General features: G+C 42.1%; 1 protein-coding gene and 1 pseudogene across 3 annotated transcripts; both read right to left on the bottom strand.

The window, feature by feature from the left end:
- Positions 1 to 37,599: 37,599 nt before the first annotated feature.
- MALT1 (MALT1 paracaspase) lies at positions 37,600 to 111,259 on the bottom strand. Of its 3 annotated transcripts, none has more exons than XM_032152169.2 (17): positions 111,040 to 111,259; positions 101,718 to 101,884; positions 86,295 to 86,416; positions 84,512 to 84,662; positions 76,420 to 76,598; positions 75,905 to 76,001; positions 75,032 to 75,064; positions 71,893 to 71,919; positions 70,045 to 70,077; positions 62,777 to 62,980; positions 52,524 to 52,701; positions 51,702 to 51,776; positions 50,761 to 50,888; positions 45,437 to 45,586; positions 42,939 to 43,096; positions 41,669 to 41,794; positions 37,600 to 40,027 (listed from the first exon to the last, which is right to left on the bottom strand). In XM_032152169.2, the coding sequence occupies exons 1-17, from the start codon at positions 111,246 to 111,248 to the stop codon at positions 39,590 to 39,592; spliced, it is 2,475 nt and encodes an 824-aa protein (XP_032008060.1). In that variant the 5' UTR covers positions 111,249 to 111,259; the 3' UTR covers positions 37,600 to 39,589. The 3 variants fall into 3 exon arrangements, with proteins under 3 accessions (XP_032008060.1, XP_058294275.1, XP_032008063.1); XM_058438292.1 differs by lacking the exon at positions 111,040 to 111,259 and adding an exon at positions 110,344 to 110,882; XM_032152172.2 differs by lacking the exon at positions 75,032 to 75,064.
- Positions 88,721 to 93,591, bottom strand: LOC116468514 (large ribosomal subunit protein mL37-like; annotated as a pseudogene).
- Positions 111,260 to 144,179: the final 32,920 nt, after the last annotated feature.

Genomic DNA, 144,179 nt, shown 5'->3' on the forward strand with positions numbered 1-144,179 from the left:
GTCAACATCCCAGAGCCCTTGGTTCCGGAGTGGGAGGGGATGCCGTCGAGAACTCAGTCGTTTCCCAGGGGGAGAAGGCCAGAGAGGGGCCCCATGGGCATCACTGAGGTCATTGTTTACATGCAGAAAATTAGGCTGCAGCCACTCTTGGCTGCATCCCGGGTGGGAGGTGTTAGAAACAGGACCAGACCAGTCTTGCCCTTTGACGCTGCCCAGCGGAGGCGACCAGTCCCCAACAGCCCTGCTTGGCGGCTGACCTTCCATCCTCTGTGCACACGCGTGGCATTTTCTGATCTGCCCTTGTCAAAATGACTGCATATTCTTCTTAGCATTTGGATTTGCAGAGCTTCTGAAGGGCTTCTGCCTCTGAAGTCCCCTGCCCTGCCTCGGTTCTCACACCTTCACGCTGTCCCTGCTCTTCCATCCTGTGTGGCTGTGGTCCCCTCTCCCTGGTCCCATCTCTCCTGCTTAGCGTTCATCTCTCTCCACCTTCCTTCTTCCCATTTATTCCTCCCCCACCGCTATTCCAAAAGCAAACAAATTTCCCATCCTCTTTCCAGTCTGTTTTCCCTCAGGATAATAAAAGTTCTCTCAGGGATCAATAAAACCATCCAGGCTACAAGACATTAGCAAACTGTGACCTAGATAGGCAATGCATGTTAGAAAGTTTTTGCCAATAGTGATATTTATTTTTATTTATTTTATTTATTTATTTATTTATTCATTTATTTTGAGATGGAGTTTTGCTCTGTTGCCCAGGCTGGAGTGTAGTGGCGCGATCTTTGCTCACTGCAACCTCCGCCTCCCGGGTTCAAGCAATTCTCCTGCCTCAGCCTCCTGAGTAGCTGGGATTACAGGCATGCGCCACCATGCCCGGCTAATTTTGTATTTTTAGTAGAGACCGGGTTTCTCCATGTTGGTCAGGCTGGTCTCGAACTCCCGACCTCAGGCGATCCATCTGTCTCAGCCTCCCAAAGTGCTCGGATTACAGGCATGAGCCACCGCACCTGGCCTATTTTTATTTATTTATTTATTTATTTATTTATTTATTTATTTATTTAGAGATGGAGTTTCTCTCTGTTGCCCAGGCTGGAGTGCAGTGGCGTGACCTCAGCTCACTGCAACCTCTGCCTCCCGGGTTGAAGCAATTCTCAGCGATTCATTCCTTAGCCTCCTGAGCAGCTGGGACTACAGGTGTGTGCCACCACACCTGGCTAATTTTTGTATATTTTTTTTTAATAGTAGAGATAGGGTTTCACCATGTTGGCTAGGCTGGTCTTGAATGTCTGACCTCAAGTGATCATCCTGCCTCAGCCTCCCAAAGTGCTGGGATTACAGGTGTGAGCCACTGCATCTGGCCCCAGTGGTGATATTTAAATGCCTTGATATGTAAAGGTTTGAGCTTCCAAATGGAGAACACAATTATTGTAAAAGTGACCACTTTTCTGACCATGCCCGATGAAAAAGATGTTAGCATATTTTCTAAATATCATTAAGTGCCTTAAAAAGAACATAAATGTCTTCTGGAGGGATATATTGATGTTTTTAGTAATTCTCATATTGCCACTTTCTTAGAGATCATTGTTTCGACCTGGAAAATATCTTTTTTTTTTTTTTTTTTTGAGACAGGGTCTGGCTCTGTTGTCTAGGCTGGAGTGCAGTGGCACAATCTCAGCTCACTGCAGCCTCCACCTCCTGGGATCAGTTGATCCGCCTGCCTTAGCCTCCTGAGTAGCTAGGACTACAGGTATGCACCACGGTGCCTGGCTAATTTTTGCATTTTTTGTAGAGACAGGATTTTGCCATGTTGCCCAGGCTGGTCTGGAACTCCTGGGCTCAAGCCATCCACCCAGCCTCGGCCTCTGTTGGGAGCTGCGTGCCCGGCCTGTCATGCTCTTAAATACACACTGGGGAGACTCAGTCACCCATTTCATGACGGCCCTTTTCATTATTGAATGCATCACCCACATAGAGGAACAATACCCAGGACCCAGCGGAACAAAGCTTGCAAACCTAAACCCAAATCTAACCTCTCCCAAAGCCTCTTCTCCTCACCACACACCCTGGCCGAAACATAAAAATATCTCAGTTTATTTTTCATAGGAAGGAGTCGGACCTCTGGCCAGCACAGATTTCCTCTGACAATTACAGCTCATGGAAGCACTTACCTTCCTTAGGCTTCACTTTCTTGCTTCTGCAAAGTAGGGTCTGCTGGGAGGATGAAGATAATTTATGTATGTCGAGCACTCAGCACAATTAGCAATATTAAGATTGTAGCCGGGCTCGGTGGCTCACGCCTGTAATCCCAGCACTTTGGGAGGCCGAGGCGGGCGGATCACGAGGTCAAGAGATCATATCCATCTTGGCTAACACGGTGAAACCCCGTCTCTATTAAAAATACAAAAAAATTAGCCGGGTGTGGTGGTGAGCGCCTGTAATCCCAGCTACTCTACTCAGGAGGCTGAGGCAAGAGAATGGCGTGAACCTGGGAGGTGGAGCTTGCAGTGAGCCGAGATTGCGCCACTGCACTCCAGCCTGGGCGACAGAGCGAGACTCCATCTCAAAAAAAAAAAAAAGATTGTCTTTGACCTTTTTGCCTTGTAAATCTACCTCTATTACCTCATATTACCAAGACTCACAATAAGATATTATATAATCAAGACTCACAGGATTATCAACCTCAATTTGCAGACAGAGAGATGGGAATTTAGGCAGATTGATAACTTGCCTGGTGTCATGCAGCCAGTTAGACCGTGGAGTCTGAATTTGAACTCAAAGCACTCATCAAAATAAACTACAAGCTCTTTCCAGAGCATCAACTGCCTTTCCTGCATCGGGACAGTGTTATAAATGGCTGGCCTCACCTGAGTCTCTGGAGGTTTGTTCTGTGGAGACAAGTCCATTATGTCAATGCCTTTGCAAATGGCTGGAGACAGTCCTTCCGGATGGCTTTTAATGCCTCTGAAGCAGGTGGGGAGAGAGCAAGATCAATGCAGGGGGATGGGCTTGCAGCTCCTGCACATGGGAGTGCTCCTGTGTGTGCTGCCCAGGTCCTCCGCTTGGCTGGAGTCTTTTTTTTTTTTTTTTTTTTTTTTTTTGAGAAGGAGTCTCGCTCTGTCGCCAGGCTGGAGTGCAGTGGCACAATCTCGGCTCGCTACAACCTCCGCCTCCTGGGTTCAAGCGATTCTCCCGCCTCAGCCTCCTAACTGGGACTACAGGTGTGCACCACCACGCCCAGCTGATTTTTGTGTTTTTAGTATCGACGGGGTTTCACCATGTTGGCCAGGATGGTCTTGATCTCTTGACCTCGTGATCCGCCCGCCTCAGCCTCCCAAAGTGCTGGGATTACACGCATGAGCCACCACACCCGGCTAGCTGGAGTCTTAAGGCCTTTGATGAGAACTGCTTTCCACAAACACAGAGGAGGTGGGCTTTCCTGCACTGCTGTGAGCTCAGGGCAATGGGAAGCTTCCCCATGAAGTATCCTCTAGATCCAGGTAGTCTAACATGAACAGGGCCTGAAGTGCCAGTGTCCAAGGATGCTTCTGAGGTCTTTGCTCTGTCTAGGGTCCTCTTTCCAAACGCACATGCCAACAAGAAGGAAATCACGAGAGTGATGGGGACCTCTTTCTGGAAAGCAGAAAGCCCTAGCTGGGCTTGGGAAGCCAGAGGGAGTGGGCTCCTAGGAAAAGCAACTCGGGTGTGGGGGCGAGAACAAGTGGGAGAGAGAATGGGGCAACAAGAAGAGGATCACTGAGGACCCATTGTCCTTCCCAAGGTGTGTTTCTGGTTTTTTTTTTTAAAGACAGGGTCTCACTCAGTTGCCCAGGCTGGAGTGCAGTGGTATGATCTTGGCTCACTGCAGCCTTGACCTCCTGGGCTCAAGTGATTCTCCCACCTCAGCCTCCCAGGTAGCTGGGACCACAGCTGCATGCCACCATACCCAGCTAATTTTTAAATTTATTTTTTGTAGAGATGAGGTTTTGCCATGTTCCCCAGGCTGGTCTCAAACTCCTGGACTCAAGTGATCCACCCACCTTGGCCTCCCAAAGTGCTGGGATTACAGGAGGGAGCCACTGTGCCCAGCCAGGAAAATGCTTTTAATTTGATATTTGTTTCGTGGTCTCTGTTGGGCTTTCTGGCTCCTCCCTGCTAATTTTTGGCTAGAAATGGAGAAGAGGGGTTGAAGCAAGAGGAGGGTATGTGCGTGAGTGGCAGGCGGTGAAGGAGAGTGAGAGCTGGTTGTTGGGCTGAGTGGTGGTGGGTGGATGAGAAGGAAGCTGTCTCCCAGCTTCGACACAGGATTGTGCACACAACAGGCCACATGCCACACCATATACCACGCACACCACCTCACACACGCACACTGAATCACACACACCATATACACACCCCTTACCTCATGCCACACACAAACATCACACGCACACACCATGCACGTAATCACACACACCATATACACACCCCTTACCTCATGCCACACACAAACATTACACGCACACACCATGCACGTAATCACACACCACGCACATACACATCACACACACTACACTGCACATTATACACACACCACCAGCACGCATACACACACACAGGCACATGCCACACACAGCCTTTAAGCCTTTCGAGAGAATAACACTGCCACCTGGTGGCTATTCACATGCAAAGGCCCCGCTGAGTCTCGAGCATCAGTAACACAAGTTGCGTTACTCTGTACTTAGTGACTCTGGTTCCCACAGTCAGAAGTCCCTCTGCTTCCTCATGTCCTTTTCTCTGAAAATGAGCCAAACCATAAATGTACTTCTGAGGAGTGTTTGACAGTGTTCCCGGGAAAGTCTGGGTGAGACAGACAGCACTCTGAAAACATCTCCCAAACGCACTCCCGGTGCTCCGGGCCTTCAAATCCAGACAACTGAGCTTCTTTAGGAAAGAAGCTGTGGACTTGAGGAGGCAGAGAATAGCCAAGAAAGGGCTTGATTTCAGGAGCTGATTCCAGCCTCTGTCAATACTGTGGGTGTTTTAGCGACAATGACGGAAGAGCAGAGAACGCTGCATTATCAATATCAATTTCTGCTTCCCTGACCCATGCTTGATATCTCCAGTAACGGCTCATTTCACTTTGTGATAATTAAAAGAAATGCCATCCATTTGCATTTTGAGTTCCTGCCCTGGGCCAGGCACAGTGCCTGGGAGTTCTGTCTGCTCCATCCACTGCTGGTGGCCTCAGTCCTCCCAGAAGATGCAAAAACAAGTGTACTGCTTGCTTTTTGTTTTTTTGAGACAGTGTTTCTCTCTGTCACCTAGGCTGGAGTGCAGTGGCACAATCAAGGCTCACTGCAGCCTCGATCTTCTGGGTCCAAGTGATCCTGGGCCTCAGCAGCTAGGACTGCAGGCGTGAGCCACCACATCTGGCTAATTTTTAAATGTTTTGTAGAGGCTGGGCTCGGTGGCTCACACCTGTAATCCCAACACTTTGGGAGGCTGAGGCAGTTGGATCACCTGAGGTCAGGAGTTCGAGACTAGGCTGGGCAACATGGTGAAACCCCTTCTCTACTAAAAATACAAAAAATTAGCCGGGTGTGGTGGCACATGTCTGTAATCCCAGCTACTTGGGAGGCTGAGGGAGGAGAATTGCTTAAACCTGGGAGGCGGAGGTTGCAGTGAGCCAAGATCGTGCCTTTGCACCCCAGCCTGGGCAACAGAGCGAGACTCTGTTTCAAAAAAAAAAAAAAAAAGTTTTGTAGAGACTGGGGTTGGAGGGAGGTCTCCTTTTACCACCCAGGCTGGTCGCGAACTCCTGGGTTCAAGCAATCCTCCTGCCTTGGCCTCTCAAAGTGCTGGGATTATGGGTGTAGGCCACTGTGCCAGGCCTGCTTTCTTTTTCAACCAGTGACTCAGGAAATCCAGGGCACAGGTGATCTTTATCTCCCTACATCTACGCAGCAACAGGGTTCAGCTGAATGAGATCCTATGCATACAGATATGGTTTAGATTTGTGTCTCCACCCAAATCTTATATTGAGTTGGAGGAGGGGCCTGGTGGGAGGCGATTGGATCATGAGAACGGATTTCCCCCTTGGTGTTCTCGTGATAGTGAGTGAGTTCTCACGAGATCTGACGGTTTAAAAGTGTGTGGCCCCTCTCCCTTTCCTCTGTTTGCTGCTCCGCCATTGTAAAGGTATGCTTGCGTCTCCTTCTCTTTCTGCCATAATTGTAAGTTTCCTGAGGCCTCTCAGCCATGCTTCCTGTACAGCCTGTGGAACTGTAAGTCTATTAAACCTCTTTTGTTCATAAATTACCCAGCGTCAGGTAGTTCTTCATAGCAGTGTGAGAACGGACTAAAGCACATACTGAGCATAACTCACTGCCTGTCATGTCGTATATGTGCCTAATGGTAGCTGCTTATGCATGTAAATAATAATGATGCCTGGGAGCAATGCACATTTTCAAGTGCCTTGGAATTTTATAAGGACTCATTATAAGGCCTCAGAATTTCCAGCTATAAGAATTTTTATTTATGAGGAAGTTTAAGTTCTTTCCAAATACCCATGAGTCTTTGCAAAATCCCCTGGAAGTGACTGACCAGAAAGGGAACGCTGGCAGACCATTAATCTGAATAATAGAGTTAGGACAAGGTACAGGCAGTTCTTCAAAGCGTCCCTGAAAGTCTGGAGCAATAAAACTGTGTTGTAAACAATCTGGTATTGAACTGTATGTTCTAGGTAATGGCAGACTTATTTGCCCCAACACCAGGAAGGAATACAGTTGTGAAAAATGGTTCAGGATTAGTCCATGAGCAGGGTGACAGGGAGGACTGGAGGGCTCACATCGTCCCCTCTCTTCCTCCCCAGTATTTGAATATAGGTGAAATCAAGTCAGTGTGAGGATTAGAGGAGGATGTAGGATAGGAGTGTGGAAAGCGACATCGGATGGGCTTTCAGGGCCTTGGAGAGGCAGGTGGGCTCTTGTGCCTGTGTCAGTCTTGGTGGTTAAGAGTTAAGTGTAGCTCTTTGAAGCTGAGTTGCTTCCCCCTAAGCTGCCTGTGAAGCTGGAAACAAGGCTGTTTACCTCTTATTTCTCCTGGGTCAAAACTCTAAGCACTTTTTGCTGGAGACATTTCTTTTTTTTTTTTTTTTGAGGTGGAGTCTGGCTCTGTCGCCCAGGCTAGAGTGCAGTGGCGCGATCTCAGCTTACTGCAAGCTCAGCCTCCCGGGTTCACACCATTCTCCTGCCTCAGCCTCCTGAGTAGCTGGGACTACAGGCACCCGCTACCACACCCAGCTAATTTTTTGTATTTTTAGTAGAGACGGGGTTTCACCTTGTTGGCCAGGATGGTCTCGATCTCTTGACCTCGTGATTCATCCGCCTCGGCCTCCCAAAGTGCTGGGATTACAGGCGTGAGCCACCGCGCCTGGCCTGTTAGAGACATTTCTAAGTGTCCAGAAGAAAGGCAAAAAAAGAATAGTGAAAAAATTTAGAGTAAGACTATCATCTATGCATGTGACTGTTAGGAGCAGAGCTTAAGGCCACATTCCTTGCCACAGAGTCTAATTCCAGCTTGTTCTTTGTCTCCTTTTACTTGTCTTTTTTTTTTTTTTTTTCAGATGGAGTCTCGCTCTGTCACCCAGGCTGGAGTGCAGTGGCTCCATCTCGGCTCACTGCAAGCTCCGCCTCCCGGGTTCACGCCATTCTCCTGCCTCAGCCTCTCCGAGTAGCTGGGACTACAGGCACCCAACACCACGCCCGGCTAATTTTTTTTTTGTATTTTTAGTAGAGACGGGGTTTCACCGTGGTCTCGATCTCCTGACCTCGTGATCCGTCCGCCTTGGCCTCCCAAAGTTACCTGTCTTTAAGCTTTCTTTTTTTTTCTTTTGGAGGCAGGGTCTCCCTCAGTTGCCCCAGCTGGAGTGTAGTGGTGTGATCATGGCTTACTGCAGCCTTGAACTCATGGGCTCAAGCAATCTTCCTGCCTTAGCCTCTGGAGTAGCTGGGAACAGAGGTGCGTGTCACCACGTCCAGCTAATTAATTATTATTTTTTTAAATTTAGAAACAGGGTCTCACTATGTTGCCCAGGATGGTCTCGAACTCCTGGGCGCAAGTGATCCTCCCACCTCAGCCTCCCAGAGTGTTGGGATTACAGGCATGAGCCACTGTGCCCAGCTGAAGCTTTTTTTTTTTTTTTTTTGAGATAGAGTTTTGCTCTTGTTGCCCACGCTGGAGTGTGATGGCTTGATCTCTGCTCACTGCAAACTCCACCTCCTGAGTTCAAGCGATTCTCCTGCCTCAGCCTGCTGAGTAGCTGGGATTACGGGCATGTGCCACCATGCCTGGCTAATTTTGTACTTTTAGTAGAGATGGGGTTTCACTAAGTTGGTTAGGCTGGTCTCGAACTCCTGACCTCAGGTGATCCATCTGTCTCAGCTTCCCAAAGTGCTGGGATTACAGGCATGAGCCACCATGCCTGGACCCCAGCTGAAGCTTTTTTTAAAAAGCCTTTTTATCTTAAGATGATTTAAGGCTTACAAAAGAATTCCCATCTACCTTCCACCTAAATTCCCCTAAAGTTAGCATCTTAACATTAGTACAATCCTCTTTACTAAACTGCAGACTTTATTTGGGTTTTACCAGTCTTTCCATGAATGTCCCTTTTGTGTTCCCAGATCTCAACTACACATGACACGTGTAGTTGCTCATCTTGTCTCCTTAGCCTCCTCCTACCTGTGACAGTTCCTCTGTCTTTCCTGACCTTGACACTTGACAGTTATTCTGCAGACCGTCTTTCAGTTTGAGTTTGATGTTTTCACATAAGGCAGTTATGCATTTTTGCAAGAATATCTCAGAAGTGAGGTTGTGCTCTGTTTAGCAGGCCAAATCAGGGGCACGTGACGTTGACATGTCTCATTACTGGTGATGTTACTTTAGCCATATGACTAAGGTGATGTCTGCTGGTCTCTCCTCCAGCCTGTCTTTGAAGACAGCATGGCCCCTCACAGCTCCAGGACAGCCCCAACCCCAGCCAGAAGGACGCTCCTGGGAAGTTCATCTTCACCTGCAGATCTCAGAGTCGAAAATAGGCTGCTCAGAGCTGAGGTAGGGCCCAAGTGGGTGCTCTGTAAACTTACACGTTTCTAATTTAATAGAATTGATTATTTCAATTAAGGTTCAAGCTGATGATTACATGAAAATAAGCCAGGTGAGGTGGTTCACACTTGTAATCCCAGCACTTTAGAAGGCCGAGGTGAGAGGATCACCTGAGGCCAGGAATTTGAGACCACCTGGGCAACATAGTGAGCTCCGTCTCTACAAAAAATTAAAAATTAGCCAGGTGAGGTGGCACACCTGTAGTTCCAGCTACTCAGGAGGCTGAGGCAAGAATATTGCTTGAGCACAGGAGGTTGAGGCTGCAGTGAACCGCGATTGCACCACTATGCTGTGGACCGGGGGGCAGAGGGAGACCCTGTATCAAAAACAGTGATCCCACCTAAGAGATGAAGGAGCTGATGGATTTATGCTCTAACTCCCATCAGTCACTGGTTGAGGAGGTGGGAGTTGGTGTGAATCCCTGGGTACCTCCAGGCTGCTGGGTACATAGGCAGAACCACCTCCGGAGAAAACCCTTAGGAAACAGATGCAGATATTGGCATTTGGAAGAGCACATTGAAGTGGTGAGCCCTTCAGGATATGGGCAGGGTACCAACATCTGCTATAGGAAAGAAAGACAAATTATATAAGGTTTTTTGTTTTGTTTTGTTTTGAGACAGTCTTGCTCTGTTGCCCAGGCTGGAGTGCAGTGGTGTGATCTTGGCTCACTGCACCCTCTGCCTCCTGGGTTGAAGCAATTCTCCTGCCTCAGCTTCCCAAGTAGCTGGGATTACATGCCTGGCTAATTTTTTTGTATTTTTAGTAAAGACAGGGTTTTACGATGTTGGCCAGACTAGTTTTGAACTCCTGACCTAAAGTGATCTGACTGCCTCAGCCTCCCAAAGTGCTAGGATTACAGGTGTGAGCCACCATACCTGGCCAAAAATTACATAAGTTATATCTTTGTGTTAGTCTTTTTGTGTTGCTATAAAGAAATACCTGAGGCTAGATTGTTTAAAGAAAAGAGGTTTATTTGGCTCACAGTTCTGCAGGCTGTACAGGAAGTATAGTGCTGACATTTGCTTCTGGGGAGGCCTCAGGAAGCTTATCATGGTGGAAGGCAAAAGGAAGCCAGTCTGTCACATGGGGAGAGGAGGAGGAGGTGCCAGGCTCTTTCAAACAATCAGATCTCATGTGAACTCATAGAGTGAGAACTTGCTCATTTCTGTGAGGACAGCACCAAGCCATTCATAAGGGACCCACCCCCATCACCCAAATACCTCCCACTAGGCACCACCTCCCACATTGGGGATCACATTTCAACATGAGATTTTAAGCGGACACATCCAAACCATATAAACATTTAAACCCCAAAAGGGGTATGTGTCCTGTTCAGCTTTCTGAAGTTATTCATCTTAGTCCCCTACCAGCTAGCACAGTGCCTGGCATGGAGTAGGTATTCAGTACACGTTTCATTGTTGAGGGGAAAAGGTTTCTCAGAAAAGGGCAGAAAGTGCTGAGAAGGTCTCACGTCAGGAAGCAGCAAAAGCTGTGCATAGAAAAGACTGCAGCCGCCAGGCACGGTGGCTCAGGCCTGTAATCCCAGCACTTTGGGAGGCCGAGGTGGGTGGATCACCTGAGGTCAGGAGTTTGAGACTAGCCTGGCTAACCTGGTGAAACCTCGTCTCTACTAAAAAATACAAAAATTAGCTGGGCATGGTGGTATGCACCTGTAATCCCAGCTACTTGGGAGGCTGAGGCAGGAGAATCACTTGAACTCCGGAGGCAGAGGTTGCAGTGAGCCGAGATCACACCATTGCATTCCAGCCTGGGCGACAGAGCGAGACTCTCTCAAAAAAAAAAAAAAAAAATTCTCATATAGTTCTGGAGAACAGAAATCTGAAGTCAGTTTCACTGGGCTAAAGTCAAGTTATTGGCAGGGCTGGTTTTTTCTTCAGGCTCTGAGGGGAGAATCTGCTTGGCAGCTTCCAGCTTTCATTACCTGCCTGGGTTCCTCAGCCCATGGTCTCTTCCTCCATCTTCAAAGAGCATCACTCCAGTCTCTCCTCTGCCATCACATTGCCTTCTTTCTTTCTTTTTTTTTTTTTTTTGAGATGGAGTCTCACTCTGTCACCCAGGCTGGAGTGCAATGGTGCGATCTTGGCTCACTGCACCCTCTGCCTCCTGGGTTCAAGTGATTGTTCTGCCTCAGCCTCCCAAGTAGCTGGGATTACAGGTGCGTGCCACCATGCCCAGCTAATTTTTTGTATTTTTAGTAGAGATGGTGTTTCACTATGTTAGCCAGGATGGTCTCGATCTCCTGACCTCATGATCTGCTTGTCTCAGCCTCCCAAAGTGCTGGGATTACAGGTGTGAGCCACCGCACCTGGCTTGCTGTCTTTCTTTTTTTTTTTTTTTTGAGACAGAGTCTCACTCTGTTGCCAGGCTGGAGTGCAGTGGCACGATCTTTGCTCACTGCAACCTCCACCTCCCGGCTTCAAGTGATTCTCCTGCCTCAGCCTCCCGAGTAGCTGGGCCTATAGCCCCCCACCCCCACGCCCAGTTAATTTTTGTATTTTTAGTAGAGATGGGGTTTCACCATTTTGGCCAGGCTGGTTTCGAACTTCTGGCCTCAAGTGATCTGCTCGGCTTGGCCTCCCAAAGTGCTGGGATTACAGGCATGAGTCACCATGCCCGGCTGCCTTCTTTGTGTCTGGTTCTTCCCACATTCTTGTTATAAGGATGCTTGTGATGCCATTGGCCTATGCAGATGATCCAAGACAATCTCCCCATCTCAAGATTAATCACCTGCACAAATCCCTTTTGCCATATAAGGTAACATTCACAGGTTCTGAGGATCAGAATGTGGACATATTTGGGAGCTGTTTTCAACCTCTCACTGGGAAATTGAAGCAAGGAGACTGAACGACATCAAGCAGAGGAAATTCTCTGTAATATGGAATCCTTCCATAGCATCAGTCCCTATAAGGCCAAGGACTAAGGACTTTTTCAGCCATGGGAGTTTGCATGTGTGAATGGGAGCTGTGTATCTTGATGTGTTCCCCACCTTGGGGGCGAGGAGGGCATTCCCAGGACCTTCCTGAGCTAGGGACAGTTTGAGGCCTGGGAGCCGCACAGGTTTCTTTCTCTAGAAAGCAGCGGAAGCCTTTCAAAGTCCATTCAGCTACCAACTGGGTGGGCCATGCAGGGCCACTGGGAGCTACCCTTGGCCATGGCAATCACTGAGAATGGAAAATGGATTTCAAAACAAACAAAATGCATCGAATTAGTTCTTTTTGGCTACCTCTGGTAAAACTCTTTCTCGTGTTGGTTTAGTAAGAGCAATCCTGCTGGGAGCTGCATACACCAGGTGGAAGCCTCTCCTTCTTCTCAAGTAAATCAGATTTTTTTTTTTTTTTTTTTTTTTTGAGATGGAGTCTTGCTCTTTACCCAGGCTGGAGTGTAATGGTGGGATCTTGGCTCACTGCAACCTCTGCCTCCCAGGTTCAAGCAATTCTCCTGCCTCAGCCTCCTGAGTAGCTGGGATTACAGTACCCGCCACCGTGCCTGGCTAATTTTTGTATTCTTTTTAGTGGAGATGGGGTTTCGCCATGTTAGCCAGGCTGGTCTCGAACTCCTGACCTCAGGTGATCAGCCCACCTTGGCCTCCCAAAGTGCTGGGATTACAGGCATGAGCCACTGCACCCAGCCTTTTTATTTTTAATGTAACAGAATTTAATTGAGCAAAGAACAATTCACAAATCGGGCAGCCTCTTGAGCTAGAGTAGGTTCAGGGAGACTTCAGTGCAGCTGTGTGGTAGAAGATTTATAGATAGAAAATGGAAATGGACTTACAGGAAATGGAAGTGAGATGGAAGTGAGGTAAGAAACATCCGGATTGGTTACAGCTTGTGTTTACCTTATCTGAGTAGTTTGAACAGTTAGCCCCCTTTGATTGACCAAAACTAGGTGTTTGGCACAAGAGTAGGCTATAGTCTGTTGACACCTCCATTTAGGTTATAGTTCATTATGTACAGAGAAACATGTAGGCTGAACTTAAATATGTAAGGAGGCAGATTTAGGCTAAACTTGATTTAACAATTCCCCACTTTTGATCATCCCCACTTTTGATCATCCTCTTGATTTTTTTTTTTTTTTTTTTTTTTTGAGACAGAGTCTTGCTCTGTCGCCCAGGCTGGAGTGCAGTGGCACGATCTCGGCTCACTGCAGGCTCCGCCCCCCGGGGGTTCACGCTATTCTCCTGCCTCAGCCTCCCGAGTAGCTGGGACTACAGGCGCCCGCCACCTCGCCTGGCTAAGTTTTTGTATTTTTAGTAGAGACGGGGTTTCACCATGTTAGCCAGGATGGCCTCGATCTCCTGACCTCATGATCTGCCCGCCTCGGCCCCCCAAAGTGCTGGGATTACAGGCCTGAGCCACCGCACCCAGCCAGATCATCCTCTTGATTTTGAGAGACTGACCAAAACCTCCAGCATTGGTATCACTGTCACCATCTTAAATGTTCTTATTTTGTCTTGTAACCCACTGGGAAATAGAATAGTGGGTTTTGTAAGGTGAGAATAAGGACAAGATAAGTGTTCTTGGGCCGGACGCGGTGGCTCACGCCTCTAATCCCAGCACTGTGGGAGGCTGAGGTGGGTGGATCACAAGGTCGGGAGATTGAGACGGTCCTGGCCAATGTGGTGAAACCTTGTCTGTACTAAAAATACAAAAATCAGCTGGGGGTGGTGGCACATGCCTGTAATCCCAGCTACTCGGGAGGCTGAGGCAGGAGAATCGCTTGAACCAGGGAGTCGGAGGTTGCAGTGAGCCAAGATGGTGCCACTGTACTCCAGCCTGGTGACAGAGTGTGACTCCATCTCAAAAAAAGAAAAAAGAGTTCTCAGTAGAGGCAGCTGCTTCAGAATGCCTCTGAGTTTCTGACATCCCAGAGTCGGCACCATTCGAAAGGAGTGGAGTCTCTCCCTTCTGAGAGAGGAGGTGGCATCCACGTGTCCCAGAACCTCTGAGATGGTCCTGATTGCAAATCTTCTGTCCTGTTGTTAGCTCTTGTGGTAGATTCTAGAACCAGATCTGACCCAAGGACACTGAGCAGCTGGACTCTTCCTCCTCACAGCATGAATTGTTGGATTTATTGCTGCCCCCTTTCCTAATATAGTGGCTGTGAAGTCCCCAGTGGGAGACTCTTCACAGAAACCGTGGAAGGGGAAAGGTGGCCTCTTGGGTCACCACTGAGATTGTCACATCGCCTATCACAACCTCAGCATCCCACTGGTCAGTTCCCCTTTCCCTTTGAAGGGGTTTGCTACATCTCTACAAAGTGTCAGATAGCCCCAGGTTTAGGATAAGCACATGTTCCCTCTTCAAAGTGTTTACCTTTAGGCCGGGAGCGGTGGCTCACGCTTGTAATCCCAGCACTTTGGGAGGCCAAGGCGGGTGGATCACGAGGTCAGGAGATCGAGACCATCCTGGCTAACATGGTGAAACCCCGTCTCCACTAAAAATACAAAAAATTAGCCGGGCGTGGTGGCAGGCGCCTGTAGTCCCAGCTACTCGGAGAGGCTGAGGCAGGAGAATGGCGTGAACCCGAGAGGCGGAGCTTGCAGTGAGCCGAGATCGCGCCGCTGCACTCCAGCCTGGGTGACAGAGCAAGACTCCGTCTCCAAAAAAAAAACACAAAGTGTTTACCTTTAATAGAATTCTTTCAATCTCCTTGATTGTATCAGGGCAAAAAAATCTTATTGAGGGACGTATTAGGAATCCGTTAGGTTGCAAAATCTAAAAAACTCTACTTCTGCCAAGTTAAACAGGGCAAGGTTTCTCAGCCTCAGAGCTATTGTTTTGGGTTGATGCTCTGTGTTATGCGGGGGGACTGTCCTGTGTATTGGAGGATGCTTTGCAGAATCCCTGGCTTCTACCCATTACCTTAGTGATTCTCAAACAGGGGCAATTTTGTTCCCCCAGGGAGCATTTGGCAATGTCTGGAGATATTTTTGGTTGTCACAACTGGAGGTGAGGGGTGGAAGTTGGTGTTACTGGTAGCTAGTGAGCAGAGGCTAGGGATGCTGCTAAAATATCCTGCAATTCCCAAGAGAGCTCCCAGCAACAAAAAATTATCGGGCCTCCAAATGCCAGTCATGCCAACATAGAAAAATCCGGGTCCGAGGGCATGGAAATGGACATTGATGTTGATCCAATAGGATGCGAGGAGAAAACCCCCAGAAGAGTGACACCCCCACAAACACAATTCATATCCTATTCCCTCTGCAAAATCTGACCCCATGCTGAGAAAGCTAAAAATAGTTGGTTTTAACTGATGAGTGCTGGGATAAGATTCCTCAGTGGCCTACTCCCTGAAAAACGGGATTGCAATTTTTTTTTTTTTGAGATGAAGTCTCACTCTGTCACCCAGGTTGGAATGCAGTGATGCAATCTCGGCTCACTGCAACCTCCGCTTCCTGGGTTCAAGTGATTCTTTGTGCCTCAGCCTACCGAGTAGCTAGGATTACAGGTGCACACCACCATGCCCAGCTAATTTTTTGTATTTTTGGTAGAGACGGGGTTTCACCATGTCAGTCAGAACGCCTGACCTCCAGTGACCTGCCCACCTCAGCCTTCCAAAGTGCTGGGATTACAGGTGTGAGCCACCACACCCGGCTGGGACTGCGAACTTCTAAAAGCCACCAAATGCAGCTGCACTGGGCAACGTAAGCCCTGACAATATTCTGAAAAATGAAACAAATCCTGAAAGAACCAGATGCAAACACAGCCCACCTGAGCAGCAGGCAGGGCGGCCTCTGCGTTCTTTCTTCCTCATTATCCGACATCTGTTGAAATGCTTTGGCCTCAAAGTGCAATCAAATATCACCCACTTGTACATACAAATGAAAATAATGAACGGATAACAAAGGGAAAAAGGAAAGTGTATAAGCATAAATGCCTCAGCTGCAAATCGATCCAGTGCTGGGCATGAAAGACTATATTTTTTGTTCTCTGATAAGTATAGCTAAGTGATGATAAATAAATAGATGTGGGTTGTCACCAATTAGCATAGCTACTGGTTTCCTTCTCATCGCTTCCCCAGTGACAATGCAGTGGGTATAGGTTGAGGGAGAAGGTCAGCTATGGAGTGAAAGAAAGGAGAGGTTAAGGTCCATGGTGTGCACAGCTGCTGGGTGCACCTGAAATAACATTGTTTTCAAACCTTCTTCTTTTCTACCTGCCACTAGCTTGAAATAGAAGAGCTCATATGCTTCTTTAAAATCCAAGTACAGCAAAATGGAAAACCAGACCACACTTCTGGTTCTACTTTTGCTCTCTGCTCTTCTGGTGTTATCAAGAGATAACACCACCTCCCTGGGCTGTCCTCTTTCTGGCCATGTGCTCTCAGGCTCAAGTCCCTTAAAGAGCTGGACAGCAAAGTCAAGGATGAAGGAGAAGGGACAGGCAGAGGAAGGTCTTCCATAGGCAGCACATCCCAATACACGTTGTGTGTATGAAAACATTCTGGATTGTCTCAAGTCCTTTGGCAACATTAAATCTTGTGTGTGTGTGTACTAAGGCTGAAACAGAAGGACTGGTGGAAAGAAGATTGTTGGTGAGTGCACGTAGACAGCCTGTGGTTGCATTGATAAGCCTTGTTAAAGTATTCATGTGAAATTTTACCAGTCAAAATGGAGAGATTTAGGGCAATTCTAGGTCCCCAAGACCAGTGACTCTGACATTATTCAAAGTTGATGGACTGGGCTAGGTGCAGTGACTCACACCTGTAATCCTAGCACTTTGGGAGGTCAAGGCAGGAGGATTGCTTGAAGCCAGGATTTTGAGACCAGCCTGGGCAACATGGCAAAACCTGTCTCTACAAGAAATGTTAAAATTAGCTAGAGCATGGTGGCATTCACCTGTAGTCCCAGCTACTCCGGAGGCTGAGGTGGGAGGATGGCTTAAGCCTGGGAGTTTGAGGCCACAATGAGCCATGATTGCACCACTGCACTCCAGCCTGGGTGACAGTGCGAGACCCCGTCTCAAACCAAAACCAAGAAAAAAGTTAGCAGACTCACCCTTTCACAAGCTTCTGAGCCTCCCAGAGTGGGAACTGGCTCAGTCTATACAGCTTTCAGCACAGCATCAGGCAAGGGTGCCATCATGAGCCGTGTTATTGGAGCCGGTCTGCCTGGGTCCAAATCCAGGCCCCACCATTTACTTCCCCTGTGACCTTGAGCAAGCCAGCTAGCCCTCCGGGCTTTGATTTTCTCCGAAAATGAGGATAATAGCAGCATTTCCACTGCAAAGACCTGAATGAGTAAAGTGGTTAGCACCGTGCCAGGCTCATAGCGCTCTGTAAGTATTAGCTGTTACAATTATTAGGGGTTCAAGTTCTGTCTTGCTCAGCTTTCCTGCTCATTGAAGGCTAAAGACCCAATGCATTGATTGCTCAAAAATTTGTCGTAATTGCTTGGAACTTTTCATTTACATACTGCAAAGATTATTTCTGCCATAACATTGCAAAGGTTTTCGAATAGCCTTGTTCCCATTTCTGAATATGGGCAGGGATCCCTTTGGGGTGCTCACTGACCACTCCCAGGTGAGCCATGGGTTCTGTCTGGGCTGTGTATGGGGAAGGCGTGGAGGGTGGCATGACAGATGTACAGGGTGGAAACCCTTGGGACAGAGGTGCACAGGAAAGTTCGTAAGGCACAGTGGCTGCAAAACCTCTCACGCCCACCTTAGAATTCCCAGTGTACTTTCCTCGGTAAAGTCATTCTCCAGGTCTGTGTTTTCCTTATAGCGTTTCTCAGTGCCTCATTCTGTACGTGAGAAATCCCAGTAAAAATCGAGAATGAGAACAATGCAAAATAGAACTGTATACTTAAAAAATGGTTAATGTGGCAAATGTTATGTTTTACAAGAATTAAAAATAATAGGCCGGGCACGGTGGCTCACGCCTGTAATCCCAGCACTTTGGGAGGCCGAGGCGGGCGGATAACGAGGTCAGGAGATCGAGACCATCTGGGCTAACATGGTGAAACCCCGTTTCTACTGAAAATACAAAAAATTAGCCGGGCGCGGAGGCGGGCGCCTGTAGTCCCAGCTACTCGGGAGGCTGAGGCAGGAGAATGGCATGAACCCGGGAGGCGGAGGTTGCGGTGAGCCGGGATTGCGCCACTGCACTCCAGCCTGGGCAACAGGGCGAGACTCCGTCTCAAAAAAAAAAAAAAAAAAAAAAAAAAAAAAAAATTTAAAAATAATAGTAAAACCGCAATTATAAAAACAAAAAACTAGAGTAGGAGGGACCTAGGGACCTCTATTCATGATTTGACATCCAATTTGGAGAGGCCAGAGTCAGGGAAGCTCCCTGCCAGGATTCCAGTCCTTTTTCTTTTTCCCTGCTGGGTGGGTAGTTTTCAAAACTCCGCTAGAATCTAAACTCTTTTGCTTCTGTGCCCTGCCCCTGCCCCAGGGGCCCCAGTTGGGTATCTGGTTGACTGTTCTCAAGGCAGGGACTTCCCTCCCAGGAGATTCGGCGGAGCTTTTTGATATTTCTCTGCCCTTTGGCAGCATCACAGGTGTGGGCGTGGGAGAGGAGGGAGCCCGCCACTTGTCCTGGCCTGTTGATGCATGCCCGAGTCTGGCTGTCATCCCAGCCGCCCTGGCTGCTGTCCCTCGGTCTTCCTGAGGGCCCCAGGCCTTCTAGGTATTGTATTGAGCCACGAGCTGGACGGGGAGGACCTAGATGTGCGTGGGAGTTTGCGGGTGGGTCGGAGCGCACCACTGCCTCCGTGCGCTGCGCAGCTGCAGGGCCTCGGGCAGGTGCAGACGGCGCTCAGACTCGGACGAACGCAAGCCTGTGCTGCCCTCTGCTGGTTACCCAGCTCCCGGCCGGCCAGGCTGGGGCCCACAAAGCCGGGGTCCTCTAAGGGGTGCATCCAGTTCCTAATGCCCCCGTGCGGACTTTTAGCAGTCCCCGCGCGGGGGCCCCAGGGTTTCTCGCTGGGCCCATCACACTCTCTGGGCTAGGTGACCGGGATTGTGCTCTCTTGCCTAGGGACCAGGTGAGCTCGAACTGTCCCCCTGGGGCTGCTGCAGCTCCTGCAGGCTGTGCCTTCCTGGGCTCCTTTTCCGACGTTGCCACCTGCCCCATTTCCTTTCCAAAGCAGAGGTGTAGGCGCCTGCCCACTATCAGTCCGTCTTTGTTGCAAGAGGCTCTGAAGGGCCCTCCTGCCTCCAGACCATTCATTCCCCTCTGACTCTGTAGCCAGACAGATCTTTCCAGAACATTAATCTGATTCTGTCATGCCCTGGCCTGACCTCCTTCAAAGTCTGCCAATTGCCAAGAGGGTCATTACAAAACTCAGCATGAAATACAAAGGCCGTCAGATCTGGTTCCTTCTTCTCTTCCACCTTTTAACCCTCAGCATTATGGTCTCTTATGTCTGTCATCTTCCTGTCAAGACAAGAGGCCTTGCGCTCTGGCGCCACACAGCCCGAGTCCTCTCCCATCTCTACTATTTGCTAGCTGTCTGACCTTGGCCGAGTTTCCTCTCTCTCTTTTTTTTTTTTTTTAAAGGTGGAGTCTTGCTCTGTCGCCCAGGCTGGAGTACAGTGGTGCGCTCTTGGCTGGTTGCAACCTCCGCCTCCCAGGTTCAAGCAGTTCTCCTGTCTCATCCTCCCAAGTAGCTGGGATTACGGTGCACACTACCACGCCTGGCTAATTTTTTTGTATTTTTAGTAGAGACGGGGTTTCACCATGTTGGCCAGGCTGGTCTTGAATTCTTGACCTCAGATGATCTGCCTGCCTTGGCCTCCCACAGTGCCGGGATTACAGGCGTGAGCCACCTCGCCCAGCCCCAGAGTTTCCTCGCTTGCCTCAATTTTTCATCTATAAACTGGGGATGATAACAGTAATATGCTTCATAGGGTTGTTGTTAATATTATTTGTATATAGAATATATAAATATATGCAAAGCACTTAGAATAGTATCTGGCACATAGTAGGCACTTTATAAGTGTTAGTCAACATTATTCATTGAAAATGTGGGGTATCTCACTACGTTGCCCAGGCTGGAGTGCAGTGGCTGTCCACAGGAGTGGTCATGGCTCACTGCAGCCTCGAACTCCTGGCCTCAAGGGATCCTCCTGCCTCAGCCTCCCTAGTAGCTGGGACTACAGGCACGTGCCACTGTACTCACTGCAACGTCTTCCCTTTGACTTCAACTTCTCCTGTTCATCTGATGACTTGAATAGCCATTTGAGCAACCTATCTAGCAACCTCAGATCAGTTCCTCGATCTGAATCCCAGTGACCTTCACTTTCAATTTACTCAATCCGCCCCCACTCATGACCACCCCAGAACTGGCCAGCACTTATACTAGCAGAACTGTTTTCGAAATCTTACACTTCAGTATTCCACCTTCTGACAGCGCCCACCTATCCTTCCAGGTATCTTAATGTAAATGATTTTTTATTTGCTCATTTTTTTTTCCAGGTTATCCAGTTTTTTGGCCTCTCCTTTTACTATCAGATCTTTCTAGCTTTTAAAAATTCTCCTACTGAGTTTATACATTACTGATCCCTTGAACTCTTACCAAGTTCTTGAACTCTCTTGCACATCCATTCCCTCATTTATTCACTCAGTAAACATCCACTGAGCGCCAGGGACTGTGTCAGGGACCAGCACACATGATCTCTGCCCACAGAGCTTAGAGTGGAAGAAGGCAAAAAACACATTCACAATTATACAACTTTGCATGAGAAAGATGCTGGGAATGAAAGCAACAGGCTGCCAGGTTGGAGAATAAAGTGGAGAACTGCAAGAGCAGAGTCTTCAGGGATGGCTTCAGAAAAGGTTCTTTGAATGTCACCAAATTGAGGCCACATGGAAACATTGACGAGGATGGTTTTTTGTTTTTAGGAGAAAAGTGTTGGGATTGAAACACTTTCAGAGTTAGTGAAAGTGGACTGGGTGCGGTGGCTGATGCCTGTAATCCCAGCACTTTGGGAGGCCAAGGTGGGTGGATCCCTTGATTCTAGGAGTTGGAGACCAGCCTGGGCAACATAGGGAGACCCTATGTCTACAAAAATTTAAAAATTAGCCAGGTATAGTGGCACATGCTTGTGGTCCCAGCTACTTGGGAGGCTGAGGTGGGAGGATCTCTTGAGCTCACTGTGATTGCGCCACTGCACTTCAGCCTGGATGACAGAATGAGACTCTGTCTGAAACAGAATTAGTAAAAGTGACAAAGTAGAGATACAGGTAGAAATAGAGATGGTTCACATAGGCTCTGTTTTGGCAGTTTAGAGATGGGAAGCAGAGAAAATGGCAGATACTAGAGCAAGCAGGACTGGCTCCTTGTTAAAAAATTATTAAGAATTTAAAAACAGTGATAGCAGAACATTAAACCAGGCACAGGGCGCTGTGTCTGCAGAGGTCTCATGCCCACGAAGCTGGCTCTGACAGCATGCCTGTGTGCCAGTGAGAATCATTGGTCAAAATGAGGCATATTCATCATGTTAGAAGGGAGATAACCAAAGAAATGAAATTTAGGAAAGACAAAAAGGAGATGGAGAGTCTGGGTGTGGTGGCTGACACCTGTAATCTGAGCACTTTGGGAGGCTGAGATGGGAAGATCACTTGAGCCCAGGAGGTTGAGACCAGCCTGGGTGACATAGCAAGACCCTGTCTACAAAAATAAAAATAAATTAGCTGGGCATGGTGACATGTGCTTGTAGTCCAGCTACTTGGGAGGCTGAGGTGGGAGGATTGCTTGAGCCCAGGAGGTTGAGGCTGCAGTGAGCTATGATTATACCACTGTACTCTAGCCTGGGCTAGAGAGAGAGACTCTGTCTCTAAAAGAAAATAAATAAAAGGGGATGCAACCCAGAGTCTATGTGGAGGGGTTAGACAGGAGTAACTAGTCCTCCACTGTAACAGGAAGAAAGAAAACTATAGATGCAAGAGGGTTAGTAATATGCTGTGATGGCTTCAGTTTTTCAATGACGGGTGAAGCAAGGCTCTCAGGAGTGGGAGGGTAGGAGGAGAAGGAGAATGAGGGGCTTAAGTAGAGAAGTGTGTGGAAGTTGGTGGGAGTTGGAGTTTTGCCAGTTGAAAGTAAAAGAGTGGATCAGGGAGTTGGTGTTTGTGAGAGCAAATAGACGAAACAAAGAATCTGGTTAGACAAGAAAATAAGTCAAGAGATTTGAGTGAAATAAGAGGGGTCAAGTGTTAGCATCTTGATTCTGGTGACGTGGTATTGAAGGGGCACTTGAGAAAGTGGGCTGAAAGACAGGGCTTTGTAATCAGAGAGGACAAAATTTAAATCCATGATTTTGGAAGAGTGTAATTTTTGTGATGACAAGGTCCAGGATATCTCTTGGGTGGTGTATGGTTGGGTTACAAGAAGTCTCTGTGGTTAAGGAAGCCAAAGAGCAGAGAGAAGAATTGTGTGGGTCATCAACATGGAGTTGAAATTACCAGGAATGATGAGGGCATAGGATGGAGCTAAGCCTTCAGGACAAGTGCTAAGTCTTCACTCTTCTCTCAAGATGGGAAAATAATGCACCATTAAAATTATTTTTCTGCTAGGCACGGTGGCTTACACCTATAATCCCAGCACTTTGAGAGGCTGAGGTGGGAGAATTGTTTGAGCCCAGGAGTTTAAGACCAGCCTGGGCAGTATAGCAAGACCCATCTCTACAAAAAATAAACAAAATTAGCGGGGCGTAATGGAGAATCACTTGAGCCCTGGAGGTCGAGGCTGCAGTGAGCCGTGATCAAGCCACTGCACTCCAGCCTAGGTGACAGACACCCTGTCTAAAAAAAATTTTTTTTCTTACAACAGCGTTTCTAAGTTTTGCGAACTCCTCTCTCCTCCCAGTTCATTAGAGAGATCAAATCTCCGTGGGACTGAAGGGGGCAGAGTTCTTCCTTTGAGCCAGGAGGGGGAGCAAGAGACTGCAACAGAAGGCTCTGAATCTAAACGAAGCCTTTCGGAAAACACAGGGGTGGATCACAAAGGAGCTTGTGGTCCCCCTCCGCCTTTCTGCATTAGTTTCCTAGGGTTGTTCCAGTAAATTACCATTAGCTTGGGCCTTACAAGAGTGAACATTTATCCTCTCATATTTGGAGTGCAGTTGTGCAATCTTGGCTCTGCCTCCTGGGTTCAAGCGATTCTCCTGCTTTAGCCTCCCAAGTAGCTGGGACTACAGGTGTGTGCCAATGCACCTGGCTAATTTTGGTATTTTTAGTAGAGATGGGGTTTCACCATGTTAGCCAGGCTGGTCTCGAACTCCTGACCTCAAGTGATCTGCCCACCTCAGCCTCCAAAGTGCTGGGGTTACAGGCGTGAGCCACCACGCCGGGGGCCAATGATTTGCTTTTTTAAAAAAACAAAAACCAAACAGCCTCAGAAATTTTGAACTACTTTCTCTAAAAGAAACCAGCTTTATTGAGAAATATTTCACATGCCAGACATACCAATTTAGTATATTTCTAGATCATTGATCATCACAATCAATTTTAGAACATTTTTTATCACTCCAAAAGAGTCTCCATACGCATGGGCAGTCACTTCTGGTTTCTTCCAACTTCCCCAGCCCCCAGTCCCTGGTAGCCTACCCTATCACTAGAGAGTTGCCTTTCCTGGACTCTTCACAGAAATGGAGTCAGACAGTAGAAATGCAGTCTTTTAAATTATTTATGGGCCGAGCTGGGCGCTATGGCTCACGCCTGTAATCCCAGCACTTTACGAGGCCAAGGTGGGCGGATTACTTGAGGTTAGGAGTTTGAGACCAGCCTGGCCAACATGGTGAAATCCCGTTGCTACTAAAAATGCAAAAATCAGCTGGGCATGGTGGTGCACACCCGTAATCCCAGCTACTCAGGAGGCTGAGGTAGGAGAATCAATTGAACCCAGGAGGCAGAAGTTGCAGTGAGCCGAAATCACGCCACTGCACTCCAGCCTGGGTGATAGAGTGAGATTCTGTCTCAAAAAAAAAAAAAAAAAAAAAAAAAGATTTATGGTGAGCAGCGGGTTAGATGTCATTCTTTTGATTTTAGGGTTGTATTCAAGTATAAGACTCATTCTTTTCACAATGAGCAGTTAGTGCAGCAAAGCTGTAGATATCTGAAGCCTTTGAGAGCTTAGGGAATAGGAGGAGGATCATCTGGGGTCTCCCTTTTCTCTCTCCTTCCCCCGCAGCCATCTCCTTTGCCACCAGCAGCCGCGAGAACAGTCTTGGGGGAAAGAAAACATACAAGCTCAGTGCTGCGGGGAGAGGGGAATGAAGGCGTGGTAAGAGACATGCGGGGGCTGTTCCTGGCTCCCTCACCTCCTTGTCGTCTTCCTCACCGAGACCACGGAGTCTTCTCCAGCCTTGGAGCAGAAGTGTGGTCGTGCCTCTGCAGTAAGCTGGGTGTAGGACTGGCCGGCCAGCATCTGCAGTCTATGCTGAGTGCCTGTGCCTGGGTGACCCTTCCCCTGCGACTCCAGTGTGACCTTCCTTCCCAAGCCTCTTGTTGCCCTGGGGTCTTCCACATTCAGCCATGTCAAGCTCAGGGAATACAGGAGGAAAATGGGATCGCCTTAAAGTTAGGGGCTGGGGGATGAGTTGCTGCAAGTGCTAACAGGCAAACCTGCCCTGTTTTTCCAGCCAGGTGCCAGTGGTAGTTGACAGGGAAAGGGCCCTTGAGGAAGACAGCAAGTGGGGAGAGAGAGGGAGAGACAGAGAGGATGGAGAAGTTGGAGGTCTCTGTGGTGGCCTAAGGGGGCAGTGGGGCCTGGAGGAGGTGGTTGGGCGTCTGTTCCCACCAGCCCATGGGCCACCTGGTACCTTTGCCATGGACCCTGCTGTGGGCAGCCATGGTGGGGTGGAGGCATGTCCCTGGCACCCCCATGTCTCCCCACATGAGTTTCCTGAGGAACCTGTGGGCATCCCGACGCCCTCTGCGTTTCACCTGGAGAACCACTGCTCACAAATGGCCTCTCCTTATTTCTTTGAGCAACTTGAACTCGGTGAAAAGAACGTGGGCTCCACGGAGGCCTGTGCCAGCGCAGACAGGAAACATCGCCGCCGTTTTCAAGATGGTTCCATTCACTCTTTGTCCTAGTGACCCTGCACTCAGCTCCAATTGTGATGGCTTGGGCGGGAGGATGGGCACATTTTCTGGATAGTTCCACTGCCTCTGCCCCACTGCATGGGAGCCTGGTCTGCCTGGTGAGGGAGGGTATGCTCAGGCCCCCGCCAGCCCCGGGCCTGCTGTCCTTCAGTGGCCTGTGTTCTGAAGACACGGGTGCATCTCCGTCACCCACTACCCACCAAGTCACAAACACCTGGGGCAGGAAGGAAGGTAAATGTTCCTCGAGGGATAGTGTGTATATGAGGGTGGGGTGCGTGGCTGGGGGGCGCACAAATGGCAGCATCCACTTAGGAGCCTGTACCCACTTCCAGCAGGTCAGCACGGCTGAAGCCAGAAACTTTGTTGTGTTCTCTGGGCCTTAGCAGTCACGACCTTGGACCACGAGATGTGCCCTTGTCGCATTTATTTAAAGAGTTGAAATCTGAAAGGTGCATTAGAAATCGTTCTATTTATAGAGTCACTCTAAATACACTGTAGTGAAAGATGGCCAAGAGCTATTGTGAAGTGAAAGTAGGAACTGGAAAATGGTGCACTCAGCATGATGTCCCATATGCACATATGTGTACACCTGTGTGAATACATGTATAAAAGATATCTGTACACATGTATGTGTATAATACTCATACGTGTGTGTGCATGTGTGTGTGTCCATGTGGTCTGGAGATTTATATACATAATAAAACCGGAAGAAATATACACTAAAGAGGAAGCATTATCTCTTGAAAGTGGGATTATGTGGGGAGGGGAACTTTTAAACATTATTTTATGGAAAAGAAACGGAAAAACATTCTGGTTCAGTCTAGCCAGGGTAAGTTTGAGACCTTCGCCCCAGGGTGACTTTCACCTCAACTGCTGCTCTCTGCCAGTGCCACGCTGCCTGTGGCCTGGCCCTTGCTGTGAGTGTTTACGACCACAAAAGTTACTTTTCCTGGAAGTGGTTTCTTCTGATGGCTGGAGAATGTTTATGACATTGTCCATCTCTGTTTCTCCTTAATGAAACTGCCTGGCAGCCGCGGTATTTTAGAGAAGTCTTAACCCCTAGTCACTCTCCCCATTTCATTTTCCACGGGAATGGCTGCTCTGATGTCGGAATAGGCAATGGCAAGCAGGAAGCAGTATCATCAAAGGTGCGAGTTTGAGCTCTGGAGAGAGAGGTGTTCATAGGGTAATTTTTGCAACAGTTGGAAGATGCTCTACTGGACAGGGCTGGCTTTTGCTGAGAGGCTCAGCAGGAGTTGGTCCATGTGCTGTGTTCTCATTTTCACTCCCCAGTTACTCCCTGGGCCACCTGCCTGCTGCAGCACCTGAAGTCAAGTCATCAGAGGCTCAGCTTTCTGGTCCACGCGTGGCTGTTTCTTTTTCATTTTATTTTATTTTATTTTATTATTTTATTTTATTTTATTTTAATTTAATTTTATTTTATTTTATTATTTTATTTGAGATGGAGTCTTGCTCTGTCACCAGGCTGGCGTGATCTTGGCTCACTGCAACCTCCGCCTCCTAGGTTCAAGTGATTCCCCTGCCTCAGCCTCCAGAGTAGCTGGGGCTATAGGTGCGTGCCACCACACCCAGCTAATTTTTTTTTTTGTATTTTAGTAGAGATGGGGTTTCACCATGTTGGCCAGGATTGTCTTGATCTCTTGATCTTGTGATCCACCCACCTTGGCCTCCCAAAGTACTGGGATTACAGGCGTGAGCCACCACGCAGGCCATGTGTGGCTGTTTCTAGGAGAGATTTCTGTCTCATTCCTTCTCTTCCTTTTTTCTTTCTCTCCCTCAAAATTTTCCAATGTTCCTGGGAGGGCTAGTCAGTCACAACTTACAGTGGTGTAGTAGTAACCACTACTCTCTGCCTGAAAGCTGAGGAATTGGGACTTTAGAGTAGATGAGTGGAAGGATCATTTGGGAGAGGAAGGCAGTGACTGGAAACTAGGTGGCAAGAAGGCATCTTTTTGCACTTCCACTCACCCCATCTCTTCCCCATAGCAAAAAGAACTGCAGTAAATTCTAGGGATTTGCAGTGTTGACATCGAGTCCCCAGGGTGTCCCAGCAGAAGGGGTGGCAGCGACAGTGGGCTGTTTCCACCAAATGGAAGACTCCACCTCAGGAAGCAATAAATGGCAGCAAGGTTATTTGGGCATGTGGCATCTGTGAGGTCTGAGGGGATCAGATAATGCCCAGGAAGAATTCTGAAAGCAAATGAGAACATTCAAAAATGCTCATTGACAGCACAGCCATGTAAAGATGATCTGGGAGATCTTTAAAGGAAGCATTTTTCCAGGGATGGCGAATCTCAGGTTGGCTTCGGAAGGCTGGCTGAAGCGAGAGCCAGTGCCCTCTCCCTGGACCGCCTGCTTAGGTTAGGATGCATGTGTGCCTCCCTCACTAAGGTTTCATCAGTCATTCTTTTTTTTTTTTTTTTGGAGACAGTCTCACTCTGTCACCCAGGCTAGAGTGCAATGGCATGACCTCAGCTCACTGCAACCTCCGCCTTCTGGTTTCAAGTGATTCTCCTGCTTCAGCCTCCCAAGAAGCTGGGATTACAGGACCTGTCACTATGCCTGGCTAATTTTTGTATTTTTAGTAGAGATGGGGTTTCACCACATTGGCGAGGCTGGTCTCAAACCCCTGGCATCAGGTGATCCACCCGCCTTGGCCTCCCAAAGTGCTGGGATTACAGGCGATGAGCCACTGCACCCAGCTAGGAATTCATTCTTTAAAAATGTCTTAAGTATCTCAAAGGAGATTGTAGCTGCCATACGCTGAACAAACAAAAAGGCATTCTTCAGCTGGGCATGGTGGCTCATGCCTGTAATCCTAGCACTTTGGGAGGCCAAGGCAGGTGGATCACCTGAACCCAGGAGTTTGAGATCAGCCTGGCCAATGTGGTGAAACCCCATCTCTACTAAAAATACAAAAATTAGCTGGGCGTGGTAGCGCACACCTGTAATCCTAGCTACTTGGGAGGCTGAGGCAGGAGAGTCGCTTGAACCTGGAAGGTGGAGGTTGCAGTGAGCCGAGATCACGCCACTGCACTCCAGCCTGGCAACAGAACGAGACTCCATCTCAAAAAAAAAAAAAAAAAAGCATTCTCCATTCTTCATTCATCTCATAATTGAGGTTGGATTGGGAGACTGAGGCATGAACAGGATGTGAAGGAATGGAGGTGTGGGTGTGGACGGTGTTATTGAGTAGTGTGGGAGAGAATGTTGAAGAGGGTACCCGGGATTGAGAGATGCCTTGTGGGGTGATGTTGTAGCCTCTGCTCAAGAAGCCAGTGTCCAGGGAGAGGCTGTACTCCATGGAGTACAGAAAGGGAGGACAATGTGAGCCCCACGGATGAGCGAGCAAGGGCAGGTCCTTAGGGAGTGCTTCTATGAATTTGGCATCCTGGGTGAATTTGGCATCCTGGGCAAATTTGGCAACAGATGGGCAAAAACCCAGAGGCTGACAGAGGAGATGGGATCTCGTGAAGCTCAGCCCTAGAGAAGTATCTGGAGCTCTGAGCTTGGTGGGGGCGCAGAGTGGGGTGGGCACAAGAGAGCATGGAGGCTGGGGATGGGAATGGGGTGTGGGCTCCTATGGCCTCTGTGTCTCCGTGGAGCGAGCTGAGTGGTTGTCTGCTGAGATGAGTGTGGTGGGAAAGAGACTGGGACTCCAAGGAGAGAGCTTAAGCTCCAGCTCTTGGGCGTGCCCTGCAGAGTGTGCCTGATGCTGGAAAGGAGGACAAGGAGAGGCGGTGCAGTGCCGAGGGATAGGGCCCCTGATGGGGCAAGCCGAGGCTCCCTGGGAATGTGCAAAGGGGAATTTTGTCCAATTTGGAGGCTGAGCAGTAAGTTTTTCTGAAGGATGTGTCACTTAAGGTACGATTTGAAGAAAGAAGAGGGGTGAGCTTGGCAAAGTTGTTACTGGAAAGAGGTCTTGATCCAGACCCCTAGAGAGTGTTCTTGGATCTTGTGCACGAAAGAATTCAGAGTGAGTCCATAAAGTTTATCAAACAAGTTTATTAAGAAAGTAAAGGAATGAGAGTAGTTACTCCGTAGACAGAGGAGTGGCATGGGCTGCTGGACGGAGTATATTCATGGTTACTTATTGATCATATGCAAAACCAGGGCTGGGTTGTTCATGAGTTTTCTGGGAAAGTGGTTTCCTGGAACTGAGGGTCCCTCCCCTTTTTAGACTACATAGGGTAACTTCTGGACATTGCATGGCATTTGTAAACTGTCGTGGTGCTGGTGGGAGTGCCTTTTAGCATGCTAATGCATTACAATTAGCAAAAAGTAGCAGTGAGGATGATCAGAGGTGACTTTCATCACCATCTTGGTCTTGGTGGGTTTTGGCTGGCTTCTTTACTGCATCCTGTTTTATCGGCATGGTCTTTGTGACCTGTGTCTTGTGATGCCAGTCCTGCCAACCTCCTATCTCATCCTGTGACTGAGAAGGCCTAACCTCCTGAATGCAGCCCCTATTCAAGATGGAGTCACTCTGATTCAAATGCCTCTGACAAAGTGAGGAAGGCATTCCAGGCAGTCAACAGCAGGCACGATACTCCAGAGTGAGAGAGCCTCAAGTGTCCTGGGGTGCAGTCATGATTAGCCTTGAACAAGGAGAGGTTTGGCCCTTATCCCCGGCTCCCAGGAGGCAACCTCTAAGCACTTGGAATTGCCTCCCTTATAAGAGTGCGTTTATTTACCTGGGGGCCTTGGTCCCCACCAGATAGTCTCTGCTAACAATGTGACCTATGAGGGGCCCTTGGACCAAGTGGTATCAGCTTGACCTCTGCAGGGGCTGGAAACCAGGATCAGCCAACTGGGCGGCCAGCCATGTCTGGGTGACCAGCCCCCAGCAGAAACGTTGGACACCAAGGCTCAGGTGAGCGGCCCTAGCTGGCAGCACTTTGTGTGTTTCGGCACGCATCGTTGCTGGGAGGAGTAAGCACTGGCCGTGCAACTCCACCAGGGGAGGATGATGGAGGGGGTGCCTGGTCTCTCCTGGCCTCTGTCCACGTAGCTCTTCTTTTGCTGATTGGAGTCTATACACTTTCACTGTGATAAATCATGACTATGAGTGTTATGGCTTCTCTGAGTTCTGAGTTGTTCTCGTGAATTAATGAACCTGATCTTCCAGTGGAATGGGGTGGGCGGGAACCAGATTGGCCCGTGATGGCCTGTGATGTCCTAGAATAGCCAGGTCACAGGTGGGTCTTCTCATTCAGGGAAGGTGATGAGCCCAGCCTGGCTGGTACAATCCGGGGTCATTGTCAGGAGTCATTCATGCCAACACATGGTTTAGTCTCTATTCTGTGTGCGTTTTTGGGTGAAATGCACACAGGAAGCACTGTTCTCTGTCTCTAAGTGGCTTCCTGTTGAGGGGACCAGCGAGGATGCAGTAAGAGAGATGGCCTGTGAGCTAGTCTCTGAGGTCCCCTTTAGGAATTGGTAAATAACACAGCCCCGAAAGGAGAGGGACTTGGAGAAACCCAATGCTGGCTGGGGTGGCAGACTTGCCCCTGAAGCCTTTGGGTTGGACCCAGCTTTGTGGCAGCTCCCCCGCCCATCTCTCCAGGCTTAGCTCCCACGTGCCCTCTGCCCTCTAGTCTTGTATATTGCTCTGCCCCTAGTGCTGGCCCCAGAGGTCCCCAGCCTTCCTGCTGAAGTGCCTGGGCTCCTGAGGAATGGAGTCCAAGCTTCCTCACATTCAGCAAGCAGCACTGGCCTGGGGCATGGATCACATACCCTTTGGGGAGTGGATGAGTCCTCCAGGAGTAGGTCCCGCACTGCCCCACTGTCCTCTCACAGCCCCACTCGGATTATGTATTTGGAGATGGGCTCAGGGAGTCTCAGCTCTAGGCTTGCTGGTGACCCCAGGCCCTGTGGCATCTGGCCAGGAAGCTCCTGTGCACTGTAGGCCGATAGCCAGCCTCCCTTTTAAGTGGCATTTTGAAAGCCAGCTGCTCCCATTGGCCCACCTGAAGACATCCCTCCTCCTGCCTCTCCTCAGCAGGGGCCTGCCTCTAGGGCAGCTCAGCCGAGCAGAGCATCATGGAATGGTCTTCCTTATCCTCCTTCTGGACATTATTTGGTGACGTTCTTTTCAGTCTACAGGCAGAATCAATCCTATCTAATAATGGTTGTGGTTTCCACAGCCCTCAGCCCTCCACTCTGTTGGCCAGTCTAGCTTGGGCCTTGGTGGCCAGTGTTGGTCACATGCTGCAACAAGGGGCCAGGACACGAAAATGCCGGAAAAGGTAATTTTGCGAGTCACACCGTGGGTCAGGCCTGAGATGTGAAGTCAGCTTACATAGCTAGAATGGCTCCAAGGCAAGTCTGCGAGCTGAATAAATGAATTACTGTAGCTAAAGCAAACTGTCAGAAAGCACCTCGGGCAGCAGACATTGGCAGGGTCCTGTAGGTGCTGTCCAGGACAGAGAGACTCTTAGCTTGGAAGCATTCAGCCTCACTGGCAAGGTTGGCCAATGAGAGGGACATTTGGCTCATCTTAGCCTGCTGTCATTAACCATCAGGTTCATCCAGACGACCCCCTCCCCGCCCCACCCCGTGTTCCTTTTGTGCTTATAAAGCCTTGGGCTATGATGTGGCTTTCTGCACATGTACTTCCAGGAAGAGCATGTCTCAGCATGCCAACCCTGTGTGCCCTCTATGTGGCCTTCCCCCAACAAGCACACTTCTGCCTTGCAGGTGAGTGCCGCTGCACACCTTGAAACTGTATCCCCCCCCAAAGCTATAACTGGGCCAGGTGATGCCAAAGTACAAAATCAGGTTTTCAGGCACTTAATACCTAGTTAGCAATAACAACTGATTCCAATGGGAAGATACCAGATGATGCTTCGCCTTGTTAATAACACCTGCTAGCAAGCCACATCTTGAAGGACAAAGCTGATTTGGGGGCCAAGTTTGGTGCTGTTTGCTCCAGGGGCCCGAACTGCAGGTCAGGACCTGCTCACATGGCCTTTCCCTGTCACCAGCAGCTCACACTGGCTGACAGGACTCCCTCCAGGCCAGACGCCTCCAGCCCTCACTGTGCAGTCAGGAAGCTTTTCTTCCCCATTTCTAAGGGCTGTGGTCTCCCAAAGGTGCCCAGCTGGTGTGGAGTATGGCTGTGTTGGGGGAGAATCTCAAAGCAAATGGCGGGGTTTAGCGCAGACCAAAGCTTACCTGGAAAGGCAATGGGGAAAACAATGGGGAACCCCAACCCTGCTGCTCCAACAAGGGGCTACTCTGACGTTTGAAAACCACTAGACAAAGATGTGAGGTCAACTGTCTGACCAGGAGATTGGGAAGGAAACAAAGCCGCTTACCCAAGTTGGAGCATAACATGAAGGATGCTGAGGTCAGACGGCAATGTAGGAACCCACATCTGGCAAGAATAGATGTGTATGTTATAAACACAGACCATAAAAACTTTCAGCCTTTGAGGGAGACACTGTCTTTGTAATGTAGAAATAACCAGTCTGTACAGACTTGGAAGTGGTAAAACTAAAGCTTATGAAAATATTTTTAAAATATTAAAAATTTCCCTAGCAGAAGAGCCTACTGTATAGAGCATAATACAACAACATTAATTTTAGGTCGAATCCTTTGGAAAATTTTTCAATGTGACCTAAAAGTACATTTAGAGATGTACTTTTGCTTCTATAATGTTTCAGTATTTTAAAAGTGTTTTTCATGTAAGAATGAAATATTAAGACACTGTTGTGTACTTTTCCCGTTATGGTATAAGCAGCAGCAGTACTGTGGACAAAACACCTGGCTCTGGTCTGGGTCTGAATCATCCTGGCTCTGCCCTTACTAGCTGGGTTATCCTGGAGGGTATAGTAACACCTCTGCTTAGCCTAACAATCAGTTCACCTATTAACTGCAAGCCTGTTTTAAATAAGACTGTGTGTAAAATGTTTAAACCTAACACACAGAAAGGGATTCTATCTGCTACCCTGGTGCTTAGCAACTTATTAATGTAGAAATACTCATCCAATCATTTTTAGTACCTAAAATGCTATTTATCAACTAAACTCAAGCATGATGAAAAAAAGTGGGAATTACTTCAGATTTAGAGGCAGAATCAGCTTTACTAATTTTGTAACAGAATAAGCATTCTGTAATGACATTGTACTTTTAAACTAAAGACTCCTTATGAAAAGTTAAAAATGTGTTCTTAAAACAAATGTATTGAAGCTGAGCATATTTATATTATACAATTGTGCGTATCTGTATTTTAAAATTACACAGTCGTTGTTCACTGTGTAAAATCTGCAAGATACAGTTAAGCAAGCAAAGAAAAATTATCCCACCAGAGATAAATGCTGTTAATCTTTTAGTAAATCACCTTTAGAGCTGCTTTGCGGGGTAGATACCTAACACAAAAAACTGGTGGCATTAAATATGCACACTTTTTGAAAAGCGATTCTGGAGTGAATAAAAATTGCAACTTTAGAAGATAACACACTGCCGGCCGGGCATGGTGGCTCACGCCTGTAATCCCAGCACTTTGGGAGGCCGAGGCGGGCAGATCACTTGAGGTCAGGAGTTTGAGACCAGCCTGGCCAACATGGTGAAACCCCGTATCTACTAAAAATACAAAAATTAGCTGGGCGTGGTGGCGTGTGCCTGTAATGCCAGCTACGCAGGGGGCTGAGGCACGAGAATCGCTTGAACCTGGGAGGCGGAGGTTGCAGCGAACCAAGACGCGCTACTGCACTACAGCCTGGGAGACAGAGACTCAAAAAACAAAAACAAAACAAAAAATAAAAACAACAAAAAAACACTCTATAATGCCTACAGGTATAGCTTTAAGAATGCCAGATTTAAAGCACAAGGTTGATGGGTTGATGCTTTTCAAAATGCTGGCACTTTAGAGGAATGGTCTTATTTAGTACTGCCAGCTCTGTAAAGTATTATAAGCTCTTTGATGTTATAGCATCATCCTCATTTTACAGATAAGGAAACAGAAGCACAGGCAAGTAACACTCTTTGAGCCACGCTATTAGTAAGGGCTGAAACCTGAGGTGTCTCAGACTCCTTCTTCATAAAGCCAAACTTTGATGCTTAAGTATTTTTAATGCTACCAAATTAGAAAAAAAGAGAATATGCACACTTATACATTTTCATATTCTGAGTGTACTCTTCTTTACTAATACTTTATTTTTGAGACAGCGTCTTGCTCTGTCATCCAGGCTGGAGTGCAGTGGCACAATCTCCACTCACCGTAACCTCTGCCTTCTGGGCTCAAGCGATCTTCCCACTTCAGTCTCCTGAGTAGCTGGGACTACAGGTGTGTGCAACTATGCCCACTTAATTTTTGTTTTTGCTATTTTTTTTTGGTGGAGATGGGGTTTCATCATGTTGCCAAGGCTAGTCTCAAACTCCTGGGTTCAAATGATCTGCTTACTGCAGCCTCCCAAAGTGCTGGGATTACAGGTGTGAGCCACCATGCCCAGGGTTTCAGTGTCAAACTCTGAATTTGAATGTCAATGTCAAACTGAGAAACAGGATGAAATGCACAAAAGTAATGTGTAAATTGAGTAGCTGACATCAGTTGACAGTTAAACGTAATGACAGTATATAAGTATCAGGTGAATGTTCAAGGAATAGGAAACAACATTGTTAGGACGTCTGTTTGGAAAAAAAACCCTTAAAAGTAAAATTACGTACATCAGATTTTATCTAGATATTAAACTGATGCTGCTGAGGCAGGAGGATCATTTGAAGACAGGTGTTTGAGACCAGCATGGGCAACAAAATGAGATCCCACTTCTAATAAAATTAAAAACAAAAAAGCTTATGCCAATATACATGTCAATGACCTAAGCTCTGGCTACATGACTGAATTTCTTGAATTTGACAAGTCAAAAAATTGCGATTACTGAACAGGACACCTCACTGTTACTTCATGTGCAAGTCAGAGATTTGAAAAGTAAGAGGCATTAGAGATGGGGGAAGAAGGCAACGTCTAAATGGACCTTTTGTGTGCCAGGATTCTTCTTTAAAAACTTTCTTTTCTGAAACGTTTTGACTTGTTCATCACTGAATGAGGAACAATACAGTGTTTTATATTCAAATTATCCCATGAGTTGAGATTTCTTTTATTAGAAAATATATAATTTATAATTGTGACTTTAATTTTTAAAAATTACCTTCCAGAAAATATCCCCTCTCAGCATCAAGTATTGGCTTTGAATTTGGGTGAATCTTTACTTGCTCAAACCTCCACTATCCTAATTTCTTTATTACATTCTAATTAGTATTGATAGATTTGATAGATTATCTTTTCTAAATTCCACTTGTGTAAATCCTACTTTAATATTACAAAGCAACTGGCACGAGAGATTCAAGTAAAATAAAAACATGGTTGATAAAAAAGACCAAAACTGTATCATTCTTCTTAAGCCAGTTTTAAAATTACATGTTTAGATTTTTTAAAAAAATTCATGTGATTCTCCTGTCTCAGTCTCCACGGATGCTGCAGTGAGCCAAGACTGTGTCGCTGCACTCCAGCCTGGGCGACAGAGCCAGGACTCTGTCTTAAAAAAAAAAATCAAATATACAGAAGAGTATAAAGGGGAAGCGTGATTCTCCTGCCTCAGCCTCCCTAGTAGCTGGGATTACAGGTGTGTGCCACCATGCCCAGCTAATTTTTTTTGTATTTTTAGTAGAGACAGGGTTTCGCCATCTTGGCCAAGCTGGTCTTGAACTCCTGGGCTCAAGTGATCCGCCTGCATTGGCCTCCCAAAGTGTTGAGATTATAGGCGTGAGCCACCATAACTGGCCTAAAACTGAAATTTTAAATTCAGTTCCTCACACTAGCTATTATTTCAATTGCTCAACAACCCCATGAGGCTAAAGGCTATCACACTGGGAGCGCAGATGCCAAGCATCCATCATCACAGCAAGTTCACTGGACAGTGCTGCTCTGTGGTAACCGCAGCTGAGCACCTGCATGTGTGTTTTTTATTATCAGATACATGATTTTTCAAAAATTTCTCTCCCATTCTGAGGGTTAACTTCACTTTCTTAATGGTGTCCTTTAAGGCACTAAAGTTAATTTTGATGAAGTCCCATTTATCTATTGTTTTCCTTTGTTGCTTGTGCTTTTGGTGTTGTATCTAAGAAACCATTCCTAAGCCCAACATCACAAAGGTTTACTTCTGTTTTCCTCTAAGAGTTTAAACTCTTATATTTAGGTCTATGATCCATTTTGAGTTAGAATTTGTTATGTGGTAGGAAGTAGGGATCCTTTTGCTGTGCATGTAGCTACCAGTTGTCCCAGCACCGTTTGTTGAAAAGACCACTCCTTCTCTATTGAATGGTATTAGCATCCTTGTTGAAAACAAGTTGATCAGAAATGTATGGGCTTATTTCTGGATGTTCAGTTCCATTCCTCTGATCGATATGTTTATCCATATGCCTACACTGTCTTATTGTAGCTTCGTAGCACATTTTGAAATTGGTAAGTCTTCCAACTTTGTTCTTTTCCAATGTTTTTTTTTTGGCTATTCTGGGTCCCTTGCATTTCCCTATCAATTTATTCAGTCTTCCAATCCATGAACATGGATGTCTTTCCATTTATCTGGATCTTAATTTCTTTAAACAACGTGTTAGAGTTTCATTCTTGATGCTACTGTATATAGGGATGCTACTGTATATAGGGATGCTACTGTATATAGGGATGCTACTGTATATAGGGATGCTACTGTATATAGGATTTCTTTATTCTCGTTTTCAGAATGTTTGTTGTTAGTATAGAAGTAAAACTGATCTTGTATCCTGCAACCTGTTGAATTCATTTATTACTTTTTATGGATTCTTTAGCATTTTATATATACAACTATATATCAACTGTGAATACATATAGTTTCACTTCTTTTGCAGTATAAACCGCTTTTCCTTATTAGCTTATTTGATTTTTAGATGTTGAACAAACCTTGAATTCCTAACCTAACTGCTCTGGCTAGAACTTCAAGTGCAATGCTGAATAGAAGTAGTGCGAGTGAACATCCTGGTCCTTCTTCCCAATCTTAAGGGGAAAACATTCAGCCTTCAGTCTGTCACCATGAAGTATAATGTTAGGTGTGGGCTTTTCATAGATATTATATTTATCATATCTAGGAAGATTCCTTTTTTTTTTGAGACGGAGTCTCGCTCTGTCGCCCAGGCTGGAGTGCAGTGGCGCAATCTCGGCTCACTGCAAGCTCCGCCTCCCGGGTTCATGCCATTCTCCTGCCTCAGCCTCTCCGAGTAGCTGGGACTACAGGCGCCCGCCACCACGCCCGGCTAATTTTTTGTATTTTTAGTAGAGACGGGGTTTCACCATGGTCTCGATCTCCTGACCTCGTGATCCGCCCGCCTCGGCCTCCCAAAGTGCTGGGATTACAAGCGTGAGCCACCGCGCCCGGCCTGAAAGATTCCTTTTATTCCTAAGTTTGTTGAGTGTTTTTATGAAAGAGTTTTGGATTTTATCAAATGCTGTTTCTGTCTCTATTAAGACAATCTGTGTGGGTTTTGTGCTTTATCAAATATGGTACAGTTGATCCTCATTATTCATGGTTATGTATTTGTGAATTTACCAACTTGCTAAAACTTATAACCCTCAAACTGGTATCTGTGGCGCTTTTGCGGTCATTTGTGGATATGTGTAAATGGGTGAAAAATTTGAGTCACCCAATACACATGTTCCCAGCTGAGGCTGAACAAGATGATGCTCTGCCTTCCTGTTTCAGTCTCATAGAGAAATGACTGGAGGATGGAAACCGCAGGCGCAATTCAGTGTAGCACAAGAAGCTCTGGCTCCGGGGCCAGTTAGATGGGGTTTGAATTTCATCTCTGTCACCTGCTAGTGGGGTGCCTTAGGCATGTCACTTAACACTTCTGATACCTCACTTTCACTTCTGTAAAATAAAGTAGAATTTGCTAGGATGAATTAAGAATTCAAGCTCATAATGTGTGTGAGATAAACATATGTATACACACATATACACAAACACACATTCTCCTAAAAGCAGTTGTTCCATATTTAATTCAGTGTCTGTGGGAGAATATTTTGTAGAACATAATCACTGTGAATAATGAGAACTGACTGTATATTAGCTTATTTGATTTTTAGATGTTGAACTAACCTTGAATTCCTGGGATAAATTCCACTTGGTCATGATGTAGAATCCTTTTCATAAGTTGCTGGATTCAGTTTGCTAATAGTTTTGTTAATGAATATTGGCTTATAGTTTTCTTGTGATGTCTAGTCTAGTATCACGATAATACTGACCTAGAATAAGTTGGGAAGTGTTCTTTCCTACTTTTAGAAACTGTGTGCAAAAAATTAGTGCTAATTTTAATGTTTGGTAGAATTCAGCAGTGAAGCCATCTAGGCCTGGGATTTTCTTTGTGAGCCTTTTAAAATTACTAATTCAGTATTTTTCCTTGTTAATGCCAATTGCATTTTTAACCAACTTTTAGGTAGAACCAAAGATAAGAATATTACCTCATTAGGCCAGTGAAATTCAAGAAGAAAATACATATTATCAAGGAAGATGCTAAGTATTTGGAAAATTCAGATAGGCAGCTATGAAAATTATCCATTACATCTTGATTCTTAACTTCTATCTAGCTTTTTAACAAACATTTTATCACTTCTCATGCGGTTTCATAATCTTACGAACAAGAAATTTCAGCCTGTTCTACAACAGATTTATATACAAACCTCTTAACTGAAACTTGCAGCAAAGTCCTTATAATAAAAAACTAAAGTTTGTACATTCCTTGAGATAATACACAGATATGTATCTGTATATATTTATATGTATAAATATATTTCACTCTATCTACAAACATAACACTTATCTCAGAACCTGTCAGGAAGGCAGTGTGTAGTGGAAAAAATACTGGAATAGATTTCTGGAGGTCTCAGTTCTGGTGCCAGCTCTAACTTAGATGCCTTTCTGTGTTTCTTCCATGGATAAAATTAAGTTATGATTCGTGATCAGCAAGGTTCTTTCTGGTGTTAAAAATACAATGACTTATTCTACAATAACGCCATTCCCATTGCTCTTACTTCAGAGTGGTCATGATGAAAATATTTTGTTACATACATATAAACATACAAACCTCCATACTTCATTTGTACAGAACTAATTAACCAATTCACAAAATCTTAGAGGAAGTCTGTGATTAAATAATGTAATTCCAACATCTCAAACTCCTGAAATTTGCTATGAAACAGTTACTACTATTCTTTCTCTACATATACACATTTGCCTTTTTGCAATGTCTCACTTTTATGTAAGTGTAGTATTATTTCACAGGCATCTATAATTATGCTAACTAACTTTCAAAAACAGGGAGGTCATTTTTCAGAAATTCTGAGCCTGTCAGAGAAACTAAATGGTATTTCATCAGTTGTCTCTACTGGCACATTACTTCTACTAAAATGACATGAAGAATGGTGAGCGAAACTTGAAATAAATGCATCTGGAGTCCGGCTGCAATGACAGCTATCCGCTGGTGTAACATTACTTGGATTACCAGGATGTGAATGGTAAACACCATGGAATGGGTCTTGCAATGAGTGATAATGCCCTGCTCCTCCTGAGGTGGCTGCAGAACTCTGGTAAGGGCCATTAGACATAAGACAAGTTTGAAAGCAAGTCTTCCTTCCCAAACCTCGATGCATGTCTAATTTAGCAATGAGAGGTTTCCCAACATTCACTTCCTGCTTGTCCTCTACAGTATCTTCCAATCCTGAGTACTGATATGATAAACATACTGTGAAGACTAGATGTTCCTGAAAAGGAAAAAAATCTGGTTTATTATTGGCATTAACAGTGAATATATAGCAATCTGAAAATATTCACACATACACACCCCCACCACCAATCCACTCACTCTCCTTTCCCAGGTTCCAAATCCTCAAGGCATCCTTTATATCTCCTCGAAACTGAGAAACGCCAGCTATCATCATCTTCCTTTTCCTTCATGCAATACTTACAACACATTTAGAATTTCTAGTTTTTACTACTGTTAGTAGTCAAAGTCAAAGAGATCTTATATTCTAGATGAACAGGGAAAACATTTTCCAAGCAGTGCAGCTTAGGAAAGTTATCATTCCCTATTATTAGAGATGGGGAATTAACTTTTAATTAAAAAATGATCTGGGCCCAGCGTGGTGGCTCACGCCTATATTCCCAGCACTTTGGGAGGATGAGGCAGACAGATCACTTGAAATTAGGAGTTCGAGACCAGTCTGGCCAACATGGTGAAACCCGTCTCTACTAAAAATACAAAAAGTTAACTGGGCATGGTGGCGTGTGCCTGTAGTCCCAGCTACTCGGGAGGCTGAGGCACAAGAATCACTTGAGTCTGGGAGGTGGAGGTTGCAGTGAGCTGAGATTGCGCCACTGCATTCCAGCCTAGGCGACAGAGAGATACTATCTCAAAAAACAAAAACAAAACAGAACAAAAAAAAAAAAACCTGGTTTTATACCAGTTTTATTAAAAAAAGCTTAAGCTGTCTTTAAAATATTATAGTAATCCATAATCGTAGGTGGAAAATATAACTGAGTCAGATAATGGGCTAACTTTTTAAGAGAAGAAATAATTTTAAGTAGATGAGCTCCGAACAGGATGACAACAGGTTTATGTGTGTAATTCTCAATTGTGCCCATTCCATTGCCTGAGTTTTAGCTGATACATTCTACGGTCATGTAGTTGTGAACAAATTAAAATCTCAATTTTTGAAAAGAAAAGCTTTCATTAGAACACTCAACATGCAGAACTAGCTTCTCATTTGTAAGTCAATTAGAAATAAAAAATGGAAAAGAAATTCTAATTTGCTATATGTTTAGTCATAGAACTAGGAAATGATTACTTGAAAATCTGAATATATTTAAAAGTAGAATATGGAGCTGGGAGTGAAGCTCACACCTGTACTCCGAGTGCTTTGGGAGGCCAAGAAGGGAGGATTCTTGAGGCCATGAGTTTGAGATTGGCCTGGGCAATATAGTGAGATCCCTTCTCCACAAAAAGTTTAAAAAAATTAGCTGGGTGTAGTGGCATGTGCCTGTAGACTCAGCTACTTGGGAAGCTGAGGTGGCAGGATCATTTGCACTCAGGAGTTTGAGGTTACAGTAAGCCATGTTCATGCCACTGCACTCCAGCCTGGGCGAAAGAGTTAAGACTCTGTCTCTAAAAAAAGAATAAAGAATATGCTCTGTTATTAATTTTTCAGCATTATGGAGGGTAAGCACACATAAAGTCCTCTGGCCACCATCGGAAACAGAATATAAAAAGGGTCACTGATAGGACCTTCTGTAGATTGGTTATCTCTAGTTTAATAATAAGGCAGCATATCTATGGTCTACGCCAAAATAAGTTTCCAGTTTCATAAAGTTTTCCATTAGTAGCTATAAACAGAAAAGGTGGTAACCTTTAATTTTTGCAGTGAACTGAGTCTGGTATAGAGGCAATGCTTGGGAAGATCCTTTGATACCAAGTAGCTGCCAGTTTCTTCAGGTGTGCCTTTATTTGCATCTTTTGGATCAATATCTAGGTCCTGTAAAAAAAAAAAAAAATTAGGGACTGTTAATAATGAAATCAGTGAAAGCCACAATATAATCTAGTACATAAGACGTCTTAACGGATATTGTTCTCTCGTGAATTTTGGCTTCTTGTGAATTTTGGTAATCCCGAAATTATCCAGGACTAAACAATGAAAACAACAATCTACGGTTATAATAGGAATTCTCAATTCTGTACTAAGCCATTTAAAAAGTAAAGTGAGCTCTGAAAGAGTTTCCTTTCAACTGATTCCTAGAAATGCTTCTTGAGCTACTCAAGTTTCCTCTTAAGCCGTTTGACTCCCGGTTTCTCTCCTCTTACTCATCACTTTTGGGAAGGTGCAGGGAAATTTATATGATTAGAATATTTAAGAAGGATAAATAAACAGCCTTTTCCTTTTTCTTCTTTTAGAGCCAACCCAATGGCCAAGAGTAAGAGGGTTCTGCTCCTCCAGTGAGAAGCCCACAGGCCCCTAGCTTGCTCAGCACCTCAGGAAGCCTATCTGGCCTCTGTACTGCTGAGACTGGAGGTGTGGGGTGGCCACTGAATTTTGGGGTTTGGTGCTAGACCATTTACTCTGACATGAAGCAATATCCTCCACAAAGCCTCTATCAGTAATAAAAGTGATATTTTGGGTTTCTGCTTGTCTTACCCCTTGGCTTGCTTCTCAGTTTGTCACACTCATGTAGGAAAGAGGGGTACTATTTACTGGCTTCTTTAGACCAACATAAAATAACTATCACACCTAAATGTTTGAAAAGAGCAGAACTAGATTTCTATTATTCCAGCATATGACCACACCTTAATAAGACTTAAAAACTACTGTTTCCAATGTAAGTTATCACTGTTTAAAAGGAAATTATTCTTGACATATTTATAGCACATTTTATTCCTTCACATTGGCTCTCCTGTTTAGGATATAAGAAATTAAAGGCATCTTTCCTGAGTGAACTTTAGACACTGCTAAATCTCATAAACTTAAGGTATTTTGGCAATTGGTAAATATTATGACCAGTGTTACTAAACTATAAATATATACACATATATATTTATATATATTTCCCATCAATTTTGTTTTAAAAAATTTAGTCTTTAATGAGTGAGAATATATCACTGTATTTTAAATAAAAGAGACTCACAAGTGGAAAATCGGTAACGTAGGCATCACACATTATTATCTCGGGTGGTTTGTAAACTATACTTGTATAGATTATCATGACATTGGAAAACTCAGCTGCAAATCCTAATTGAATCTGAACACCACAGTCAAACTTAAGACACATACTTTCTGGAAGTTCTGAAAAAGAACAATAAGAACAACTTTGGTAGGTTTCCTGATAAGAGGCAAATATTTATGGAGAATATAGTTAGAGAGCATTTCTTTTGCTTAAAAACATGATTTACATTGTTTCAACACATACAATTTAAAAAATAACGCTCAATATTCTGCTGGCCAAACAAAATCTTTCATTTACCATTTGCTTATAGTTCTTATCCAACTGTATATATAATTTTCATTGTGGCAATCAAAAATATGCATACAATTGTAGATAAATTTTCACTGTTGCCTCAATTTATATGACCAGAATTTTTCATAAAGCACAATGTCACTGAACAGCCACATTATAGTTTGTTTACCTTTAACCATTCTGTTAACTCTTGAATATTTAAAATACTTCTGGGTTTTATTGTTTTTCTATCATAGTTAATATTTCTTTATATATATGTAATGCTTTAAGATTGTTAGATAAAGCTATATGATTGTTCCTTTACATATGGGACAAATTATTTTCAGTTTACATGGAATATAAAGTTTCAGCATAACATGTCCAAAACAGAGTATTAATTTTTAAAACATTTGTCTACTTGATGGTATTAAAAAGTAGAAAGGTACCATCATAGTTTTAATTATTCCTTAATTACTTAAATTAGCCGTTTAAAAAATTTTTCTCTATACTTCCAGCAGTGTGGATTGTTGAATTTGCATCATTTGCTTGTTTACTGAGGGTCTTAATTTTTTTCTCTTATTTGTTACAAATATTTTCTATATGACCTTTTCATTTTGTTTTATGAAGTTTCGTTTACTATTGATCTTTATTTACCATTGTAATTTTGTTATTTGTTGTTTAGATCTTTTTTTATATATTTTTTAGAGAAAAGACATTCAATTACTTATCCAGTTATCTGGAATGGTGAGATATTTATAGCATTTTACATTTTAATGTGCTTTAATAAGTTAATTTACTAAAAATATATATTAGAGAACAATTTTTTTTTTTTGAGACTGAGCTTCACTCTTATTGCCCAGGCTGGAGTGCAATGGTGTGACCTTGGCTCACTGCAACCTCTGACTCCTGGGTTCAAGTGATTCTCCTGGCTCAGCCTCCAGAGGAGCTGGGATTACAGGCACTTGCCACCATGGCCAGCTAATTTTTTGTATTTTTAGTAGAGATGGGAGTTTGACCATGTTGGCCAGGCTGGTCTTGAACCCGACCTCAGGTGATCCACCTGCCTTGGCCTCCCAAAATGCTGGGATTACAGGTGTGCACCCCCACACCTGGCCAAGAACAAAAATTATTATTTATGAAAATAAAGATATTTTATAGAAGTTCATTAAATAATTATTTTTCAATTATCTATAAGAGACAGAATAGACACTTGGACTCAGAAAATCCAAAATTATTTCAATTGGTAATTTAAACTTATTTTTTCATTAAACATAGGTAATTAAGCTACAGATTGATTTTCACGTCATCTTCTCTGCTGATCACTCAACTTACTGATCAAGTGTCCAAGAAAGGATGCTCAGTTACATGAATAATCACAAGTACAGAGGACTTGTCTAGTGCCATGCTCATTTCTACCTGTGCACTCACTCAATCCCAATAACCTATGAGGCAGGTGCTATCTATTTTTTTTCTTCTCGAGACAGTCTCGCTCTGTCGCCCAGACTGGAGTGCAGTGGGACAATCTCTGCTCACTGCACTGCAACCTCTACCTCTCAGGTTCAAGAGATTCTCTTGCCTCAGCCGCCCTAGTAGTTGGGATTATAGGCACATGCCACCACACCCCACTAACTTTTTGTATTTTTAGTAGAGATGAGGTTTTGCCATGTTGCCCAGGCTGGTCTCTAACTCCTGACCTCAGGTGATCCACCTGCCTCAGCCTCCCAAAGTGCTAGGATTAGAGGCGTGAGCCACCACACCCAGCCTGAAGCAGGTACTATTTCTTATTTACATGTTATAGATAACATGTTCATAGAGTGGTAGAGACTGGATCAGAACCCAATCCATGATTTTCGACAGCTGCACACTTTAACAGGTCACAAATATAGGAGAACTAAAGGATTGTGTATTAGACGAATGGAAAATTAACCTATTTTAAAAATAGAAAAATTTTTAAATGGTCATTTTAATTTTACCAATGGTGACAATAATGGGCTAAATAATTTGATATTTCTAACATCAAATAAACCAGTGTAATATCCATAATTGAAATATTTGTTTGGTTTGAGATTTGCCTAGTAGGCCGAAATATTTTCACTGTAAAATTGGGAGGAAAGTTATTTATTCAGAAGAAACTTTATGATTTAACGTAAGTATATTATAGATCTAACAAAAAATAAGCTTTACCATACCATGAGCCTTGGCCCACTGTAGATTCCGCACAAGAGATTCAGCAGAATATTCTGTTCCCTGTATTGGATCAGTAAGTGCTCTCTTCTCAGATAAACTACTTCGAATCTCTAGAGCCTGTTTGCCTTTGGTAAGGTGACACTTACCCATATCTAAAAGATATGAAAATAAATATTATTTTTAAGACCACCAATTCTTATGTTTTAAATATTTAGGCTAAGAACTATCCTACATTATCAGGTTATATTCTCAGTATCATTTATTCACTCAACAAATATTTCCTGAGCACCTATTATGTGTCAGACATAGCAGGCATGTTTTAATTTTTACTCATGTGTAAGTATTCATAAATAGTATATGCCAATGTTTTAGGTTTTTGAATTCAACAAAAATGTTATATGTATGTCTTTGTAATGTGCCATTTTCATTCAATATGTTTTAGATACAGACTAATGTATATGGATACACATCAATTTAAATTTAGAAGTATCATATTCTTTAAGTTATAGTTTATCCCATTTCTGTCTACTATGTTATGAATTAACAATAGTAAGGTTCTTTTTTTAAAAAACGAGACAAAAATATATAGTGATCCAGAACTAAGTCTAAGTTAAATCAACATGTTGGAGGTTAAAAGGAGACACCAAGTATTGTAGGAGTACATTAAAATTATTATTTGTTAGAGAAGATATAAATATAATTTTAAAAAAAGATAAAATGAGCCAAATCAAAAAATTAGATGGTTAAAAAGGTACAAAAAATAACAAATGTAAATTAACTAAATTTTCTCATTAAAAGACCAAAATTATCAGATTGGATTTTAAACAATCTGTTATATGGTGCCTCCAAAAGCTACAGCAAAGCAGAATGACATGAAATGTTTGAAAGTAAAAGTGTAGAGAGGCAGGTTAGCCTAGGGGTTAAGAGTAGGAAGTAAAAGTGTAAAAAATAGCATATTAGGTCAACAAAAAGGAAGCTGGTATGGCTCTATTAACATGATACAAAAAGACAAAAAGCATTTGAAATGGAAGCATCACTACATAATGATAAAGGTTCAATTCAATAAGAAAATATAAACATTTAAAACAAAAAGTCACTATGAAGTAAAAAGTGCTAGAATTACAAGAAAATTTGGTAAATTGAGAGATTTCAACATCTCAATTATTGATCAAAGAGATAATCAGCAGAAATATAGAACTGAAAAAAAATAAAAATTAATAGGCCAAACCTAATGGGCATACATAGAGTTCTGCAACCAGTGCTATAAAAATACAAATTTTTCTCAAGTACATATGCAAAATTTATAAAATTTCATCTTTTACTTGGCCATAATGAAAACCTCCACAAATTTCAAAGCATAGCAACTAGACTATATGTGATCACAAAGCAATTAAGGTAGAAATAAAAGTGAAATGAAAATTCCTGCCATATTTGAAAATTAAAGACAATATTATATAACTTAAAGGTCAAAGAAAAAAAAGTAAAAAAATCCCTAAACTTGTAGGATGTGATGAAAGTGATGTTTTAAGAGAAATGTAAAGCCTTAGAAATTTAAGTTGGAAAAAATAGGCTAAAAGTGAATGAACTAGATGATGTTAGAAAAAGAATAAAGTAAATGCAAGGCAAGACATAAATAAACAGCAGAAGTTAATGATGTAGAAAACAATGAAAAAGTAGAAGAGATCAACAGAGCCCAAGGCTGGTTCTTCAAAACGAAATAGCACAATTGGCAAAAGCTGTCAATAAAGAAAAACACAAAGTAGGTACAAGTAAGTAATACTGATGAAAACGGATACATAACTACAGATAAAGCAGAGATTAAAGAATACTATTAGAAATATGAGCAACTAATGACAACAAATTTGAAAACTGCCCAAATTTGTAGGAAAATATAACTTATCAAAATTGACTCAAGAAATGAAAAGCCTACATGGTGTAAGTGTATGTATATAAGATATACATATAGCTATTAAAAATATGAACAATGTTCAATATCACTAATGGTTAGGGAAAACCAAATCAAGACTACATGAGATACTATTTAACATTTGATTGGCAAAAATAAAGAAGTCTATCAAGTGATGGAGAGAGTACAGATTCACATTATCCCTTGCCGGCTGGGGGGAGTAGGGTAAGTGCAGACTCGGCAACCACTTTACAAAACTGTCTGGCATTCTCTCTTAAAATGGAATACCGTCATACCCTATGACACAGCAATTCCAAGCCCTAGAATTACACCGCAAAGAAATTCATGCATACATAATCCAGGAGACATATACAAGACTGTTAACCGCAACTAACAAATGCTCACCAACACAGGAGAGTAGTTGAAAAAAACTACTAGTATGTTTGCATAATAGAGTATTACATAGCAGTTAAAATGAAAAACTACAGTCATGTAACAATATGGATCAATCTTAGCAATATAATATTAACTAAAAAAATTCTAGTCTCAAAAGACTACATAGAGCATAATACCTTTTTATAAAGTTAAAAACAAAACTATGCATACTTTTGGGTATATATAAACTCAAACTATGTAAAAAGAAAAAGGAATAAGTTTAGAATGGTAGTTATCACGGAGTAGGGGAAGGGAAAAGAGGGATCCTATAATTAGATGTAGGTTACTGTCAAGGTCCTATACTCATATCGAACATCTACTCACAATAAAAACCCTCAGTAGTATGTTCAATACTTCTAATAATAATGCTGTCCTGAATAGTACAAAAATAAAAGTTGGGTTACAGACTGATGGCTATAGCTTTATAACCAATTTACCTCATATTTTGTTTTCCTTGCACACAGCTGAAATTGGTAAGGTGGGCCGGGCATGGTGGCTCACACCTGTAATCCCAGCACTTTGGGAGGCTGAGGCTGGTGGATCACTTGAGGCCAGGAGTTCGAGACAGGCCTGGCCAACATGGTGAAACCCTATCTCTACCAAAAATACAAAAATTAGCCGGACATGGTGGTGCGTGCCTGCAGTCCCAGCTACTCGGGAGGCTGCGGCAAGAGAATCATTTGAACCTGGGAGGTGGAGGTTGCAGTAAGCCAAGATTGTGCCACCACACTCTAGCCTGCGTGACAGAGACTCTGTCTCAAAGAAACCAAAAAATTAAAAAAGAAATTGGTAACATGTTTATTTTTCCCTTCAACTCCTTGGCTTATAATCTCTAAATACTTTTTTTCCCTCTGGAATTTTTTTTTGAGACGGGGCTTGTTCTGTCACACATGCTGGAGAGCGGTGGTGTGATCATACTTACTAGTCTCAAACTCCCAGGCTCAAGCAATCCTCCCACCTAAGCCTCACAAGTAGCCAGCACTGCAGGTGCACACCATAATGCCTGGCTAATTTTTTAAATTTTTATAGAGATGGGGGTCTGACAGTGTTGCCTAGGTTGGTCTCAAACTTCTGTGCTCAAGTGATCCTCCTGCCTCAGCCTCCCCAAATGCTGGGATTACAGGCATGAGCCACTGTACCTGGCCCTGAATAATTTTTTTTTTTAATTGAGAGGGAGTCTTGCTGTGTTGCCCAGGCTGGTCTTGAATTCCTGGGCTCAAGCAATCCTCCTACCTCAGCCTCCCAAAGTGCTGGGATTACAGGTATGAGCCACCATGCCCAGCCATGGAATAATTTTTAATTAAATAATCTGGAAGATCCAAAGGGAGAAGCAGCAAAGTTTTGTTTCAAAACTGGATGACTTGTGAAAAATTTCATACAACTACTTTTGCTCTTTACTACTAAGACAGGGGTCAGATACAAAGCACCCAAAACTCAAAATAAGGGCTAGATTTAACTGTATTATTTATCATGATGCTATTAGGCCTTTACTTATTTTGTACAATGAGTGGGCTGTTACCCATGAAGGGCACAATGTGCACGGCACTGAGCTGAGTGTGCTCCATGTACACTGTAGGGTCTTCCTGCTTGGGCAATTCTGGTTAAGCAGACATGGTAAGACTGAAAAAGATCAGTGAAAAGCAAAACTTTCTAAGACGTTTATAAGAAGTTCAAATATCCTCACAGCACATATCGGGATGCCATTCATTGCTATGACAATTTGGTAAATATATATGGGTGAGCATGGTGCTTTTTATTAAGTTTTAAAATAGTTAAAATGTATTTAAAAACGAAACTGAAATAAAACACTGTAGAGTTTCTGGAGCACCTTACTGGATCTCAGTTTATATATAACCGACATAATCCAAAGGTTTTCTTTTTTTTTTTAAGCAGCAGAGCCTTTCCTTCACATGTGAGCTTCAGAAGAAGCCTACTGTAGAAAACAAATAAAAGTGGAACTTCTCTGGTTGAAGCGGGAGGGTGGCAGGAAGTCCAAAGCCCTGGCTGGTTATGTTAAATGGAAAAGTGGCTAAGTCAAGTGGTCTAAAATAGCTACACAGATAAAAACATGAAAATAAATATGGCTGACAGTTGGTCAAACACCTTATACCCAAACTGCCATCACTGGAACATCCATGAAACTCCATTTTCTAGTGGTGCTAGTTTGTGAAAGAATGACTTTTTAAAAACATTTTTATTTTGAAGACAGGGTCTTGCTATGTTGCCCAGGCTGTTCTTGAACTCCTGGCCCTAAGTGATCCTCCTGCCTCAGCTTCCCAAAGTGCTGGGATTACAGGCTTGAGCCACCATGCCTGGCCAAGTTACCTTCTTTTTGCTATGGCTTATAAAATGTTTTTTCAAAAAACACAGTGCAATCTACTGAAATAATAGGTACTTATTCAGCATCTGACATATGCATAGTATTATACCAGCAGGCAGGGAAAGAACAGATAGAAGATGTGGCATTAGACCCCCTAGGATCACATCCTTAAATCAAGATTTTAAAACTACTAAGTTCATCAAGGAAAAAAATGAACTCAGCTTTTCCCAGCAGTGTCTAAAAATTTCTGTAGTTTTCTCTCTCCCGTCCTGGGAGAGACTGCTCACTGGACAACTCCCCACCACCCCTCCACGCCCCCCATCCACCCCCAAATAGGAAGATTTGCCAGCACCAAGGCACTGGGCATAGAAGCAAAGTAGAGCTCTGACGATTCAACTTTATTTAATGACTGTGCCTAGGCTTAGCCTTATAGTCTAAGTAATGCTGCACAGATGGTGGAGAGCTATGTCAAAAGGGAAGGAAAGATGACATTAAATAGAAGTGTTGCTGAACGTTATATTAATATAAAAATTGTTTTGTAAAGTAGATACTAATTCCAAACCCACATAATAACAATAAGAATAAAACAATCGCCAGAGAGGGAACCCTGAATAGGTGTGTCTCCCCTGCTCTCCTTTTTCTGAGTAATTTTCTCTTTATTTTACCTTCTGCAACTTCATCCAGTAACACAGTGATTTTCTTATCTTCTAATAATCTATCTTTTAAAAATTTCATAAAGATTCCATTTGCCAATCCAGAATGCTGGATTTCAAAAGCTTCTGCTCCTTGACACCTTAAAAATAGAAAAAGAAGTTAAACCAGGCACAGAAAGGCAAATACTGTATGTTCTCACTTATATGTGGATGCTAATAAAAATGAACTCAGAGAAGCAGCCAGCAGAATGGTGGTTACCAGGGGGTGGGGATGGCGTGGGGACTGTTAGTCACAGGGTACAATGTTTCAGTTAGGAGGAAAAAAGATAAGTATTTGAGGTGATATGTGAATTATTTTGATTCAATCATTCCACATTGAATACATACATCATAGCATATCTTTGTATCCCATAAATACATACAATTATAACTTGTCAATATCCAATAAAAATAATTTTTTAAAAAGAAAATGTTAGAAAAGCAAACACTTGCCACATGGGACTTCTGTATACACCGATAAGCTTCCTTTTCTCTTCTGCCTCTCACATGACACTGATAATTAAAGAGTTAATCTTTAAGCAGGAACTACATGCCCAATTTGGGCTTAATAATTAAGATACCATGATATGGAATGCTAAAGTCGATCATTTACAATTTTCTACGCAGAATATCAAGGAGGTAAATTTATGCTTACATGTCTATAGGTATTTTCTAGGCCTCTAATCTATAATCAAAAAACCCTCAGGAGCCAGGCATAGTGGCACATGCCTGTAATCCCAGCGACTCAGAGGGCTGAGGCAGGAGGATCGCCTGAGCCCAGGAGCAGTGAGCTATGATGGCGCCTCTGCACTCCAGCCTGGGCGCCAGAGTTAAGACCCCTGCTCCTAAAAAGCAAAAACAAAAAGACATCAAACAATAAAGGAAACCTCAATGTAAACATAAAATGTTCTTACGTGGCATATCCAAACACAATATTGGCGGTGACTTTTAGTGCATCCAAGATTGGAATGGTATCATCGTAGTCATTTCTATTTAAGGGAGGTGGAGGAGAAGGGCAGATAGAAATATGAAAAGTTAAAGAGCATTCTTAAAAGAGTATAAATAATGAGAAAATACAAGTTTTTTAGAATACATAATTTAAAATTATAGATTTGAAATTTTTCATCTAGGTAGCTACATATCTACCCAAAATAACCCACTATCTCTTTGTTAGCTCTAAAACTGGAGTTGCATTTGAACTCTGGCATTGGATTTTGATTGGTAAATGCTGAGCAAGCAAAAAATAGTAAATCTAGAGGAGTAGTCATTGGTTCTATTCCTTAGAAAGGCAATGGCAGACAAATGGGATCCAAACCTCCAAACATCTGCTTCGGCTACTCATTCTGTGTCTGGAAGACCAGGACTAACTAGTGACCAGAAATCCCAACTCCATGGGTGTTGGTCTTGTTAATTCCTGAGGGAATAACTATAATGATTATAACTATAATGATTATTAAAGACATCTAAAGGCATTCTGGAGAGTTGAATCCCCTGTAGTATGAATAAATGCCCATGCCCTTTAGTTCTTCATTTGTGTTCTATAGCAAATACGAAGAGTTAAAATAATTAGATATACATGGAGTAAATATATTTTCCTCTAGTTTTGTTCTTCCAGTTTCAATGTATAAACTAAAATTCACAAACACAAATGGCTGTTAGCATTTCACAGGTTTCTCTAGTTTGTCATGGTTGATATTTAATTCCGACAATTGTTTAATAGAGATTAGAAAATTTACCTTTTCCTACACATATCCAACAAGAACACATTAAGTCCAGTTTCTTTTTCTTGCATCAATTTCAGTATATTTTGTACACACAGACAATTTTCAGACCTATATGGATTTGGAGCATCAACAGGGACCATGAAGCTGTTCCCAAAATTTTCATAACCATGTCCTGCATAATATAATAACCCTGAAAAGAGGAAAAATAAAAGAGAGGTAGATGTCAATTCTAAATGCACTCTGAACATATAGACTGCATAACTTTTTGTAGAAAAACCTTGACTTTTTCTTCAAGTTGATGCGAGCATATGTAAGAAATACCCAATTATAAATACAGACAATGTTAATTTGCATTTAAAATTATTGGCAACAGGCCAGGCATGATGGCTCACACCTATAATCCCAGCACTTTGGGAGGCCAAGGCAGGCAGATCACTTGAGATCAGGGGCTCGAAACCAGCCTGGCCAAGGTGGTGAAACCCCATCTCTACTAAAAATACAAAAATCGGCTGGGCATGGTGGTGGGCACCTGTAATCCCAGCTACTTGGGAGACTGAGACAGGAGAATCACTTGAACCTCGGAGGTGGAGATTGCTGTGAGCTGAGATCATGCCGCTGTACCCCAGCCTGGGTGATAGAGCAATACTCCGTCTCAAAAAAATAATAAATAAATAAAATTATTACCAACAGTCTGCACTTAAAATTTGCATTTTAAGACAATATCAAAATGCTGTCTGAAGTATATCCTAATTTATAAAATATATTTATAACCAATAGTATAATATAAAATACGATTTTATGTTATGATATATAAAAAAGAATGCAACTAGGATTTATCTCCTGACTCATTTGTCTCCTCCATGAAGCTAGGAGTTCTGTTAGGGCAGAGATAGTCTTACATTTATTTATTTGTGTGTTCCTGGCATAGAGCAGGAGCTTAGTAACTATTTAACAGATGAACAAACACACACAATTCAGATGAATAGCAACTGCAATATGAAGTCAAGAAACTGCAGGTATCACCATAAACAGTTAAGGGTTATTAAAATAAAATGTAGTTTTATAATCACAGATGGGAAATATGACTTCACAGATTGCTATTTTTTCTTTTTTGCTATGAGATATAAATATCAATCTTCCATATACAGTCTTTTGAATTAATAATCTAAAATTTGGGATAGTTTTAGGACTCAACAGATAAATCATATTTCCTTACTGAGAAATGATACTATAAAAACTAACCCAAACAACTCAATGTTTTCTTGAAATTTGTTTTGGCTGTAAAAAACAACAAAAATATCAGTCTGAACTTCTTCATAAAAATACTGTACAAAACACTTTTGAAGATATCCTCCCCTCTGCTTGTAATCTCTAGAGCCCACTAATTTTGCTCTCTCAATATTTTGGATTTAATGATTTCCTTACAGGGTATTTTAAAGCAAATAGGAAAAGCCATTTAGACAGGGAACCAAAAATAGCTAATCCATTGTAATTATGGCCCCGACTCCTAGCGGAGAATGCGGCTTTGAGAATTAAAGACAATTTGCTTCATGTGGTCCTACAGGACAAACTCCAGGTCCTCTGCTTTTTTTGAATTTCGATTAAAATGAGAAAAATGGTTCTTTCAAATACGTTTCAGCTAAAATGAGAAAATGGATATACCCATTTATCAAGTGTAGGTTTATCCTACAGCTCATGTGTGCACTGGAAGTTATCATGTAGGCACTGAGAGAAACGAAAAAGAAAGACAAAGTTCCTGACCTCTAAGCAGGAGATCAGGAGATTCATGCATGGAGATTCACACATGTTTATGTTATCAAACAACAATGAAAGTCATCACATAATTAAATGCCATAAATCATGTTAGTGGGACAACCACCATGTACGTATGAAATGAGTAAAGTACAGAGAGGAATATCAGTATGAAGTGAAACAACAGGGGATGGTCTTAACAGAGGGAATGGCTAGAAATTTGGAAAGGCAGAGAGCGAGGTAGATTATGGGCAGAAGAACAGAAATAAACACGGATTGGACCTGGAATGAAAGCTAACAGAAAAGAGACTAGCCTAGCAAAAAACTAAATTACTGTTGTGAATGAAAATAAGAGTGCACACACAGGGAATTTTAAAAAGGAGTGCACAGATATGGAGGGTTTTAAAAATAATGACCAAAAGAATGGATTTAATTCAATAAACCACGAAGATCAGGTAAGTGAAAAGACAACCCACACAATGGGAGAAAATATTTGCGAATCATTTATCTGATAAGGACAGCTTGTATCCAGAATAAAGAACTCTTCTACTCATCAACAAAAAGACGGGCGCAGTGGCTCACGCCTGTAATCCCAGCACTTTGGGAGGCCAAGGTGGGTGGATTACCTGAGGTCAGGAGTTCAAGACCAGCCTGGCCAACATGGTGAAACCCTGTTTCTATGAAAAATACAAAAATCCAGCCAAGTGTGGTGGCAGGAGCCTGTAATCCCAGCTACTTGGGAGGCTAAGGCAGGAGAATCACTTGAATCCAGGAGGCGGCGGTTGCAGTAAGCTGAGATTGTGCCACTAGCACTCTAGCCTGGGCAACAGAGCAAGACTCCATCTCAAAAAAAAAAAAAAAAAAAAAAAAGACTAATGACTTGATTTAAAAATAGGCAAAGGATCTGATGCTTCTCCAAAGAGGATATATGAGTGGCAAGTATGCACATGAAAAGATGCTCAACATCATTAGCCACTAGCGAAATGCAAATCCAAGTCATTTTATACTCACCAGGATGGCTACAATAAAAAAGACAAGAACAAGTGTTGGCAAGGGTGCAGAGAAATTGGAACCCTCATTCATTTCTGGTGGCACAAAAGTAAAATGGTGTAAGAACTTTGGAAAGAGTTTTGCAGTTCCTCAAAAAGTTAAATATAGATTACCATATGACCCAGGTATTTTACTCCCAGGTACATACCGAAGAGAAATGGAAACTATGTTCACACAAGAATGTGTACACAAATGCTCATAGCAGTATTATAATGTCCAAAAATGTCCATGAGATGATAAATGAATAAAATATAGTATAATCATATAATGGAATATTATCTAGCCTTAAAATAATGAAGTTGTAGTACATGCTACAATATGAATGAACTTTGAAAACATTACGCGAAGTGAAAGAAGGCAGACATAAAAGGCCACATATTGGGTGATTCCATTTATATGAAATGTCCAGAATAGGCAAATCCATAGAAACAGAAAATAGATTTGTGGTTGCCAGGGGAATGGGAGTGACTGTTAATGGATATGAATGGATATGGGGTTTCTTTTTGGGGTGATGGAAATGTTCTGAAGGTAGGTAGTGGTGACTGATGCCCACCTTTGTGAAGATACTGAAATCACCAAATTATACACTTTAAAAAGAGTACAACTTATACTTCTCTATCAAGTATTCAAAATATAACTCTATTTTCCATCAGTCCCTTTACTGCTTCAAGAGCAAGATAAACTTATTTTTAACCTCCACAACTTTGCTCAAGTTACTCTATCTCCTTTCTATCTACCCAAACCATAACTAGTCCTCAAGGGCTATTTCCAATGTTCACTAATCCTTGGCAAGTTACTACCTGGTAACTACTACCTGGTAACTGGTTTGTGGCTTTCTAACACACTTCAAATTCTCCCTACCTTGAAATGCTGTAGCAGCACTTTCTGACCATCACCTACTGGCTTTTCCTGACATTGTATAGTCCTATGTCTACTTAGTTTTTCTGATAAGAAATCATAATGACACTAATCTTTTACATTTGCACACTCTGAGTAGCTCTTATCAGAAATGTTTGGGACCAGGAGTGTTTTGGATTTGGGATTTTCAGATTAGAGATACTCAACCTGTATAACATTTTCTTGGTTTTCAAAGGACTTTCACACACAATCTAATTTTAATCCATATAAGAACTTTAAATGATTTCCACCCTTATTTTATAGATGAGAAAATTAAATTGCAAAGATTAAATGATTTGCTTAAAATCACAGAGTTGATGTTTTGACTACATAGAGTTTTTTCTCCTTGTATTAAAGGACTATCGTTTTCTTTTTTTTTTTTTTTTTTTTTGAGACAGAGTTTCACTCTTGTTGCCCAGGCTGGAGTGCAATGGTGTGATCTCAGCTCACCGCAACCTCTGCCTCCTGGGTTCAAGTGATTTTCCTGCCTCAGCCTCCTCGGTAGCTGAGATTACAGGCATATGCCACCATGCCCAGCCAATTTTGTATTTTTAGTAGAGACAGGGTTTCTCCATGTTGGTCAGGCTGGTCTCAAACTCCAGACCTCAGGTGATCTGCCTGCCTCGGCCTCCCAAAGTGCTGAGATTACAGGCGTTGAGCCACCGTGCCCAGCCCGGGACTAAAATTTTCTTAGGAGGACAGATCATGATCTTTATTCACTATTATTTCCCTCAGCACATAGCATACTCCTTTATCTGGACTATAGATGTAACAAAAATAACTCAGTAATTACTTACTGAATTGCGTTAAATTAACAATGCAAATCAATCAAGACAGGGTCAGATCCGGAGGTCTCTTTTCAAGGGTCTGACTTTTAGTAGAAATGGTACCATTTCAACTGGTATTACTTAGAGACAACTAACAACAGGCCTGGGTGCTGCCTCCCTCATGTCAGGTAATATGTCTGGCTCCAGCAAGACTTGACTGGGGTGAAGATACAACTCTGAGGGAAGGCTTAGCTCCCATTCATCCAGGGAAACGCTGAATGTTGTTCTGTTACATTAATGCCACATGCCCAGCCCTGCAACTGCTGAATGAAATTAAGGCACTTAACACCAAAATATTTTTTCTCTTTCCCAAAATGTCTTACGAAAAGTATAACTATTTTGTATCAAAGTCTGCAACCAAATTATATTGAGGGGAATTAAGTACTTTCGTGTAAAATGAACTAGTCCAAATCTTTTTTTAAAAAAAAATTTATTTATTTGAGACAGGGTCTTGCTCTGTTGCCCATACTGGAGTGCAGCAGTGCGATCATGGCGCACTGCAGCTTCGACCTCACAGGCTCAAGCTATCCTCCCACCTTAGCCTCCCAAGTAGCTGGGACCACAGACATGTGCCACCATGCCTGGCTAATTTTTAAATTTTTTGTAGAGATGAGGTCTCACTATATTGTCCAGGCTGGTCTCGAACTCCTGGGCTCAAGCAACCCTCCTATCTTAGCTGCCCAGAGTGTTAGGATTATAGGTGTGAGCCACTGTGCATGGCCCAAATCGTTGTTGCTGTTGTTGTTGTTTTTAAATTCCATCTCTAGTACTGCTTATTTATTTAATTAACTATCCCATTACTCAAGGATAGAGAAGAAAATAGGTATTTTTTTTTTACAAATGTCAAAGAACTTACTGTACTTAGAAATGTAATTCTGCAAATTAGATCTTTAGGGAGTTTTATTTCTTGGGAAGATGATTCAAGAATATAGTCACGGATATTTATTTTTGTCTACAGAGAAAATAATCATTTAAATGAAAAACTTTTCCACTCAACTGAATATGCACTCCACTTAGCACAGTGAGTGGCTGATGAGCACAACACCCGCCACCCCAGCAGGCTTACACGGCACTTACTCTGTGCCAGGCACGGTTCCAAGAAAGGTCACTAGTTATATTGCCTCACACAATCCTCACACCAAGGTAGGTAATATTAACATCCCTCTTTTACAGACGGGAAAACTGAGACATGAAGAGGTTTAAAAGCTCACCCAAACTGAAATGCCTAGTAAGTGACAGAACCAAAATACGGATGCAGGCCAGCCTCACTACTGTGCTATGTAATACTGTCTCTATAATCTACTGCTGGCTTTTTAGGTAACTTGACTCTCAGACAATGTAAAATGTCAGTGCACTGGTTTTTCACTGTTTTACGACACTACAGCTTTAACCCCCCCGACTTTTTTTCCTCAGGAAAAAAAACCTTAGGCAGGCCAGGCGCGGTGGCTCACACCTGGCCTTTTGGGAGGCCAAGGTGGGTGGATCACAAGGTCAGGAGATAGAGCGAGACCATTCTGGCTAACACAGTGAAAGCCCGTCTCTACTAAAAATATGAAAAATTAGCCAGGCGTTGGTGGCATGTGCCTGTAATCCCAGCTACTCGGGGGGCTAAGGCAGGAGAATTGCTTGAACGCAGGAGGCGGAGGTTGCCATGAGCCGAGATTGCGCCACTGCACTCCAGCCTGGGCGACAGAGCAAGAGTCTGTATCAGAAACAAACAAAAAAACAAAAACCCAAAACAAAACCCCTAAAAACCTTAGGCAGACCCTTAATACACAGAAACTGATTAAAGCTGGGTTTCTCTCACTGAGGCCTGAAGTAGAATGCTACTTAGTCCAAATCCCCAATCTAAAGATAAAAAAGTGCTTGAATGTCTTTAATAAATTGACAGGAAACGACAATAATAATAGGTACAGTATTTTGAGCATTTTTAGTGTGCCAGGCACAGGGATAATTATTTTATCTTATCCTGTAAACCTCATTAATTTAGTTCTGTCCATTTTGTAGATTCCTTTTGGCTTAGAAAAGTTAAAGAACCAGTCACACAGCTGGTCAGCAGAAAGCCAAAGCTTCGAACCCACGCTAGCTATGCTAAGGCCCACTGCTTAACCAACCACTGAGCTACATGAACTGAACACCTGCTCCGCTGCAGGCCGAATAACACTTTTGCCATATTCTGACGGGACTCCTTTACCATTCTTCTACACGAAAGCACAGCTAAGCTGTAGCAAGAGATGAACACAGAAAGGCTATGTGGGGACAGATCTCAGGCCAAAGAGTTACTTTTTATCCTGGCCATCTATACAACATAACTAGAAATCTTTCTCCTTATTTATCTTTAAGGACATGTAGTGTAAGTCAGTTATTTCTGGTTTTGGTTCCTGTTTTTTATGTTTATATATGTTTAAAACTGAATTATTGTCTGTTTATTTCTTCTACAAGCCTGCGTGGACATTATAATATAAAAGGGCATGAACTCGGGTTCCTCTATTCTCCGTGTCTAGCTGTTCATGCTGAAATTCCTGTGACTCTGTCTTCCATCTTCCCCCACAGCCCTCAAGCACTGAGTCCCCTGGTAATATCAACTAGCGGTAAAGGCATAGTCCAAAAGAAAAACTAAAGGTTTCTTTATTATGATATGCCCTAAACCCTCAAGCCTCTACCACACTTACATTTAGTGTAGATGTGTCTGATGTTTGGAACATTCACAATACTTCAAAATATAATGCAGCCACCCTGTTAAGACACGAATCAGTAGGATTTAAAAGTTTTCTAGCTTTCTTAAGCTGACATTTTGCTTTAACATGCCTCTTTATTTTGTACTCCAAGATGATGTTTTTATATTGGGGCAAAGCTTCAGCTTAAACTGCAATCTTGTCATAATTTTTAATATTTCTGGTTCTCTACTTCACAGGGGCAACTAAAGGATCTGTTTTTGTTATTCTGAGATGGAGTCTTGCTTTGTTGCCCAGGCTGGAGTGCAGTGGTGTGCTCTTGGCTCACTGCAACCTCCCCCTCTCGGGTTCAAGTGATTCTCCTGCCTCAGCTTCCTAATTAGCTGGGATTACAGGTGCCCACCATCATGCTGGGCTAATTTTTGTACTTTTAGTAGAGACGGGGTTTCACCATGTTGGCCAGGCTGGTCTCGAACTCCTGACCTCAGGTGATCTGCCTGCTTTGGCCTCCCAAACTGCTGGGATTACAGGTGTGAGCCACCATGCACTGGCCACAGGATTTGGTTTTACAAGCCAAACAAAGGGCTTAAAAGTCATATTGAAAATATCAATAAGAAATGAGAATAAACAACCAAGGTAGTAATTCTTCATATAATTCCCTCAATCTTTAAATACTTCACCAATACAGAAACCTAAACTGATCAATATTTTTTCCTTACACCTCATCACTTCTAGTGAAGTTTTGGAAGCCTTTTCCTTTTTACGCCACGTAGGCACCTTAAAAGCTGAGATCAATTGTATAATATAAAAACAACCAACACCCCTGATGCCAAATTGAAAATACAGGTTGAGTATCCTTAATCTGAAAGACTTGGGACCAGAAGTGTTTCAGATTTTTTTTTCTTCAGATTTTGGAATATATACATATACATAACGAGGTTATCTTGGGGATGCCACCCAAGTCTAAACACGAAACTCATTTATGTCTTTCTTTTCTTTTTTGAGACCAAGATTCCAAGTCTCATTCTGTCGCCTAGGCTGGAGTACAGTGGTGTGATCTTGGTTCACTGCAACCTCTGCCTCCCGGGTTCAAGCGATTCTCGTGTCTCAGCCTCTTGAGTAGCTGGGATTACAGGCATGCACCACCACGCCCAGCCAATTTTCGTGTGTTTATTTTATTCTATTTTTTTTTTGAGACGGAGTCTTGCTCTGTCACCCAGGCTGAAGTGCAGTGGCGTGATCTCGGCTTACTGCAACCTCCACCTCTTGGGTTTAAACCATTCTCCTGCCTCAGCCTCTCGAGTAGCTGGGATTACAGGTGACTGCCACCATACATTTTTAGTAGAGACGGGGTTTCACCATGTTGGACAGGATGGTCTCGAACTCCTGACCTCAGGTAATCTGCCCGCCTCGGCCTCCCAAAGTGCTGAGATTACAGACATAAGCCACTGCGTCTGGCCCAATTTTTGTGTTTTTAGTAGAGATGGGGTTTCGCCATGTTGCCCAGGCTGGTCTCAAATTCCTGGGCTCAAGTGATCCACCCACCTCGGCCTCCCAAAGTGCTGAGATTACAGGCATGAGCCACCATGCCCAGCCTCATTTATGTTTCATATACATCTTATACACATAGCCTGAAGGTAATTTTATACAATATTTTAAATAATTTTGTGCATGATACAAAGTTTTAACTGCGACCCCTCATGACATAAGGTGTAAAATTTTCCACTTGTGGCATCATGTTGGCACTCACAAAGTTTTAGACTTTGGATTTTCAGATACGGAATGCTTAACCTGTATAAGCCAATTACCAAGGTGGCATATTTACATTGTATATTCTTTCATATTTTCATAAGAAAAAAATGGACGGATTCACCCATTAGTCATCACTCCATAAGACTTACAAGCAAAGTTTTATTAGCACATCAGCATAATAGCCGAAATCTCACATTTGAGGTGTTTACCTTGTTAACTTCATTTGTCTTTCTCTAAATCTTCACTATTTAGAGAAGGAAATTCATTTAAGTAAGATTTTAAGATGTTTCCCCATCCCTTACACAACAGTGTGGTAAATCTCGGGGAAAAAAAAAAAAAAGCTTTTGTTACATTAAAAATTCTATTTGAGAACCATTAAAAATTCTAACCAAACTTGCCTTATCATATCAATCTAATTATAAATAATAAGAGTAAATTCAGAAATTATTAAAATAACTGGAAAGATACAGAGCCAAACCGGTACTTTTTGTTTATCATTGCATGCCTAACAACAGGCCTGGAAATGTCACTTCCCTGGCAATCTGATGTTATTGCACAATGTCATGGAAGCACAATCCTGCAAAACACGGTTCAGATGAGCTCAACAGCTGGCCTTCCCATATTGAAACAAATAAATCACCAAATAAATGATTTGCTACTGACAGCACATTCTGTCTCTTTTGAAATTCTTTAACATATATGCTTTGTTAACACATTTAGGTGAAAGAATGGGGAAAAAACATAAAACATTTACTGTTAGACTTTTTGTAGAGGTACATTTCTAAGCATATCTGTATAGAACTTCAATTTACAAATTGCTTTTATATGCCCCACCTACCAATATTTCCTTGTTAAAATCTAGTTCCCACTAAAAGACTAGAAAAGACCATGCAATAATTAGGAAAAGGAAACATACGAAATATACATTCTACTAGAACCTTTTATGCTAACCCCCCCCCCCAAAGAAAACCCCACGTACTGTAGTATTTTACACATATGAATGTAAACTTTGCTGTGTGGTCATCAAGTTTTACTATACCGTGGCTCTATCAATAAAAAAATCACAAAAGACAAGAATTCTAGCGAGAAAAATACGTTTTGACAAAACAGGAAACATAAAAGTAAAGACGTGAAGCTAATTAGTTATTCAGATGGAATGAAGATCAAATGTATCATCTTAATAAGAAAAATAAAACGCTTCCATTCAACAACAGGTTTACCTTATTTTTATCTGATTTTCAACTCTTAACCTGACTTGTATAATGAAAAGAATAACGGATAATTGTAAAAACAAACATTATAAATATCTTACCATATACTCCCTTGTCTAAAAGGAGTAAAAACTCATCCACGGCATTACGCATCTCATATTCAGTAAGATCCAACAGTGAAACAACTTTGAAGTCCAGCTGTCTCAGTAAGTTAGTCAATTCGTACACATCCACCAAAGGAGCTTTGAGCTTGGGGTGCTCCCGATAATTCATATTTCCTATCAAAAGGGCAACCTTGTCCTTCGCTTTGAAAAAAAAGAAAGGGGGTGTTTAAAGAAGATATAAAGATTAAAACAAAACCTATGGAAATGGTATTATAATAAAAAAGTATGCTTTAAGATTGCATTATTTCATTTCAAATAAGATTTCATTATTATTTAATTTCATTTTAGAACTATTTATGTAGCAGATCAATATTCTCTGAGGAACACAGATGCTAAAAACATCAAACTGAAATAAAACATATTCACACTTTTGAGAGCCAGGCAAAGGATATTTATTAGCTGTATATGAAGCATAACAGTAATTAATATTAAAGTTTACTTTTATTAAATTATAACAAAAGGGATATGATATTCAACTAGACTTTTGGAGCAAATTTAAACAAGGATTTGAAATTGGGTTCCCATCAAATTAGGTTATGTTTTGCTGAGAATGGAAGAGGCTAAAACCAAGATAAATAACTAAAAAAGGGACAGGAAGAATTCCCATCAGAGTGAATGAGGGGAAATACCAAAGAGACAGAGAACTTCATGAGTACTGTATTCTTGGTTTCTGCAGTAGCCATGTGGATGTACTACTGTCTCCTCTTAGCATCTTTTAAAAATACTCCCCATTTGACTCAGATGAGGCTATTTCAGGGGTATGTGAAGATTTTGTGTATGAGTACCTTAAAAGTTCATTTTTTGAACTTAGTGCACTGAGACTTTGCTCAAAGATAATGTATTCTGATAGAAACAGCTTTTTGTGTTCATAAGAGAAAAAAAGATCTATATCTATGCCTTAAAAAGTAGCAGCTAGCTTAACCAGGTGTGTAGCCCATCTAAAACAGTGTGGAAGGCCAGACATAGCTTAGTGCTTATGAGGTCTTCAACACGGTACCTTTCTTTGATAGCCTGGAATGGGGTCAATGGTTAAAAACTCAAGACCCACTGGTATCAAAGGGAGGAAAAAATTAAAATAAAAAAAAATAAAGAACACACCAAAACCTCAAGAGCATCCCGTGACAATAAGAGCCTGTGACGGCTTTCTTCTTGAGGGCTGACAGTGGGACGTCTGCAGCACCTGTCATGGTAGCAGCAGTGATAGAAATGCCAGGGAGCAGAGAGACAGGGTGACAAGAGCACCTGCAGCACCAGCCAACTGGCTGAAGAGCCACCTGGGTAGAACCGCAGGCCACCCCCTCTGACACAGGCCAGGACTTGGTAACCAACCCCTGCCACAAAGTGCTGCTAAGTATTTATTTGTAAGTTATTATGAATACTACTCTTATGAAGTCGAAACAGGCATGAATCATCACATTGCTGACTCAACGTCTACAGTATGTAACTTCAGATGTTTCAAATCATTGAGATGATTATTTCACCAAAAATCTCTCTGGTGAAATTGCTTTTCTTTCCATAGAACACTTAAACCTAGTGTTAAAACTAGCATTAATTTAAAAGACTGTGACTCTCTCAAAGGATAAAAAAAACTCTACTTTGTGAAAAGCCTCAGTAATTTTACATCATGTCATTATTCTATATGTACATGTTCAGAGATTTCTAGCCAACTGCCCAGCCTTATGAATATATATAACAGTGAAATGATACTTAAGCCACATTATTAATTCAATGAAAAAGCTGAGAATACTCAGCATGAATTTCAATAGGAGGCAGCATAAAACTTAACATCACTTGTACTTCCTTTTTTTGAGATGGAGTTTTGCTCTTGTTGCCCAGACTGGAGTGCAATGGCATGATCTCAGCTCACTGCAACCTTCTGCCTCCCGGGTTCAAGCGATTCTCCCACCTCAGCCTCTCGAGTAGCTGGGATTACAGGCATGCGCCACCACGCCCAGCTAATTTTGTATTTTTAGTAGAGATGGGGTTTCTCCACTTAGGTCAGGGTGGTCTCGAACTCCTGACCTCGGGTGATCTGCCCTCCTCGGCCTTCCGAAGTGCTGGGATTACAGGTGTGAGCCACCGCGCCTGGCCTTATATTTCCTTTTTAAAATTTCTTTTAAAATAAACTAGTATTCTTACACTAAAGTACCCGCTATAGCAAGACTGTTAGCTGGCTAATCCACAGCATATTTTTTGTGAGTTCATCAATGCTATTAGAATAAGGATCCAACCTCAACAGAGTGACAGACTCAGATCAGTCTTCTTCTAAAGTGAGGGGAAATGCAAGAATGCATTGTCTCTGGTTTACATCATTATAGCCCAAATCACAGGTTTACAGCAAGAGGTTAAAAAGTTACTGGGGTAATAAAATGCTTGTAAATCATTCCATTTTTCCATGGAATACCATCATTTAATTATACACATCATAGATTTTTATTGGTAGAAAACAATTATAAGTATATAATAAGAAATCACTGGGTCTTTGGGGAAATAAAATTAACGTCAAACTAAGCATCATGGGATGTTTTTGCTGATATCAAATCTTTATTCACTGGTTTTGTTATCTATTTGGGAAAGAATACTTGGTACAGTTTACAGAATGCACGGGTTCAACAGTGTGAGAACTACAGGTCTTAAAACATATGTATCCATAATTGACTGTAACACTTCTAAAATTCTTCTCCGATGATAATTTTTAATAGCTAGTTCCTAAGATGTCTTAGAGCATTTCCTTGACTTTAATGGTGAAAAAGATGGTAAGTAAATCTTACCTGTCCAATCTACTTGTAAAACAGTTCCTGGGTGACAGGTGAACTGGGGTGGATGGAAGATCGAGAAGCAGCAGAAAGGGAGAGGAAAAAAGACACGACAGAGAAACGAACAATAAAACGAATTTGAGGAGGTTAAGAGTGAGGAATAAAACTTCAAGATGGCAAATATAAAGCAATTTATAATGGTTTTCAAGTGATAACATAAATGAAAGAGTTTTTCTGTGAAAAACATTTACTGTAAGAGCTACCCACAACTTCTTGAGCACAAACAATTTATTGGAAAAGTGAAACAAAAATGCCAGTGGATTCAGCAAAAGAATAATGAAGCCACTTCAGAAAGACATTTTAACTCGATCCTAAACATCTTCCAAAGTTTAATGTAATATATTCTTCAAAAACTGGTGTTATATCATTAATTCCATGTCTAATAATTCTGATTATTATGTTACTTATCTAAAGTGAGTTAATATTCAGAAGCACCTAGAAAAGCAGCTGGCATATAGTAAATGCTATTAAGTATTTGTTTAAAAATCTCATGTATTAAATCTTTTAATGACTCTCCATGTCCTACAAAATAAAGTCCCAGTTTGATGGTGTGGGTGAGGAACAGGCAGCTCAGTATTGCTGGAAGGTAGAAGACTAGGGAAGGAGTGGCTGGGGGTTACACTGGTGATGCAGTTTGGCATTCAAGGCCATTTGCATTCTAGTCCATGCCTGTCTTTCCAGCTGTGGTAGCAGGTAGCCCCCAGCAAACCACAGTATCCTTGCCCTTGTGTAGTACAGTCACCCCCACCCTGTGAATCCGGGCTGTATCGTGACTTTCTTTGAGCAACATAATATGTGTGACCCTCTGCCAGTTCAGGGTCTAAGCCTTAAGCTCTGACAGTTTCCACTTTGGAGATCCAGCCATGACATAAACAAAACAGCTACACGGAGAGACCACTCAGGGAGGGAGAAGGAATCGAGGGAAAGAGGGAGAGGGAAAGGAAGAGAAAGAAGTTGGGGGCGGGAAGAGGAGGGGAGGACAGAGAGAGACAGACAAGGAAAGGGAGAGACAGAGAGACAGAGTGAGAGGAAGAGAGAGAGAGAGAGGGAGGGAGATTTTTCAGTCTTCACAGTCTTTCACCAACCCCCACTAAGGTGCCAGGTATGTAAGCGAAGCCATCTTGAATGTTGCAGTCCCAGCCTCATCTGACTGCAACTGCATGAGAGACCCCAAGAAAGACCAGAAGAACCACCCAGTCCAACCCACAGAACAATGAAAGATAATAAAACCGATGCTGTTCTTAAGCTAGTAAATTTTGCAATGTTATTCAGCAATAAATAACTACATAACCAGTATAGCCTCCAGCCACTCCTTCCCTAGTTTTCTACCTTTCAGCAATACTGAACTACTTGTTCCTCACCCACACCATCTATTTCATGCCTCCATTCTCACCATGTCTTCACCATTTTTTCCCTCTCCTTCATTTCTGAATGAACTCTCATCCCATACATTTTCATTTTATGCCCTTGAGAGCTCCTAATTCATCCTTGAAAATCCTCACCTTGGCTTTGCCTCTTAGGTAAAGCCCTAACTCTCCTAGACTAATCTGATCACCATCTTCTATGAACAATTTCTAGATTCTTTACATATTTCTACTAGACATGTATCATGTACTATATTATTCATTTAATGTCTGCCTCCTATTAGTATCCAAAGCCTTGAATTCACAAACCAAGGCTTGTTCTCTTGTTTCATTAAGCAGTGGTCCCCAACCTTTCTGGCACCAGGGACCAGTTTTGTGGAAGACAATTTTTCCATGGACGGTGTCAGGGGAGGGGTGGTTTTGAGATGAAATTGTTCCATCTCAGATCATCAGGCATTAGTTAGATTCTCCTAAGGAGTGCGCAATAGGGTTCATACTCCTATGAGAATCAAATGTCGCTGCTGATCTGACAGGAGGCAGAGCTCAGGTGGTAATGCTCGCTCACTCGCCTCCTGCTGTGTGTCTCAGTTCCTAACAGGCCACGGACCGGTTCTGGTCCACGGCCTGGGGGTGGGGGACGCCTGTCATAAAGCACAGATGAAACATTAGATAAATGTTTGGTGAACTTCAATGATAGAAGTTGACCTGATATTCCATTTATCTTGTTATTCTTTCAATTGGGACATGTTTGAGAAAGAATATCTGGCATAATGGAGCTAACAGAGGCTATGGAATGAGAGATAGCTGGGTTTCAATCCTGTCTCAGCTACTACATTGTATAATCCTGAGCAAGTTTTATTAAACACTTACAGTTTTAAATTTTCATCTCCTAAAAATGAGGAAAAATACCTACATCTCAGGGTTAAATTATACATTTCACTAGATGAAAACACTTAGTTTATTAGTATTACTATTAAATGCATATTTGTGATTAAACCATCTTCAACAACTAACCCAGTTACATTTGGATCTTGTCATTTTGTGTACCTAAGACATACGTATGCTCCTCTCTACAGAATATGATGGCTATGCCTTTGTTCAGAACACTATTTTAATAGGTATTTCTTAATCAGTGAGGTCTGTCTGGAGAGCTAAAGAAAAGATCATGGAGCTGGAATACATGAAATCTTGCCACAAGGAATGAAACATAGCAGGAGCAGGTTTTTGTTTTTTTTTTTTTGAGACAGAGTCTCACTCTGTTGCCCAGGCTGGAGTGCAGTGGCACAATCTCCACTCACTGCAACCTCTGCCTCCCGGGTTCAAGTGATTCTTGTGCCTCAGCCTCCCGAGTAGCTGGGATTACAGGCGTGTACCACCGTGCCCAGCCTATCTTCTCTATTTTAAAGCTGAGCTCTGTTACAGAAAAATCACACAACTGATCTGAACCATTATAAATTCTTACTTTTTAAAAGTCTTAGTTGGACTCTCAATACACATTCACTTGTAGATCAGACTTGTCAGACCTTACTTCCATTTTCTTTAGCCTCTAAGCCTCTGCCATACAGTAAGATCTATATTCAGCCTTACTTTACTCTTTTTCCCTCAATCTTTTTTTTTTTTTTTTTTTTTTTGAGACAGAGTTTCAATCTCGTTGCCCAGCTGAAGTGCAATGGCACGATCTCAGCTCACCACAACCTCCGCCTCTCGGGTTCAAGAGATTCTTCTGCCTCAGCCTCCCACGTAGCTGGGATTACAGGCATGCACCACAATGCCCAGCTAATTTTTGTATTTTTAGTAGAGATGGGGTTTCTCCATGTTGGCTAGGCTGATCTCGATCTTCTGACCCCAGGTGATCCTGCCTGCCTCGGCCTCACAAAGTGCTGGGACTACAGGTGTGAGCCACCATGCCCGGCCTTTTCCTCAATTTTTTAAGCCTATTACTATGCCTAATTACTTAGAAACAAAAAACATAAACTAAAAATGTCCTCAGCTTCCCAATAAATCTATCTGTTCACCAATCTCTCCTTCTTTTTAATCTCAAAAGAGGTTTCAACATTCTGATTAAAGCCAATTTCTCTTGTTTTCACCTTGGCCCAAATCCCTATCATCTCTTTTAGGAACTTGCTCTATAAATTGTCCTCTCTTTGATGGATCACTCTACTACACAGTCTCAACAGATACTGCCTTTCCAAATGTAAATATCCTCACATTTTCCCCTACCAAAACACTTTGAATATATGCCCTATCTAGTTAATTTCAAATCACTCTTTCTTTCCAACAAATCAATATGTACTGTCTTCATTTGTTCACTTCTGAATCTTTCTTTTTCCACTATTTTATACATTGTATCCATGTTTAAATTCCCAGCATAACTCAGTAACTGACACATTATTAGGCACTTTCAACATTCCACTCAAAGCCACCAATCACATCTTCAGTGGCTGAATCCAATGGACAAATTTTAGACATATTTTGTCTGGCTTCTGCCAACATCAAGATGTTAGCTATTTTTACCATCTTTAAATGTTAATCTGCTAAACTTTTATCTGCTAAAGTTTTCTCCCTTACATTTTCTTGTCCCAGGCATTCTTCAAATGCAACTGTTCATTTACATTTTATCCTAAATTCTTTTCTCTTCCCATTGGAGAAGACAGGGGAGCAAACGCTAAAGCTACTGCAGCCCTTGTGATTTCTATCCCTCACCAAGAGACAGCACTAACCACTTCCTCCTCTATGCTAACTATGCAGCATGTACATGTTTCTTTCTGTACGCATGTCTGTTTGCATATTGTGAGAAACACACAAATCACTCCACAGAAGTTGACTTGACCCTAGAAACTGAATTTGTAATCATTTTTAAGCCTCCTCTTCTAAACCTTCTTTTAAAGATACAAAAAAAATAAAACATTTGGTCCCAACGTTATTCAAATATTTCTTTAAAAAATCAAATTAAAATGTCTTAAATTCCTTCTGGAGTTATACACAATAATTATACTTTGATCATGCATTTTAAAGCTCTACTCACCCAAAGGCTGGTCAGTTGTTTGCTCTTTATTATCTATACAAAGATAAAAAAAGCAAAACATGTAAGATCCATGGTATATTTCCAGAGTGTAAAGATACATGAAAAGTATATAACATCAGCAGCATCACTTACAGAATATAGTTTCTACTCTTCAGATTTTTAATAAAAACACTCTTGAATGGAAAAAAACGATGGTGGTGTTCACAATAGGAAGTAGCAGTAGTTACCATTTCCTGATGCCTCAGCTGGCACCGTTCTATATGCTTTATATATAACAGATCTAATGAAACCTCACTCTACCCTATGAGGTGCCTACTATTATTAACCCCATTATATAGATAAAGAAATTAAGGCAGAGAGAGATTAAAGTCACTTGCCCAAAGTTATGAAGCTAGTAAGTAGCAAACCTGGATACTAACTTAGGGAGTCTCCTTCTAGATTCTATGCTTTCACCCTCTACATAAAATAATATCCCTCCCCGTACCTGAAGCACCATGTAGGGAAACATGTAGTTCATCAGTTGTGTGTCCACTGCTGTCGAGAGATAACTTTGTACTACTGGTAAAATAAATGCCACTGAAGCCTATTAAAAGCTTTCCCTATACAACATTCTTCTTTTAAACCTAAATTTTTGGGAATTTAGGGAAATAAGGAAATTGTAGGAAATAAGGAAAAACTCAAAGGGCCAGGAAAATTTTAGAATCTTAGTGGTGGCTAGTCACAAAAGTTTTTCTGAAATAACTTTTCATAACGTTCATTAAAGAAAAGCAAGAATTAACAGACTAATTTAGGAAAGGGGATTCTATCCAGACCAAGAGAAACAATTACTAGGATGGTTTTTGACAGTTCAAGACCTACTTGAAACAGGTCTCACTGAGGCTTTATGTGAATTTGAGGACACCACAGCAAGGAGAATGACGCACAGGTAATGGGGACTTTCTGCTGTGTCTAATTTGCCTATATACAGTCAGCACAGCCCAATGGCATTCACAGTAATAGATGTTTGCTAATGCAGTATGAGTATGACACTAAGCAAACTAGTAATGATGCTAAAATAATGAGAAATAAGTGGAGAAGTAATAGGGTTTTCTACAAATATTAAATGACATAACAACCTTCTTAATCTACTCCTGAAAGGTTTTATTTTCAGATCTATCCACAGGTTCCATCATTGTCTTTCAGAAAGCCTACACTAGGTTGATATCCTGTGTCTTCATGTAGTTCTCACTGTTGATATGCCTTTTATCGCAGTTGAAGGCTTAACTTGTTAGAAATCTGTTCTAATTAAAATTAGCCTACAGAGTTCTACCTACTCTTGACAACTGTCACTCATTAAGAAATGGTCACTGACCAACCCGCCTGTACGGTGCCAATGATCCCCACAAACACACTTCTTACTCCAGATATAGGCACCCACCCAACTAGTTCAGATACGCTCTATGACTGAGTCACCGAGAAAAAGGTCCCAGGGGTCTGATCAGTTCAGAAATGTTACCCCTGTCACTCTGTCAAACACTGCTTCCTGCTTTCAGATTAAAGATCATGTACTTCCCCCATTAACTTCCTTGTTATGATATAAGAAGTAATACACAATGATAATACATTGAGGTTTTATGTTATCTCAAACACTTCTTTTCTACCCTTACAGTTTTATAACCTAAAATATTTTTAATGTATCACTTGTATAAAATTGTACTTCATGTAGTTAATTTCAACCTTAAATTATATTATTTCAATAAAGAGAAAAAAGTTACTAGTATTACTATAACAAAAGAGTACCTACGGTAACTTTACTGCATTCAACAACCTAAAAATCTAAAACTAAAGTTTTATGTTTGGATTACTCACCAGGATGACCAAGATTATTTAATTCATCTAAAACAAAGTAAGAGAGAATAGATTAAGTAATCTAAATGCCAATTTAGCACAAATAGTAAGACTAATCAAAGTAGTTTTGAGCCAGTGCATCATGTTACAGTGTTTTATCAGTTTACAACTTTTCAAATTAAATGAAGCCATGCAAATACTGAATAGCAAAGAATAGTGAATATTGCTGTGCTTATCATTTAGGACTTCTAAGCTATCACTGTTTTCATTAAGTGACAAAAACTAGGCTCTTTCATAATTTATTCATAGTTTTAGATATTCTGGCCGATTAAAAACAGTAATCTCAAATGATCTTTTTTTTAAGTCAACTTTTAATTTTAGAACATTTTAATGTTTACAGAACTACTGTGAAGGTAGTGCAGAGAGAGTTCCTATATACCCCATGCCCAGTTTCTCTATTATTAACATCTTATGTTAGCATAGTGTATTTGTCACATCTAATGCTAGAATAGTATATTTGTCACAACTAATGAACCATTAATGGTCTTTTTTGCTTAGGGACTCCATTCAGGATCTCACATTACAACTGCTTGTGTCTCCCTAGGCTTGTATCTTCTTGGTTCTGACACCTGCTCAGGTGTTCCTTGTCTGTGATGACACTGACAGTTTTGAGGAGTAACTGTCGGGTATTTTGTAGAATGTCACTCAACTGAGATTTGATGTTTTTCTCATGGTTAGATTCATAGTTTCTCAAGGTGTAAGGTGTTTTTGGGAGAAATAGTGGTTTCAGAATTAACCTGTACCCCCATGGGACATCTTATCATGGCCAATGGATAGGTAAAATAAGCAATAACATTATAGATATCTATTTTTTTCAAGTTTTATGAAGATAAAAATTAACATTAACAATAAATTACAAATGTTATATACTATTCATACGTTTTTTTATGTAGAAACTTTATTCTTATGTTACATAAAATCAATTGAAGAAGGTCTGAGTCAGCACATGGGTTATGTGGAATTTTTTTTGCCTTCAGTATTAGGCTCAACTCATTCCCAGTTACTTAGTTACTTAGGTCAGCAGCACCGTACTCTTTCACCCCTCTTCAGTGAGGCTGTATCATACATTTGCAATACAGTTAGGTTCTTTTCTCATAGTCTGTATTCCATCTTGGAACCCCCCTCCTCTGACCTCCTAAATGATTAAAATTTGTATACATGTATTCAACATTAATCATATAGAATAGTTCCACTGCCCTAAAAAAAATCCACCTATTCAACCCGCACCCCTCATCCTGATCAAGTATCTTTTTTTCATTCATACATAATAATTGTACGTATTTATGGGATACATAGGATATTTTGACACATGCATATGATGTATAATGATCAAATCAGGGTATTTAGGATATCCATCATCTCAGACACTTACTTCTTTGTGTGGGGAACATTTCACTTCTAGCTATTTTGAAAGACATGGTAAATAGCTGTTACCTATTGTCACCCTACTGTGCTATCAAACACTAGAACTTATTCCTTCTAACTGCAGGTCTGTATCTATTAACCAACCTCTCTTCATCCACCCCCAAGCCTCTTCCCAGTCTCAATCTATGAGATCAACTTTTTTAGCTCCCATAGATAAGTAAGAACATATGATATTTGTCTTTCTGTGCCTGGCTTATTTCACTTAACATAATGACTGTTCCATCCATGTGGCTGCAAGTGACATCATTTCATTCCTTTTTTATGGCTGAATAGTCTGATCAAGTCTCTTGAACAAAATACACAAAATGAAATAGAGGACACCATGCTAAATAGGTAAAAAATATATATATATAATAAAGGACACTGTTCATATGCAATTCTCAACTTTGTGGACTTCCATTGAAAAAAATTTGGATCTAATTTTTTCCTCTGAGACTTCTGGAGAAACTTCGTAACTGGATTTTCATCTCTATGTGTTCTAAATAGAGTTATTTGAAAATTATTATTTAACAGTGTGCTTGCTACTGCAAAAATTATGGAGAATATTGCAGGTATAGAAGCAGCACAGCAAGGTGATAATTCACATGCATCACCTTGGAGCCAAACAGCAGTGCTAACTTATATTTATTCTTAGAGGTTTCCAACATTAGGAAGACTTAAAAACCATGCAATTCGGCAAAAAGGATTAGGAGAGGAAGAGGAGTTCGATTAGGATTTCTTCACATGGCTTCCCTCAAACAGGGTTACAGATCATGGGATTAGAACTCCCTTACAAGAGAGAATTCTTGTTTGCAACTATATATTAGGATGAAAACAGTAATTATAGTATTTCAAAGTGATACTATAGAGACATGAAGGACAGGAAAATCAGAAAATATAAAATTTAACATTTCCTTACTTTACCCAAGTAGAGCCTAAGCTTATGTAATAGAGGCAGAAATTGAAAAAAATACTTTGCCATCCACAAATCTAATTTTGCAAAACAATGTGACATCACACTAAGGAAAGATGATCCAAGTTTTTATATTTACTCATTATAATTTAAGTACAATGCTTTGGCTAATTAAAACAAATTAGAACTTTATGTTGAAATAGATTTTCAGTTCCCTTTACATATTATGGTAAAGGTGACATGGTAGATTATCTAGAGTCTTGTAGCTTCAAAAAATCCTGATCAATTTTATCTTAATACAGAATATTTAATATTTCATAAAACATATGTTAAACAATCTCCTCTCCTGAAACTTTTATAAAAACTAAATTTCATTTGAGAGCATCTAATCATGGCTAAAGGACAGACAAAATAATCTAAAACAAATATCCATGATCATATAGCCACCTATCTTTTTTACAAATTTTATGTAGATAAAAATTAACATTAAGAATTAATTGCAAATGTTCACTACTCAAAAGATACAATGCAGGAACTTTGTTCTTATATGTAATATTAAAAGAAAGTCAACTGAAGATTAGTTATGGTAATACTGTGTCAATTTAATCGTGTCTGTCCATTTATAAAACTTCAAAGATTAAAATACAATATTCTTCAATCAAAATCATTTCTTACAGCTAGTATTTTTTCCATCACTGCACTCAGTAAGCTAAGAGCACTCCACCAATCCCAAGAGTAACTAGCATGCAGGAGATTTGGTTTCAAACCGAAGACTTACACTACCTTCAGTGCACTCCACTGCCTCATCTGTTCTTCCTTGTTTCAGAAAAAACAAATTTGAATATATTGTAATTCATGATCTTAAGAAGGGCAGCCGTCAAGCAAATAGAGATTAATATAGAGATATGTTGGCAAACCAACACATGCATTAATACCTCCTACTATGAACAATATAACTATAAATATATTAAGCTGAAATATAACAAATTCCCAAATAATGCAGTTAAGAATGGGATTGTTGATTAATAACCTTTCTTTCCTTTATATGTGTATGTTTTAAAAAATGTTTTATTAAAAATCTTTTTCTTTTATTATTATTATTATTTTTAATTCAACGTCCCAGCCTGAAGCAATCCTCCCACCTTAGCCTCCCAAGTAGCTGGGACCAAGTGCATGCCACCATGCCTAGCTAATTTATTTATCTATTTGTATTAGAGATGGAGCCTCACTATGTTGCCCAGGCTGGTCTCAAACTCCTGGGCTCAACTGAACCACCAACCTTTGGCCTCCAAAAGTGATGGGATTACAGGTGTGAGCCACTGCACCTGGCCAAAAATCTTTTCCCACTGAATCAAGTTTTTTGTAGCTAAAGCTTTAAAGAATACATATTTTATCATAAATGTTGAAAATAAACTGTAACTAAAATAATTTAAATAAAATGGCTTTTTTTCCTGATTCTTTTTGCTTTCTGTGAACCTAGATTATGATTTTAGTATGCATTCTTTCAAATTTCAATATAAACAATATAACTTCTAATACTTAAAATATCATTAAATAGTATGGGGTAAAAAGCATAATTTCCTTTGCTTAAATATTGCAGTTTATATAGCTTATATTATAGTCCACTTGTCAGAACACTGGGGAAATACTTCTTACCTATGATGATTTCTACCTTTTTGCTATCTTGACTGTCTCGATCATTATACACATGACACCAGTAGGTTCCTTGGTGTTCCAAATCCACATAAGGCACCTATATCAATATTAGAACATGTAAATGCTTCCTCTTCAATTTTAATGGCTTGGAGAAAAAGTCATTTTGCGTTTTAAAAATACCCTCCAAAACATAACATCTTAGAAGGCTTTAGACATTGTTACATTAGCTCCATTCATCAGGTTAAATACCAGCAAGTAAATGTTGTAATGATTCCAACAGTGCTGAGTTTCATGCAATACTATTTGACATTTTACATATAAGCCTGAGTTGAATTCTAGCACTTTAGCAAATATAAGAGCTAGTTAATATGAAATCATAAGGGACTTTAAATAAAAATACTGAAAACATTAAAACATCTGAAAGGATATGAGTTTTAATGTTCACCTTATATTTCAATTGTACCATTTGTTTTACATGTTAACTCCCCCAAAAGCCCCCAAAATCAACTTCCTACCATGTATAGCTTTTTGGTCTCATGTGTTAATGGTAATTCATTTTTGAACCACTGGTAGTGAGGAATAGGGCTTCCAACAGCAACACACTGTAAAACCAATGTGCTGCCTGGCATCAGCTTTTGGGAAGTTGGTTCAACACAGATTTGCAACTTGGATTCAGAGACGCCATCAACACTTCCTTAAATTAAAAGAAAGAATAAAATCTCTAGGTTAAAAATAAAAATAAAATTTCCCTATAATTAAAGAGATGTGTCAAGTTCCCCCTTCATTTGTTACAATCTTTAATAACATTTCCCAAACTGTTTTAAAAAACTATAGCACTCGTAGAAATATTAAGAGATATTCTGTGGCCAAAAGAATGCTGTGGACAAATAAACTTAGAAAATTCTGGGTTAAACAAGGTTAAACACATTTCTCGACTGCAGGACTTCTCAAAGCTTTCAAAGTGCTAGTATGTATTGTCAGTCAAGGAGAGGAATATAGTTCAAGTGTCTTCCAAATGTGTTCGGCTGCAGAATCTTTTTGATAGAGGTAAACAACTTATTAACATCTTGAGTGATATTGGCATTTAACATGGAAAACTCTATGTTCCGTTCTTTGACATACTGAAATGTTTTGTAACCCACACTGAATAAATATGGGTGAGTTATCACTAACATTTCTACCCCAGGCAGATATTAGACATCATTTACTTAACACTCATTTAATACTCTTTAAGTTCCCTGAAGGCAAAGAGCTTGTCAATTTTATGCAACGAGTCCCCATTATGAAACTCAGTGTCTAACACATTACAGGTGATCAGTAATATTCGTTGAATGAATATGATTCCATTTATAAATATATTATTACATGCACAAAAATAGTCTAGAAAGATATACGTTGCTCTCTTAATTCATCAGGATTATTTCTGGAGACTGCTCCACTCCCACACGGACACCTTACCTGGGCTTTGATATCCTGTTCTGGGTCATCCCAGTCCCTTCCCACCGCCTCCCACCCCACACAAATGTCTACCATGTTTGGCGCCACCTAATGCCTTTAGAACTGAGTTGACAAGGAGGGGTAAGCCAGCTGAATGTTTTACAAAATTTTAAAAGCAGAGCGTGAGCTGCCATTAGGGTAACCAGTGGTCTCAGTTTGCCTAGGACAGAAAGGTTTCCCAGAATGCAGCACTTAAAAGTGCTAAGACTAGGAAAGTCCTGGGCAAACCAGATGGCTGGTCACCCCTAGCAGGCATGACCAATTAGATCCTCAAGGAACCCCAGCTGCAAAAGATTCTGCCTCACTCACCAACTCCCTCTCTCGGGCCCTTCTCAAGTGCTCTTGCAGAAGGCGAAGGAGAGGAGAGCTAAAAGATCACCTGTGAAGTGCAGGTCCACAGGGCCTGTTGAAGGCTGATGGCACAACAGAGGCCTGAGAGAAACCCTTGGAGGCCCACAAGGCCCTCAGTGAATGCAGTGCCTTTGCTTTCCAAGGCTGGCTGGGGGCAAGGCAGCTAGGCAGGGGGGTCTCAGACCCCCTGAGACATAGAAGAGACAAGGGTGGGGTTGGAGAACAAAAATGCTTCAGTGGTCCAATAAGCTGAGACTCTGGATGTAAAGTGGAGAGAGATCTCTTGCAGTTTGGCACTGGAGGTGTAAAAAAGAGATTTCTAAAGTCTTCTTGATATGTCAATTTCAGTGCTGCCAAAGGGAAATCCTTATTCTAGCCTCAATTCTGTCAGTAGTAAACTGAATATACCTAAAGCCCAGACCTGACAACTAGAAACTGGATGGACTCACACCCCTATTCTAGTAGCCATTGCAAGGGATGTGCCTAGTTCCTGGGCATAAAAATATTAATTTCAATCTCTATGTCATATGTTAATGTGTAATATGTTAATCTCATATGTTAATGCTATTTTTCTTTTATACTCAATGTTCAGCATTGAATAAATAATTATGAGACTTATGAAGAAGAAAGAAAATGTAACCCTGTTGGGGGCTGGGGAGCTAGGGGAGGGACAGCATTAGGAGAAACACCTAATGTAGATGACAGGTTGATAGGTGCAGCAAACCACCATGGCATGTGTATCCCTATGTAACAAACCTGCACGTTCTGTACATGTATCCCCGAACCTAAAAGTATAATTAAAAAAAAAAATTTCCTAATGTTGAAATATCCTCACATTTCTAAAATAAACCATGTTTACTTGTTAAAAAAAAGAAAAAGAAAGAAAAGCAGGGCTGGCCTACATTCTGGAATTATCAGAGACTCACATTAACTCAAAGATAAACATCTTAAAAGATCTGGTGAGAAAGGCAATTAATCAACTTGCACAGAAGATGGTGGCCAACTTACAATTTCAGCAGTGAGAAACTGAACAACAACAAAAAAGAGCCAAATGGAAATAACAGAAATTTAAAATATCAAGATTTTCACTCATCAGTGCATTTGATGGGCTTACCAGCAGACTGGTCACACCAAAAAATCAGTAATCTTGAAAACAGGTTAAAAGAAATCCAACTGGAAATAAGGGGATAAAGTGAAGAAAGGAAAAAAAAAGAGCTTACAAGCTCTGTGGGACAATATCAAATAGTCTAACATACATATAATTAGAGTCCCAGAAAGAAAGTAGAAGAAAAATATTTGAAGATTATGGCTAAAAATGATTCAAAATTGACAAAAGATAACAACTTACAGGTCCAAGAATAAGAGAACTCCAAGCAGGAAAAATTCAAGGGAGCAACTATAAAAGGAATAAATAAATTTCCATGAGAAACAATGGAGGCCAAAAGACAATGGAATGGCATCTTTAAAGTGGTGAAAACAAACCAACACACCTCTAAAATTCTATACACAACGAAAATATCCTTCAAAAATGAAGACAAAGAGATTAACAGAATTCAAATGCTGAGATAATCTGTCTAAAAATTATTTCACAAATAATTTTTACAAATTATTACAGAAAAACAGCAGACCTGAACCATAAGAAGTCTTAAGAGGAATTCTTCAGCCAGAAGGGAAATTTTACTTGATAGAAACCTGGGTCAGAAGGAAAGACTCAAGAGTGCCACAACAGGTAACTATGTCAGTGAATATTTTAAACAAAATCTTTAAAACTTATACACACGTGGGCTGGGCGCGGTGGCTCAGGCCTGTAACCCTAGCAGTTTGGGAGGCCAAGGGAGGTGGATCACGAGGTCAGGAGTTCAAGACCAGCCTGGCCAAGATGGTGAAACTCCGTCTCTACTAAAAATACAAAAATTACCCAGGCGCAGTGGCAGGCGCCTGTTATCCCAGTTACTCAGGAGGCTGAGGCAGGAGAATCGGTTGAACCTGGGTGCCAGAGGTTGCAGTGAGCTGAGATCGCACCACTGCACTCCAGCATGGGTGACAGAGTGAGACTCTGTCTCAAAAAAAAAAAAAAAATTATACACACATACATATCTTTACAAGATTGCTTAAAAGTAAATGTAGAAGTAAAATACATGACAACAAATATACAATGGGGGGCACAATGAAAATAGACTATATGAGGTTCTTATATTTTAAGGTAGAATATGTAGAAGGTTTACTACAATAAGTTAGAGGCATACTGTAATCTCTAAAACAGCCACTAAAAAATAACACTAAGACACAGCTAAAGTCAATAAAGGAGATAAAATGGAATATTAAAAAATGCTCTTTTGGCCAGGCGCGGTGGCTCACACCTGTAATCCCAGTCCAAAAGAGGGCAGGAAAGGAGAATCAAAAAAGAAGAGATGAGACTAACTGAAAACAAACACCAAGATGTCAGACTTAAACATAATCACATTATATGTAAATGGTCTAAACACCTTAAAAGAGACTTTTTTTCTAGACTAGAGCAAAAAGCAACACTTATCTGTATTCTGTCATCTAAAATGAAACTTTAAACAAAGACATTCCAAATTAAAAGAATGAAAACATATACTGTACAAAAAAGCTTATGAAAGCTGCCATGGTGCTGGCCAGGCGCAGTGGCTCATGCCAGTAATCCCAGCACTTTGGGAGGCTGAGGCGGGTGGATCGCTTGAGCTCGAAGGTCGAGACCAGCCTGGGCAACATGATGAAATCCCGTCTCTATCAAAAATACAAAAAATTAGCCAGGTGTGGTGGTGCATGTGTGTGGTCCCAGTTACTCAGGAGGCTGAGGTAGGAGGATCATTTAAGCCTGGGAGGCAGAGGTTGCAGTGAGCCATGATCGTGCCACTGCACTCCAACCTCGGTGACAGAGTGAGACCCCCTCTCAAAACAAAACAAAAAAGAAAGCTTCCATGGATATATTAGTATCACACAAAGTAAACTTCAAGACAAAGAGGATTACCAGAGATAAAGGAGAATTTCATAATGACCAAAAGCTTAATTCATCAATAAGAGCTAACAACCAATGTTGGCCAAGATACGGGGCGAGTAACCTGAATTCTCATACCTGTTGGTGGTAATGCAAAATGGTAAACTCTTTTGGAAACTTTGGCAGTTAAGAAAAATTAAACATATATCTACTCTATGATTCAGCAATTCCACTTCTATGTAACTATCCAGGAGAAATAAAACATATGTCCAGAAAAGGCCTTGTATGAGAATGTTCATCGTAGCTTTATTCATAATATTCCAAAACTGGACACAAGCTAAATGTCTATCAATGGGAGAATGAATAAACAAACTAGTCAATCCATACAATGGAATATTACTCAGCAAAAAGACGGGACTGCCTAATGATACACTAAACAACATGAGTAAATTTTAAAAACATTATGCTGAGTGGAAGAAGCTGAATATAAAATATCTAGACTGGTCAATGACTATATATATGTTAAATGGGTACATATACCCATGTTATATACACATGTTAAAACTCACTGGACTGTACACGTAGTATCTGCACATTGTACTGTATATAAATTACCCCTTAATAAAAATGGGATAAAAAAGTTAAATAAAATTGAGAAAGGTTGATATGGGTTGGCTGTGTCCCCACCCAAATTTCATCTCGAACTGTAATCCCCACATGTTGAGGGAGGGACCTGGTGGGAAGCGACTGGATCATGGGGGCAGTTTCCCCCATGCTGTTCTCCTGACAGTGAGTTCTCACAGATCTGGTTATTTACGTGTCTGGCATTTCCCGTTTGCTCTCTCTCCCTCCTGCCACCATGTAAGACATGCCTTGCTTTCCTTTCACCTTCCACCATGATTGTAAGTTTCCTGAGGCCTCCCCAGCCATGCAGAACTGTGAATCAATTAAAACTCTTCTGTTTATAAATTACCCAGTCTCAGGTAGTACCTCTATAGCAGTGTGAGAATGGCCTAATACAGAGGTGCATGAGGTATTTTTTCTTTAAAGAAAATGGTGACATTTTCTCGAGATGGATCTCACCTGTCACCCAGGTGAGTGCCATGGTGTGATTTGGTCACTGCAACTCGTCCCCGATTCAACGATCTCCTGCCTCAGCCTCTGAAACAGGAATTACAGGCACACCCACCACACTAGTTATTTTTGTATTTTAGTAGAGACAGGTTTCACCATGTTGGTCAGGCTGGTCTCAAATCCGACCTGTGATGTGCCCGCCTCGGCCTCCAAAGATCTGGTTATGGGTGGCTTACTTCTCAACAACCTTAATGTTATTTGAGTTTACAAAAGGCTGAAGTGAGAGAAAAGAATTTCGACAGCAGCATTTTAACTCTTTTAACAAAAAGTGTGTTTCCCTCCCTATTCTTCTTTTTGTCCAGTAAATACAACAAAGAACATGGTTCTTGATTGTGCACTGAATAAACAAAATAATATCTGACAACTACTCTTTAGAGTAGACTGGTTTTTTGTCTCGATCAAAGAAAGTTATTGAACTAAAAAGATGGAGCAGAGTGAGTAGCAAAGCAGTCTGATGAATGTTTCCTTGCAGTGAATGATACACTACATGGCCTTTAGCGCTGACATCAACACTAGAGTTTTTTTTTCCACAACATAATTTTTTAGGAGCAATACAACAGTTTGGGAGAAAAATATGCATTATGGAAAAGAACTGAAAAGTGAGCAGCAAGACTACTACATGAGAGTTTTTTCTCCTACAAAACTGAAGACCACAACATTCAAATCCATAACAAACTGACCTCTTCTTGATTCATATCCTAATTATAGAACTCAAGACTATCAGGTCTTAAGTGCTATGTGTTTATCTACTGATCTACTTTTATAATGATCATATTTAGTATTCATGAGTAAGAGTAACTTCAGGAAATAGCATTTTTCCATGATGTTAGTTTCACAATCTGTTTCTTTTTCTTATTTTTTGAGACAGGGTCTTGCTGTGTCACCCAGGCTGGAGTGCACTAGTGTGATCTCAGCTCACTGCAACCTCTGCCTCCCGGGCTTGAGTGATCCTTGCACCTTAGCCTCCCGAGTTGCTGCGACTACAGGTGTGCACCATCAGGGCCCATATTTTTTGCATTTTTTTTGGTAGAGATAGGGTTTTGCCATGTTGCCCAGCGTGGTCTTGAACCCCTGGCCTCAAGTGATTCACCGGTCCCAGCACCCCAGCTTCCTAAAGTACTGGGATTGCAGGTGTGAGCTACCATGCCAGATCCACAATCTGTTTCTTAAATAAGGAAAAGTGTTTTAGATATCAATAATCCTTCAGAGATTTTTAGATAGCTTTGAATTTGTGCTTTAAATATAAGAATATGAAATGTTTTTGATGGAAATATTTCCATCTGTACTTTGTTAAACAGAATTCACCCTGGTTCTTCATTCTGTCAACAAACATCTACTGAGTGCTATTGGTTATTGAGTGTTTGGTTTTATGAAAGATTATTAAGACCCAGACTTTCCCTTCAGGAGTTCAGTTAAATAGGGAGACAAGCCTGACAACACAAACAACCAAAACATAGAAATATGTTCAAAAGATTAACTTTTGGGAGAAAGAGGTGGTAGCAAGAAAGTCTTCCTGCTTTCTATTGCAGCAGATAATCTTTCCTGATAGTTGCGTAAGTAGTTTGGGGTCAGGGGCTCTCTCTCATGCTTAGTTTAAAATAGCTGTAACACCGAAGCCCAAGGCTGTGCCTCATGAGGGTGGTCAATGAATTGCATAACCAATAAGCGACTACTACCTGCCAGGCTTTGTTCTAAGAACTAGAAAGAGAAAAGGGAACTCCTTATCCCTACACTGCTCAGACAGCTAGCAAACAAATAATTTCAAAAGCAATGCAACGAGTTCTATAATAGAGGTAAAATCAGAATGTCAAGGGAGCAGAGGGAGCCGAGGCTTCAAAGAGTCATAAAAGTATGCCAGGCAGAAAAGGTATTCAAGATGAAAGGAAGCACTGATGCAAAGATGTGGAGTGTGAATATGCAAGACATTTTCGAGACAACGGAAGCAGCAGGGAGAAACTAAGTTGAGTATAGGTGCTGTGTGTGAGGGCAGAGTAAGGGACCATGAAGGAAGGCAAACTTGAAGAGGTCAGTGGCAGGGACCAGACTAAGGCCTGTCTATGTCATCCTAAAGTATCTGCACACACACGTATGTGTGTGTGTGTGTGTGTGTGTATGTGAACGTGTGCACACACACAGAAGGACAATTAAAGCAGGCCAGGCATGCTGGCTCACACCTGTAATTCCAGCACTTTGGGAGGCTGAGGCGGGTGGGTCACCTGAGGTCAGGAGTCAAGACCAGCCCGGCCAACATGGTGAAACCCCACTTCTATTAAAAATACAAAAATTACCCGGGTGTGATAGCATGTGCCTGTAATCCCAGCTACTTGGGAGGCTAAGGCAAGAGGAATCACTTGAACCTGGGAGGCGGAAGTTGCAGTGAGCTGAGATCAGATGGCACCACTGCACTCCAGCCTGGGCAACAAAAAAACTTTGTCTTAAAAAACAAAACAAAACAAAACCAAAAACTAAATTTAAAAAAAAAAAAAGAAAGACAAAGCACATGGATCAAATCTTAACAATGGTTGACATTATAATGGATGAAGTACCTATGTGAAATTTTGCTATGCTTTTTGATACTTTGAAATTGTTTAAAAGTAAACGTTCAAAATAAAATAAAATATGGAGAATCCCCATCCCAACATTCAGCTTCTTTCATTACTTACTCCGGAAGCTCTCTGGGACGTCGCAAACATCCAGCTGTGACCACTGGCTGAATTCAAAGGTGAAATTGTTATTAACTCGACAGACATAAAAGCCTGCATCTTTTACATGCACTGCATTAAAAATAAGCTCTGATGTGTTTCCATTTGGAATCTGTGAAAGAATCAATAAGAGAAGTGGATGACTCATCAAAAACACACCTTATAAAATATGCTGTACAAAATCTATGATTTCAGTATGAAGCTTTCAAAGTACATTTTCCCCCAAGTTCTAAAACATTTCTGAGTTAAAAACAGTAACACTGTGAGTTATTTAGAACTAAAGTATTAAAAATCCAGTCTTTTACAAATCCATTAACCAGAGAGTTAAGCTGGCCCCCAAACATCTTCCAAAGGCTCAATGACAGAAAACTATTTGCTCTGTCATTTAAGAGATCAATCACTGAGTACTGAAAGAATCTACAACTGCAACATTTATGAGTTTGGTAGCTATACAACATACAAATACCACGACAGCATAGAGAAAACACAGAGAATTAGGCTTGGCTATTGCTTTCAGCTCTGACCACATTAGTTGGGAAGACACGGGCAACTTATTTCACCTTGAGACCCCACCTTTCTGATCTGCAAAATTCTGTAAGAGGATAAATCCTTAACCAAACAATATCCAGTCTCCTTCAAGGTCTAGACAGAGAAGGGCTAGGGAAAGCATGTCCATGAGACAGTAAGATGGGATGGCCATCCACAGGCCCCACCTCCAATAGTAAGGTTTCTTTTATTAATGCTTTTTCTGCTCCCAGCAATTGATCAGCTACACCCAACTTTGGCACATTGCCAAGGGGCTTACTCAAGTGCCTCATTACAATAACTCTCTTGCAAAGAACAGGTTAATCTGATGATTTAAAATGTGAAATACTCCCAAATTCAAAACTCTTTGAGCACCTCCACGATGCTCACTGGAACATTTCAGATTTGGGACGCTGAACTTTTAAGTATACAATGCAAATATTTCAGCACCTAAAAAAAATCCAAAATCTGAAATACTTCTGGTCCCAAGCATTTCAGACAAGGAACATTCAACCTGTAATTTAACAAGCTCACTTCCTCCCTCTCCAAATCCCAAGTAACTGAACTCTACTCTCTCCCCTTGCAGTACCTACACCAAAGCAAGAATATTTTGCTGAGGATGTGACACTGGGATGACAGGCTGCACTTAGAACTGCCTGACAATCCTACTATATTGTCCTAAGTGTGTTTTCCTTCTAGACTATTGATGTATACTCTTTCCTCAAACCTCCTGTAATCCTAGTTCTCTCAGGCACTGACTTCAGATAGAAATTATCTCCTTTTTCTGCCAACAAATCACAAACCTATCCATGTCTGTACCTATTTATAACTGCTCTGTTCCCTCCTGTTAAAATGGAAGATGCATCCTCTTAACAAAGGCTACTTGGGCTGAAGACCTGTGGAGACCCACTCAGAACCCCAGAGTTGGTATGAAGACTATATTAAACTGAAGACATCTGAGATTCAACAGATGCAGAAAGACGTCTTCTCAGGCTTCCTTTATTTACATTTATTTGTTTACATTATTGTTTACAACGTTTTCATGAGACAATTTCTGGAACTGTCTTACCAAAATAATGACTATTGACTACTTCAGTAATAACCTAGCAATGTCTATCAGACTCTTTTATCAAACTGTTAAAACTACATTTAGGACAATAATGTTAATTAATTCTCTACCATTCTCTCTCCTTATAACACAAGAATTAAAAGATATTACCTCTTTATTCATTTTGAACCACTGATATTGAACAAAAGGATGTCCAGTTGCCCGGCAACACAGTTTCACAAACTGTCCAGCCAAGACTGCCTTTGACTCTGGGTTTATAGTAATCTTTATTCCTAAAAAAAAAAAAAAAAAAATTAAAGTCACAAAAGAGGGATTTTCCTTGTTTATACATCTGAAACCAAAAATTGAAACATTTTAGAAATAACCTGCATATTTATCTTTGTCATAAATCACTCATTCACATCTCCTTCTCAATCAATTTACACTTTGTGAGTTGCAGCTTTTGTAAAATCAGAGGAAAGAAACTTACTTGCAGAAGACTTTGATCTATTGTACTTCCCCATGATTGGGTGGGGGAGAAAATTATTTACCATATTTCTTCAGTTTCTACAAGCTTTTTTCCCCCATATTCTAACACTTCCGAAATCAGGATGCACCTTATAACAGATGCCTGTCAGGCACAGCCACAGGGTAGTCCTCAGTGTCAGCTCATGGAAATGTTTGGTCATAAATGCTTATATGGCTGCCACTCCAGTCAAGTTACGTGCACTGTTAGTAACACAAGTGTTAAGTTGCAATGTCTGCTATTGTCTGAATGTGTGCCCCCAAATTCATGCGCTGGAAACTGAATCCCCAATGTAACAATGTTGGGAGGTAGGGCCTAGCGGGAGGCTCTACCCTCACGAATGAATTAATGCTGCTGTAATAACGGGGTTTGCAGGAGTGGGTTCTCTCTCTTTTCTGCCATGTGAGGACACATTGTTCTTCCCTGCTTGCCCTTCTGCCTCGTGCAATGTGAGGACACAGCAAGAAAGCCTTCATCAGAGGCTGGTTCTTTGATCATGGACTTCCCAGGCTCCAAAACTGTGAGAAATAAATGTCTGTTCTTTAAAAATTACCCAGTCTGTGGCACTCTATTATGGAAGCATGTAATGGACAAAGACAACACCATTGAAAATGTCTTCAAATGAATACATTATTATTTAGCATTGAAATGAAAACTATTTTGGAAGAGGACACAGAAACAGAGCAGTGAGATATATATTTGATATACCTGTGACACAAATATTCCTCATTTGAGGAATAACTGCCAACATCAAAGCTTGGAAGACTTTTGACAGGAATTTGGAAGAAAATCCTAGTTAATAATGGAACACCCCCACTCCTTCTCTTGCCTCTCTCTCACTCACTCGCCCAGGGAAGCACGTGACTATGGCAGGAGGCCATTCAGGTAGTGCTGCAGAGAGGCCCAAGTGGTAAGAGTATTAGTCCATTTTCACACTGCTGATAAAGGCATACCCACGACTGGGCAATTTACAAAAGAAAGAGGTTTAATAGACTTACAGTTCTACGTGGCTAGGGAGGACTCACAATCATGGTGGAAGGTGAAAGGCAAGTCTCACATGGCGGCAGACAAAAGAGAAAAAAGTTTGTGCAGGGAAACTCCCCTTTATAAAACCATCAGATCTCATGAGACTTATTCACTATCACAAGAACAGCAGGGAAAGACCTGCCCCCACGATTCAATTACCTCCCACTGGGTCCCTCCCACAACACATGGGAATTCAAGATGAGATTTGGGTGGGAATACAGCCAAACCACATCTCTATAGAAAGAAACAGACCTCCCACCACAGCCAGTGAGGAAATGGGTCTCTTGACAACACCTGTGAGTGAGCCATCTGAGAAGAGGATCCTCCAAACCTGGGGAAACCTTCAGATGACTGCAGACCTGGCTGACAGTCTGCCTGCTGCCTCACGAGAGACCCTCAGCCAGGACTACCCAGCTAAGCCACTTCCGGACTGCTATCCTCAGAAACTGTGTGAGATAATAAACAGTTGTTGTTTTTCACTTCTGACTTGGGGGTAATTTATTATGCAGCAATAGATAACTGACATAAAAGAAACCAAAGCTAGAAAAGCTTACATTTGCAAAAGTTGTAATTAATAAAACTGGGTTAGCTGGCTTTTAGGAAGGAAAGAAAAAGATAATTAAAACTTATAAAACTTAATTTCCTGCACCTACTTTTATTTTCTTTCCTTGTCTATACTGAATGTGACCTCGTAACAGTGTCTTTTTCTTCTACCACCCACCAATGCAAAGAAACAAAACAAGATTACAAGTAAAAAGGAAACAGTGTAAATAACAGTAATCTTAATATATCAAAGGTACTAAACTTTCTAGGAAAAAAAATAATGTTCATGAAAGTCATAGCACAAAGATACTAAATAAAACCAAAATCAAAAATGAGTAAATATTTATTGTATACCTAGCACATTTGAGGGTCTCGAGAAACCCTAGAAAATCTTTAGTAAATATAGTAGAGCCTCTCAGAATTTTAAACTCTTGCCAAGGGAGGACATTCATATTCACTAATCCTTTATGTTGTGGCCAAGTTAGTACAGGATGGATGAAGTTCAGAATTTTTCTGAAATCTGTGATACACGTTGGTAGGAAAGGTGGAAAATGGGAAAAGCACTCTTGCTGAAGCCAGCAAATTCATAACACTGTATTTTAATGTCCCCACATTTACCATTCATCTGCCAGGAGAGTTTTACATCACAACTTTAAAATACAAAGATTCTAATTTCCCAAGTTTTGATGTGACAGGAAAAAGTTGCAACAAGGACGAAAGAGAACAAGTAATAAATCTAAAAAATATAGGCGTTTTGGCTATCCTGGCTTTAAATTTGAATGTCCTACAGCCACCACAAATTTTATATGTCCCAAATCCCTTCTGACACAAAATCTACTCCTCCGCCAGTCCCCACAGTTTCCCCATCTCAAAGATGGTAAACCAGTCTTACAGACTACCACCATCCATCCGGTTACTCAGGACAAAAACTTTGCAGTTTTTTTAGCATCATTCTTAAGGGCCCTAGGATTTTCAGAATGGTAAATGCGCACTGGCTTCAACGTAAAGTTGTCAGCTGCATTAGCCCCTAACAAGGGTCAGCCAGGCACTGACTTCTCTCTAGCTATCAAATTTCTAGATGACATCTTCTTCCAATAGAAGGCTGTTTCATCTACACTGAAAAATCTGTTTATTACAGCCATTTTCTTTAATTATTTTAGCTAGATCTTTTTTTGCTTTTTTGTTTTGAGACAAGGTCTCACTCTGTTACCTAGGCTGGAGTGCAGTGTCATGATCTCGCTCACTGCAACCTCCACATTCCAGGTGTAAGCAATTCTCCCACCTCAGCCTCCTGAGTGGCTGGAACTACAGGCAGGTGCCACCGTGCCTGGCTAATTTTTTGTATTTTTTGCAAGGACGAGGTTTCACCATGTTGCCCAGGCTGGTATCAAACCCCTAAGCTCAAGCAATCCTCCTGTCTTGGCCTCCCAGAGTGGTGGGATTATAGACACCATGATCAATTGTGAGCCACCATGCCTGGCATTAGCTAGATCTTCTGGATGACTTGCTGCAGCTTCTCCACCAGTACTTGCTGCTTCACTTTGTACTTTTATGTTACAGAGACAGCTTATTTCCTTAAACCTCATGAACCAACTTTTCTTCCGCAGCTTCCTCACCTCTCTCAGTCTTCACAGAAATGAGGCGGGTTAGGGCCTCACTCTGGATTAGGCTTTGGCTTAGGGGCATGCTGTGGCTGGTTTGATCTATCCAGACTACTACAACTTTCTTCATCTCAGCAATAAGGCTGTTTTGCTTTCTTATCATTTGTGTGTTCACTGAAGTAGCATTTTTAATTACCTTCAAGAACTTTTATTCTGCATTCGCAACTTGGTTAACTGGCACAAGAGGCCTAGCTTTCAGCCTATCTCAGCTTTTGATATGCCTTCCTCATTAAGTAAAATCAATTCTAGCTTTTGATTTAAAGTGAGAGACATGCGACTCTTCCTTTCACCTGAACACTTAGAGATCACTGTAGGGTTATTAATCAGCCTAATTTCAATATTGTTGTGTCTCACTGTTCTTTCACTTGAATACTCAGAGACGATTGTAGGGTTATTAATCAGCTTAATTTCAATATTGTTGTGTCTCAGGGAATAGGGAGGCCCAAAGAGGGAGGCGGGAGGTGGGAGAGGAAGAGGGACAGGGAGGGAGAGGGAGAGGAAGAAAGAAAGAAAGAAAGAGCGAGAGAGAGAGAGAGAGAGGAATGGCCAGTCGGTGGAGCAGTTGGAATACACATGACATTTATCAATTAAGCTCACCTTCTTATAGGGGCATAATTTGTGGCACCCCAAAACAATTATAATAGTTTTTTCCTTTGCAATGCAAGGGCTCTTTATTGTCAGCGAGACCACCAGGCTAGATGAGCACTGAGGCTCCAGGGGGACCCCAGGCCCTCTTCAGTGGGAGAAGGCAAAGGCGGGTTTCAGGCCTCAGAGTGGTCCTTGGCTCACATAGCACCATGTAAATACAGAGCTAAAAACTTACTGGATGTCTCCCACTGGAAACCAGTCAGCCCAACACATTCCACAATCACCCTTTTTTTTTTTTTTGAGACGGAGCCTCGCTCAGTCGCCCAGACTGGAGTGCAGTGGCGTGATCTTGGCTCACTGCAACCTCTGTTTCCTGGGTTCAAGCAATTCTCCTGCCTCCATCTCCTGAGTAGCTGGGATTACAGGCACTTGCCACCATGGCTGGCTAATTTTTTTGTATTTTTTTTTTTTTTTTGAGACGGAGTCTCACTCTGTCACCCAGGCTGGAGGGCAGCGGCGCAATCTCAGCTCACTGCAAGCTCCGCCTCCCGGGTTCACGCCATTCTCCTGCCTCAGCCTCCCCAGTAGCTGGGACTATGGGCGCCTGCCACTACGCCCAGCTAATTTTTTGTATTTTTAGTAGAGATGGGGTTTCACCGCGTTAGCCAGGATGGTCTCTATCTCCTGACCTCGTGATCCGCCCACCTCAGCCTCCCAAAATGTTGGGATTACAGGCGCGAGCCAATGGGCCCGGCCCCACCTTCTTTTTGATCATTGGGAGACACCAAAAATGCTGAGAGAGTAGCTGGCATGATTCCACCCAGACCAAACTCTTGCCACACTTGTTAGAGGCCAGGTCTGTGGTGTTCAACTGTTAACACCAGGAAATGGAATGCATGTCCGTCTGTGCATATACTCTGCACAACCATGGGCTGCTCTGAGATCTTGGTGTCATTCCCACAGAGGAGCTGGGCCGGAGCCAGGGCAATGCCAAAAGCAAACAGGATCATCTTGGCCCACAGCTGGTCTGGTTGAAGGCTATGTGGTTGTAAATCAGCTTTCTCCAGGAAGTGCAGGATATGGAGATAGGGATAAGGATAGCTCTCCCAGAATCCTGTGTCATCTTTCATATCATAAACATTGCATTCCTGAAGATCAGTAGTGGGGAGAGGGGACAGAAGGTCTCAAGAACATGATTTTTAGTAGCTTCAACCTCTTCTCTGGAGGAGATGGCAGGGGCAGAGGATCCTTGGCACTCAGCGGGCTCCACTAGAACCATGACCCTGAAGAAGAGACACAATTCCAGGTGGTGGATAACGTGGCGTTTTGGGCACAAATCTGCCTGGCCAGAGAAGGATGCCTGAGAATCTGAGACTTACACAACTGTATCAGACTGTCCACAATGACTAGACAGCAGGCCTCTCTCCTGGGGCTGTCCTCAGTACAGTGCCAGAGACAGGCATGAGAGATCAAATTCAGAAGACGCTCATCTTGGTTCTCTGTGGTTCCTTGTATCGTCAACAAGGCCAAGTACTTTCTCAGGAAGGCGTTCTATTAACTTGGCCTCGAGAAGCCAGAGGGCCTGCTTGACACCCCTGAGAAGGCGGCAACGCTGGTGAAAGACATAGCAGGCCTGGTCTTTGTATGGTGGCTGCTCGTGAATGGAGCTTGAGCAGCAGAACTTTGGGTGCTTCGAGCCAGGGTCCCAGGGTCATGAATGGGGTGAGCAGAATTTTGGGTGTTTCTACCCAGGGTCCCAGGGCAGGACGATCAGTGGTGGCAGCCCAGGCGTGAAGTACATCTTTCCCACAGAGGGGATGGGCTCCAGTCCAGGGATCTCATACACTCCATCCAGGGGAGGAGGCTCTGGCTTCCACATGGAGTACATGCCCCACTCACAGGCTCCACGTCTCGGGGCCCCAAAGCTCCCAAGGTTGAGCTGCCTGGAGCTAGCCAGTGCCTGCCTAGTGGGCCCCAGTGCCAACACCATACTGATCTGGCCTTCTTAAGACCACCACCTGGATGCCGCCATCTTACCACACACCAACAATCACAGTAGTAACATCAAAGATCACCGATCACAGATCACCATGACAGATATAATGAAAAAGTTCGAAATATTGTAAGAATTACCAAAGCGTGACACAGAGATATGAAGTAGGCACATGTTGCTGGAAAAATGGCACTGACAGACTTGCTAGACACGGGGTTGCCGCAAGCTTTTGACTTGCAGAAAGTGAAGTATCTGCAAAGTGCAATAAAGTGGAGCATAATAAAACAAAGTGTGCCTGTACTTAGAATAAAAAATCCAAATTCCTTACCATGGCTACAAAGTCCTCCACGAACTGCTCCTTCCCTTCGGCCCCTCCGCTCTCCTCCAGGCTCACCAAGCTCCAGCCGTACTGGGCCTCCTTCCTTCTACAAGCCAAGCTCTTTTCTGCCTTTCCACTTACCAGTCCTCTGCTGGGTTCTCCCCACAAGCTCCGCTTTGCCATCCCCCGCAACCGCCACCCCACTGGCTTCCACTATTCTACTGTTTCATGGCAGGCTCTTTCCTCATCATCCAGGTTTCTTACTAAAATATCACCAGCTTCTCTGGGAAATGTCTCTGAATTAGGTACCCTCCCACCCCCTAGTTATCTACTACATTCACCCAGTTCATTGTCCTTCACTCTCTAAAATCCCTGTTTCTTACTGTCCGTCTCAGGTACTAAAATAGAAGCTCCATGAGAGCAAGGACCTTGATGGTCTTAGTCACCAGTTCATTCAGCACCTAGAATTGTGCCCAGCATATGGCACTGCAGTGGGTGTTAGTGGGTGTTCAACACGTGTTTGTTGAATATATATAATAATAATAGAAATTACTACAGCAGCAAGTTACTGACTGCTTTACATGCACCAGGCATTTTTATCACTAACCTTTGAAATAACCACACAAGGCAGATACTAATTAGATCTATGTTACAATGAAAAAAAGGTACATAATTTGCAGGTCACCCAAATTACCTAGGGTAAATTAAACTCTCTGAGACTATTTTTTTTTTTCACATTGTAAAATGGCAGAACTAGGATGCAACCCTAGGTTTTCTTGCCTTTTAAAGGTTTTAAACCCTTATGTTTTGCTTTCTCAGTGATTCTTTTTTGTTTTTTTGAGACAGGGTCTTGCGCTGTCACCCAGGCTGGAGTGCAGTGGCATGATCAGGGCTCGCTGCAGCCTCAACCTCCTGGGCTCAAGCCATCCTCCCACCTCAGCCCCCCAGGGTCTACGGGTGTGCATCACCATACCCGGCTAATTTTTGCATTCTTTGTAGAGGCAGGGTTTCGCCATGTTGCCCAGGCTGGTCTTGAACTCCTGGGCTCAAGCAATCCACCCCACCTCAGCCTCCCAAAGCACTGGGATTATAAGAGTGAGCCACCATGCCCAGCCTCTTGGTGATTCTCAATATATCTCCCATGGTAATCCCACTTTCTGCCACGGTGAGCCTATCTTACCAAGGAAGTGTATCACACAAAGAGCAATCTCACACCAGGACATGGCTCATGAATATACCATGGCAAATATTCTCTGCCATTATACAAGGAGATAAGAGACAAGAAGGATGGAAAGGGTTTTTCCTCTAGAGTATCTTACAAAGAAGCAGGTGACTACTGGAAAGGGACCATATGGCCAGGTTCTAAAAGTTATCCTTCCTTTGTGTGGGACACAAGACTAAGTGATTTTTAAAATTAGTATATATATTTTTTTTTGTAGAAACAGGGCCTCACTATGTTGCCCAGGTTGGCCTCATATGTTGCCCAGAACTCCTGGCCTCAAGGGATTCTCCTACCTTAGCCTCCCAAAGTGTTGGGATTACAGGTGTGAGCCACCATGCCTGGCCAAGACAAAGTGGCTTTTAATGTACATCTAAAAGTTTATAAGCCTGTCCTGCACCAACAACTTTATTAACAAGCAAGTGTGTGTGTGTGTGTGTGTGTGTGTGTGTATAAAATATATATACAATTTATTGCTTCAAAGACTGAGAATTGAAAGGCAAAATGTGATTTGGAAACCACCCCTGGTGAATAGTCAAGAAAATGAGTTGCAATACCTCCCATGTTTTAACCACACAAATTTCCTTCCTCCCACAAAGCCTTGTGCGACAGGGACCCATGGTCAACCCTTAGCCACCCCAATGCTGCACCCACTAGTGAGAAGGTGCTGAACAAAGGTAAAAAAAGAATATGGTATAGTGCTACGTAGGCTGTACGAAGGCATACAAATGAAAGTTCTATTTTAAACGGTGAACACACAGCTTCCTGGTAAACAAGCATATTTTTCAGATAACATCTACAAAGAAGTCAGAGAAGTTACTTGATTTCCTGTAAGCCTAGGAGAATGTGACTAGGTATGATGGAACCAAGGATTGTGCTTTCAACTACACACACATATGCCGATAAACAAGTACATGCTATTAAGCAATAAAACAAAAATCTAAAACCCTGCTGAAATTATAAGATAAATTAGGATAATTTTTGACAAAAGGACACATCATAGCTTCCCTTGAAGTTATTCTCTCTCACAACACATTTAAATGTTGATGTAGTTTATCAATAAATACTTTTTCCAAAAACAGATCTGTTCCATACACTGAAGGCCATCTACTTTCAGAGGCTATGAAACAAAAAAATGATTTTCATCAACTTCCATCTAAAACTCGTCCTCAAAGTTACTCTGCAATCTTCTATGCTATCACAGAAGAGTACCCACATGCCCTACAGTGTGCCCAAATAAATATCATTCCTCTTTCTCTAACAATTTCCCCCACTATATAACCAAAGTAGGTCCATGTGTGTCCCTCCTACGGCATTATACAAAGTATGTTCACATATGTTTCTCTTACATGTCAATTGAAATTTGTATAGACTGTAGCTAAATCTAGTTTCCCACATCACATCCCTTATTCTGTTACATTGCCTGAGACTCCCCTCAACACTCCACATCCAGAAGGACATTCCTTCAGGCCTTGTTCACCAGCCCTTTCTCTCCCTCTACTTCTTCCTTATCTTCATGCCCCTCCATACCATCTTTTTCTCTTTTCACTTCTTGATATTTTTCTTTTAGGAATAATTGCCAATTTCCTGATATTCATGAAATAAGAAAAGTCCCTTACAAATAAGATCCAGTCTTTGAGCACTTTTTAAGTTGGCAGGAAGAAAAAAATTGAAGTCCATGGGTCAAAGAGGCAACTGAGGTAATAATACAGAACTAAGTTTCTTAATTCAGAAATTTCCTAGCATTATGGAAATGGTATTGAGTTCAGGTCAGGGTCAGCAGACCTGGTTTTTAATCCTACCTTTGTTAATAATTGTGACTTTGGCCAAATGATAACTTTTGGAAATCTCATTTTCCATGTAAATGTTTGTTGGTTAAAATTTAAATGTTCACAAAAGCACTGTTCTGTCGCTTCACAGAATTGTAAAGATAAAATGTGAAGTAAAGGTATTTTAGAAACTAAAGCATAATATTAAACAACCTTTGCACTTATTTTAGAGATAAAAAAGGAATAAAAATTAATAGCCAAAACATAACAATGCATATGTTACAATGGATCTGAGAAAAAACGGTATGAAATAAACAAGGAGTAGAGACAAATGGAAAAGGTGCTACTGAAAAGATGGCACATGACCCTGCCACAGACATCTCATAGGTACCCTCAGTGAGGCACCTTTCATATGAAGAGTGAAATAAAACGGCAATATCGCAGCACTGGAGTTGAAAAGCAACTTGGGATTCATCTTAATGAGACCCATATCAAGAATGCTAGTTCTCTCTAAACAGCTCCCATCATTCAGCCTCTGCTCTGCCCATTCCAGGTTAAGGGCATCACTTCTCCAGGCAACCATTTCGTGACGTATGTAACTAGGACTGATGAAGCCTATAATTCTACACTCACAATGTTTTCACTTAAACCAAAAGAAACAAATAGGCTGGGTGTGGTGGCTCATGCCTGCAATCCCAGCACTTTGGGAGGCTGAGGTGGACGGATTACCTGAAGTCAGCAGTTTGAGACCAGCCTGGTCAACATGGCGAAACCTCGTCGCTACTAAAAATATAAAAATTAGCTGGGCATGGTGGCACGTGCCTGTAATCCCAGCTACTCAGGAGGCTGAGGCAGAAGAATCGCTTGAACCTGGGAGATGAGGTTGCAGTGAGCCAAGATCGCGCCACTGCACTCCAGCCTGGGTGACACAGTAAGACTCAAAAAGCAAACAAACAACAACAGCAACAACAAAAGAAACAAAAGCACCTTGAGCTACATATCTAAGTCTATCTACATTTGCCAATAATACAGATGTCAATATTGGTTGCTTTGGAATCAGTCTTTGAAACTTAAATAAGACCTAAAAAAAAATCATTACAGACCTTTGGTTCAAAACCATTTCAACACATTCATTTAACCCCCTTCTCCAATTCCCACTGAGATGAGCGAAGGAATAAAAGTAGGGAAACAATTTACTAGCGCTGGAAAATGGGATGAACATCATCCACACACAAAAACTAGAAGTGATTTCTCTACCATATAATTCAAGTAAGACCAGACTGAGGGGCAAGTTGGCCAACCCATGTGCAGTGGAAATGCTCCACGAGAGCGAAAGCAAGAGAGTAAACCTCCATCCTCTGAGGCTCCTTCACAAAATATATAAAATTATAATTCCAGAGTGAGTTTACACTCAGACTTCATGCTGAGTGACTGCTGAAGCTGGCTCCTCATCACGCAAACTGTTCTAGTTAGAGAAGCATGGATACTGCCCTAGCTATTTCTGGGCACCAAAACAAATCCAGAAAAGAAACTTGGTCAGTTTCTCAAAAGACAGAGAAACTCCACATGACAGTTACAGTTACCTTTCAGAGCTACCTCTGACTGTTGTTCCACCATCACTTGGAACAGAATATGGCAACCTAAGACTATAGTTTTTCGTTTAATCAAAATAAATCTAAAGTTTCCCCTTCTCCCTGCATTTAGACCTCAAAGGCCAGTTCACAGCATAACCCAAACCAGGCTTCCCTCTGTAAGGACAGAGGAAAATCATCAGACTTCCTGTGGAATGAGAAGTAATGTCCTCCTATGAAATAGTATCAATGCAAAAAAGAGAGAAAACATTAGAATATTTCTATTTTGTATTTTCACTAAGACTCAAGAATATAGCAAAGAGGGAAAACTGGAGATCAGATAAACTTTCTATATATATATATTTTTTTACAACTGTCTTGGATATGATCTTTTATATGTTTGTCTCCCTTACTAAACTATGACCTACCAGCAGGTGGAAACTATTGTTTTATTCATCTCTAAACTCACAGTATCTAGCATAATGCCTAGCATAGCAAGGGCACTGCAATACAGTGAACTTTATTGAATGCATGAGGCAAACCACCAATTAAGTTGATTCTATCTGTGCTTATCTTCTTAATATAATTACAATAGTTTTTATTCTCAATACCTTTATTAAAATATTAAAATTATTCTCTATAATTCTTATTTCTTTATTCTACTATCTATAAATAGAGTAAGTCAGCTGAGCACTGTGGCTCACTCCTGTAATCTCAGCACTTTGGGAGGCCGAGGCGGGTGGATGACTTGAGGTCGGAAGTTCGAAACCAGCCTGATCAACATGGAGAAACCCATCTCTACTAAAAATACAAAATTAGCTGGGCGTGGTGGCACATGCCTGTAATCCCAGCTACTCGGGAGGCTGAGGCAGGAGAATCGCTTGCACCTGGGAGGCAGAGGTTGCGGTGAGCCAAAATCGTGCCATTGCACTCCAGCCTGGGCAAGAACAGCGAAACTCTATCTCAAAAAAAAAAAAAAAAAAGAGCAAATCTTAGATTATGCATATTAGATGCAGATAGTAAGCTAACAAATTAATTACTTCTTCCTAAAATTACTGAGCTTTATTAGATCTCAAAATGTTTGCTGTTAAATCAATAATTAACATTCAAACAACAACCAGTTCCTAAGGATATTATATGGCTAACATGACATAAAACTTCACAGAAACAGTGCACAAGTGGTAACACAGAAACAGGGTGGTGGCTCCCGCCTGTAATCCCAGTGTTTTGGGAGGCCAGGGCAGGTGGATTGCTTGAGCCCAGGAGTTCAAGACCAGCCTGGGCAACATGGCAAAACCCCGTATCTACCAAAAATGCAAAAATCAGCTGGGTATGGTGGTGCATGCTTGTAGTCCCAGCTACTCAGGAGGCTGAGGCGGGAGGACTGCTTGAGCCTCCGGAGACAGAGGTTGCAGTGAGCTGAGACCATATCACTGCATTCCGGCCTGGGAGACAGAGCAAGACCCTTTCTCACAAAAAATTTAAAAAACAAAATAAGGGCCGGGCGTGGTGGCTCACGCTTGTAATCCCAGCACTTTGGGAGGCCAAGGCGGGCGGATCACGAGGTCAGGAGATCGAGACCACAGTGAAACCCCGTCTCTACTAAAAATACAAAAAAATTAGCCTGCCGTGGTGGCGGGCGCCTGTAGTCCCAGCTACTCGGAGAGGCTGAGGCAGGAGAATGGCGTGAACCCAGGAGGCGGAGCTTGCAGTGAGCCGAGATCACGCCACTGCACTCCAGCCTGGGTGACAGAGCAAGACTCCGTCTCAAAAAAAAACAAAACAAAACAAAACAAAAAAACAAATAATATTTCCCTACAGCTCACAAATATACTGAAGAGAAAATTAAAAACGAAAAGAAAAAAATAAACTGCTTTCCTTTCCTAGTCTCTCCTCAAATGCAAAAAAACCCTATGAGATAATCTTGAGAAAGCCTGTAAGCCAAATATTATCAGGATAATCTGCACTGGGGAACATTGATAGAAAAGTGCTAATCCTATTTGGAGAAAAACACAAAGAGCAAAAATGGATTTTTCAAACGAAGATTACTAATGTTTATTAGGGTGGCACTTTATTAGTTGCTGGCCTGTCAAAAATAAAAATATAAAATATTGTTATTTTTAAAATTCAGGCAAATTGTTACACCTAAATAAATATATGACTCAATTTCAGTCAAGCCCGGTTTCACATATGGGAAACTTAAAAATTCCGAAACCCTAGCTCTCAGGCCAGTGATCACAACACACATCAAAAGAGATATGAGGCCCCTGTCACTGTATAAATGAAATTCAACACAACATTATCTCATGCAGCTCCTATAACTCTGCGAGGTAGAGAATACTTATGTTCATATTATAGACTTGACAAATAACAGAGTAATTGAGCATAATTACTGAAAAAGAGAATGAAATACATGTTATATTTACTTCCCAGAAAGGTTTCCTAAGCTTTCAGAGGCCCTGATATTCAATAAAGTATGAGAACTTAGTAAAGTAAGCAAAAGTAGACTTTAGTAAGTATGAGAACTTGGACTTTACCAGTACGAAACCTAGACTAGTAGATTTCAAATGTCACAACTCCTGGGTGTTACTTCAGGCACCAGCAATATAAAAATTGATACATACCACTTTAGGAACTCTACTGTTTCTATCAGTAATGGACCAGGTTTAAAAAAGAAAGTTTACTGTTTGGTGCCAAACAACAGTTGCATTTGGGAGGGTGGTATTAGCAGCTAGTTATTCCCACCCCAGCCCTGTTGGTAGGAAGAGGCACTGGGAAATAGAAGGCAAGCATCCAATACAGGGTGTATCAAATTCATAGGGCATTTATCAGAGGCCTATTTTACCATCTACAGCGGGCCTTGTAAAGCAGGGGATGATTGGGAGTCCAAGTCTCCTTATTTATAATCCAGGGCCCTTTCCATTTGTAGTAAATTTTTTGGTTACCTCCCCAGTATCTGCTGCTTCCTTTTTCCTTCTAATAGTTTTAATTTTGTTTGGTGATCCATATGGTTCCAGGAAAGCTGACTCAATCCAACTCCACTCCTGGCTTTAAGCCAGGCGAGTCAGCACATTCCATCTCCTTGGTACAGTGACAGGTTTAGAGCTAGGCATGTGACCGAAGCTAGTTAACTAGATGAACCCTCCGGGTTTTGCTGGGGCAAGAATGAAGGAGCCCAGAAAAAGCCAGCACACGTCTTGCGCTACGTGGAGAGTCAGTCGTGGAAGGAAGCCAGTGCCAAGAAAGGAAGAGCAAAGACAAAAACCAACCAACACCTTGAGAACAGGATTGTTCCTTGATTCTCTTGAAGCCAAACCTGCTCTAAGCTTTTCAATTAGAAGGAGAAATGTATTCTCTTTATTATGCCTATTTGGGTTGGGGTTTCTGGCACATGTAACTGACAGCCTACCACTATACCATGTGTTCCTAATTCCCTATCCCACAACTAACAATAAAAAATAACATCTCAATTATGGTTTTAAGTTCCTCATGTTAACTTAAAAATATATCATAACCAAGCTGGTTATATATTGAAATGGTATACATCAAAACCACGTAAAATAGAGTGTATCAGGTCCTTTGTCTTTCCAAGCTCAACCTGCCTTTCCAAGCTCAACCAGCCTCTTTGCTTCCTGTGGGACAAATAATGGCCCACTGGATCCCCAGGTAAGGAAGGAGGTCTGCAGTGCTGCCACAACCAGGCAACTTCGATGGCATGTCCCTCCTGCCCCCCACCACTGCTGCAGACCAACTCTATCTGCAGTTGAGAGGAGAGGAGCTGAATGGAGAAGAGGGACTGTTTCCTAAGCCTCACCTGATGTGGGAAGTGCAAAGCCTCACCCAATATCGGTAATTCAGGAAAAACTCATAAGGTTACAAGATTGAGTTAATCAACATTCAAAAGCCTCACTGCAGCAAAAAAAAACTTAAACATTTGTCATACTTGCTTTACTTCATCTATATAAATACATAGGAATAAATACATGTTCATTTTTTTGGCTGCACTATTCCAATGTACGTTATAGGAATCGTCTCCCTAATACTTCAAAACGCATCTCCTTTTAAAAAAACGACATTCTTCTATAGTATCCTCATATGATAATTACTTAATATATCAAATATGTAGTTACATTCAGATTTTTCCAACTATCTCAAAAATGTCTCATGTAGCTGGTTTCTTCAACCACAATCCAACCAATATTCATGCATTGCATTTGCTTTTTATGTGTTCTTTAGTCTCAACCTGGGAAAGCAAACAAGGCACTACACATTTACATTTTCCAAAAATATTTAACACAATTCACCTGGTCAAAAGAGACATTTTCTTCTAAGTTTGGCTCCATGAACTCCTGGAGAATAATCCTAAGAACAAAACCTACCTGGGGGGCTGAGAAGCTGAAGAACTTCAGTGTGTTCCATAGCCTGCAGGAAATCACTCAATTCTGTGACTGTGCAACCTTTTTCACCCATTAACTTCAGCAGACACAGGCTGGGGCTTCCTTCAGGCTCTAGTACCTTAAGAGAACACTGCTCCAGGTCTAGGCAACTGAAAGCAACAGAAAGAATTCAAGTCAACGGCTTTCTTCCACATGATACACCTGCTATATAGCTGGACCACGGTGGTGCTGTACGGAATAAATCACAAGTGAGTGGGTGAGTGGTGACAAACTATTCACATAATGAATGCGAGTATCCTTTCCTCCTCTTTCATCATGGGGAATTCCTCTTTATTCCCTTCTCCCACTCAGCTCCCATGATTATTAAATCAGGAGAATGAGAAACCCAGAAACAGGATGTGAGAGAAATTGAGCCTTGATACTGACAAAGGTTTTTTTGCCTTTAATTTAGGAATGGGGAATAGGAAGGCCAGAAAAATATCCTTACTCCTTCTTCAAAGATGATGAAATACAGAATGACACCAAATGAAGTCCCAGTAGGCTACATTCTGCTGCCTCCTGAGTGAAAGAAATATGCACTCATTCCATTAGGGAGCCAAAATATCTTAAATCATGGCACATGCATATATATAAACGGTGTTGGTAGTACTCTGAATTGAAAGGAAGAGAGGCTAATGTCTCGAAAATACTTAAAATATCCTCAATTACTAGTTTAAATAAATTACGGCATGTATATCAAATGAAATACTGTTAATTCATTAAAAAAACTGAGCCTGAGGTAAAGGCACAGGTCTTCAAGACATACTGAGAAATGAAGGAATTAACATAAAAAACTGTGTATAATACACTACTATTTGTATTAACAAGGTAGTATGTCTATGTGTGTATTCATACAAAAAAAGGAAGATACAGAACAGTGTTTGTTATTACCAAGATTATTTGTGTGTGTTCTTATACATGGAGAGTAAACTCTGAAAAGGTATCTAAGAAACTCGTAGCCGTGGTTGCCTCAGAGAGGGTAAAAGAGTAGAGCTCACGGCTGGATGATCTACTTTTCACTATAACCCCTTTTGTACTGTTGATTTTTTTACGTGCATTTATTTTTCAATAATTTTTTTAATAGAGATGTTGTCTTGCTATGTTGCCCAGGCTGGTTTCGAACTCCTGGGCTCAAGCGATAATCCCACCTCTGCCTCCCAAAGAGCTGGAGCCACCACTCCTGGCTCCTTTGATAATTCTAAAAAAGTATATTTAGAAAGAGAACCAGTACTATTGACATTCAAAGTACTTAGGCTGGGCACGGTGGCTCACACCTGTAATCCCAGCACTTTGGGAGGCCAAGGCACGTGGATCTCATCAAGCCAGGAGTTTGAGACCAGCCTGGCCAACATGGTGAAAGCCCATCTCCAATAAAAACACAAAAGTTAGCAGGTGTGTGGTGGTGCACGCCTGTAGTCCCAACTACTCAGGAGGCACAAGAATCGCTTGAACCCAGGAGGCACAAGAATCGCTTGAACCCAGGAGGCAGAGATTGTAGCGAGCTGAGATCGTGCCACTGCACTCCAGCTTGGGCGACAGATCGAGACTCTGTCTTGAAAAAACCAAGGTACTTCTAAGTACCTAGAAATATCCTACAGCAGGGACCATGGCCTGTGGGCCAAATGTGTTCAGCTACCTGATTTCTGTAAATAAAGTTTTATTGGAGCACAGCTACACTCATTCATTCACATATTTACAAATGTCTACGGCAGCTCTCCTGATACAAAAGTACAGCTGAATACCTGATTGCAAAGCCAAAAATATTTACCATTGGGCCCTCTATGGAAATAGTTTGCTAACCCTTCCTTTAAAGAGTGTCTTATTGTCCTTTTGTTAAAACTATTCTTTTTAAAATACCAGTAATTAACATACATATACAATTTCCTTTTCCATGTTATTGTGTGCAGTAGTCGTATACGAGATTAGAAAGACAGGTTAAGATCAGATCATAGAAGGCCATGAAGAATGGAACAATGATATTAACTGTAATCATTTTATAGAAGGGGAAAGTACAAGTATTAAACATTCAAGGGGAGACAAAAGAATCAAGAAAAAACCGAGCAATCAATGACAGAAAAACTTTCCCAAAGAAACATAACCAACAATAGCCAACCAAAGTGTTTAGATAATCTGCACGATATACTGTAGATTTCATACCACATCCATGTTTGCAGATCCTGCTCCTTTTCCTGCCAATTTGAATTACAGTCCCATATTAACTCTAGCTTCTCTACAAGGTCCTCCTAGACCACACCAGTCCACCAAACACACTTTATAGACACAGTCTCCTAACTGCACTTATTTTATAGACAATTGTTTTTCTAAATGGCCAGCGAGTATATATTTTAGATATTCTGGGCCATAGAGTCTCTATCACACATTTTTCTTTGTTGTTTTTTGTTTTGTTTTACAATTCGTAAAATACAAAAACCAGTCTTAGATCATGGGCTATACAAAACAGGTAGCAGCCTGAATTTGGGCCTTAAGCAGTCATGTGCAGACTTGTTTCATGTTTTATCTCACATAATTTCACCTTAGAACTGTGAGCTTTTCTTCATGAGCATGAAGAAAAGCTGCTTTATCCTACTAGATTATAGCAAACTCCTTGAAAACAGAAACCCCATCATATTAAACATATGTGTGTGTATACACACACATACAGACATAAAATCCCTCAATACCTAAAATTCTGTCTTGTCCATATTAATTATGCATTAATGAATGATAACTGAATGAATTTCAATCATAATTGTCAAGGCTGAAAGCCTGAATAGATGCAAGGGGTGAAACATAATAGTGCCAGGGTGTGACAGAATCAAGGTTAGCAAGCTATTTTATTGCTTGAAATATTAATCCTCATTCATTTTGAGCAGTCTTATTAAGATGCTATCATAGCATTTATACTGTCACCCAAGATTTAAAATTCAGTGATAATGTTATTTCATATGGAAAAAATCTATACGATCAAATTAATTTCATTAGTAATATTATCTACCTCATAGGGTTGTTAGAATTAAATAGCTAATCCATGTAAGAAGTGCTTAATACAGTGCTTGGCAGGTAACAGACATTCAATAAAGGTTAGCTCTTATTATGCAATAAGAATATGGGGATACTAAAAGAATATTAAAGCTAATTTCTTAACTATGCTTATTTCTGAAACAATTTTAGCTTTTCCTTAAGCATTTTTTTGAGTATTATTTTGGTAACCTGAAAATGTCCTCTAAGGCCTGTGATCACTATATTTACTAGGTATTCTTTTCTAAGCATCCTAGTTCAATTTTATTATATTCAATATGCCATTCTTGTTAAATGTGAATCATCGTATCACAGGTCAACCAGTCCCAAATTATGGACTCTAGACCAGTGGCAGCACAATCTGCAGTCCAAGGTAAAATGATAAAAATAAGGACAACAAAGCTGTCTTTTATTCTAAAACTGTCTTTTCTATTTTTAGGTGTTAAAGTGTTCTTTCCTTTAAGAAACAATGGTGACTATGATGACAGAAAACATAAAAAGGTGAAGCTGCCTGTTAGTGCTCTTATTCTGTGAAATTTTATTTTACTAGTTTCTGAAATGCCCAAGTGAAAGAACCTGTATTAGAAACAATACAAGGATTACTAATTTTGTAAATAATTAGAATGAGATTTGTAAAAATAGGGATGCTGTATGCTAAATATAATTTTTATGATTCAGAAATTTACCAGGATCTGATAAATGAAATTAAGAAGCCATCTCATCAAATGCAACCCAGTGATGCTTTAATTAATGTCTATATTGATATAGAGAAATTAAAAACACTTGGCTTTCCTTCCCCCCAAAAGAACAAAGATCAAATTGAACTATAGATGATTTCTCTTCCATTACAAGAGGCACAGGAGAAAAAGAAGATTCTGTATCTCTTTTTGTTTTACTGATTTTCCGCATGGCCACTGGCTTTCAGCTAAGATGATGCTTATACATACCTAACTTTTCTTTCTTTCCTTTTTAAGTTACATTCCTGTAAGAATGTGCTTTGAAGTAGTTTCTGAAAGTCCTAACTCAGAATTTTTGATTTAATTTAAAAACTGCTTTATTACTGAAACAAATGTACTCTGCTTTTTAAAAATATCTCTATTTTTATCTTTAAAAAATATTTAATCAAATAGAATGTATTATACACCCTTTAGGGGACAAACCATAATGCTGTTTTTAGGTTCTTCTGCTTCTCCTCTTGGTACATTTACTATTTGGAATCTTTATTCATTAATTTGATCTATTTATCAATCACCTAAAATAGGCCACCGTTTTTTTCTAGGTATTGAGGATACAGCAGCAAACAAAACAAAATTCTGTATCTTCCTGGATCTTTTATTCGAGAAGTACAGACATAAATTTAAATATACACAGAGATATCTTTTTGTGTATGTATCCAACCAGCCAATGGTCATTAAGTGTTGTGGAGGAAACTAAGGTAACGCAAGTAGACAGGTAACACTGGGCAGATGTAGGGGGTAATTTTAAATATTATCATCAGAGAAGAGCTCAGTGAGATGAACAAGTCATGTGGTTACCTGTGGAGACCATCTCAGCCTGAGTAGGCAGCAAGTACAAAGACTACTGTGTCCAAAGGAAGGCAAAAAAGCACATGTGACCAGAGTAGAGAAGGATAGAGATAAGAAGATACCAGGATTAAGAGTGAACTGGTAGCTAATGGTGTTCTTACTCTGAGATGGAAAAGCAATAGGAGAGTTGGCATTTTTTTAATGGGGTCTCTCTATGTTGCCCAGGCTGGTTTTGAAGTCCTAGGCGTAAGGAACCCTCCCACCCTGGCCTCCCAGTGCTGGGATTACAGGTGTGAGGCCACCACGCCTGGCCTCACACAGGCCTCACAGAGGAGAGTTTTGAGCAGAGGAGGAATAAGACCTGATGTGATGTTTTAAAAGAATCATTCTTACTGCTATATTGGTAACAGACTGGGGTGGGAGCAAAGCAAAAGAGGGAGAAGTTAAGTGGCTACTGGAATAATCTAGTTGAGACAACGTGGCTTGGCCCAGAGTGCCAGCAGTGGAGGCTGCATTCTGCATATATTTAGTGAAGGTACAGCAGGCAGGATGTGCTGATAAAAATGATCTGTGTGTAAAAGTGGAGTCAGGAATGACTTCGAAGTTTTTGGCCTGAACAACCAGAGGGTGCAGAAACTGTGAAAGAAAGAGGTTTATAAGGGAAGACGTGTTAAATTTTGGACATGTTACATTTAAGACGTGTCTTAGTCATTCAAGAGAAGATGGCAAACAAGTGTTTACATACATGAATCTAGGAGTTCAAAGCAGAGAAACGGGCTGGAAATAGAAATTAGGAGTAATCAATCCAAATAAATGTAAAGTCATGGGACTGAAGGATAAGACCAAGAGGGCGAGAAGGAAATCTTTTTTTAGTTTATTTGTTTTAGAGACAAGGTCTTACTCTGTCTACCATGCTGGAGGTTGACAATACCTAAATCAATAAAATTCTGTCTTGTCCATATTAATTATTCATAAATGAATGATTACTGAATGATTTTCAATTATAATTGTTGAGGCTCACTGCAGCCTCGAACTCCTGGGCTCAAGCAATCCCACCTCAGCCTGCAGAGTAGCTGGGACTACAAGCCTGTGCCACTATGCCTGGCTAATTTTTTATTTTTTGTAGAAACAGGGTCTCAGTATGTTTCCCAGGCTGGGAGAAAACCTTTTGTTAGAGCCTTTTACACGTTCTCATTCCTATAATAAATTGCATGAGCAGGATTTCTGCAGCTAAAAGTGCACCTTCTACTCAGCAGGTATGCAATGACTGTTTTTCCATGGTCCAGGTTCCACAGCCCCATTTCTAAGCTCCCTACTTAACAGAATTTTAGGCAGCATTTAGAACCTCCTGTAAGGTCTGCCATCCTTAGGGCTCAGATGTTCCATGCCACCAAAGAATTTACATAGCTTGGGCAAGACCCTCAGAATCTGTGTCTATCTACACTAACAGCAAAGGGTGTCCAGGTCAGTCTTGAATGGAATCAGGGCCAGGTTTGACTATAGCGCATTCCCAAATGTACATGGTTGTGGGGAACTAAGCTATCAACAAGGATTTACTCCGAGTCATCAGCAATGAAAACATTTACAATTATTCCTAATCTCTTGTAGACAGTTTGAACGGGCTCTTTTCTTGTGGTTTACTTACGTGTATTATTAAATTTTCACCCAGTTCGAGGAAAGATGTAAAGTGCCAGAAAAAAAAGTGAAGAGAAGAAAAAGAAACAGAATGGGCAACATTTCGAGATTTTAGGGCTGCAGATCCAGCGACTGAAGAAAGCACTTCACAGCCTCGTGGGACTTGTCATCCACGTGGACTAGACACTCATACTACAATTCCCGTCTTTGGCACCGGAGAAAAAATACCTTTAGGACCTTCTAGTATCACAGATCTTCTCCCATCAGCATGAAATCACTTAACAATAACTTTTTTGTCTTAAATAAGAGTAAGCATCCCCAACTGACCTTGCTTCACTGTCCAGCCCCCAAGTTCCCAGCGCTGTTTTTTGAAAAAAGTCAGTTTAATTCTTCTGACCTCAATAAGGATGAGCTTAACGTTCCCAAATTCTCCAACCCTTCTCACCCCAACCAACCTCCTCAAAACTAATCTTTACACCATCTTGAAAGATGGGTGAAACTCATCTGCCTCTCATCAGACTTCCCACCCCAAATTCTCAGATTCCACAACTGCATGCCCTTTGTGCTTGCCACCTGTTAGGCAACTGTCCCCTTCTTTCTGTGTGACTCCACAGAAAAGTGGCCTCGAATATTTCCTTTAGTTTCCCCAAACAAAGCTAAGACCATTTTGTAGCCTTTAACAAGAACTGACTGAAGGCAGGCGAGAAAAACACAACACCCAACATCAAGTATCCGCTGCTTTCAGATTCCAGCAGCCACGCTTCTTCCCTGGCAGGGCCTTGCTGACTTTCTTCTCCCTCCTTCATGGCCATGTAGGAGTCCTCCAAACCCGGCTTTCTTCAGGAAGCCCAGAACCTTCCCTAACTAGAGTACTCGTTAACACCGTAATACTCTGGAGATCTGCCCCCAAAGACAATTTTTTACATTATGGTAAGTCCAGAAATTAAAAACTTATGGACCTAGCATAACAATATTTTGTATTTTTTTTTCATATCCAAAAGCCCAACGTGTTTTTCCTAGAACAGAAAAAAATTATGCCACCTGTCTGCTAGGCCTTGCTAGTTATTCCCTCCTCACATCATTGCTTCTTTGCACAAGCAATAATCCTAAGTCACTATTACCCTTTGCCTCAATCCCAAACTCTGAAACTGCGAGTTTTCAGGAGAGTTTAAGAAAATAATGTGGGCAGGCAGGGTAGCTCATGCCTGTAATCCCAGTACTTCGGTAGACTAAGGCGGCTGAATCACCTTAGGTCAAGACCAGCCTGGCTAACACAGCAAAACCCCGTCTTTACCAAAAATACAAAAAAATTAGCGGGCTGTGGTGGCGCATGCCTATAATCCCAGCTACTCAAGAGGCTGAGGCAGGAGAATTGCTTGAACCTGGGAGGAGGAGGTTGTAGTGAGCCAAGATCACACCACTGCACTCCAGCCTGGGCGACAGAGCAAGACTCCATCTCGGGGAAAAAAAAAAAAAAAGATAATGCAAAAATAAGAAGAATAAAGAAGAAGAATGAAGCAGCAACAGCATGTAAACATTTAGTACATTTTATGGTACATACCATGTCCTCAATAAATGATAAAAATCCATTATCATTCATACCCAACACAGCATTTAATATGTTATTGTAAAGGTCCCCAAATAATAGTCCACTACTGGATAAACCCTTATGATTAGGAATTGAATATTTGTTAGTTTTTTATCTTCTAAAATTTCTGGCAAATAATAAGCACTTAATAAATACCATTTTGAATGAATGACTTCCCTTTCATCAAGTATTTACTAACCTATACACATAACAATATTAAGAGACAGTTGCTGTTCTTAAGGCATTTATAAAGATGTGTACAAATAATTATACTGTAAGACAAATCTTAGTCATTTGAGAAGTTTAAAAAACTGCTAAGGGGTTCAAAGGCAGGCCAAAGTTACAACAATGGTATAAAGTAATGGTTCTAAGTGGGGTCTGGGAACCCCTAATGCAGTTCCTGAGACCCTTTCGCGGGGTCCACAAGGTCAAAAAGATTTTTCATAACAATATTAAGACTTTATTTAGCTTTTTCATTCATTCTTTCAGGAGTGGACACTGCAGTTTCCAGTGTTCTGTGACTTGTAATAGTGCGACAGACTGAATGCAGAAGCACATAAACGAATCCAGCTCTGTGATTAAGCCAAGACATTAAAGAGATCTTCAAAATGAAAACCAATGCCACTTCTCTAATAGACTTTTTTGTTTTGGAAAATTTGTTTTTCCACGAAAGTATTATTTCTGTTACCATATAATGGGTTATTCTTTTTAAAGAAATTAATATCTTTTCAATGTCTTAGCTTTAATTTCGAAGGTGGTAAATATCAGTATATATTACATGTATGTATTATCTCTAACTCACATAAGAGCTCTCTGGGGTCCTCAATAATTCTTAAGAGGGTAAAGGAGTCTCGAGACCAAAACTTCAGGAACCCTAATACAGCCATTCCAAACCTAACAAGGAAAATAGTTTTACTTCGAGTTTCATGTTCATGGTGAAGTCAAGAAAAGAACGTGGTAACCTGGTTTGATTGAGGGAGATGATGAGTTCGGCGTCAGTCTTTCCCAATACCTTGTAAGATGTTCATGAATTCCTGCACCCCACCCTCTGCATTCATCGTCTCGCCTGCGCTTCTTCCCAGCCTTCCTCAGGTCTCTCAGGGCAGTGTCCACACTTCTTTCTTTTGCATTTTAAGCCCTCTGGATGACTGCCCCATCCTAGGGGTCTCCTGACAGCTTTCCTTCTCTCACTATCCTCCGGGGTCAACCTCGACTTCTCCCTTTCACCCAGGGGCGGGGGTGGGAACAGGGAGCGAGGCAGCCGCTGGGCCACTTTTGCCTCCACCCTCCAGAGCCCTGGGCCCCGCTCTCAAACCCCAGGCGTTCCGGGGAGCTGCTGGGTTCCGTTCCGCCTCAATGACCGAAGTCCTCCCCCACCTCCGCTCACTCACGCCGGCGGCCCCCGCCGCGCTCAGCCCCGCCGACGGCGCCCCCAACTCCCCACCGCGGCCCACCTCGCTCGGCCGGCGCGCCCGGCCTGCCGCGGCCCCGAGCTCACCTGAGGCGGAGGCGCCCGCGACTCCCCGCCAGCTCCGCCAGTCTCCTCCAGCCCCGGCCCTCGGGCGCCTGGTCAAGGCGCTCGCTGAGCCTCCGCAGCAGCGGCTCCCGCAGGCGGTTGAGGGTCGCGCCGGCCGGAGGGGCGAGCAGCGGCCCCGTGGGGGCGGCTGAGGGCGGCAGGGCCTCCAGCGGGTCCCCTAACAGCGACATGGCCCTCGCCGGCGACCCCGGACTGCCGGGGCTCCCGCCCGCCCCGTCACGGGCCTCGTCCCCGGGGCACCTTCCGCTCGCCTCCAAGCCGCCGAGGCAGGGGCGGAAGAACAAATCTGGCAGCGCGGCACGGCCCTCAGAGGAGGAAGCTCCGCTCCCCGCCCCAACTAGACAGGTTTGCTGAGGGGAGCCGGGCCGGCTGGCCGCGCCAGCCGCGCAAAGGGGCGGGGCACTCGCGGGGCGGGGCACGGAGCCTCGAGGGGCGGGACCTTGGGCCTTGAGGGGCGGGCGGGGGGGGGGGGCTGCCTACTGCTTGCGTGCGGCTGCGCGCCTCCCTCGCCCTCCCCCGCGGTCCGCGGCTGGCCGTGGCGCGCGCTTCAAACCCGGGAGGTGAGGAGGCCCTCCCGAGCAGGAAAGGATGGGTGGGTGCAGCTGGAGGAGGAAGCGGTGGAGGAACTACGCCCCGGCAGCTCCTCTACGGCGGGGAAGCCTGCGGCGTCTGGGCTTCCCGAGACCGTGGGAGGAGGCCTGCGTACTCACGCCAGAGAGCGGGGCATGCGGTTCTCAGTCGCCGGCTCCCGCCCGCAGTCTCTGGCGGGCGCTGTCCCCTGACTCAGGGACTTTCATGTGCCCGGCGACACACCAGCATCCTGCAATGGGCAACCTCAGCGGACGCTTCCTCGGTTTAGGGTTAGATGTGTATGGCATCGCTAGAGGGAAGTAGTGCTGGAGATCCGGATACTTGAGTTGGAATTGGCCAAAATCTTTGCCTAGACTTTTAAAAAATTACTACTTTGCAAACTGAGCTGTGGCATATTTAAGGCTAATCAGATCTTGGAAATGATTGTTTTTAGCAGGAATCATCAGGTTTACACCGCGTCAGACTGCCGCCCGCAATCTCCGTCATCAAAGCAGGCAACCCTGTAGAGGATGCCTTTCCCTGGAATGATCCGGAATGGACGACACCTGAGCTCTCTCTGCCACTCTTAGCAACATCCAAGGCCATTATCCCTTTGAAAACTATGGCTTCTTTTGGGACAAAAAGGAAGTAACTTACGAAATGTGACCAGTCAGGTAGTTCCCTACACAAGGCTTCCTGGCCCAATTTCTGTTGCCATTAGCTTTTCATCACCCAAGGCCGCAGGATTTTCTGACCAATAATTTGGATACCTATATTCTTATACGTGTTGGCGAGGTAGGTGCGCCATACAGTCTCCACCACATTCTAGCACAAGCAGTCATTAAACTCCACTCTAGCGTAAGTTAAGAATTCAGACTGCAGTGAGATGGCTAAGAGCATGAAAGATCTGCTCGATTCAAGTGTTAGGAGCTTGAATAAGTTTCTTAATTTCTGTGCCTCATCTATTAACATAGGACTGACAATACAGTTTATATAGAGTTGTTGCCAGAATTAAAGGAGTTGATGTATGTGAAGCACTTAACTCGGTAACTGGCACGTCGTAGATAACTCAATAAATGCTATTACCCTTACACATACAAGTGCCATTTCATACTCAGTTTGACTTGGCAAGCCTTTCCCAACCGCTTCAGGTGCCTTCCTGTTTTGTCCTCAATCAATGTACAAATATTTTCTGAGGATCTACTACCTGCATGTGCCAATTATGGAAATAAAATCTTCTAGTCTTTACTGGAATCCTGCCTTTTAATTTAAATTCAACAGAGGTCTTTTAAATTTAGACTTCTTAGAAAAGTCTGCCATGTACAAAGTGTTGCTTATGCAACCTCTTATGTGTGCATATGAGTTAAATGGGTGCCAGTGTTATTTACTCTTAGCCAATATAGCTCAGCTGGGCACTGTTTTGACCTCGAGTTGTACCCCCCACCCTGGCTTCCCAAGTGACTGCCTCCCTCGTTTTACTCTACTCCCAACCTTTTTTTCCACCTAGCAATTTTATACCCTATCCAGTCACTACCCGCCACCCTCCATCCTCTACCCAAACTGACATTACATTTTTTGACTGGTCTTTTTCTCGCCTCAACCAAATGTTAATATTTCTATGACATAATTTCACTCCTGTGGTTCTCTTATGGGCATAATGGTATAGTAGAATGTGACCTTTAAAGTTAGTCCTGAATTGGAAACTTGATGTTGCTGCCACTTACTAGTCTAGTGGTGGAACTTAGGTGATCCACTTAACCTCTCTGAGCTTCAGTTTCCACACCTGTAAAAAGTGGAAAATAATAGTACCTAATAGTATTAATATAGTGTCAGGGAGAAGTATGTGCATTGTATATTAGTACTCTTAAAATTGCTACATCAATTTTGGGAACGACATAAATAGTAATTCAGCTTCCTTTTCTATATTAACCATTATGTTTATATAAAGATAGGAGAAAAATTGGGGGTAAAGATCTGGCTTTTAAACGTCCCTTAAAAGTTCATGCCTGTCTATAGATAATAGCCTTGGGAGTTCTTCCTCATTTGTTCAAAGTGAAATAGATCTTTGTAAATCCAGACAATTGGCAGGAAGCTTGTGGTTTCAATATATGGAACTCCATTGATGTAATCTTCAAAGCACTCATAGGTCTGGAAACTGACTCATAGGATTTTTTTCCTTTATACAGTTTAACTATTGATGGTACTCCAACTAAAAAAAAAATGCCAGAATGATATATTATTTCACAGTTTAACAGGGTTTAAAAGACTCAGTGCAGGAGAAAACCTGCTGGTCCTTGGATCTGTATACAATGGAGGGAAAGGAAGCAGGAGTTATGTGGCTTAAATGGCATTCATGGCCCAGAGCGGTGGCTCATGCCTGTAATCCCAACACTTTGGGAGGCTGAGGCGGGCAGATCATGAGGTCAGGAGTTCGAGACCAGCCTGGCCAACATGGTGAAACCCCGTCTCTACTAAAGATACACACAAAAAAATTAGCCAGGCATGGTGGCGTGTGCCTGTATTCCCAGCTACTTGGGAGGCTGAGGCAGGAGAATCGCTTGAACCCAGGAGGCGGAGGTTGCAGTGAGCTGAGATCGTGCCACTGCAGTCCAGTGTGTGGGCGACAGGGCAAGACTCTGTCTAAAAAAAAAAAAAAGGGCATTCATTGTCTCCCATCCCTTATTCCATGCTCAGCCACTTTGTGACCTCTCTGACTCAGCCTCTGTAGGGGCCACTCAGGTGACCCAGAGACACAGGCTTAGCACATCCCCTGCAGCCCATTCTTGCCACCATCTTCCAAAGGATTAGGGAAATTTTCTTATTTCAATTTCAACTTTGTAATAGTAGCTAAGCATCATACTAGTATTCCACACCCTTCCTTCATGATGAATCATCCAGACCTAAATATTTGATCCTGACCATGGAAAGTCTACACCTACTTGTCTAAATTTATTCATTCACGCAGTCATTCATTCTGTCATGAACACATATTCATGAGGTACCAGGCTCTGTATCAAATACATACTGTTAAAGAATAGTTTTTATTTGATTAATTTAAGACGGAGTTATGCTCTTGTTGCCCAGGCTGGAGTGCAATGGCACGATCTCGGCTCACTGCAACCTCCGCCTCCCAGGTTCAAGTGATTCTCCTGCCTCAGCCCCCCGAGTAGCTGGGATTACAGGTGCGCACCACCATGCCCAGCTAATATTTTGTATTTTTAGTAGAGACAGGTTTCACCATGTTGCCCAGGCTGCTCTTGAACTCCTGACCTCAGGTGATTCACCCACGTCGGCCCTGCCAAAGTGCTGGGATTACAGGCATGAGCCACCGCACCCGGCCTTAAGAATAGTTTCTACAAGAAAGTTTAAATCATGATGCAACGAATATGCAATGAACACATATCAGAGATTTTAAGTCATTAACTAACAAGGGAATCAGAAAGGTGTTACAATTACTTCAGAGGAGAACCCAAAGACCAGATAAATATGTCAGCCCATTGAAACGAAGTTGCTTCCTAAATGCAAAACTAGCTTCTTCCACAGTGGAGGAGGGAATGCAATTGAACTCCACCTGACAGAATTTATTTAATTATAAACAAGATTCACTTGCATCACTATCAGTTTTCGGTAAGTTCACTGCGATCTCAGAGTTGTAAAATATCCTAGTCATGAGACAAAGACGAAGACAACCCAGGCAGATGAGCTAGGCGGGATTCCCACACCACAGTTCAGTCTTCACCAGTTTTCCCTTAGAGTTTGCAGAATACAATGTTGGCCAAACCCGATGTCTGCTTAAGACAAGGAATGGGAGGAGTAAGTGCTCTGTTGATAGCAAGAAGTATACAAATCCAGGGGAGAGCCCTTCAGTCCATGTGGAAAGATGAGAGGAGATGGCTTGGGAAACAGCGTAGAAAGAATACCATACTGTAGGCCGGCTGCAGTGGCTCACGCCTGTAATCTCAGCACTTTGGGAGGCCAAGGCGGGTGGATCACGAGGTCAGGAGTTCAAGACCAGCCTGACCAACATGGTGAAACCCTGTCTCTACTAAAAATACAAAAATTAGCCGGGCATGGTGGCAGGCAGCTGTAATCCCAGCTACTCGGGAGGCTGAGTCAGAATTGCTTGAACCCGGGGGGTGGAGGAGGTTGTAGTGAGCCGAGGTCATGCCACTGCACTCCAGCCTGGGCGACAAAGCAAGACTCCGTCTCCAAAAAAAAAAAAAAGAATACCATACTATAAAAGCACAGAGCCAGAAAATATCACAGCAAGGTTGGAGAACTGCAGTTGCTCCGGGAGAGCTGGGGATACTGATGGGAAAGGGACAGAGACCATGATGTAAAAGGCAGTGAAGACCAGATTATGTCATGCCAAAAGCTGAGATTTTATTCTGTAGATACATACCTATCACAGAGCCATCTATGCCCCACTGGTGTTATACAAGATGCTTTAAAGTCATAACATGGATGAACATTTTTATCTTAATAGTTATATATTAATACAGAGAAGAAAAATAGCTGCCAATCAAAATTGCCTTCAACTAATAGTATTGATTAGGACTATATCAAATTTACTTGTTAAAATTTGATTTTGTTTAAGGAAGTATATTAAATACCCAAGAGAACAGGTGGTATGTGGATATGTCAAAACCCCTAAAGCTAAATGTTTACAGTTTGAGAAACACTGCTTTAAGTGATGGAGAGTAATTGAAATATTTTAAGCAGGATAGTGATTTCACTTTTGGATTTTTGAAAACATCTCTTGGGCAGCAATGTGGGGAGGGGAAAGAGTGGAAGTCCAAGAAGTATTCTAGTAATGTAGATGGGAAAAAAAGGCCTCCACCAAGAGCCACAACATTGGGCATGGAGAGGAGGGGTAAACTGAACAAATATTTGGGATTATTTTTTACTAGTCTGTGGTTGTGCCTGGTTGCATGAATCACTATAAAGAATGTTTAAACTTTTTTTTTTTTTTTGAGACAGAGTTTTGCTTTTGTTGCCCAGGCTGGAGTGCAATGGCACGATCTCAGCTCACTGCAACCTCCGCCTCCCGGGTTTAAGCAATTCTGCCTCAGCCTCCTGAGTAGCTGGGATTACAGGCATGCACCACCACGCCCGGCTAATTTTTGTATTTTTAGCAGAGACAGGGTTTCACCATGTTGGTCAGGCTAGTCTCGAACTCCTGACCTCAGGTGATCCACTCGCCTCAGCCAACTTTCAAATGTGTTATTCTACATTCTACTTGGTTTAGTCAGAAGGAAATGAAACAAACATTTCTGGTGTATGGAATATAGTAAACGTGCAGTAGAGAGGGCAATGGTATTAGATTTAGTCTTGTTGTTAAATGAGTAAGCGTGAAAGGTAGAGATGACAAATTATTCCCAAGAGAAGATTCATGTAACTGTATCATCAGCAGTTTCTCTGTGACACACTAGGATTAAATAAAGCAGAATTTAAATAACTGAACATTCCATGTAAGTGGACTTCTTCAGAAAAGGCTTCCTATAGTCAGAGTTTAGGGCTGGATCTTGAAGGAAGGGATGGATATGTTCCAAGTGGGGGAAATGAGAAGGGGCAAAGGTGCAGGAGGTGGATTTTAATAGGTGGCATTCAAGGGATGGGATACACATTGTCTTGGAAAGAAAAGTGGCTAATAAAAGGAAATGAGAGTTGTGAGAAGCTGTGGTTGAATGAGGACTTGGAACAGTAGGAGGAATGAATAAGGCTTGAAGGGCCAGGTGCGGTGGCTCATGTGTATAATCCCAGCAATTTGGGAGGCCAAGGCAGGCGGATCACTTGAGGCCAGGAGTTCGAGACCAGCCTGGCCAACATTGTGAAACCCCATCTCTACTAAAAATACAAAAAATTAGCCAGGCATGGTGGTGCATGCTTGTAATCCCAGCTACTTGGGAGGCTGAGGCAGGAGAATCGCTTGAACCCAGGAGGCAGAGGCTGCAGCCATCCAAGATGAGATTGCGCCATCACACTCCAGCCTGGGTGACAAGAGCGAAACTCCGTCTCAAAATAATAATATTAGGGTTTGAAGGTCCAGGGATGTAAGAACAATGGTTGCAAGAGTATCCAGTTGCTCTAGAGCAAAATTTCCCAAGTTATGTCCTGGGGAACACCAGTTCCTTGAAACACATTATTAGTGCATTACTTACAAAAAGAGCTCCATGGCAAAACTAATTTGGTAAACCCTCTGTTAAAGTTTTTCAGGTTTCTTTTCTATGTGTCTCAGAGCCTTTAAGAAACTGCAATATGTTGTGGCTTCACCGGTATATAGAGTGTCTCCAAACTTCTTTACTTACTGGGCCTGTTTTTGCTAAGTGTGTCCCAGAACTAGTGTTCTATGGATTTTCCTTTAGGAAGTGCTATCTTAGAACATACCTAGAAGATCTCAAAACTCACAGGTGCTGCCACTTCTCCTCTCACATCAATCAACTCTCCAGGCAGCACTGACTCTCCTCTGCTTTTCCTATCCCCCTGACCTATCCCAGCTGATGCCCCAAACCACTATTGTTCCACTTCACATCCAGGAATGGTTGTAAAACTTCAGACACATTTTTTAAAAATGGTAAAGCAACAAGAAAAAGGTAAGAGATTGATCAATTATTTGAGACAACAGTGGTTTTCACTATTGCTTAGACTGGTTGGCAACTTTTTCTTTTTTTTTTTCCCCCAAAGTTCACTTTGGTATTTCTGTATTTGATGCATGTTTATCCATGTATACATTTTTACAGATTTGTACACACTGAGGTATGGAATTGAAGAACTTTTATATGGGAGACTGCATGTATTTCTGTCTCTCTCCACCCATCCCTGTCTGTGCATAGAGCATCCCACCTGGCTCCTACATTGAAACAGAAGTTGTAGGCCGGGCGCAGTGGCTCATGCCTGTAATCCCAGCACTTTGGGAGGCCGAAGTGGGTGGATCACCTGAGGCTGGGAGTTCAAGACCAGCCTGACCAACATGGAGAAACCCCATCTCTACTAAAAATACAAAATTAGCCGGGCGTGGTGGCTCATGCCTGTAATCCTAGCTACTCAGGAGGCTGAGGCAGGAGAATTGCTTGAACCTGGGAGGCAGAGGTTGTAGTGAGCTGGGATCGCTCCATTGCACTCCAGCCTGGGCAACAAGAGCGAAACTCCGTCTCAAAAAAAAAAAAAAAAAAAAGAAACAGAAGTTGTAAATTCTGAAGAAACTGTTCAATTTGCAGAAAGGGCAATAGTGCATTGCAAAAGGTCGTTGACTTCTTAGAGCAGACACTGCTTGGGTAGGAAGGGTATATTATAATGTAGTAAAGCATCCTTGCAGTTAATTTTCAGGTAGAAATGTTGAGGCCTGATAGAAAAGGAGAGTTTGGCAATGCTTTATGAGATGGAAGACATTTATATGTACTTGTTCCTATGGATATAGACAGCTTCTCCTTTCTATTCAAGAGAAGCTATCTGAGCATTAGTATTACAATAGGAATAACACCAGGCATTATTACAAAAATGGCATTTTGATAGGAAAAGTCTTGAATCAGGCGTAATTTATTATCTACAAAGCAAATCATTAAGAAACCCTGATACTTAAATTATCACAGGGGACACATTTCAACTGTGGGTAGAAACTTCAATTGGGATGTTATTTCGAATGGAAAATGGGATTTTCAACAGGGTAATAACTACATTAATCCACGGAATAGTTTTTTGAATGTGGGATAATAAATGCATTGGACTATCATATAATTTATGAAGAAATTCATTCAATAATATTTACCAACTACCAATCAGTACACTCTTAGGTTTTTTTTTCTTTTTTCTTTTTTCTTTTTTTTTTTTTTTTTTTGAGACAGAGTCTCACTCTGCCGCCCAGGCTGGAGTGCAGTGGCGCGATCTCGGCTCACTGCAACCTCCGCCTCCCGGGTTCAAGCAATTCTCCTGCCTCAGCCTTCCGCGAGTATCTGGGACTACAGGTGTGCGCCACTACACCCAGCTAATTTTTGTATTTTTAGTAGAGACAGGGTTTCACCATGTTGGTTGGCCAGGATGGTCTCGATTCCTTGACCTCGTGATTCCCCACCTCGGCCTCCCAAAGTGCTGGGATTACAGGCATCAGCCACCACGCCTGGCCACTCTTAGGTTTTAAGAGGAATGCTGGCCATATCAGTGTTCCTTCCTCTCCCTTGGTAAGAGTTACATGAGGGATAAAGAATTCCTCAAAAAGCTAAACATAGAATTACCATAGGATCCAACAATGCCACTGCTAGGTACATACTCCAAAGAATTGAAAGTTCTTTAAAAAAATGTAGTATATCCATACAATGGAATAATATTCAGCCATAGAATAATGACATTCTTTTTTCTTTTTTCAAAAGTAAGTGTCAGTTTGTTGTTTTTATTTTTTGTTTTATTTTTGTTTTGAGACAGGGTCTCACTCTGTCTCCCAGGCTCGAGTGCAGTGGCGCCACCTCGACTGACTGCACCCTCTGCCTCCCAGGTTCAAGCAATTCTCATGCCTCAGCCTCCAGAGTAGCTGGAATTACAGACGTGCACCACCATACCCAAATGATTTTTGTATTTTTCAGTAGAGAGGGGGTTTCGCCATGTTGGCCAGGCTGTTCTCAAATTCGTGGCCTCAAGTGATCAGCCCACCTCGGCCTTCCAAAGTGCAGGGATTATAGGCGTGAACCACCGCGCCCAGCTTCTTTTTTATTTTTGGAGATAGGGTCTCCCTTTGTTGCCCAGGCTAGTCTTGAACCCCTCCTGTGCTCAAACCATCCTCCCACCTCAGTCTCCCAATGGCGTATGATCCCTCCCACACCTGGGATGGCAGGCATGAGCCACTATGTCTGGCCCATAAAAAAGGAATAATATTCTCATACATGCTCAGCATGGATAAACCTAGAAAGTATTTTGCTCAGTGAAATAAGACACAAAAGGACAAATATTGTATAACTTTGCTTATAGGAGGTACTTCACATGGTCAAATTCATAGAGACAGGAAGTAGAAAAGTGATTGCCAGGATTGCAGGGGCTAGCGGGAGAAGGGAATGGGGAGGTATTGTTTAATGGGTACAGAGTTTCTGTTTCAGATGATGAAGAAGTTCTGGGGATGGCTGTACACACTGCAAATGGACTTAAGGCCACTGATTTGCACTCTCAAAAATAGTTCAAAGGTAAATTTTATGTTATATATAGTTTATCACACACACAAAAAGAATCATACTGATATCTTGGCTGTAGTCCCCAGAGAGAGTGATTTTAATGAGTCTGGGTAGGGCACAGGCAACAGTGGTTTTAAAAGTTCCTCAGGGCCGGGCGCGGTGGCTCACGCTTGTAATCCCAGCACTTTGGGAGGCCGAGGCGGGCGGATCACGAGGTCAGGAGATCAAGACCACAGTGAAACCCCGTCTCTACTAAAAATACAAAAAAATTAGCCGGGCGTGGTGGCGGGCGCCTGTAGTCCCAGCTACTCGGAGAGGCTGAGGCAGGAGAATGGCGTGAACCCAGGAGGCGGAGCTTGCAGTGAACCGAGATTGCGCCACTGCACTCCAGCCTGGGTGACAGAGCGAGACTCCATCTCAAAAAAAAAAAAAAAAAAAAAAAAAGTTCCTCAGATGAGTCTGATGTGCAGCGAGGCCTGAAAAGGGATGGACCATCTCCAGGGCAGCTGGCTCAGCCTTGACTGCATATTAGAATCATTTGGGGAGTTTAAAAATGTACCTAGATCCGTGGCTAAAGTAAAAAAAAATTCATTGTACACCTAAAAATAACTAAAAGCATAATTGGAATGTTTGTAATACAAAGACATGAGAAATGCCTGAGGTGATGGACACCCCATTTCCCCCGATGTGATTATTATATAGTCTGCCTGTATCCAAATAGCTCATATGTCCCATAAATATAGTTACCTGCTAGGTACCCATAAAAATAAACAGTTTTAAAAAATACACTCATGTCTGGGTCTTACACCCGAGATTCTTACTTGATTGGCTTGGGGGTGCTGCCTGGTCATTGAGATTTTTTTGTGATTCCTCAGCTGATTCTAAAATGTGGGTAAGGCTCAGAATCATCACTCTTAAGAAAGCCTAGGATCATTTCACCTTTGGAGAAAAAGTACTTAACATACGTCACTGAAGAAATCAGAGTCATGGGGCTGGGGAGGTGCTCTGGTGAGAGTCAAGGGGCCAAATTCTCTATATATTGCCATGTGTGTATATGCAGTCAGAATGTGAAAAATGGAAGAAGCAAAGACCAGTAGAGGGCCCACGGGAAAGGGAGTAAAGATCCATCTATTAGGCTCACTCCTAAGGGAGAAAGGCTCTTTGTTCTTCCAGGCATCCAGCTCCTACCAGCTGCTGCTGCTGCTTTTTTTTTTTTTTTTTTTTTTTTTCCTGAAACTGGAGTTTTCCTCTGTCACCCGGGCTGGAGTGCAGTGGCACGATCTTGCCTCACAGCAACCTCCACCTCCTGGGTTCAAGCAATTCTCCTGCCCAGCTGCTGGGACTACAGGCACATGCCACCACGCCCAGCTAATTTTTACATTTTTAGTAGAGATGAGGTTTCACCATATTAGTCAGGCTGGTCTCAAACTCCTGACCTCAGTTGATCCACCCACCTCAGCCTCTCAAAGTGTTGGGGTTACAGGTGCAAGCCACCGCGCCCGGCCTTCCTACTGGTTTCTAACATAGGCACTGCTCCTCTGCTCCCCTACTCCATCCCCAACCCCTATGTGAACCCCTCTCCCTGCCCAGGAACAGTTCAGAACTGACCTTTCCAGCCAGAGTTATAAAAAGCTGGAGCTGTTGAGAGTGTCCCAGTGAAGGGACCATAGGCTGGTGCATGAAAAATAAGCCCGTTTACATTTAAAGGACCACTGAGGTGGTAGACATACACCATTCCCTGATGAATTCTGACCGGCTTCAGCTTTTTCTCTCTCTTTTTTTTTTTTTGTCTTTTGTCACTCTTATCTGCCTTGGTATTTGTATGTCTGTTCTTCTGTATAGATGCTTTCTTAGTCTGCTTATTAGGTTGCATTACATTCCTGCTGTCTTATTTGTGAAAGCCTTACTCCAGCCCTAGGTCCTTGGAATCAAAGCCAACTAGACGAGGGGTGGGGTGGGGATTTAGACATGCAGCTGAAAGGCAATGAGGGATCAGGGTGGCACCTAGAAGACAGGAAGTATGGAGACAATTGATGAGGCCAGCTCTGCTCTGGGCCTTGGAGTAACAGTGGTTCCTCGTTAGTCCAACCCATTCCATCAAGGTAGAAGTCTGTTATAAAGATTTCAGCGGATGACTCACCCAATCGTAAAGAGAGCATACTTGCCAGCAATGTCTTCTGTGTACTATGCCCCTCTTCCATTTACAGATGTCCTTGGGAACCAAGCAGATATTGACAAGGAGACTTGGGCTTCCAGATCCTGACTCCGTTCAGATACAGCTGCCAAGGGGCACAAAATGTAAAACAGAACTCATGTTTTCTAGAAGCCTATGATCTAGTTGAGGAGATAAATTATACACACAAGAAAGTGACAAGCAAGGTTTTGGACATTAGGACTTCTTTATTGTTGATGTATGTAGTTCAGTAGTTTTCTGGAGACTTGTCAAAGGGCCTATGGATGAGCAAAGAGCAAAGAGAAATAATTTTCCAGGATTAGGAATGGTGGGTGCAGAGCGTTAAAGGAATCTTTGTGAAGACTGATTATGAAGGCATGATTCTTTCTGCATAATAAATTGTATACTTTATTATTATTAGTTTAAATGTGACAACCATGATCATTCCTGGTTAATATCGACATAACCCTTTGCAGGTAAGCACACTCAGGTAGAAAGGTGGTTAAATACTGTATTATATATCTCCAAGGATGACCTGTTCTCAGTTTCTGGGATTTCTGATAGAGGGAGTTTAGCAGACTCTTCACAAAGTGTTAGGTGCCAAGAATTGATTCAAAGCTCCTGATCACTGGGCTGTTCCTTCGGAGTGTGGGAGTTCCTTGGTGTGGTACACTGTAGACACATTTAAACAGAGGGCAGTGTGGACTGGATGTTCTCTGAGGTCCCTTTACTCCTGAGGTTCTAAGTAGTAAGGGACTTGGATAAGGGAGAAACTTAAAAAAGTTACAGTGGCTGAAGAAAGCCTAAGAGAAAAGTAGGGGCCTAAATTGTACCCTGAAGGCTGAGCAGAGTTGGAAGGACATTAGTTCCTCCAGAAAGGAGAACATATGATCAAAGACTACCTGTGGACAATTATCACGGATCAAAGACTAGCTGGGGACACTGATCACAGTGACTGCAGGATGGTGGAATACTTATGAAGCAAATAATATGTAAATAAGATTTATTTGTGTCAGGGAGGGGGCAGCATTTAAATAACTGGCAGTTGAAAATTGTAACATATTAGTTATATGTCTAAAATTAGATGTTGAGAATAAACAGCTATTTCAGAAGAATGGACACAGTATTAAATTAAAATACAAGTAAGATTTATTTGTTGGAGGAAGTGGGAGAGGAAGGTACATGTTCAGTTGACTCAATAGTTTAAATCATATCTCAGACATTTACATACCAGCTATATGCTAATCCTTATATGATAATGAGTAATTAAATTCATTTTGCAAAAACATCAGTGAAAGCTTTGCTGTGAAACATTTTTGTAGGAGCCTAGTTGAAATTATTGTTAAATGCCTATTTGAAAGGGCAATTAGACTATTCTATAGTTCAAGCTTTTCACTAAGTGACTTAGTGAGTTATATTTAGTGAAGTTCTGTTATGTATAGATCAGAGGTCCGAAGCTCTTGGAAATTCTTATATTTTAATAAAGTAAGCAGTCAAGAATTGTTTAATGATAGTAAGAGTAGCTTGACACAGATACGTATTTAGTCACCTGTTTAACAATCACAGAATGTCAGCCCTAAAGAGCACCTTAGCTGACCTAGGCCAAGACTTTCAGCATCAGACAGTCTTGTAGCCTGGAGAGATTTTTCTCTGTCTCTTCCTAAACCTCTACCATAGTGGTTCTCAAAGTGTGGTCCTGCCTCAGAAACATCAGGGACCTTTTTAAAAATGCAAATTCTGGCTGGGTGTGGTGGCTCACACCTGTAATCCCAGCACTTTGGGAGGCTGAGGCAGGCTGATCACTTGAGGTCAGGAGTTTGAGACCAGCCTGGCCAACATGATGAAACCCTGTCTCTACCAAAAATATAAAAAATTAGCCGGGTATGGCGGCATGCACCTGTAATCCCAGCTACTTGAGAGGCTGAGCCAGGAGAATTGCTTGAACCTGGGAGGCAGAGGTTGCAGTGAGCTGAGATCTTGCCACTGCACTCCAGCCTGGGCGACAGAGCGAGACTCCATCTCAAAAAAAAAAAAAAAGAGTTAAAAACATGCAAATTCTTAGGCCCCACCTCTGATCCCCTGATCGACTGAATCAAAACTCTGGGGTGGACCCAACAATATGCAGCTTAATAAGCCCTCTAGGTGATCCTGATCCACACTGGGGTTTGAGAACTGTTTCCCCACACTACAGCTTCAAAATATCTTGAGGCAATAACTTCTCTTAGATCACTCTTAGCCACACAGAGAAATACTTCCTGTTTTATGTCTAAATTTATCTTCCTAAAGCTTTGAAGGGTGGAGCACACTATCTTCAAAAGTGTAGATACTTTTTTCACATTCCTTTATGGGCAACAGGCTAGGGTGCATCTCAGCAGAAGGGGGGCCAAGCCTGGGAGGAGATGAAGACAGGGCTGGCACTGAGCAGGGACGTGGGGAAACAAGGGCTGATCTTAGCCATTATTTGATTATTTGATAATCCAAGATTCACTCCAAAGAGGAGCACAGCATAGTCTGGTTCAGGACCTGAGTTTTTAAGACTAATAACACTGAGTCAGAGATTCACAAGGTTGGGGGGGGAATCTTTGGACCTAGGTAGTAGAGATAAGATGATGGGAATCATCTATACTGGCCAACATTGTTCTAGAAATTGTCTGAATAAAGCATAACAGAATAGAGAAGGGTCCAGCCCTCTGGGGATATAGCATTGATAAGGAAAAAAAATGGCCTCAGATGACTGGCTGCAATTTAGGGCAGGATTCTATTGCTCCCCTCCCCGTCATTTCTACCAACCCAGCATCAGCTAAGAAATCCAGGGATCCAGAATGCACAAGTAATGAGGGCGGAAGGAGCACATAGGTGGTCCAACTGTGCTGCTGAGGTCTTCCCAGCGCTGTTTGGGATCTGCTCCAGAGAAGGGAAGGACTGTGCAGATGGATGGTGGCTACTGTTTTGTCTGCCTAGAGTGGAGTAGCACTCTGTTCTCAGAAATACTGCTTTGCACAGTGTGGTTTAATGGGATCCCCCAGTTTCTGACTGATCTGCTTCCCTAACTTAGTGATTGGCTACAGGTAGGCATGTTCCCCAAGTTCAGTCCTGAGACTTCTGACCTTCAACCAGATGGAAGATCTTGGGTTTGCTCAGGTGGCAAACCTGTGAGGTATGAGTCTGAGCTGTTTGGTGGCCATGTCCCACAGGCTGTGCAGAAGCAGCCAGTCTGTGGTGGGAGAGAGTAGCTGGTACACTGAGAGAAGCAGAAACAAGAGACAGAGAAAGGGTAGGTGGTGTTCCAGTCCCTTTTCTGCCTAAGCCAAATTGTGTCCCTGTGGATACAGTGTCTAACTTCTTGTCATCTTTCTGAAGATGCTTTAACTGGCAAAGCATCCATCAGGGTTTTATTTTGGTTTTAGAGGTAATAATGATTATTTTATTTTATTTTCCCAGTGGGAAAACAATCATCCTATGCTATTTTTTTATTGTGGTGAAATATACAATACATAAGATTTGCCATTTGAACATTTTTTAGCGTGCAATTTAGTGTGCATTAAGTACATTCACATTGTTGTGACATCACCATTCATCTCCAGAACTTTTTCATCTTTCCCAACTGAAACTCTATACCCATTAAACAATACCTCCCCATCTCAGGCAACCACCAGAGGATTTCTAGTCAAAAGTAGAATGGTGGTTTTATTTGCATTCTAATACTTCCCTGAGAACAATTCTTGAGGCCTTTGAGACATTGGGCAGATTAACTTCAGGAGAGAGATGAGACTCCTAGGTTCCTTCCCATGGCTACACTTTTCCATTTGAAATTCACCAACTACTTTTCTATCTTGCCTTAGTAGTGTGAGTAACCTTAAGTTGAACGGGCAGGACTTGGAGGGTCTAATTATAATGCAATTTTACTTTTAACTCCTACTATTGCTTTAAATGTATTCTGTGGAATTAGTCTTTGTCCCACCCTCAATTAAATTTAGGACAATATGACTATTCCATTTATTCATGTGTAATAAAAAGGTCTTGCAATTAGTACTTAAAATGTCCAATCTTGGGTAATCATCACATAATCAAATCTAGGAGGCTCCTCCTTTCCCAAGCTCAGATGAGAAGCCTGCAGTGAGGAAGGAAGGAGGTAGGCTGTTTCCATATGATTCCATCTAATGCTTTTACTTTTTTTTTTTCCTTTTTGAGACGGAGTTTCACTCTTTTTGCCCAGGCTGGAGTGCAATGGCACAATCTCAGCTCACTGCAACCTCTGCCTCCCAGGTTCAAGTGATTCTCCTGCCTCAGCCTCCCAAGTAGCTGGGATTACAGGTGCCTGCCACCACGCCTGGCTAATTTTTTGTATTTTTGGTAGAGATGGGGTTTCACCATGTTAGCGAGGATGGTCTCGATCTCTTGACCTCGTGATCCCCCCGCCTTGGCCTCCCAAAGTGCTGGGATTACAGGTGTGAGCCACCATGCCCAGCCTGCTTTTACCTTTTCTTCTGCAGTTTGCCAAGTGTGGTTTCTCACCCTGCAAGCATAAACTGCAGGAAGGAGAAGAGGTATGGGGTGCGAGGAATGCTTACCTGGCTGGTACTGTTGTGTTGAGCTAACAGGGGGCTCTAGAAACTTGGCAGATGTTTAGAGCTCTCTGGTGGCCATATTAATAGACTCTTCTTCAAAGACCCAACCCTCATCACTGGGTATCTCTCGTTCCTAATTTCCCTAGCTGCGGCAAGTACAGCTCTATTTTGGATGGCCATTTCCTTTTTCTTCAGCCCTTCAGAACTTCAGATTATTTATGGCTTACTCTACTGATGTTTGCTGCCCCTCTAGGTAACCCCCAGGACAAGACCTAAATTGATCCTTTGTGCTGGCTCTTGCTTGCATGAGGCCCCCAAAGGGATTAACAGCCCACCAAAGTGGCATTAAAATTACTTTGTAATGAAAACATCTGAACAATTAGCAGCCACAGAAAAATATTAAACTTAAGCAGAACCTGTCAGCCAAGAGTTTTGTGTCCTGCCAGAAGCTTACTTCATAAATCAAGGAGAAATAAACTCCTTCCCAGACAAGCAAACACTGAGGGAATTTGTCACCACTAGATCAGCTGTACAGGAAATGCTCAAAGGGGTCTTAAACATGGAAATGAAAGGTTAATTTTCACCATTATGAAAACACACAGGCCGGGTGTGGTGGCTCACGCTTGTAATCCCAGCACTTTGGGAGGCCGAGGTGGGCGGATCACGAGGTCAGGAGATCAAGACCACAGTGAAACCCCGTCTCTACTAAAGATACAAAAGTTAGCTGGGCGTGGTGGCGGGCACCTGTAGTCCCAGCTACTCGGAGAGGCTGAGGCAGGAGAATGGCGTGAACCCGGGAGGTGGAGCTTGCAGTGAGCCGAGATTGTGCTACTGCACTCCAGCTTGGGTGACAGAGCGAGACTCCGTCTCAAAAAAAAAAAAAAAAAAAAAGAAAAAAAGAAAACACACAGAAATATAAAAGATACACAGAACTAAATGAAGTAGAGATTTAAAAATACAAAGGATTGTTGAAAAGTGGTTCTTTGAAAAGGTAAACAAAAATGATAAACCACTAGCTAGACTAACAAAGAAGAGAGAAGATCCAAATAAACACAATCAGAAATGAAAAAGGAGACATTACGACTGAAACCACAGAAATATAAAAGATCATTAGAGACTATGATGAGTAGCTGTACACTCACCAACTAGAAAATCTAGAAAATTCACAGTTCATATAAAACAGCAACACAAAGGAGGAAAAGAAAGGAATCAAATGGCAACACAACAGAATTTCATCAAACTACAAAGACAAGGAAAAGAAAAGAAACAAAGAATTTATAAAAATGACTTGAAAACAATCAGCAATTTGACAGGAACAAAGCCTCCTGTGTCTATATTAACCTTGAATATAAATGGATTAAATGTGCCACTTAAAAGGTAGAGTTTGGCAGAATGGATTTAGAAAACATGATCCAACTATATGCTGCCTACAAGAAGCTCACCTTACCCATAAAAACACATAGACTAAAAGTAAAGAGGTGGAAAATGAGATTCCAAGTAAATGAAAATCAAAAGTGAGCAGGAATAGCTATGCTTATATCAGATAAAACAGACTTTAAACCAAAAACGTAATATAATTTTAAAAAATGAAGGCCATTATATAATAATCAAGGGATCAATTCAGCAAGAGGATATAACAATTCTAAATATATAGGCACCCAACATCAGAGCACCCAAATTCACAAAACAAATATTACTAGACCTAAAGAAAGATAGACAGCAATACAATAATAGCAGGGGACTTTAATACCCCACTCACAGCACTAGAGAAATCATAGAGACAGAACATTAACAAAGAAACGCTAGACTTAAATTGGACTTTAGACCAAACAGACTTAACAGACATTTACAGAATATTCTGCCCCCAAACCACAAACAACTACAATGTGCATTCTTTTCATTAGCGCATGGGATGTTCTCCAAGATAAACCACATGTTAGGCCACAAAACAAGTCTTAACAAATTTTTAAAAATCAAAATTATATCAAGTATTTTCTCAGACCACAGTGGAATAAAGCTAGAAATCAATATCAAGAGGAACTCTGGAATCTATACAAATTAACCAACATGCTCCTGAACAATCGCTGGGTCAATGAATAAATGAAGACAGAAGTTAAAAATGTTTTTGAAAAGAATGAAAATGAAAACACATCATACCAAAACAGTGAGATACGGCAAAAGCAGTGCTAGGTGAGAAGTTACATCAAAAAAGTAGAAAGATCACAAATTAATGATCTAATGTTATACCTCAAAGAACTAGAAAAACCAGAACAAACAAAACCCCAAAGTTAGTAGTAGAAAAGAAATAACAAAGATTAGAGCAAAACTAAATGAAATAGAGATTTAAAAATACAAAGGATTGTTGAAATGAAAAGTGGTTCTTTGAAAAGATAAACAAAAATGATAAACCACTAGCTAGACTAACAAAGAAGAGAGAAGATCCAAATAAACACGATCAGAAATGAAAAAGGAGACATTACAACTGAAACCACAGAAATACAAAAGATCATTAGAGACTATTATGGGTAGCTGTACACTCATCAACTAGAAAATCTAGAGGAAATTGATAAATTCCTGGAAACACATAACCTGCCAAGATTGAACCAGGAAGAAACAGAACATCTGGATTGATATAGTTTGGCTGTGTCCTCACCCAAAACTCATCTTGAATTGTAGCTTCCACAATTCCCATGTGTTGTGGGAAGGACCCAGTGGGAGGTAATTGAATCATGGGGGCAGGTCGTTCCCATGCTGTTCTTGTGATAATGAATAAGTTTCATGAGATCTGATGGTTTTATAAAGTGGAGTTTCCTCGCACAAGTTCTCTTCTCTTGTCTGCTGGCATGTGAGATGTGACTTTCACCTTCCACCATGATTGTGAGGCCTCCCCAGCCATGTGGAACTGTGAGTTCATTAAATCTCTTTCTTTTGTAAATTTCTCAGTCTCAGGTATGTCTTTATCAGCAGTGTGAAAATGGATTAATACATGGATGGATCAATAACGGGCAGCAAAATTGAATTAGTAATAAAAAAAATCCCCCAAGGCAAAAAAAAAAAAAGTCTAAGACCAGATGGATTCATGGCCAAATTCTACCAAACATACAAAGAAGAACTAATACTGATCCTCTGGAAACTGTTCTGAAAAATCAAGGAGATGTATCACCCTGATACCCAAACCAGACAAGGACACAACAACAACAAAACCACAGACCAATATCTCTGATGAACATAAACACAAAAATCCTCAACAAAATATGAGAAAATTGAATCCAGCAGCACATCAAAAACATAATACATGGCCGGGCGCAGTGGCTCACACCTGTAATCCCAGCACTTTAGGAGGCTGAGGCAGGCGGATCATGAGGTCAGGAGTTCGAGACCAGCCTGACCAACACGGTGAAACCCCGTCTCTACTAAAAATACAAAAAAAAAAAAATTTGCCGGGCATGGTGGTGCACGCCTGTACTCCCAGCTACTCAGGAGGCTGAGGCAGGAGAATCGCTTGAACCCGGGAGGCGGAGGTTACAGTGAGCTGAGATCATGCCACTGCACTCCAGTCCAGGTGACAGGGTGAGACTCTGTCTCAAAAAAAAAAAAAAACCCATAATACACATAATCAGATGGGATTTATCCCAGGGATGCAAGGAATGTTCAACATATGCAAATCAATAAACATGATACATCACATGAACAGAATTAAGAACAAAACCAGATGATCCCAATAGACACAGAAAAAATGCTTGATAACATTTGACATCCCTTCATGCATGATAAAAATCCTCAACAAACTAGGCATAGAAGGAATGTGCCTCAACAGCGTAAAGGTCATATACAACAAACCCACAGCCAACTCTATACTTCATAGGGAAAAGTTGAAAGCGTCCCCTCTAAGCACTAGAACAAGAACACTTTTACCACTCTTATTCAACATGGTACTGAAAGTTTTCACCAGAGCAATCAGGCAAGAGAAAAAAATAAAAGGCATCAAAATTGGAAAAGAAGTCAAATTAGATTATTTGCTATGATATTATTTTATATCTAGAAAACTCCAAAGATTCCACCAAAAAACTATTAGATTTGATAAATGAATTCAGGAAAGTTTCAGGATACAAAATTAATGTACAGAAATTGGTAGCATTTGTATACATCAAGAATGATCTAGCTGAGGACCAAATCAAGAAGGCAAACCCATTTATAATAGCTACACATTTTTTTTTTTTTTTTTAGATGGAGTCTTGCTCTGTCACCCAGGCGGGAGTGTAGTGGCGTGATCTCAGCTACCTGGGAATATATTTAACCAGGAAGGTGAAAGATCTCTAAAAGGAGAACTACAAAACATTGATGAAAGAAATCATAGATGACACAAACAAATGGAAAAACATCTCATGCTCATGAACTGGAAGAACCAATATCATTAAAATGACCATACTTTCCAGGGAAATCTACAGATTCAACACAATCCCTATTAAATTACCAACGCCATTTTTCACAGAATTAGAAAAAATAATCCTTAGAAATTTAGAAGCTGGAGTGCAGTGGCACGATCTCGGCTCACTGCAACCTCTGCCTCCTGGGTTCAAGCCTCCCGAGAGGCTTGATTCTCCTGCCTCAGCCTTCTACATAGCTGGGATTACAGGCAAGTGCCACCCCGCCTGGCTAATTTTTGTATTTTTGTAGAGATGGGGTTTTGTCATGTTGGCCAGGCTAGTCTCAAATTCCTTACTTCGGGTAATCTGCCCACCTCGGCCTCCCAAAGTGCTGGGATAAAAGGCATGAGCCACTGCGCCTGGCCAACAATGACTCTCGAAAGGACTGTTGCCTTCCTCCCTTGAGACGCATTTCCCTTTATTCCTACCCTTCATGTCCTATCACAAAGCCAACAGCTGAGCGGATGCACACTCTTCAATCCTATGTCAACTATGTGTTTAGAAAAATTTGTTTTTTGTGTGGAACTTGGCCAAAGAAATTCATCACTATAAGTAATTGATAGCCACTAATCAGCATGATATTAATCAATTATGCTTTCCTTTTTTTGGATACCATGTTACTATTTATTCTGTAGATTGTTCATGCATGTATGCATGTATATGTTCCCATATTTTATGACAGATCACTAAGGCTGTCCTCTGGAATATTTTTTGGGGGGGTCATGGAAGTAGTATGAGCAGCTTGACAGCCTCCTAGCTCAGTGTTCATTTGTAACACCACATTGACTGAAAGTAACTCAGTTTTGTCCCTAGCTGTCTTCTGATATTTTCAATGGATACTAATTCTGGTAACTTCATATTCAGGTGGTTTGAAAATTGAGTTAAACAGCATTTGTTTAGCCAAATGCTTCAAACTTATTTGCTTCAAAAGACATTTGGGGATAAGACTATCCCTAGAATGTGGAGCAAAGACTAAAGCAAAGACAGCTTAAATGCTCCAATCCTATCATTCCTGAATGCACATTTGCACTGCATCTATCTAGTACAGAATGAAGTAACATGGACTCTAAGTTTTGACTGTAAACTTTTGGTTTCACCCTGTTATGTTTCCTCCCTTTGTGGTTAGCCACTTTGGGAGGGGATTTCCGGAGATGCAGGCTTTACAGTTTGTTTCCCAAAATATTTTGTATCATTTTGTGTGAGAGAGTGCATTGTCTACTCTGTGATACCTAGGCTGCAGAGATATGATTTATAAACATAGTCACATGATCATAATTTGTCCCAGTGATGAGAGGAGGTGCTTCTCCCAAGACCAGTTCTTTCCTAGGAAAGAAGAAACTTAATTTTTTTTATTGTAGTGAAATATACATGAAGTAAAATTTACCATTTTAACCATTTTCTTTTTCTTTCTTTTTTTTTTTTTTGAGACGGAGTCTTGCTTTGTCACCTAGGCTGGAGTGCTATGGCACAATCTCGGCTCACAACAACCTCTTCCTCCTAGGTTCAAGTGATTCTCCTGCTTCAGCCTCCCAGGTAGCCGGGATTACAGGCATTCACCACCATGCCCAGCTAATTTTTGTATTTTTAGTAGAGACAAGTTTTCACCATGTTGGCCAGGCTGGTCTCAAACTTCTGAACTCAAGTGATCTGCTTGCCTTGACCTCCCAAAGTGCTGGGATTACAAGCGTGAGCCACTGCTCCCAGCCCATTGTAACAATTTTCAAGTGTATAATTCAGTGGCATTAAGTTCACAAGGTTGTGCAACTATCACCACTATCCATTCCCATTAAATAATAACTCCCTCTTCCTCCTCCACCTAGTCCCTGGTAGCCACCATTCTACTTTCTGTCTCTATAAATTTGACTACTCTAGGTGCTCATAGAAGTGAAGACAAACAATATTTGTCCTTTTGTGTCTGGCTTGTTTCTCTTGGCATAATGTTTTCTGTGATCATTTATGTTGTAGCCTGGATCAGAGTGTCATTCGGTTTTAAGGCTGAATAATCCATTGTATGTATGTATCACATCTTGCTTATCTGTCATCTGTTGAGGGCCACTTGGGTTGTTTCCACCTTTTGGTTATTGTGAATAATGCTGCCATGAACATTAGCACGCAAGGACCTGTTTGAGTCCCTGCTTTAGTTCTTTAGGATATATACCTAGCAGTGGAATTGTTGGATGGTATGGTAATTCTGCTTAACTTTTTGAGGAACTGAGCAAAGGAGAACTGTTGCGGTATCATACTTTTTTCTTCACCAACCACAAGTTGTATCTCCAGGACCCAAATGTGATGTGACATAATATCTCAGAATACCATTGCCATTTAGAATGAGGCTTGGGGTCAGGAGGACATCTCTTCAGCCTATCAAATGCTCTAGAGCTGGTTTGGTATCTCTCATAAAGGGCAATTCAGTTTGGGGTATCTTGTCTGAACCTGTGATATCTCTCTACAGAAGAGCTCCAGGTCCTTCCCCAAGAGGACCCTTATTTTTAGGGCAACTATAAAACTAATTCTGTATTTTTGGATTGATGTGGACTGGGGCTTTTCTGGAATTGGACTAAAGTCTAGGACTGCTCTAAGCAAGGCTAGAAAAAACACTTACATTTTCCTAAGCTGCTAAATCACATTCATCACCAAGTCCTGACAATTCTTATTCCTCCATATCACTTGATCCTGTTTTCTTTCCATCTCCACTGCCACGATCCTTGTCCAAGTTCCCCTCATCTCTGGTGAACCTCTGCATATCTTGTGGGTCTCCCTACATATACTCTTTTCTTCACACTGTAGCCAGAATGATCTTTTTGAAATTCAGATCTGATCATGTCACCAACAGGATTTTGGGAGGAACCTAACAAGATGCTTATAAAGTTCATATGGAAAAGTAAACAGGTAACACTCAGGAAGTTTTCGAAAAACAAGAGTAATGAGAAGGGGTCAGCCCCATCAAATATCAAAGTAGATTACAGGCCAAGTACGGTGGCTTATGCCTGTAATCCCAGCACTTTGGGAGGCTGAGGCAGGAAGATCACTTGGGTCCAGGACTTTGAGAACAGCCTGGGCAGCATAGTGAGACCCTGTCTCTACTAAAGTAAAAAAATTAGCTGGGTGCTGTGGCATGCTCCTGTAGTCCCAGCTGCTCTGGAGGCTGAGGTGGGAAGATCACTCTTGCCCAGGAGTTCGAAGACACAGTGAGCTATGATCATGCCATTGCACTCCAGCCTGGGTGACAGAGTGAGACTCTGTCATAAAACAAACAAACAAACAACAAACAAACAAAGAAACAAATCGATTATAAAAGCCGTAAGTACTGAACCGGTTTCACATCAGCTCATGGATAGGCAAATCAATGGAACAAAATACAGAACTATAAATGAGATGCAAAATAGATGAGAATTTAAATTATAATGAAGGTGGCGATTTGAATCAGTGGGGAAAATTTGTTTTTGAATAATTGGGTGTTGAGACAATTGGGAAAAAATTTGTTTCCTTAACTCACACATCACACCAAAGCAAGTTGCAAGTGTTTCAAGATGTTAAAAAAATATTTTTAAGTGAAACCATAAAAATTCAAAAAGAGAATTCAGGAGAATGTCTACTTTCAGAGTACAAAGGGTTTTCTAAAAATGAAATATCTCAGAATCTTTCAAAGAAATGATTGGTAAATTTGTCTATGTACAGATTAAGATTTTCTTCCTGGAAAAATGGAAATGACAAGCTGGTAAATATATGAGGGACAAGGTGTGCTATTTTTAATATATATAAAGTGTTCTTACAAATCAATTACAAAGATGAATTATAAACAGGAAAGTTGACAAAGAACATGGACCGGCAGTTCACAGAAATAATTTAAATCATCTGAGTGCCATAGCTCATGCCTGTAATGCCAGCACTTTGGGAGGCCAAGGTGGGTGGACCACTTGAGCTCAGGAGTTCAAAGCCAGTGTGGGCAACATAGCAAGACCCTGTCTCTACAAAAAATACAAAAATTAGCTAGGCATGGTGGCATGCACCCGTAGTTCCAGCTCTTTGGGAGGCTGAGGCCAGGGAGGATCACTTGAGCCAGTGAAGTGAAGGTTGCGGTGTGCCAAGATCGGGCAACTGCCCTCCAGCCTGGGTGACAGAGGGAGACTCTGTCTTAAAAAATACAATAATAATTCTGATGGCTTTTAAATATGTATATGAAAAGATACTTCACCTCTTTTTAAATAACAGAAATGCAATTAAATAATACAATAATACTAATCCTATCTATCAAGTTACCAAATAAAAATTTCTGGTATTACATTGTGTTGGCAAAAGTATTTCAAGTCTGACATCTTATATACTGTTAGGAAGAATGTAAATTGGCATTACTCTTCTAAGGACAATTTAAAAATATCTATCAAAATGAAAAATGTATTTCCTGTTTGACCTAGCAATTTCATTTCTAGGAATTTTTCTGATAATTATGAAAGACCCATATACAAAGATACCCTAAGAACATTCTAGAAGCAATGATTAATTCTGGCAGAGGAGGGTGCACAAGAGACTTTCAGAGGGGAGCCATCGCCAGAAGAATAAAATATCACACACTTCCTTAGCTACAATAAGATAAATTCCTCACTGACAGCCAATGTGTGATACAGTTCATGTATGTTCATATGGATGACTTAAAAAACCTAAGTGAAGCAAAAACTATTGCTTGCTGAGTTCTAAAGTTTAGAGAAGGAGCTCTTTGTCAGGCCTCTGAGCCCAAGCCTGCACATATACATCCAGATGGCCTGAAGCAACTGGAGAATCACAAAAGAAGTGAAAATGGCTGGTTCCTCCTTTAACTGATGGCATTACCTTGTGAAATTCCTTCTTCTGGCTCAGAAGCTCCCCCAATGAGCACCTTGTGACCCCTGTCCCTGCCCGCCAGAGAACAACCCCTTTGACTGTAATTTTCCACTACCCACCCAAATCCTGGTAAACTGCCCCACCCCTACCTCCCTTCACTGATTCCTTTTTCAGACTCAGCCTCCCTGCACCCAGGTGAAATAAACAGCTTTATTGCTCACACAAAGCCTGTTTGGTGGTCTCTTCACATAGAAGTGCATGACATTTGGTGCCGAAACCCGGGACAGGAGGACTCCTTCGGGAGGCTGGTCCCCTGTCCTTGCCCTCACTCCTTAAGGAGATCCACCGACAACCTCAGGTCCTCAGACCAAACAGCCCAAAGAATATCTCACCAATTTCAAATCGGGTAAGCGGTCTTTTCAGTCCCTTCTCCAGCCTCTCTCGCTACCTTTCTTTTCTTTTCTTTTCTTTTTTTTTTTTTTTTAGACAAAGTCTAGCTCTGTCACCCAGGCTGGAGTGTAACAGCATGATCTCGGCTCACTGCAACCTCCGTCTCCTGGGTTCAAGTGATTCTTCTGCCTCAGCCTCCTGAGTAGCTGGGACTACAGGTGCATGCCACCATGCCCGGCTAATTTTTTGTATTTTTAGTAGATGGGGTTTCACCATGTTGACCAGGCTGGTCTCGAACTCCTGACCTCGTGATCTGCCCACCTCAGCCTCCCAAAGTGCTGGGATTACAGGCATGAGCCACTGTGCCCAGCCGACTACCTTTCAATCTCCCTGTCTCCCTACCCTTCAATCTCCCTGTCCTTCCAATTCCAGTTCTTTTTCCTCTCTAGTAGAGACAAAGGAGACACATTTTATCTGTGGACCCAAAACTCCAGCACCGGTCACGGACTCGGGAAGACAGTCTTCCCTTGGTGTTTAATCACTGCAGGGACACCTGCCTGATTATTCGCCCATACTCCATTGGTGTCTGATCACCACAGGGATGCCTGCCTTCATCATTCACCCACATTCTCTTGGTGGCAAGTCAATTGTGGGGACGCCTGCTTTGGCTCCTCTCCCACATTGCAGCCCAGGGCTGCTCACCGCTCCCCTTCTTTGTATCTCTACTCTCTCTTTTATCTGGGCTTGCCTCCTTCACTATGGGCAACCTTCCACCCTCCATTCTCCCTTTGTCTCCCTTAGTCTGTGTTCTCAAAAACTTAAAACCTCTTCAACTCTCGCCTGACCTAAAACCTAAGCATCTTATTTTCTTCTGCAACACCACTTGGCCCCAGTACAAACTCGATAATTGTTCTAAATAGCCAGAAAATGGCACTTTTGGTTTATCTATCTTGCAAGACCTGGATGATTTTTGTCAAAAAATGGGCAAATGGTTTGAGGTGCCTGACGTCCAGGCATTCTTTTACACATTAGTCCCTCCCTAGTCTCTGCTCCCAATGCCACTCATCCCAAATCTTTCTTCTTTCTCTCCTGTCTGCTCCTTCAGTTTCCACCCCAAGCTCTGAGTCCTTTGAATCCTCTTTTTCTACAGACCCATCTGACCTCTCCCCTCCTCCCCAGGCTGCTCCTTGCCAGACTGAGCCAGGTCCCAATTCTTCCTCAGCCTCAGCTCCCCCACCCTATAATCCTTCTGTCACCTCCTCTCCTCACACCCGGTCCGGCTTACAGTTTCGTTCCGTGACTAGCCCTCCCCCACCTGCCCAACAAATTCCTCTTAAAGAGGTGGCTGGAGCTGAAGGCATAGCCAAGGTTAATGCTCCTTTTTCTTTATCTGACCTCTCCCAAATCAGTTAGCGTTTAGGCTCTTTTTAATCAAATATAAAAACCCAGCCCCGTTCATGGCCAGTTTGGCAACAACCCTCAGACACCTTACTGCCCTAGACCCAGAGGGGCCAGAAGGCCGTCTTATTCTCAATATGCATCTTATTACCCAATCCACTCCTGACATTACAAAAACCTCCAAAAATTAGATCCCGGCCCTCAAATCCTACAACAGGACTTAATTAACCTCACTTTCAAGGTGTACAATAGAGAAGAGTTGCAATTAGTTGCCTCCCCTGTGAGACAAACCCCAGCCACATCTCCAGCACACAAGAACCTCAAAATGCCTGAACTGCAGTGGCCAGGAATTCCTTCAGGACCTCCTCCCCCAGGAGCTTTCTTCAAGTGCTGGAAATCTGGCCACTGGGCCAGGGAATACCCGCAGCTCAGGATTCCTCCTAAGCTGTGTCCCATCTGTGCGGTACCCCACTGGAAATCGGACTGTCCAACTTGCCCAGCAGCGGCTCCCAGAGTCCCTGGAACTCTGGCCCAAGGCTCTCTGACTGACTTCTTCCCAGATCTTCTCGACTTAGCAGCTGAAGATTGACGCTGCCCAATCACTGTAAAGGCCTCCTAGACCATCACAGACGGTTTGGGTAACTCTTACAGTGGAGGGTAAATCCGTCCCCTTCTTAATACAGAGGCTACCCACTCCACATTAACTTCTTTTCAAGGGCCTGTTTCCCTTGCCTCCCTAACTGTTGTGGGTATTGATGGCCAGGCTTCCTACAAATCTTCCCAACAGGACACCCTCCTGCTCCTCTGTCATCTGTTCTCAAAGGGATACCAAGTATCTCCCTCCAAAGCCCAAATTTCTTCTTCATCCATTACCTATCTCGGCATAATTCTTCATAAAAACACACGTGCTCTCCCTGCTGATCATGTCTGGCTAATCTCCCAAACCCCAACTCCTTCTACAAAACAACAACTCCTTTCCTTCCTAGGTATTGTTAGGTACTTTCACCTTTAGATAACTGGTTTTGCCATCCTGACTAAACCATTATATAAACTCACAAAAGGAAATCCTTAAAAACAGCCCTAGAAGCTGCTCCCACACTAGCTCTCCCTAACTCATCCCAGCCCTTTTTCATTACACACAGCCAAAGTGCAGGGCTGTGCAGTCGGAATTCTTACACAAGAGCCAGGACCGCGCCCTGTAGCCTTTCTGTACAAACAACTTGACCTTACTGTTTTAGGCTGGCCCCCCACAAAATTCCTGATACCACACCTGACCCCCATGACTGTATCTCTCTGATCCACCTGGCATTCACTCCATTTCCCCATATTTCCTTCTTTCCTGTTTCTCACCCTGATCACAGTTAGTTTATTGATGGCAGTTCCACCAGGCCTAATCGCCACTCACCAGCAAAGGCAGGCTATGCTATCGTATCTTCCACATCTACCATAGAGGCTACCATTCTGCCCCACTCCACTACCTCTCAGCAAGCTGAACTCTTTGCCTTAACTCAGGCCCTCACTCTTACAAAGGGACTATGCAACAATATTTATACTGACTTTAAATATGCCTTCCATATCCTGCACCACCAAGCTGTTATATAGGCCGAAAGAGGTTTCCTCACCATGCAAGGGTCCTCCATCATTAATGCCTCTTTAATAAAAACTCTTCTCAAGGCTGCTTTACTTCCAAAGGAAGCTGGAGTCATTCACTGCAAAGGCCATCAAAGGGCCTCAGACCCCGTTGCTCAAGGCAACAATTATGCTGATAAGACAGCTACAAAAGCAACCAATATTCCTACTTCTGTCCCTCATGGCCAGTTTTTCTCTTTCTCATCAGTCACTCCTATATACTCTCCCACTGAAGTTTCCACCTATCAATCCCTCCCCGCTCAAGGCAGATGGTTTTTAGACCAAAAAAATCTCCTTCCAGCCTCACAGGCCCATTCTATTCTGTCATCATTTCATAACCTCTTCCATGTAGGTTACAAGCCGCTAGCCCACCTCTTAGAACCTCTCATTTCCTTTCCATCGTAGAAATCTATCCTCAAGGAAATGACTTCTCAGTGTTCCATCTGCTATTCTACTACTCCTCAGGGATTTCTCAGGCTCCCTCCCTTCCCTACACATCAAGCTCAGGGATTTGCCCCTGCCCAGGACTGGCAAATTGACTTTATTCACATGCCCCGAGTCAGGAAACTAAAACACCTCTTGGTCTGGGTAGACACTTCCAATGGATAGATAGAGGCCTTTCCCACATGGTCTGAGAAGGCCACCGCGGTCATTTCTTCCCTTCTGTCAGACATAATTCCTCAGTTTGGCCTTCCTACCTCTATACGGTCTGATAACAGACCAGCCTTTATTAGTCAAATCACCCAAGCAGTTTCTCAGGCTCTTGGTATTCAGTGGCTCCTGGTTTTACCTCAAACTGCCACCCGTAAGTCTCTCTTGAAGTGGATAGCAGATCTTCAGTGGCAAGGTACATTCCAATACTTTCACCCTGATGAAGTCCTATTCTTTACTTTTGTACCTATTTTATACTCACTTTTATACTCACTCTTATTCTCGGTCCGGTTCTTATGCCACCATCTACCTCTCCCCAGCTATCTCCACCACACTATCAATCTCACTCACTCTCTCGTAGCCATTTCTAATTCTTCTTTAACAAACAATTCCTGGCTTTGCATTTCTTTCCTCCAAAATCTCCGAGGCCTCGGCTTACTCACTGCTAAAAAAAGAGGACTTTGTATATTTTTAAATGAAGAGTGTTGTTTTTACCTAAATCAATCTGGCCTGGTATATGACAACATAAAAAAACTCAAGGATAGAGCCCAAAAAAACTCACCAACCAAGCAAATAATCATGCTGAACCCCCTTAGGCACTCTCTAATTAGATGTCCTGGGTCCTCCCAATTCTTAGTCCTTTAATACCTGTTTTTCTCCTTCTCTTATTCGGACCTTCTGTCTTCTGTTTAGTTTCTCAATTCATACAAGACCTCATCCAGGCCATCACCAATCATTCTATATGACAAATGCTCCTTCTAACAACCCCATAATATCGCCTCTTACCACAAAATCTTCCTTCAGCTTAATCTCTCCCATTCTAGCTTCCCATGCCGCCCCTAATCCCGCTCGAAGCAGCTCTGAGAAACATTGCCCATTATCTCTCCATACCACTCCCCAAAATTTTCGCTGCCCCAACACTTGAACACTATTTTGTTTTATTTTTCTTATTAATATAAAAAGACAGGAATGTCGGGCCTTTGAGCCCAAGCCTGCACATATACATCCTGATGGCCTGAAGCAACTGACCGATCACAAAAGAAGTGAAAATGGCTGGCTCCTCCCTTAACTGATGACATTACCTTGTGAAATTCCTTCTCCTGGCTCAGAAGCTACCCCACTGAGCAACTTGTGACCCCCATCCCTGCCTGCCAGAGAACAACCCCTCTGACTGTAATTTTCCACTATCTACCCAAATCCTGTAAAACTGCTCCACTCCTATGTCCCTTCGCTGATTCCTTTTTCGGACTCAGCCCACCTGCACCCAGGTGAAATAAACAGCTTTATTGCTCACACAAAGCCTGTTTGGTGGTCTCTTCACATGGACGTGCGTGACACTCTTCAAGATTTTTTCTGGGACTGACATTAATTTTTACATGAATTCCTCTCATATAAATACCCGTATTTCCCTGTCTATGAGTAATCCTACACTTACACATTTTCTGATGAAGCGAGCTATCACATCTGCCCTCGGGACCAACTCCATAATTGGCAGGGCCCATGGCACAGTAAAAATGCAAGATCTCTTGTCCAAAAATTAGTAACTTCAAGATGATAACAACAGAACATTTAAAAAGCACAGAATCTTTGTAAACAAGGGGCGCTGTGTGTCTGTACAGGTCGCGGGGATGCATGCTTTCCATTAATTATATTTCATCCATACTAAACTATTTTTGCAGTTCTCTTAAACAAGCCAAGTTTTTACTCATCACTTTGCACAAGCTGTTGTTTTTATCCGAATATTCTTCCATAGACCCTGCATCCTCCTCCCTGAAGCTTCTACCCATCCATCAAAAACCCTCAGATGTCATTTCCATCAGGCATTCTTTGTTCCAATCCTGGTAAGTGTCCCTCCCCTAGCTCCCTTGGCTACCTGGGCATATCTCCCTAAGGGCAGGAATTTTGTCTCTGCAAATCTGCGTGCCCAGCCCCTATCATAGTGCCAATTACCAACCATTAGTGGATACTTCCTACATAGCAAGTACGGCGTTAGGAATAGTGCATAAGTAACTCACTTAATCCTCACATCAACACAAGGAAGGAACTGTAATCATTCTCTTTTAACAAAGAAGACTCTGGGAGACAGAACATGTGCAGGTTCACACATCTTGGGGCAGAGGTGCTAATAAGAGTGAGCTGAAGTTAATAATATTATTTATTCTCACTAGTAGCCTAAACCATGATAGATTAGTAAGCCTACATTTGAAACAGCACGGTGTAAACAAACCTCAGAAAACAGGTAACTCTGCTGATCAGACTGCTTCCTTTATTTAAATAGTACAAGAGCACATTTGCATATTAAAGAGGGTGTTTTTTACTGCCCCACACCTTTAATGATGATGGTTGAAACTCAGAATCAACCTTCGAGCTTCATTGCTTTGAGATAAATGTTTGCTCTCTTTGGGCATTCTCTTTAAAATGCAAATGTTCTCCAATGTTAAAGCATTAAATTCCTAACAGTATATTGAGTATGAATTTTTCACAGACTTTTACTCTAGCCTAAAGCAGATTGGAAAAATACTGGGCAGAAAATGATTACACAATCTGGTGAAATGTGGTTGATTGTCTATAAATGTCTTAAAGTAGTGATTCATGGTGTGCTGTTCACTGGGAGCTTATTTAAACTGTTGATTTGTGGCCCCGTATTCAGATCCGCTGAATGAGAGTCTCTGGGTCCTTAAAATCTGCATCTGAATGAGAGCCTCGGGTGATTCTGACACATAGTAAAGTTCAAAACTAACTGCTTTAAGGTCTATTCAGCTTACAATAAAATGAGATGAAAATATCCTGCAGTCTGTTTTGTTCTTCTGGGGACTTATGCGGTTTGAGACTTTTTTTCTTTTCAGCCAAGCAATGGGTAAGAAAGCATTGTGGCACAAGTAATGAATTCATCAGCAATGTAAATTGTTCTCTGAACACCAGGAATTAATCTGTTTTAATGGTGTGGTTTTCAGAATGCAGCAGAATTATCTCCACTTCCTACCCCACCAGGTCTTTTAGTGTGTCTGGAACTTTGTCTGAATCTGTGAGGTGAGTAAAATGAGGAAGTTGGATGGGGTAGTTGTGAAGTGCTTTTGAAGTTATTCTTGTTCTTCTGTAACCTAGCCCAGTGGATTCTTCTTGGCTGATGCCTACATAGAACCGATCTATTAAGACAAGAGAAATGCAACGGAGAAAGAGCCGGCTAAACTCAGGCATGTCAAGTGGAGATGTTTTAGCTTTATTCTATTTGTGATGGGGAATCACAGAAGATTTATAAACGAGAGAGAGAGATGAAAAACAAGTGTCTAAGAAGATTGGCCTGATGGCTGTCTGGGCAGTCCTC

Source organism: Hylobates moloch, unplaced genomic scaffold, assembly GCF_009828535.3.
Source record: "Hylobates moloch isolate HMO894 unplaced genomic scaffold, HMol_V3 SCAFFOLD_5, whole genome shotgun sequence".
Lineage (NCBI taxonomy): Eukaryota > Metazoa > Chordata > Mammalia > Primates > Hylobatidae > Hylobates > Hylobates moloch.

Bases quoted from the DNA above. Each gene is read 5' to 3' on its own strand.
- MALT1 (XM_032152169.2), bottom strand. From the start codon at position 111,248: ATGTCGCTGTTAGGGGACCCGCTGGAGGCCCTGCCGCCCTCAGCCGCC. The intron at 86,417-101,717 runs GTAGGTTTTGTT...TTTTTTTTTTAG, and splicing joins TCAGCTTCTCAGCCCCCCAG to GAATAAAGATTACTATAAAC. The intron at 43,097-45,436 runs GTATGGTAAAGC...GTTCTTTTTCAG, and splicing joins ACAGTGGGCCAAGGCTCATG to AACTTCCAGAAAGTATGTGT.